The sequence below is a fragment of the Eretmochelys imbricata genome, chromosome 13 (assembly GCF_965152235.1).
Source record: "Eretmochelys imbricata isolate rEreImb1 chromosome 13, rEreImb1.hap1, whole genome shotgun sequence".
NCBI classification, from domain to species: Eukaryota; Metazoa; Chordata; order Testudines; family Cheloniidae; genus Eretmochelys; species Eretmochelys imbricata.
In genome coordinates this window covers 36302913-36447091 of record NC_135584.1, presented here as the reverse complement: position 1 = coordinate 36447091, position 144179 = coordinate 36302913, and the positions used below count along the sequence as shown (strand labels likewise).

The following is a 144179-nucleotide window of genomic DNA, read 5'->3' as shown; positions in this document are numbered from 1 at the left end:
GAGCAGGGAGGAGGAGTGGCACCCTGTTAGGGGGCTTATTCCTTCACCCACTTAGGGTATGTCTACACTACGAAATTAGGTCGAATTTATAGAAGTCAGTTTTTTTAGAAATCGGTTTTATATATTTCAGTGTGTGTGTCCCCACAGAAAATGCTCTAAGTGCATTAAGTGCATTAACTCGGCGGAGCGCTTCCCCACAGTACCGAGGCTAGAGTCGACTTCCGGAGTGTTGCACTGTGGGTAGCTATCCCACAGTTCCCGCAGTCTCCGCTGCCCATTGGAATTCTGGGTTGAGATCCCAATGCCTGATGGGGCTAAAATATTGTCACGGGTGGTTTTTGGTACATATTGTCAGGCCCCCGTTCCCTCCCTCCCTCCGTGAAAGCAGCAGCAGACAATCGTTTCGCGCTTTTTTTCTTGAGTTACCTGTGCAGACACCATACCACGGCAAGCATGGAGCCCGCTCAGGTAACCGTCACCACATGTCTCCTGGGTGCTGGCAGACGAGGTACTGCATTGCTACACAGCAGCAGCAACCCCTTGCCTTGTGGCAGCAGACGGTAAAATAGGACTGGCAGCCATCATCGTCATGTCCAAGGTGCTCCTGGCCACACATGGGTGCAGGGACTACATTAGAAGTGACTTTTTTTTTTCGGATGCCATACCAAGGCAAGCATGGAGACCGCGCAGCTCACTTTGGCAATTAGGAGCACATTAAACACCACACGCATTATCCAGCAGTATATGCAGCACCAGAACCTGGCAAAGCGATACCGGGCGAGGAGGCGACGTCAGTGTGGTCACGTGAGTGATCAGGACATGGACACAGATTTCTCTGAAAGCCTGGGCCCTGCCAATGCATGCATCATGATGCTAATGGGGCAGGTTCATGTGGTGGAACGCCGATTCTGGGCTCGGGAAACAAGCACAGACTGGTGGGACCGCATACTTTTGCAGGTCTGGGACAATTCCCAGTGGCTGCGAAACTTTCGCATGCATAAGGGAACTTTCATGGAACTTTGTGACTTGCTTTCCCCTGCCCTGAAGCGCATGAATACCAAGATGAGAGCAGCCCTCACAGTTGAGAAGCGAGTGGCGATAGCCCTGTGGAAGCTTGCAACGCCAGACAGCTACCGGTCAGTTGGGAATCAATTTGGAGTCGGCAAATCTACTGTGGGGGCTGCTGTGATGCAAATAGCCCACACAATCTGCTGATATCAAGGGTAGTGACCCTGGGAAATGTGCAAGTCATAGTGGATGGCTTTGCTGCAATGGGATTCCCTAACTGTGGTGGGGCCATAGATGGAACCCATATCCCTATCTTGGCACTGGAGCACCAAGCTGGCGAGTACATAAACCTCAAGGGGTACTTTTCAATAGTGCTGCAAGCTCTGGTGGATCACAAGGGACGTTTCACCAACATCAACGTGGGATGGCCGGGAAAGGTACATGATGCTCGCATCTTCAGGAACTCTGGTCTGTTTTTAAAGCTGCAGGAAGGGACTTTATTCCCACACCAGAAAATAACTGTTGGGGATGTTGAAATGCCTATAGTTATCCTTGGGGACCCAGCCTACCCCTTAACACCATGGCTCATGAAGCCGTACACAGGCAGCCTGGACAGTAGTCAGGAGCTGTTCAACTGCAGGCTGAGCAAGTGCAGAATGGTGGTAGAATGTGCATTTGGACATTTAAAGGCACGCTGGCGCAGTTTACTGACTCACTTAGACCTCAGCAAAACCAATATTCCCACTGTTATTACTGCTTGCTGTGTGCTCCACAATATCTGTGAGAGTAAGGGGGAGACGTTTATGGCGGGGTGGGAGGTTGAGGCAAATCGCCTGGCTGCTGGTTACGCCCAGCCAGACACCAGGGCGGTTAGAAGAGCACAGGAGGGCGCGGTACGCATCAGAGAAGCTTTGAAAACCAGTTTAATGACTGGACAGGCTACGGTGTGAAAGTTCTGTTTGTTTCTCCTTGGTGAAACCCCCCGCCCCTTGGTTCACTCAACTGCCCTGTAAGCTAACCACCCTCCCCTCCTCCCTTCGATCACCACTTGCAGAGGCAATAAAGTCATTGTTGCTTCACATTCATGCATTCTTTATTCATTCATCACACAAATAGGGGGATGACTACCAAGGTAACCCAGGAGGGGTGGTGGAGGAGGGAAGGAAAATGCCACACAGCACTTTAAAAGTTTACAACTCTAAAATTTATTGAATGCCAGCCTTCTGTTTTTTGGGCAATCCTCTGTGGTGGAGTGGCTGGTTGGCCGGAGGCCCCCACACCGCTTTCTTGGGCATCTGGGTGAGGAGGCTATGGAGCTTGGGGAGGAGGGCGGTTGGTTACACAGGAGCTGTAGTGGCAGTCTGTGCTCCAGCTGCCTTTGCTGCAGCTCAACCATACACTGGAGCATATTGGTTTGATCCTCCAGCAGCTTCAGCATTGAATCCTCCCTCCTCTCATCACGCTGCCACCACATTTGAGCTTCAGCCCTGTCTTCAGCCCACCACTTACTCTCTCCAGCCCGCCACCTCTCCTCCCAGTCATTTTGTGCTTTCCTGCACTCTGACGTTATTTGCCTCCATGCATTCATCTGTGCTCTGTCAGTGTGGGAGGACAGCATGAGCTCAGCGAACATTTCATCACGAATGCGTTTTTTTTTCTTTCTAATCTTCACTAGCCTCTGGGAAGGAGAAGATCCTGTGATCATTGAAACACATGCAGCTGGTGGAGAAAAAAAAGGGACAACGGTATTTAAAAAGACACATTTTGTAAAACAATGGCTACACTCTTTCAGGGTAAACCTTGCTGTTAACATTACATACATAGCACATGTGCTTTTGTTCCAAGGTCGCATTTTGCCTCCCCCCACCATGTGGCTATCATCTCACCCCCCGCCTCCCCACCAGCTAACAGCGGGGAACATTTCTGTTGAGCCACAGGCAAACAGCCCAGCAGGAATGGGCACCTCTGAGTGTCCCCTGAAGAAAAGCACCCTATTTCAACCAGGTGACCATGAATGATATCTCACTCTCCTGAGGATAACACAGAGAGATAAAGAACGGATGTTCTTTGAACGCCAGCAAACATACACTGCAATGCTTTGTTGTACAATGATTCCCGAGAACGAGCTACTGGCCTGGAGTGGTAAAGTGTCCTACCATGGAGAACGCAATAAGGCTGCCCTCCCCAGAAACCTTTTGCAAAGGCTTTAGGAGTACATCCAGGAGAGCCGCAAATGCCAGGGCAAATTAATCCTTTCACATGCTTGCTTTTAAACCATGGATAGTATTTTAAAAGGTACACTCACCAGAGGTCCCTTCTCCACCTGCCAGGTCCAGGAGGCAGCTTTGGGTGGGTTCGGGGGGTACTGGCTCCAGGTCCAGGGTGAGAAACAGTTCCTGGCAGTCAGGAAAACCGGTTTCTCCGCTTGCTTGCTGTGAGCTATCTACAACCTCATCATCATCATCATGATCTTCTTCCCTGAAACCTGCTTCTGTGTTGCCTCCATCTCCATTGAAGGAGTCAAACAACACTGCTCGGGTAGTGGTGGCTGAACCCCCTAAAATGGCATGCAGCTCATCATAGAAGCGGCATGTTTGGGGCTCTGACCCGGAGTGACCATTCGCCTCTCTGGTTTTCTGGTAGGCTTGCCTCAGCTCCCTAAGTTTCACACGGCACTGCTTTGGGTCCCTGTTATGGCCTCTGTCCTTCATGCCCTGGGAGATTTTGACAAAGGTTTTGGCATTTTGAAAACTGGAATGGAGTTCTGATAGCGCAGATTCCTCTCCCCATACAGCGATCAGATCCTGTACCTCCCGTTCAGTCCATGCTGGAGCTCTTTTGCGATTCTGGGACTTCATCATGGTCACCTCTCCTGATGAGCTCTGCATGGTCATCTGCAGCTTGCCACGCTGGCCAAACAGGAAATGAGATTCAAAAGTTTGTGATTCTTTTCCTGTCTACCTGGCCAGTGCATTTGAGTTGAGAGTGCTGTCCAGAGCGGTCACAATGGAGCACTCCGGGATAGCTCCCGGAGGCCAATACCGTCGAATTGTGTCCACAGTACCCCAAATTCGACCCGGCAAGGCCGATTTAAGTGCTAATCCACTTGTCAGGGGTGGAGTAAGGAAATAGATTTTAAGAGCCCTTTAAGTCAAAAAAAAAGGGCTTCATCATGTGGACGGGTACAGGTTTACTCAATTTCACGCTGCTAAATTTGACCTAAAGTCCTAGTGTAGACCAGGGCTTACTTCACTGGTCCTTCTCGCATGAACAGAGAGCAACAATACCCAAAGTCCAAAGATGCAAACAATTCGATGTTTATTGGGGTGAACTTTCAGCAAGCATGATTCCAGTTTCCTTCCTTAGTGTCCTCCTTCCCAGCTCTGACATCACAGAGCCTTACACCTGAGTCCCTGTTCCCATTCCTGCCCTTAGCCAAACATGATTCAAATTTCCTTACCCCCATTCCCTGTTCCCATCTCCCCCACCCACACCCCCTCACTTCCTGGTTGACTGCAGACTATATAGTAAAATTTGAGTTCTGCTTTGCTATACCTTAACCAATCATTTTCCTGAAATTTAACTAACCAATCCTAACATATTGTAACATGATTATGTAACCAATTATATCCCACCACCTTAATTAGTTTACACCCAGCAAAATTAATTATACAGCAGACAGGAACAATCACAGAACCAGACAGAGATTATACAGACAAACAATAGCAAAGTGGGAACTATTATGACAAAACAATACAGAAGTGAGGATTTCACATCCCAGCTATTGATAAGTGAGTTCTTGCCAGGCAGGATGCTATCAAACTAAGTTTCCTATTACATTTTCTAGGCACTTCCCTTTCTCTGGAGGTGATGGGCACTATCAGGACAGGATTGTATTCTGTCAAAGTTTGACTCAGACTCACAATTTATCAGACCACTCTGTTTTATTAGCAAAGCTGCTCTGCTAATACATTTAGAAGTGAGCCCCCCGAGTGCGGCTTGTGTCTCGTAATTTATACAGTTTTTTGGAGAACAAGTTACAGAGAAGTTACAGACAAAAGAAGAAAAAGATTTTAGTCACCACCCTTCGAGATCCCTGAGACCAGTCACGTATCCTCAATTACCTGCCACCCTTAACAATCTCCTTTAACAGCTTCCAGTTAACTTAACTAATTGCCCTTCACACCTTCCATTCTGATGCCTGCTTCTTAGATGTGCTGGCTCTATCTTAATTGCTTCTCCATTCAAAAGCTAACTGTCCCTACGTGTGCTCCCTCAGATACTTTGTAACAGGTTTTGGCATGCCCTCTCATATACAATGTATCCAGCATGTCCCCTTATACAACATTATACTTATACAACGTTATACTTCCACACAGCCAATGTGTCTTCTATAACTTGAACATCTAGAAATGCATCTACTGGCCTACCACGGACATCAAGATAACGTATACGATGACTTAATACTTGATGCCCATTTGCATCAGTGCATTCATCAGCCATGTATGCAAATTTTTTTTGTGGTGAGAGAGTTCTTCACGTTTTCAACTGTTGAGTCTTTCACTGTTGTACCACATATTCTAGCCAGTCAGTTGAGTTTCTTGCAGAAAGATAGTGAGCAATTTGCTGATCTTGTTCAGAACCAGTGTTCAACTTCAAGATGAACAATTGACAATGCACTTAACACTGGCCTCCAATTTATAGTGTGTGGTATCTCGCGCTTAAATAGAAAGTATGATGCCACAGCCATGTTTGTTCACATGAACTGTGTTGTGTCTCCAGCATGCTTAACAGCCTCATTAACACTCACCAGTGTTGTCCTTGGTCAGTGGAGACTCAGAGCTCAGAGTTCATGAATTCACCTCCCAGGTGGGGGACAAGAAAGCACCTTGCTCGTTCCTCCAGCTGCTCAGTGTTCACTCTTGCCACTGTTGTTCGTCATGGCACCGTTCACTCCATCGCTCTGTTGCCAATGACCCTACACCATCAACTTCTGCTGCCACCTGCCACTGTGACCTCTGCGAGTTGGTCTCTTGAGGTTCCACCCAGCTCTCAGTGATTTCAGGTGCGGTCTCAGTGTGGGAACCTCTCTGCTAGTGCAGACTGGGCCATCCCCCAGCAGGTTCTAAGCACGTAGACCTGATTATCAGTGATTTCAGCTGTAGTGATCATTTAACAGAACAAAAGACTATCTATGGAGCCTAATCAGCTCTGCCTTTAAATAGTGGAGAGGGGCAGGTCAAATAGTACTTGTGACTGAGGCAGACCATCAAGCAAAACACCTGTCCCCACCCTCTCTCTCGATGTCTTCAGTACAGTTCTACTGCCCTTTACTCAGACAATAAGAATAGCAACATTTCCTGTGGATGCAAGGGAGGGACCAATTGGGGTACAGTTTTCCCGAACATTTCCTCTTATTTGAAAAATCCACCTGGACAGAGGGCGGAGAATCAAAAGAGAGGTCATGTCTGGGAAACCCCGGCCATATGATAACCCTCACATTATCTAGCTGGCCAAGGGAAGCGAGGCCCTGCACTCAGTGTGATGGCATTTCTCTGTCTGTGTGATAAATGAAAGGGGCAGGGTAGCTCCCTTTTATGGACCCAGCCAGCCAGTTAGCTATAAAATCCCTCTTAGTAGCTGTTCACTACTTGCTTTACCTGTAAAGGGTTAAAAGAAGTGAGTGGGCACCTGGCCAGAAGAGCCAATGGGAAGGCTAGAACTTTTAAAAATTGAAACAATACTCCCCTTTTGTCTGTCTGTGGTGGTTCTTCCAGAGCGAGGGAACAGGAAAAAACTATGCTGTAAGAAGCTTAGGGCCAGGTATGAAAAAATCATCAGGATCATACCTCGAAGGATCGTACTCATTTAAAAACCCAGATATGAAAGTAGATCAGGAAATGTCTAGGAAGACGCGATTAGGTTTATCCCTTTTATTTCTTTATGGCTTGTGGACTTCTCTGTGCTAACCCCAAATGCTTTTGTTTTGCTTGTAACCTTTAAGCTGGACCTCAAGAAAGTTATTCTTGATGATTAATCCTTGTAAGTGGTTTTTTAAAAAGATCTAGAAATAGCCTGAATTTCCAGATGTTTTCTTTCTTTTTGTTTTTAATAAAATTTACCTTTTTTAAGAACAGGATTGGGCTTTTGTGTCCTAAAAGGTTTGTGCACATTATTTAATTAGCTGGTGGCAACAGCTGATTTCCTTTGGTTTCTTTCTCAGCTCTTCCCCGGAGCGGGGGCTGAAAGAGCTTGAGGGTACCCCACAGGGAAGAATTCCCAAGCGTGCCTTCCTGGATTCTCAGAGGGGTTTTGCACTTGGGTGGTGGCAGCATTTACCAATCCAAGGTCAGAAAAAACCTGTAACCTTGGGAATTTAATACAACCCTGGAGTGGCAAGTATTAATTTTTAGAGTCTTTGTGGGCCCCCACCTTCTGCATTTGAAGTGCCAGAATGGGGAATCAGCCCCGACAGTCTGTCTGTCTGTATTTATCTAACATGGCAACTTTTGAAAATCACATCCAATCAATTCCAAAATGTCAAGAAATGTCCTAGGCCCTTATATTCCTTTCTAGTTTCACCTTAACTGTCAATTTCCTGGTTTCCAATGCTTCCTTTTGGGGTAATTACAAATTCCTTCTAATATAGTTTACTCTAAATTACTAATACACACTATCAGCCTTTACTGCATGTGTTGTGTGTAACTGGTAATACTCTCAAGGTTGCACAGGTTATGTTGTCTTGGAATGACACAGAGGTTGAATCTGTTTAAATACAGACTTGCAACCAGGGCCCCTGTAGACATTGTATTATTTAAAAAAATGTTTAGGTCCTAATTCCCTGGTAATCCCCTAGTTGCTTTGGGCTGCTCCTGGGCTGCTCCTGAATGATGCAAAGCAGCCAGAGCAGATTGCCCAGTGAAACTGACATTACTTAGATTGTAAGATGCATGGGGCAGGAACTGTCTTGTTGTTCTCTGTTTGTATAGTGCCTAGCACAATGGGGTCTTGGTGAATGGTGATCCTAGATGCTAGGAAAATACTACTGATGATGATGATGATGATGCATGGCTGTTTTGAACTGTCAGAAAAGTGTGAAATACCTACTTTTGAAGATGGTGCTGTGGTTCCTGAAGCTGCGAGAGGGGCTACAGGCAGATGCAGAGATGGAGTGATGGTCGGATGTGGGCTTCGGCCTTGAGCTTATCCCCAGAGCGACCAGGAGGAGGTGCCATTCTGGTGGTGAGTGATGTGCTCCATTGACACAAGGGGAAAATATTGAGCAGAACTAATAAACATGAAAACACTCAAGAGGCGAGAGTAGCTGAGCAGTGTTATTTTTTTATTCAGTGAGCTGACTGCCGAAGTTTTGAATGTTGAGGAGAAAGAGGGACATATTTCTCAAGAAAGTTTCCCCATTTTTCAGTCAGCTCTATTCATTTTTTGTGAAGAGTGTGAAAGAAGAAATTCCCCCAGTGAAAATGGGAGACTTGTTATCTGGGACAGGGGATATTCCACGAACACCAGGCTGGTGGGAGGTCCTCTAGGGGTAAGAAGGTAGCTACAATCTAGCCCCCATGTTTATACAGTCCTTTAAATAGTAAAAGATTCTACCAGCTATGGTAAGGGTTATCAGCACCCACACCCTTTAACTGTGGCTGGACCTGATGCTTTTGAGTTAATCGTGCCTCTTTATCAACACAAAAAAACTGCCCAAAATTGGAAAAAATGGTTTTCAGATTTTTTTTTATTTTCCAATAAAAAATCAAATATTTTTGAGGCAAGAAGAGACAGACCGGGAAAATGCAATTTTGCATCAAAAAAAGTTTGGAAAAATGTGGATGCCCCACCAATTCTTTTGGAACCTTCACCTGGGGACAAATCTGGTTTAGACCATGTCTACAACAGTGAGTTTACAGTGGCATACCTGCACTGAGTGGCGGTAGCTATGTTGGTGGGAGATGCTTTCCCACTGACATAGCACTGTCAACATCGCTGCTTCTGGCAGTGTAACTTATGTCGCTCAAGGGGTTGTTTTTTCCACACCCCTGAGCGACATAAATTATATCGACAAAAGTGGTAGTGTAGACATAGCCTTATTCTTATCTGAGAGTCACTCAGGGACTAATCCCAAGCCAAATGTAGTCAGCAAGAGTCTTTCAAATGACGTTGATCAACGGGCTTTGGATCAGACTCTTTCTGACTCCAGGACCCCTTAGTGCCAATGGGCAGGGGCAAAGGGGGTGCATAGGATTTTACAGAGATCCCCTGGGTCAGATATATACAGAATAGTTCAGCAAAGGGTGACACGTGAGATTGCTACGAGCCAGTAGCTCACTGGTTGTCATAACTATTGCAAAATGTATGTATGGAGAATATTTAGAGTTATGTATCTATACTGAAAATTATTTCTAAGGTCTTGGAGCTGAGGCAGGTTACCAGGAGGCAACATACATCGGAAATGTCCCTTTCAGACAGGAGGTAAAAGGCACATATCTCCCTGTCTGGTCTTTTGTGTATTGCGTATTGTCTGCCTCACAACAGAGGCCTACGTGCATACTGAGCCACAGACAAAGCAGAGATTGCAAAATCTGCAAGAGAGGAAAGAAATCTACAGGAATAAATGAACAGCAGAGGGTGTCCTGTTCATGAGTAAAAACAAAAAGATTGTTCTGGTCTATCCTGGAGAGAAAAGTGACATGCTGGATTCTTCATCTAGGAGTCAACTAACAGCGGGCTTGTGCCATGAAAGGAGGGTCACCACCAACCGTTGTGTAAAGCACTGCAAGGATTTGGGGGAGAGAAATACTCTACAAGACACGAGAGTATCTAGTCAATTAGCTCTAGGCTCTAGAATGTGGGCTATAATTTTATTTTACATAATGTAATCATTCATTTCCGAGATGTCTACTTGCTCTCACTTGAACCTCTATGCTTTGTCACTTAAACTTATACCTGACACTTAAAAATATTTGTAAACATCTGCCTCCAAGTGCTGTTCAGTCTATTCAGCAATTATCTTTGCTAAGGTCAGTTGTAAAGTGAGGCTGATTCCCAGCATGGTGAAATTTAATGTTAATTTTTTACCATTATTAACTAAGTAGCTTCACTTGAGTGAGTCAGATGTAATGAAAAAAACTGACCATCTTTTGGTGACTTGTGGTGGTCTGGTCAAAATTCAGAATTGGGATTCATGAACAGGAGAATGTCAAGTTAGAGTAGAGTGGTTATTTTACCTCTGTATATGGCCCTGGTGTGACTGCTGTTGGAATACTGTATCAAGTTTTGATGCCCACAATTCAAGAAGAATATTGACAAATTGGAGAGGATTCAGAGAAGAGCCACACAAATGATTAATCTAGCAGACAGAGGTCTAATACCATCCAATGGCTGGAAGTTGAAGCTAGACACATTCAGATTGGAAATAAGGTGTACATTTTTCACAGTGAGTGTAATTAACCTGCTCGATGAATTATTTTGGGGAAGTTCTCTGCCCAGCGTTATACGGAAGGTCAGACTGACTGATCACAGTGTTCCCTTCGGGCTTTGAAATCTATGGCTCTAGTAAAAAAGTGTCTAAGCCAGTAAAATGCCCATATTCCACTGAGTGGGAGGAGGTAGGACACCAGATAAGATGAAAAAAACTTCTCATGGCAGCAGCTGGATCTGTGGATAAACAGAATACTTGGGTCAGCTCTCATAAAAGGAGGGGTTAGGATAAAAATGAATTTGTACACAAGGAAAATCAGATATTCAGACTAATGAAGGCCAAATAAAATGCTAGATAAATATAGAAATGATGTTGACTATACAGTTGAAATGCCAGGCAAATCATTTTCCTGGTCAAGATTCTTGACCCAACTGTTGGGCAACTAAATAGCAGGGACAGCGGAATCTCAATACCTCTGGAATTAAGGTAGAGGGATTAGTTAAAAATGTAATTTATTTTCTTCAGTTAAAATTGCCACATTTTCTCTCCCTTAGATGCAATCAATAGAAAACATAGAGTGGGGAAATCAAACCAAATTCATCACCAAATTCATCTTCCTGGGATTTGGAAATCTTTCTGAACGGCAGATCCTTCTGTTCCTGCTGTTTTTAGTTAGCTACCTTGTGACAATGGCTGCGAACATCCTCATCTTTGCTCTAGTTGTGGGTGATCAACAACTTCACACCCCAATGTACTTCTTCCTGGGGAACTTGTCGTGCTTGGAGACTTGCTACACCTCCAACATCCTGCCCAGGATGCTGGCCAGTCTTCTGACTGGAGACAGAACTGTTTCTTTTAGGGGCTGTATTGTACAAATGTATTTCTGTGGTTCTTTGGGAGCTACAGAATGTTACCTCCTGGCAGCAATGTCATATGATTGGTATTTAGCAATATGTAAATCCCTGTATTACGCAACCCTTATGAATAGCAGGTTCTGTCTCCTGCTAGCACCCATCTCTTAGCATAATAATATTATTGGTGTCACAATTAACTTTCTGTGGCCCCCAATGAAATTGACAATTTCTTCTGTGATCTCACCCCTGTGTTAAAATTCTCCAGAACGGACAACCACCTGATGCAACTTATAGTGTTCATGTTCGCTTCGATTTTCACTCTCCCCCATTTCTGTTCACGGTTATAGCCTATGTTGCTATTATAGGCGCCATCCGGAGAATCTCGTCCGCCACGGAGAATCAAAACGCCTTTTCTACCTGCTGGTCTCACCTCCTGGTGGTTACAGCTATCTATGGGACCTTGACACACAAGCCATAAGGGCAGTGGTTCTCAAACTTTTGTACTGGTGACCCCTTTCACAGAGCAAGCCTCTGAGTGCGACCCCCCCCCCGATAAATTAAAAACACTTTTTAATATATTTAACACCATTATAAATGCTGGAAGCAAAGGGGGGCTTGGGGTGGAGGCTGACAGCTCGCGACTCCCCCCCATGTAAAACCTCGCAACCCCCTGAGGGGTCCTGACCCCCAGTTTGAGAATCCCTGCATAAGGGGGATGCATGCTGGTGAGCCACACTTCCACAATCCTCCTTGCACAACGGCCCTGCCATGTGGGGCAAACCCACTTTTCAACTATGAACTCCAGAGGCGTGGAGGCATCTAACAATGAATCACCTGGTGTGTGCATAGGCTGTGTCTGCACTACAGATGCCTGTCTACACGGTAGATACACCTAGTACTGCAGAAGAATTATTCCACAAAATTAGCGACTGCCTCTCAGGGAGGTGGATTAACTCCATGGAAAACATCCTTCTGCCAACGAAGGAAGTGTCTACACTAAGGTGCTACAGCTAACCAATAGCTATACTGGGAGAGCCCCCTCGTCTAGACACAGCATATGCTGAGAGAAGGAGTTTTTCTGCTGGTGTAGGAACAGCACCTCCTGAACAATGTTAGCTGTGCAAACAGAAGCCCTCTTCTGTCTACATAGCTTTGTCTACGCCAGAGGTTTCGTTGGCTTAGTTGTATTGCTTTGGGGTTGTGGTTAAGGGTAGACCAAGGCTTTGATCACATGATCAGTCTGCATTTGGAAGGGGTCACCTGACAAAGGAAATTGGAGGTTATAAAAGAGAGAGTCTCTCACCAGTTATTTAAGAAAGAAAGTAGAATGACACTGACTGCAGGGGTCAGAGATAGAGATTCCATGATTCAGAGAAGGAGCTATGAACTGCAGGAATGGGAATCCTGGGTACCCTAAAGGACTCCTGCCCAAGTTCTAAGAATGCCTCAGATGGGTGAGGAAACTGAGGCAGGGAAATGCATGTAAGTGTTCTATTGTTTCCTCCACCACAGTGTATTTCTCATGCAATGTAAGTAAAGAATAATTGTGTTTAGAGACTTTTGCAAAACCTGTGCACCTCTTTGCTTCACCTGTCACCTGCCCTTGGAGGTATCAGTAAACTCAGAGCTGCTACATGGGTGGAGTTCTGGGATGGGGTGTGCTTGATCTACTAGGGCATCTGGGGCATCAGCACTGGTCCTGGGGGCATAAGGCAACTGGGCCACATCATTCATTTCCATGAAGGGTTAGAAAGGAGAAACCATACTGCAGCATGCTGAGATCCAGAAAACACATGTCTAGATTACAGGGACCCAACACAGCAGCCTGGCGAATACCCAGAATGAACCATTTTTTTCCTGGATTTTTTTATTTGGCCACTGAACCAAAAAAAAAATGATTTTTTTGCTCAGTTCTAATCATCAGGCACCTAATATCTCTAAAGCCCTGGCCATACATGGCTTATGAGTACAACACCAACTGGCACTTTGATGATTTAGTAAAAATATGTATTATCCACACCATCTGTACATTAGTGTACATTAGGCACAAATAGTATAGCAGTTATATAGCTTCAACTGGCCTACACCTTAACTCTACTCCTATCCTCTTATGATTAGTATCCCACAACTCCTTGCATTATCTTAAGTCAGCTTTGGCTGAAGTAGATCAGATAGTTGTCCAAATCAGGATATATAATTATTTTATTATAGCAACAGGTAGGAAATTGTTTTCACAGGCCTGTACTCGAATAACCCAAAGAGGACAAAACATATGATTGTACTGCCCTAGTAGAGGCCTAGCAGGTGCTTTCATGCCCTTTGGTACTTGAAATGCATCTGTTCAGACCAAGGAGATAGGAGGTACAGCATGGTACCAGAAAGACAAGGTATAACTCTGATTAGTTTCAAATGATGAACACAGCATCTTTTACTTGTAAACAGGACAGGTATAAAAAGATGGGCATAGCAGTATAAATTTGGGGGCTCACCTTCTGCGTCAGGTGAACGTAACATGACAACATGAGATGGCTTCCTGGAGATTGGTATCATACAGAACCTTTTTCCTGTAATATATTATTACTGGTTTATAGCAATAAACTTGACTGAAATTGATTACTTGGTCTCTTTTAATGAACCAAAGTGGGTGACGCAATTTACTATATGACAAATAAACACTAAGTAATGTTGTATTGGTTGCAATATAATAAAAGAGCAAATGGTACCAAGTTGGACTGGTTTGTGCAAGTCATCAGATCAATTCCGCCCCATGAGTCAACTTCCCATCACGAACCAGCCTCCTACTGTGTAAGTTGTCATCCTGTTAGTAGATACAAAATAGAGACCAAACCATTCTTTCTCTCACTATGGCTCATATGCACCAACATCTTGCACCTTACAATAAAGAGCCAGGTCCAAAGTCATTTGTCGCTGGGGAAAGACTCTCAGGGCACGTCTTCACTAGTAATGTGAAAGCTTTGCTGGGGCAGCGCTATCGTGGCAGCACTGTAATGTGGCTGTGAAGTCATGGCACCAATGCTGGGAGAGAGCTCTCCCAGCACTGTAAAAAAACCATCCCCACCAGGGGAGTAGCTACCAGCGCTGGTGCAGTGTTGTGACGGGATCCCCCTGGGGTGCAGCCTGGAACTGTGGGACCGCTGTGCCCCCTGAATTCTCTCTAGCCTGGGCTGTCTCTCACAATGCCTCACTAGTGATCAACAGCAATCCCCTCCAGGCGCTGTGATCACTCAGCACAACAGCATGTGGAGCCCCACACCCAGCTAGATTACATGAATGCTCCCAGAGTTACTCCTGAATCTCACAGAGAAAGGCACCAGAGCCAAATCCCCCCAGCTCCCAACACTGTACCCCAGCAATATACCATCTTGTACTGCTCAAGATGGGCAGTGCACATTTATTAATTGGTTCACCACTTCATCAATGCCCCCCCCCTTCATACAAACTCACTGGTAAAGATAAACAATTAACAAAATTTATTGACTATAAAAGGTTGATTTTCAGTGATATTAAGTGATAGGCAAAAAATCAGAGTTAGTTTCCAAAAGAAGGAAAATATAAGCACACAGTCTAAACTCTCAACTCTCCTACACTGGGCAGCAACTAGATTAAGCAGTTTCTCTCACTCCACAGAATATTGCAGTCCTTCTATCAAGGTTCCTTCCCCACTCTGAACTCTAGGGTACAGATGAGGGGACCTGCATGAAAAAACCCCTAAGCTTATTTTTACCAGCTTAGGTTAAAACTTCCCCAAAGTACAAACTATTTGACCTTTTGTCCCTGGACTTTATTGCTGCCACCACCAAACATCTAACAAATATAACAGGGAAAGAGTCCGCTTGGAAACGTCTTTCCTCCTAAAATCCTCCCAAGCCCTACACCCCCTTTCCTGGGGAAGGCTTGATAAAAATCCTCACCAATTTGCATAGGTGAGCACAGACCCAAACCCTTGGATCTTAAGAACAATGAAAAAGCAATCAGGTTCTTAAAAGAAGAATTTTCATAGAAGAAAAAGTAAAAGAATCACCTCTGTAAAATCAGGATGGTAAATACCTTACAGGGTAATTAGATTCAAAATAACAACAAAATGGGCAAATGAAATGTAATGTGGATGAATGTAAAATAATGCACATTGGAAAAAATAACCCCTACTATACATACAATATGATGGGGGCTAATTTAGCTACAGCTAATCAGGAAAAATCTTGGAGTCATCGTGGATAGTTCTCTGAAGATGTCCATGAAGTGTGTAGTGGCAGTCAAAAAAGCAAATGGGATGTTAGGAATCATTAAAAAAAGAACAGAGAACAAGACGGAGAATATCTTATTGCCCTTACATAAATCCATGGTCCGCCCACATCTTGAATACTGTGTACAGATGTGGTCTCCTCATCTCAAAAAAGTTATACTGGCATTAGAAAAGATTCAGAGAAGGGCAAGTAAAATGATTAGGGGTTTGGAATGGGTCCCATATGAGGAGAGATTAAAGAGGCCAGGACTTTTCAGCTTGGAAAAGAGGAGACTAAGGGGGGATATGATAGAGGTCTATAAAATCATGAGTGGTGTGGAGAAAGTGAATAAGGAAAAGTTATTTACTTGTTCCCATAATATAAGAACTAGGGGCCACCAAATGAAATTAATGGGTAGCAGATTTAAAACAAATAAAAGGAAGTTCTTCTTCACACAGCGCACAGTCACTTGATCATTACCTGTTAGGTTCACTCCCTCTGGGGCACCTGGCATTGGCCACTGTCAGCAGACAGGATACTGGGCTGGATGGATCTTTGGCCTGACCCAGTATGGCCATTCTTATGTTCTTATGTCTTCTTCTCAGTGTCTTGGTTGCTTGCAGCATAGGTGGGGGCAGGAGAAGGGCGCAGTATGTGTCCACTTTGTCTATTTTATATCCTCAGTCCATGTGCTTGGAGATCACAAGTCCAGGCATATCTGGGGGCATTGCTGAGTCACCCAGTAAGGTTGAGCAATTCCCCTGGTGTGGCCTCATGCAGGTGAGTCATTGTATTGTAGCTCCCTTGCTGGACAATGGCTATTGATGGGTTGCTTGACACCCCGCCCAGGCATTGGTTACTTTCCTTGTTGATGCCTCTGGGGAGCTAATATCTGGCTGATTCTTCAATTTACATGTTTTAGTGACAACCATACAATGCAATTCTCGTAACTTCATGTGCATTAATGATATACATATACAGAAAGAGAAATGACTTTCAGCAGATCATAACCTTTCCCCTGATACCTTACAAGGCATGCTTTATAAGTAAGATCACGATTATATGAAAATGAGGAATATGGGGATTACACTATGCTCCTCCAAGGGATAGAATGTCACAGTTATCAACACTGTTTTTTCACACCCCCTGAGCGAGAAAGTTGCAGCGCTGTAAAGTGGCCATGTAACCAAGGCCTCTGTCATTTACTACAAAGGGTTTTATGTCAAGTCCCGTACAGGGCAAAGGCAACAGTTATTTTCTCCATGTCTGGTAAGGGCTACATTAATGTTTTACAGTACAGTAATCCACCTCCACCTTTCCCATCCCACATCCACAGTATATTCCCTCACACTGGGAGAAGGAGCCCCCCGCTCTTTCAGCAAAGACCAGAAGGATGGGTGCAAGTTAGGCCATCACGCATCAAAGTGGGGATTTTCAAAACAGCATAGAAAACTTAGGTGCCCAACTCCCTTTGACATTCAAAGGCAGTGTGGTGCCTAGCGCCCTTAGGTTCCTACAAAAACCACAGCCAATGTCAACAAGGAATTAAAACTTTGTTCAGGTGGCAGCTTAGGGGTCTTCTTGCCCCGCTATTTGGAATTCCAGGTCCAGAGATCAGACTGACCTGGGAGTTTTATCCAAAATTTTATTTTTTACTTGGGAGCATTTAATTTTCTTCTTCCTGTAAAAATGAATTGATATTGGTTCCTTTTCCCCCTATTATTCTAGCAGATCTACTTATCTAGTATATAAGATGAACACAGATTTCCATTGAGATCAGAAGTTCTGTCTGCATTAATTTCCTTTGAAATGAGACATCCCTTTTTTTCTAATGCTTTGCCTTTTAGGTCAACAGTTCTCCTGTCTCCATTATTTTCCCTTTGGAATCACTTGTTTTCCATGACTTCCCCTTTGAGGTTAGTAATAAGACTGTCCTTGTACCATTGTTTTTCCTTTCCAAAAACAAATATTAACTTTCCTCTATGCAATAATTTCAGATTCCCAGCAGCAGAAATATCAGGGGAGATTACATTATCTCATAGGAAGGAGAAATTACCACCCAGGAGAGACATTAATTGCTGTGAAAGGGAATAATAACAAAATACACCAAGAAGCAATGTAAGATCCGGCATCCAGATAGGAACCCAAAGCTCAGTTTACTGAGATAATTGAAGCGTATCAATAGTAGAAGAGAGTGGAAAAGACTACAATCTTACCTCAGAAAATCTGAAGGAAGGGTTAGGGTCAGGGTGCAGCTGGCAATAGGTCAACAGTGTGACAGGTAAAGCAGCACAGTAAAAATGAAAGAATCTGATTTAGAAAAGAAAAATACCTGCTCAGGCCCCCCCATATAAGGAAGAATAGGGTTTTGCTTGTTCAATCCAGGAGGGAAAGTAAATGAAGGTAGATGTTGTGGCACTGCCCACCATATTCTTCAAAGTGATATTGCTATAATGTGCTTAGAGCATAAACAGTGTGTCTTTTGTGCAAGACGGGTCATTTAAACTGTCATTGGGAAAGTTATGATTTCCTGAATATGATTTTCCTATTTGTCTGCATGTGTCATTTTTGTATCTGAAATTATAAATATGGACTATGTATCTATTTCAAATGTAGGGGAAACTCCCACTAGGTAAGATGCTAACGGTCTAGACAGTTGGTTGGGAAGGTCCTATTCAGGGTAATGAGCCATTAGGGAAAACAATAAGCCTGAAGAGAAGCTTATCTCCCACCTGGTGAGCCTTCCTGAGAACACTCCAGAGAGCCTGTAATTAATGGTTTCTAGGACTCTACAAGGACAGGTGACCAGGCCACATGACTCTGGACACCACCTTGGGCTGTCTGTATTTTTCCACAAACTGTTCTGGGAACCAAATTTTGAAACAAAGGGTTCCCACCCTGTGCTAAAGCTATATAACACAGGGAGTGATATCATTGGTTCTTCTTCGCTCCCCATACAAGAGGACTGCTGGAAAGACCTGAGGTACAAAGACTGAACTGGGCGAAGTGCTGGAGCCAGGCTAGAGCAATTTCTAGCCTATGTATGGAAACCTGAGAAACTGAAGCAGCACAGCAAATGCAGCTTGTGCCATGAGAATCTGCCAGACTGCTGGTATTATCAGTCAGGGTGAGAAACTGCTCTTTCATAGTCAATCTAACCAGTCTATTATACTTAGTTTGAGTTTTTCTTTATTTGTTGGTAATCTGCTTTGGTCTGTTTGCTATCCCTTATAATCACTTACAGTCTATCTTTTGTATTTTATAAACATGTTTGTAGTTTCACCTAAACCAGTGTGCCTTTAAGTGAAGTGTCTGGGGGGAAATCTCAGCTTGGTTAGCACAAGTGTGCATATTTCTCTCCACACTGAACTGAGAAGTGAACTGTTTTGACCAGGGCAGGGAGGTACAGCTCTGGGGTCTTAGGCTGGGGAACTGGTGGTTATCTTGACTGTAGCTTCTCTATTGTTGGTTTATGCATAGGCTGGTCAGAGAGCCTGCATGTAACTGCAGCTGGGTGTGTCCCTATCTGTGTTAATGCTGGAGGAAATGTAGGACTATGAGTGAGTCTGAAGCTTGCCACAGCAGCACAGTGTGAGAGGGTGCCCAGACTGGTGGGTCAGAGTTCTCAGTGGAACTCCAGTTCCAAGTAGCACCCCAGGGGGAACCCATCACAGATGGGTTATAACAAAACATGCCTAAGAAAGAGCAATGAATGGCTCTCAGATTTAAAATATAAGTATGGCCATACTAGGTCAGACTAAAGGTCCATCTAGCCCAGTATCCTGTCTTCTGGTGGTGGCCAATGCCAAGTGCTTCAGAGGGAATGAACGGAACAAGTAATCATCAACTGATTCATGCCCTGTCACCCATTCCCTTTTTCCTGTATCATATTATTACTGGTTTATAGCAATAAACTTGACTGCTATTGGTTATTTGGTCTCTTGAATATATTTTATAATGAACCAAAGTGGGTGAAGCAATTTACTATACAATTCATCAACACTAAGTAACATTGCATTGGTTGTAATATAATTAGAGAGAGAATGGTATCTGTTGGACTGTTTTGTGCACATCATCAGATCAATTCTTCCTCAAGAGTCAACTTCCCATCACCACCCAGCCCCCTACTGTATAAGTTGTCATCCTGTTAGTAGATTCAAAAGAGAGGCCAGACCATTCTTTGTCTTATTATAGCTCCAATGCTCCAACATCTTGTATCTTATAATAATGAGCCAGATCCAAACTCCTTTGTACTTAAGGGAAAGACTCTCAGTTATTGACTACAAGGGGTTTTGTTTCAGTCTCCAAACGGGGCAAAGGGAACAGTTATTTTCTCCACGTCTGATATGGGTTAGGATTCATGTCTCCATTGCCCGCTCTCAAAATAAACAGTCGCAGACTACATTCCTGTTTACAATACAGCAATCCACCTCCACCTTTCCCATACAACATATACAGCATATTCCCTCACACCAATATTCCCTTTAATTTCTTCCATCCATGTATGGAACAAATTTTGTTACGTGTACCAATATCGAGTTAATGTGTGGATGTACGCCACCAGTAGAAATAAAAAACCTAGATATAATTTTTAAATAGTTACCATAGGGATAATCACTCCATTCAGGACAGGTTAGGCATTTTAGAACTCACTGCTTAAAGAATTCAATTTAAGAATAGTAGTGAAATAAAATTATGAAATGCATAGACCATTCAAAAAGTACAACAACTGCACTTTGAAAGGATAAAATTTAAGAAAATATACATGCAATGCAGAAAGTAACAACAACAACACGTGCTGGGAGGTGAGTGTGAAAGAGACAGAGTGTGCGTGTGTATGTGTGTGAGTGTGTGCATGTGACAGAGACAGTGTGTGTGTGTGTGTGAGACAGAGTGTGTATATGTGCGAGTCAGAGATTGTGTGTATGTATAAGACAGAGTGTGTATGTGTGTGAGAGAGAGACAAAATGTGTGTGTGCTGGCTTCTGGGGAAGTCTATGAGAGACTATGCGCTGTCTCTTTAAAGCACTCCCACCAATCAGCTCACACCGCAGCACCTGAGCTCTCTTGCTCCTGAGCCATGTTCCCTCCCCGCCCCCGCTCTGCATAGCAAGCAGGAATTTCCCAGGGGCTGCTGGCCAGGGGCTCCCAGGCAGAGGTCAGGAACAACATGGCAGCAAAGCAGGGGAGGGAGGGGCACCTGAACACATGCCACCCTACGCTGCTCTGCGTTGTTCGTGTGGCAGCTTCGGGGACTTCTTGGCCTGCATTTCAAGTTCCAGGTCCAGAGATCAGACTGTCCTGGAAGCTTTATCCAAGAATTTTTTAACTTGGCAGCATTTAATTTTCTTCTTCCTAGAAAACAGAATTGATATTGGTTACTTTTTTCTAGTATTCTAGCAGATCTACTCCTCTCATATATCCGATGAACAGAGATTTCCATTGAGATCAGAAGTTCTGTCTGCATTAATTTCCTTTGAAATGAGACATTCCCTTTTTTCTATTGCTTTGTCTTTTGGGTCAACGGTTCTCCTGTCTCCATTATTTTCCCTTTGGAATCACTTGTTTTCCATGACTTCCCCTTTGAGGTTAGTAATAGGACTGTCTTTCTGCTGTTGTTTTTCCTTTCTAAAAACAAATATTAACTTTCCTCTATGCAATAATTTCAGATTCCCAGCAGCAGAGGTATCAGGGGAGATTACATCATCTCATAGGAAGGAGAAATTACCACCCAGAAGAGACATTAATTGCTGTGAAAGGGAATAATAACAAAATACACCAAGAAGCACTGTAAGATCCGGCATCCAGATAGGAACCCAATGCTCAGTTTACTGAGATAATTGAAGAATATGAATAGTAGAAGAGAGTGGAAAAGTAAGTGCACAGACTACAATCTTATCTCAGAAAATTTGAAGGAAGGGTTAGGGTCAGGGTGCAGCTGGCAATAGATCATCAGTGTGACAGGTAAAGCAGCACAGTAAAAATGAAAGAATCTGATTTAGAAAAGAAAAATACCTGCTCAGGCCCCCCCATATAGGGAAGAATAGGATTTTGCTTGTTCAATCCAGGAGGGAAGTAAATAAAGGTAGATGAGTCACAGCAAAACATGCCTAAGAAAGAGCAATGAATGGCTCTCAGATTTAGAACAGAAAAATGGCCATGCTGGGTCAGACCAAAGGTCCATCTACCCCAATATCATGTCTTCCAACAGTGGCCAATGCCAGGTGCTTCACAGGGAATGAACAGAACAGTTGATCATCAAGTGACCCAATCCCTCTCACCTATTTCCAGCTTTTGGCAAACAGAAACTAGGGACACCATCTCTGTCCATCCTAGCTAACAGCCATTGATGGATCTATCCTTCAGGAATTTTTCTAGTTTATTGGCTCCTTTTGTGTGTATTTTTCACCACATGAGTTTTATTGCTTGTTAAAATTTTGAAACAAAAATATAGTCTCACTTCTCTGTGCATGTGTGTTTTTCTGCATTTCCATTTTTCTGTCATGCACTTATGTGGTACCAGGGTCAATGTACCATTGCCGTAGACATAGTGCATATGGGTGCATCATGAATCAGTGGATGAAGAGAGCAGAAGCTAGGATATATTAAGAATTGATATATTAAGATATACCAAGAAGGCCACATTTGGAGTATTGCGTCCAGTTTTGGGCCCCCCACTACAGAAAGGATGTGGACAAATTGGAGAGTCCAGCGGAGGGCAACGAAAATGATCAGGGGGCTGGGGCACATGACTTACAAGGAGAGGCTGAGGGAACTGGGCTTGTTTAGTCTGCAGAAGAGAGGAGTGAGGGGGGATTTGATAGCAGCCTTCAACTACCTGAAGGGGGTTCCAAAGTGGATGGAGCTCGGTTGTTCTCAGTGGTGGCAGCTGACAGAACAAGGAGCAATGGTCTCAAGTTGCAGTGGGGCAGGTCAAGGCTGGATATTAGGAAACACTATTTCACTAGGACGGTGTTGAAGGACTGGAATGGGTTACCTAGGGAGGTGGTGGAATCTCCATCCTTAGAGATTTTTAAGGCCCAGCTTGAGAACACTCTGGCTGGGATGATTTAGTTGGGGTTGGTCCTGCTTTGAGCAGGGGTGTCATAAATATAAAGGGAAGGGTAAACCCCTTTAAAATCCCTCCTGGCTAGAGGAAAAATCCTCTCATCTGTAAAGGGTTAAGAAGCTAGGATAACCTCGCTGGCACCTGACCAAAATGACCAATGAGGAGACAAGATACTTTCAAAAACTGGGAGGAGGGAGAAAATCAAAGGGTCTGGGTCTGTCTGTGTGATGCTTTTGCCAGGGACAGAACAGGAATGGAGTCATAGAATTTAGCAAGTAATCTAGCTAGATATGCGTTAGATTATGATTTCTTTAAATGGCTGAGAAATTAAGTTGTGCTGAATAGAATGACTATTCCTGTCCGTGTGTCTTTTTTGTAACTTAAGGTTTTGCCTAGAGGGCTTCTCTATGTTTTGAATCTAATTACCCTGTAAAGTATTTACCATCCTGATTTTACAGAGATGATTCTTTTTTACTTCTATTAAAAGTCTTCTTGTAAGGAAACTGAATGCTTTTTTCATTTCATTCTAAGATCCAAGGGTTTGGGTCTGTGGTCACCTATGCAAATTGGTGAGGATTTTTACCAAACCTTCCCCAGGAAGTGGGGTGCGAGGGTTGGGAGGATTTTGGGGGGAAAGACGTTTCCAAACAACGTTTTCCCAATAAACCCAGATAAACGTTTGGTGGTGGCAGTGGAAGTCCAAGGGCAAAGGGTAAAATAGTTTGTACCTTGGGGAAGTTTTAACCTAAGCTGGTAAAAGTAAGCTTAGGTGGTTTTCATGCAGGTCCCCACATCTGTACCCTAGAGTTCACAGTGGGGAAGGAATCTTGACAAGGGGATTGAACTAGATGACCTCCTGAGGTCTCTTCCAACCTTAATCTTCTATGATTCTATTATTCTAAGTGTGTAGGAGAAAAAGCAGGAAGAGATTTCAGAGTTATTGTCTCTGATACCTTTGCTTTAATAGCAAGGATCTGCTACTTCTCTTTAAACATATATGTATTTTATTGCTCATAAAATTTGGAAAAATAAACAACCTCTCTCTCTCTCTCCATATATTCATCTCATTCTGTCTATATATCTCTGTAATTCTCCAGCTTTTCATTTTTCTACAGGCACATTCTTCCTTCTGGATAAAAATGACTCTCTAATTTCTCTCTTGATGAGTTTTCATTTTTATTTCCCTTACATTTCTTTATATGGGGTTGGATTCTGATCTCAGTTGCACTTTTGTAAATCCATATGAAGCTGATGCAATTTACCCTGGAGTAACCGAGATCAGGAAACAGCCTGTGATGTGTCTTTAGGGGTTTTTTTGTGCATCTTTGTCTGTTTCTCAGCTCCATCTATCAAATGGTGCAAATTTTTCTTTGAATCTACTGTGCTAGAGGACAGCTGGATAGACCTTCAGATAAACCACAGCCTCTTTGGTGTTTCAGTTTGTGTCTTACGGGGTATATCTATACTACATCTGGGCAATGTAATTCCCTGCTCTGGTAGACCTACACACACGAGCTTTGATTGAGCTATTGTGCTAAAAATTGCAGTGTAGCCTCAGTGGCACAGCCTAGCTGTCCGAGCCCGATCCCATCGGCAGTCCCAGGTACGTACACAGGTGGCTATCCCAAGCCGCTGCCTCTAGTGCCATGTTCTCACTGCTCATTTTCTCCTGCTAACTTGATCAAAGCTAGTCCATGTGTGTCTATCCAAGCTGGGAATTACACCTCCCCGCTGCAGGGGAGTCGTACCCGCGGTTGAACTCTAAACATCTTTCATTTCCAATCTATTGATTTTTTGTCATATCTTCTAGATTTGTTGATGTGACACTGATGTGATAAAGATACTTCAAAATCCAAACTTAAAAGTCTCTATTTAGAGTTCAAGAGAGCTTATGGGTCTCAGATGGGACATTTCTGTAGTTCAATAGGGTTCCATGCTCTTGGTTCACCTATATTGGAAGCTCAACTTCTTAATGATATGAGTCTTCCTCTGTTTATTGACAACTTCATTTTTCCAGTGGAGAGATGCAGTGGCATGAGGTTAACTACTCCAGCTTTCAACCATGTAACTGACAGCACAACCTCACTGCGTGTACTCCATCAAGATATAATGGTTTTGTGTTTCTAGATACATATTATGGAGAAAGCGGAAGGAAGAAATGAAACCCTGATCATGGAATTCATCCTCTTAGGATTTGGGAATGCCCCCGAACTGCAGACCCTTCTCTTTCTGCTGTTTCTAGTGATCTACATTGTGACTATGGTCAGGAACATCCTCATCATTATCCTAGTTGTGGCTGATCAGCACCTTCACACTCCCATGTACTTCTTCCTGGGGAACTTGGCCTGCTTGGAGATCTGCTACACCTCCACCATCCTGCCCAGGCTGCTGGCCAGTCTCCTGACTGGGGATGGAACCATTTCTGTTAAGTGCTACCTTGTGCAAACATATTTTTTTGCTATCATAGCAACGACAGAAAATCTGCTGCTCGCAGCAGTGTCTTACGATCGGTATTTAGCAATATGCAATCCACTCTGCTATGCTGCTCTGATGAATGGCAGGGTTTGTTTCCAGCTAGTGGCAGGGTCCTGGGTATATAGTTTTCTGGTCAATGGCACACTAAATTATTTCTTGTTCCCATTAACATTCTGTGGTTCCAAAGAAATTGACCATTTCTTTTGTGATTTTTCACCCATGATAAAGCTGTCTTGTGGTGACACCCAGACTCTGCAACTGGCGACATTTACTGTCTCTACCATTGGGACACTTGTGCCTTTGCTACTGACCCTGACATCCTACATTTATATCATCACCGCCATTCTGAGAATCCCTTCCACCACAGGGAGACAAAAGGCCTTTTCCACCTGCTCCTCCCACCTCACTGTGGTGACAATTTTATACATGAGCATGATTACTGTCTATGTGTTTCCAACAAGCAACACTCCCAAGGTCCTACACAAAATATTCTCTCTCTTCTACGCAGTCCTGACTCCCATGATCAACCCTGTTATCTACAGCCTGAGAAACAAGGAGGTCAAAGAGTCCCTGAGAAAAACTATTCTGAAACAGGTTGCTTTCAGAAACAGACATAGAAGCTTAAAGGAAAAAATTTAGCCTATAGTAAAATAGAGATGAACTGATACAGTTTCTTAGACATGGTCCATTTCATTCCTTCAGAAAAGGGTTACCCCTTATTGACCTTTCTTTCTTTCTTTCTTTCTTTCTTTCTTTCTTTCTTTCTTTCTTTCTTTCTTTCTTTCTTTCTTTCTGTGACTCTGCCACATTTTGAGCATTCATCTTTCATACAATTAATGCACATTTCTTTATACAAAACTTGATACAGTAAGAGACATTCTTTTTGAAAAGACAAACGTTTCAGAACACTAGGGCTCAAATTCTGCAAGGAGCTTAATATCTTTTGAGTGCTTCTGGGTCTCTTCCACACACCACTGATGCCAATGACATTAATTCTCCAGTGATTAGGATCATCTCTTGTCAATTATGCCTCTGAAAAGTAGGTAAACAATGTTGCCGCTGCTGTGAGTGAAGAACTTTGATTAGGTAGTATTCTCTGTAGATCTGTAGCTGGGTAAACAAAACATGAAAGTCTGTGGAGGGTTGGGAGTCTCAGTGTCTTGCCATGTAAAATGTCCTGCCTATTCATCCATCTTTGCATGGTGAAGGCAACATTAACATATCTATTTCCATATTGATACTGACATCAATATAGACATCGATACATATATATAAAATGCTAACAGAAAATGTCTGGCCAAAATTTTCAAAGCTCACAAGACCTGATTTCCCTCCCCCACCCAAATAAAAAGAAATGAATGAATTAAAACGAACGGGAAATGAGCACCCAAAAGCACTAGGCAACTTTGCCAATCTCAGCCTAAATAGTGTCACATGGGCCTCCCTTGCCACACACGGTAACACCCTATACACATATAAATATTTACCACCAAGGTTTGACCAAAAAACTGAATTAAAGAATAAATTCTCACGGAGTCTTCCTGACTCTTTTTCCTGGTACTTTTTTCATAGTAAGTCTCAGGGCAGATCGGCACTAGGGGGAAAAGCTGATCCAAGCGACGCAATTTGAGTTACATTAGTAGCATAACTCAAGTCAACATAGCTTAGATCTACTTACCACAGGATCCACACTGCCCTGGGTTGATGGGAGAAACTGTCCCATCAACTCCTCTTAGGCTATGTCTACACTACTGCGGTAAGTCGACCTACGCTACGCAACTCCAGCTACTGACTGAAAATCTCCAGTCGACTTACCTTACTCTTCTCATCGGGGGTAGAGTACAGGGATCGACTGGAGAGCAATCTGCACTTGATTTGGCGGGTCTTTACTAGACTCGCTAAATCGACCACCAGTGGATCAGTCTCAGAGCTTCAGTCCCTGCCGTAGTGTAGACCTGCCCTTACTCATTCCGGTGGAGTACCGGAGTTGATGTCTGAGCGATCGGCAGTTGATTTAGTGGGTCTTCAGTAGACCCGCTAAATCGACCCCCGGTGGATCGATCGCCACGGCATCAATCCCGGCTGTGGTAGAGGCCATCATCATCACCACTAGCATCTCTCTTTCTCTTGGAAAAGAGAAAGGTTTTATTGTTTGTTTATTTCCTTCTTTTGTGGAGAATTTCAGCTGAAAATGTTAAGTTTTCAGCAGTTTTTAGCTAAAAATGTTCGGTTCTTTGTTGCCAAAACCAAAATATATGGGATTTTTTGTGGACTTCTCTGAACAGTCATTTTTTCTGCTAAAAAAAAAAAAAAAAAAAAAAACCTGCCAGGCTCTAGATGCTGATGGAATAGATAGCAAATGTTGCAATTGTAATTCATAATTATTGTTAGGGGACTTATTCCTTCACCCACTTACTTCTCTGGTCCTTCTCGCATGAAAAGAGAGCAACAATACCCGAAGTCCAAAGGTGCAAACAATTCGATGTTTATTGGGGTGAACTTCCAGCAAGCATGAATCCAGTTTCCTTCCTTAGTGTCCCCCTTCCCAACTCTGACACCACAGAGCCTTACACCTGTGTCCCTGTTCCCATTCCTACCCTTAGCCAAACATGATTTCAATTTCCCCACTCCCATTCCCTGTTCCCATTTCCCCCTTTAGCAAAATATGATTCCAATTTCCTTACCCCCATTCCCTGTTCCCATTTCCCCCTTTAGCAAAACATGATTCCAATTTCCTTCCCCCATTCCCTGTTCCTATCTCCCCCACCCACACACCCACCCCCTCACTTCCTGATTGATTGCAGACTATATAGTAAAACTTGAGTTCGGCTTTGCTATACCTTAACCAATCATTTTCCTGAAATTTAACTAACCAATCCTAACATATTGTAACATGATTATGTAACCAATTATATCCCACCACCTTAATTAGTTTACACCCAGCAAAATTAATTATACAGCAGACAGGAACAATCACAGAACCAGACAGAGATTATACAGGCAAACAATAGCAAAGTGGGAACTATAATGACAAAACAATACAGAAGTGAGGGATTTCACATCCCAGCTATTGAGAAGTGAGTTCTTGCCAGACAGGATGCTATCAAACTAAGTTTCCTTTTACATTTTCTAGGCACTTCCCTTTCTCTGGAGGCGATGGGCACTATCAGGACAGGATTGTATTCCTAACAGACCAAAAGCACCTTCTTTCAGTGTGACTAGTTTGGAATGTGAGGCTGTGACCGTTCGCTTCCCAGCTTATGGCTGCCTCTGCTGCTTAGCCAAAGGCCTTGGCCTAAGAACAGGGCCTCAGACTGTCACAGTAAGAGAAGGACCTTGCACCGGCAGACAGTGATTTTGATTCTTTCTTCTATACCTGTATAACTAGCCAAGTGATAAGAATACACCTAAATTCTTCGAGTACAGGCCTTTACCGACAGGCCTGAATATCTACATCCTAACAATTATATGCTTAAATTTGCTCTCTATATTAATACCCTAACATATTTAATTTAAATAGCAAACTTACTGTTTTGGTCTCTGGAATTTTTCCCAACTTTTGATGAAATTTGGTCCTCCAGTGCTAGGTATTATTTGTCATTAATCTAATCTAATCTAATCTAATCTAATCTATCTACCACTGTATTACCTTAGATCCTTTACCCTAGACAGCTACACCCTATTGTTTGTGTTGGGTAGAACTGTCTGAGAGGGGCTGGGAAGGGAGATGGGGAGGAGGTACTAGTTACCAGAAAAAGTTACCAGAAGCCTGATGTTCACTAGCATTCAGGCCCACCCATTTGGTGGTCCAGCTAAAGGATGCTCTCTGATCCTCTAAACCTCCAGCTCCCAAGAACACCACAGCCCCTAATCGATCTCTCTAAACCCTAACCACAAGGTCACTGCCTCACGCACCCCTGAATCCAGAACCTACGTAATCACATTGATTCAGATATTAATGGAAATTAAAGCAGATTAAAAATTTCCATTTGGAACATTTTTATTACAGAAAATAATGTTGATTGAAATCAGAACTTGCCATGTGTATATGTCAATTTCATTTTATTAAATAAAAAGAATTGATATAAAACAAAAAAACGTAGAATAATGTGTATGCATATATTACAAAATAAACCAAAAGAACTTGAAACAAAAACTACTTAAATAAAAATTAAAAATAAAATAATACAAACAAAAATAAGGTAAAAGTAGAGAATTTGTAATATTTTTTTAAAAAAAGTAACCATAGAAGTTTAAAAGTGTAATTTAAAAATAAAAATGGAAACGAAATGTGCTGGTATGAGTCAATGAGACCTGTGCTCCCAGTTACACTTTAGGAGCTTCTGGGCCCCCTCCCCATTCATCTCCTCTACCTCTCAGGAATGGGGCTAGACAGCAGTCTGACTCCGGCCATGGGGGCCACCCCAGCCCTGGGAGTGAGGGGCGGCGCCCGCCCCGGCTTCCGAACCCACAGGCAAAGCCCGGCGGGAACCTCAGACACTAAAACACCATCATCACACTCGGATGGGTGTCGGAGGTTCTCTGATACAGATGCTACATTTCTTTAAAGTACTCATTAAAAATCAACTGTAACACATTACTGTATTTACTTGTAATTTCTCGGGCAGTTCATAAGAGTCGAAAACAGTAGAGGGACATTGTAATTAACCTAAAACCAAGCACTGCAGACACTGAAAAGCTGAGCTAAGATTACATTGAAAAGAAAGCCACGTTTGTTCCAGTAAGAAATGTCCAGTCAGGCAACCGCCCAGCGTTAAATCTAAACGAAACGATCCTTAAATCTAATCAGGATTGACTCAAAACAACAATTACGTATGTTTTCTTACTGAAATGAAAAACAGTTTAATACAATCTGAAAAAAAGAAATATTTTGGGTGGATTTTTAGCGATTTTGAGTAGGTGCACAGACGATAGTTAAGGTTTATAAATAAGGTTTTTGAAACGCGTAGTTTTTAAAATGTCGAAATAAAACTTGAAGGGCTCTGTGTAAGCTGGAAGTTTGTCTCTCTCACCAAGGGCAGTGGGACCAGTAACAGATATGCCCGGACCCGCCTTGTCTCTCTGAAACAAACCTGAGGCCGTGTCCGCACTGACGCGTTGACAGCAGCGTAGCGGAGCCCGCCGCTGAGCGGAGCGCTCCCGTAGCCAGGTTTTGCGGACAGAAGTGCGAGCATAGCGTCGGTGTCAGAGGCGCTCCGGTAACCAGCCCCGTGTGGCGATGGTGTTTCAGTCTCTGCGGTTACCAATCAGATGAAAGGGAACGTTAAAGGCAGGTGTTTCTGTCCCCTTCCTGCTGCGAGCGCAACGGGGCCCGGCTCTGGAAGTCTCCATGAGCTGCGATCCGCGCGGCGTCCCCGGAGGCAGTTCCAGGAGGGCGGGGCGATTCCCCGCCCAGCCCGGCCAGGGGCCGCGTTGCCCTTTTCACTTGGCTCATTCCGAAGGCTTGGCCCGGAGCCGTGACACAAGGTTGTGTGAGCTGGGTACACGCTGGGAAAAGCCCTGAGTGGGGGGACTCAGGCCGGTGCAGAGAGGGGAGCGGAGCCCGGAGGCCCTCCAGCCTGGCTCGCTCCCTCCCTCCCCTCTCCACCTATTACCTTGTGTACCCCGCTGCGGCTGGGCTGAATCTCGCCCCAGGGGGCCCAGCCGAGGGACACCCCGTCTCTCTCTCGCTCTCCCGGGGGTCTCTCCCGGAGTCAGGGTCACCGTCCACTGACGGAAGAGGTGCCTGGAGGTTGCGGGGAGTCTCGCTTGCTCAAGCGGAGATGACCCCCGTCCAAGGCAGAGTGGCGCCTGCCGACACTCCCCGCTCCGGCGGGGTCTGTACGCCAGCTACCTCGTCCCTGGAGCGCAGGGTCTCGCCTCTGCCCACACGGAGGGGAGCCCTCATTGCTCAGTGTATAACAGGGGGGTCGCATATAGCCTCCTGTACAACACGAGCAAGAGCCTTGTGTCCAGCAAGTATAAATGGGACTGGTTCCCCCCGAGCTTTGTCTGTGGGTCCAGAAGCCACGGGTGGGCGCCGCCCCTCACTCCCAGACTGGGGTGGCCGCATGGCCGGAGTGAGACTGCTGTCCAGCCCCGTCCGCATGGGGCACAGAGAGAGGGGGGTTTGCTGAAGAAGCCCCTGCCCCTGTGATTGGGGTTGACCAGATGGCCTGATTTTATAGGGACAGTCCCGATTTTTGTGTCTTTTTCTTATACAGAGGCTCCTATTACCCCCCACCCGTCCGGATTTTTCACACTTGCTATCTGGTCCCCCTTATAGCGATCATACATCCCTCATATAGGAGGAGCAGCTGAGACATGCCCATATGATAACAGCAGGGGGTCCTGAGAAAGTCTGGCCTCTGGAAAATTCCTTCCTGAACCTAAACCTGGTGATCAGTCTCACCCTCAGCAGGTGAACAAGGCCCAGTCAGGCACCTGGAAAGGACTGACTCGGGGTCTACCTCAAATTGTACCCGATGGGGGTAGGGGGGGTTGTTAAAACTATACACACACACACACACACAGAGTGCGGGGGGGCGGGGGGACGGACTGCTGAGAAGCTCCTCAGCTGTGATTGGGCGCACGGGTCAGGTCCCATGGTCTCTCACCCACCACATTTCAGTTTCAAAGTTCACATCTTTTTATTTATTTATTTATTTATTTACCTCTCTTCATTTCTTTTCCTTTGAGATTCAGAATAGGTGTCTAGTTTTCCTCTGAGGGCGACATGTGTTGCGTTGTCGGTTGCTGCTCCATGGGGGGGTGGAACGACCACGGAGCGAAGTAGCAGCAGTTTCGTCACATGGAAGGAACACGGGTGTTTATTCCGTCTGGGATCATAAATGAGCTAGTCAATGGTACTTGCTACCCTTCTCGTATGGGGGACGGACAATGCATCAAAAGAGACATTAACATTGTGTGGGAATGGATGCAGGACAAAATGATACAATTAAGGCAGTAAATCCAGGCATTATGGGTAGGGTCTCCTTCCATATATAGATTCTGAGTTAGGTAGGTTAAAGGAATCAGGATAGAAAATAGTCTTGTTGGACCATATCCTGATGCAAGAATCCAGAGTCCAAAGATTGATGTCTGAAATTCAAGCTGCCCCCTCATCCCCCGACTGGTGCCTCATCTTAGAGGTGGAAAACTTCCTTTGTCATTTTCTAAAGTTTAATGTCTGTTAATGTCTGTTCATCAGATTTGGAGATGGAAACCAATGTGATTACTTTTGAGGTCATTTTGGGAGTGATTTTAAAAAGGTATCGGGAGCCTAGTTGGATTTTTCAACAGCATTCTCTAGTTTTTCTTTAGTTTTTGGTGCCTTAGGGTGTTTCTGAAAATCCCCCTATGCACGTAAATACCTTTAAAAATGGCTATTTTTTGTTAACTGAAATCAGAACTTTGCTATGTGTGTATATATGTCAGTTTAACTTTTTAAATAAAAATAATTGATATAAAATAAAAATTAATGTATAATAATGTGTATACATAATATGATAAAATAAACCAAAATAAAATATCACCACTTTTACATGGCCTTCACTCACTGTTTTGAATACATTATATCCTTGCTCAACATTTGTTTCATTTCAAATTACTTTTTTTCAAAAATGAAATTTCACTAAAATTGTTTTTTTTTTAATTTTTCCACCAAATTTGTTTAACAAAAAGTATTTTTCAGTGTGTTTAAGTTTGGGGTTTTCTTTCATTCTTTCACTGAATACCAAAAAATGAAAACATTTTGGTTATCCAGTTTTCCAAAATTCCATATTTTCATGGACAATTTTGATGTTTCCCTTTCAACATTTTTCATCCAGTGCTTGCTACAGTAAAATGTCTGTCATATATGATTGCTGAGAAAATGAATTAATTGTTGATTTTAATAAATCATTTTGAGGGAAAAAGGAACGTTTTATGGCTCCAACTCAGGATAGACTTTAAGGATGTGCTTAACTTTAAATATGTGCTTTAAGTCCTTTCTAAGCAAATTCAGTGACTATTTAAATCAAGAGGAGTTTTGCTAAGATTTCACCCATTAACTCCAACAGGACTTCAGAACATGATTAAAGTCAAATCCATAGTAAGTTGTGTCTTGAATGTAATCATGATTTTTTTTAAAATCAGGATCTATGTACTTTATGCTAATTATCTTATTTTCTTCTCCTAACGGGATAATGCTAAAGACACTGAATAGACAATGATAACTTCTCTGAGTAATTTTTAAACCAGCCTAGCAAAGATTTTATATTGTTTAGGTTGGTTTAAAAACTTTAAAGCAATTATTTTATTCTCTATTGAATTCTATAGGCTTTTAGAGTTTTGTTTTTTAAGAGAAACTTTACTAGTTTTATCTCTAGGCTTTTAGTTTAAATGTTCAGGGGCTTTTTATTTATTTTATTAGTGATTGCTTGTTACGGAATCATTTATAATTATTAAGATGCAGAGGAAATTTCATTATAAGCCGTAAAATGGGATTCTCAAATGGGGCCCTAAAAAATTTAGGCTCGCTACTGCTACAGAAATTAAATGGGAATTAGGGGTAAAATTTTCAAAAGCACCCCTAAGCAGCTTAACATTCTAAATCCCATTTTCAAAAGTCACCTAGGCACTTAGACACACATTTTAAGGGTATGTAGGGTGCCTAGTGTGGTTTTCAAAAGCACCTATATCCCTAACATCTATTGATTTAAAATACCTTTATAATACCTCAATACCTTTAAAACTCTGGCCCTTAGCCTAAGTCTTATTGACAGTCAATAGTACTAAGGTTCCTAAGTCCATTGGGCTATTTAAAAATTTGAGTGTAAAGTAGATGCAAAAATATTACCATTGCTGCTGGAGAATAGAAACATCCAGTCTGGAATTTCCCCCCACAACTTTTAAATCCCTTTGCAAAGGAAGGAGAGAGCAAGGCTCATATACCCATATAGAATTCAGTGCTTTCCGTCTGGATGTTTTGACTGGAAGGACTGTCAAAATATTATTTTAGACTGATACAATTTCAGTCTTGAAAGCAAATTAGATGCCATTGATATTATTTTTACTAATATGCATTTGTGCTGGGCTAATAAAATGTTGTGCATATTGAAACTGAGAGAGAGAGAGAGAGAGAGAGAGAGAGAGAGAAAGAGAGAGAGAGAGAGATCAGCTGCTTTAAGAAATTTTTGTAAACACAAGATGATCTGGACAATGAATAAAATAAACAACAATATTTTTCCCACCAGTGCAACCAAACATATATTTGTGTTTCATGGTGTTCACATCAGGTATCCCCATCAGAGCTAATTCTGTGGCTGAATTTTAGAAAGAACAGAACATTTGTATGATCTGTTATAATATTTTCTGCAATTCCAGCTGTGCCTCTGATAGCGATGTATCCTGTGGAAACCCTGCATTTGAAGAACACTTCCTTGTCAGGTTAAAAAGTGAAACATCAGCGAACCAGATTAGACTGTATTTTATTTTATTTTACTTGGGGCTGTGCTGTGATATTAATTCCTGGCATCAGAAGTGTAATCTCATTTTAGCAGCCCCTTTGTTCTCTAATATATCAGGACTCCCATTGGATGGGTTTAATCCTCCATCCCCATGGAAATTTTTGATTTTTCATCGAAAAAGCCAAAACCTGAAAATTGTTTCTTTGGTGGAGGGTGGATGTTCTGGGATTTTCAGCAACTGAATGCAAACATATTTGTCAATGTACTAAATATTTTCAGCCAAAGGCTGCTCAAAACTGAAACATGTTCATATTTAAAAAAAAAACGTTTGGGGTTTACAGATTTCAGACGAAATTTGGTGAAAATCATATACTTTCCATGAAGACTTTCAGTTACTCCAAACCCCAGTATTCCATTACAAAATCTTAATCAGTCCTAATCCAAAGGGAAATGAAGCCATTTTCTGATTTTCTGAAGTGTAGTGGAGTTTCCAGAGACACACATTTTTTCTTTTCTCTGTTAGTGAAGAAGATAGGTACTCACATCTTAAATAACATATCACAGTAGTCCTGATAGCAAGCAACCTGGACAATTTCCTGGAGGCTTGATCAAGTAACAGAAAATTATAGAATTGTAGGGCTGGAAGGGCACTCAAGAAGTTATCAAGTCCAGGCCACCTGGAAACCAAGGAAACCTGGACCATCCCTGACAGCTATTTGTCTAACCTTTTCTTAACCATCTCTAATGATGGGGATTCTATGAAGAGAGGGCATAGATTTTTGAACATTTCTGCAATTAAACTGATGACATTTCAGTTCACTGCGATATTCAACTTATATTGCAGAGTTTGTTAGTTTTCATCTAGTTCGACAATGAATTGACTTAAAAGTTGAGTTTATTTTTAAAATATATTAACAAATTTGCTTCATTTCCCCTAGATACATCCCAGGGCAAATGCTAACTGTAGAAATCAAACGTCCATTGAGGAATTTGTCCTCCTGGGATTTGGGAATCTCCCTGAACTTCAGATTCTTCTCTGCTTCCTGTTTCTAGTGATCTACATGGTGACCATGGCTGGAAATATCCTCATTGTTGTGCTAGATGTGGCTGATCAGCACCTTCACACCCCTATGTACTTCCTCCTGGGGAACTTGTCCTGCTTGGAGATCTGCTACACCTCCAGCATCCTGCCCTCGGTGCTGGCCAGTCTCCTCACGGGGGACAGAACCATTTCTGTTAGTGGCTGCATGACACAATTTTATTGTTTTGGTATCCTAGCAGCCACAGAATACTATCTGCTAGCAGTGATGTCTTACGATTGGTATCTAGTGATCTGCAATCCACTCTGTTATGCCACTCTGATGAACGGCAGTGTTTGTTTCCAGCTAGCGGCTTGTTCCTGGACAAGTGCCTTTCTCAGCAGTACCATAGTAATCATTTTAATGACTAAAATAAAGTTTTGTGGCTCCAATGAAATTGACTATTTCTTTTGTGATTCCTCACCCATCATAAAACTATCCTCTACTGTTACCCAGTTTCTAGAACTCACGATTTTCATGGTCTCCTCCGTCAGGTGACTAGTCCCATTTCTATTCACATTGGCATCCTACGTTTGCAACATCAACACCATCCTGAGAATTCCTTCCACCACCGGGAGGCAAAAGGCATTTTCTACCTGCTCCTCTCACATTGTCACTGTCACAACATTTTATGGGACTCTGATTATTGGCTGCATGGTTCCAATTGCCCAGCATTCAAAGGACTTATACAAGGTATTTTCTGTCTTCTAAACAGTCCTGACCCACATGGTCAACCCCCTCATCTACAGTCTGAGGAACAAAGAGGTCAAAGAGGCCCCGAGAAGGGCTGTCAGTAAGTTTCTGGCTTTTGCAAGACTTCAGGCTGTAAAATTAACAGATCTCTATCAGTCACCTACAGCAGGAGATTCTGGAAGACTGGCACCTCTCCCCAATCAGCTAATTTTGATCTTTGCAGTTGTAAAATAAGATTGAGATTTTTAAAAGGGACTTTAGGGGTTAGGAGCACTGTATTCCATGCTTTGATTTTCCAGAAACTTTTGGAGGGTTACTTAGGGTGATATCTCAAAGGAGTTGAAGGGAGTTAAACACCTACATTGGAGTTAATCACCAAAGGGATTTAATCACCTAAATTGGAAGTTGAGTCACCTAATTCCTTCACATTTCTTTGGAAATCCTGCCCTAAAACTTTGGCAGACACGGATTTCACTGAATTTTAGGACTGATGCTGCTGCTGCCTTTAGGGAGCAGTATTCGTATGGTATGCTTTGGCTGATATTTTTCTTTTCCAGGTGATGGAGGATAATTTGGGGAGAGGGGAGAAGGAAGGGGGAAACAATGATTGCATGAGTGAGAAAAATAAATCTGAATTCAAATGCAATGTTAACTGTTGTAGATGCCTGTGGAATTACATCATGCTTCCCTTTGCAAATCTAATAATAAAACAGGGCAACTGCATAAAAGTTTGGGTCAATATGTTTTTGGTCTTTGAGTCATATTTTAAGGTCAGAAGGGACTCTGATCTAGTCTTCATGACACAGGCCAAAGAACCTGACCAGCCATCTATGTTTCCCACTCCCTCCTATCTGGACTTTTCAGAGTCTCTGATTACCCTAGATTTACTGAGCTGGCCAATGGAGATGCACTGATTCGCAGAAACTCTGGACTCTTTCTTTTAAGGCATATTTCAACATTGTGGGCCTGATTCAACACTGGCTTACTTAGTCTCTATATATGCTACTTTTCATTTGAATCAAAGCCTTCTGGTAGGGGAAATTCTTTCCAGCAGTTTATAGATAGACCCATTGTGACTGAGATTTCCAAAGAAACTAGGAAGACTTTCTAAAGAACCGGTAAATAACAGGCCACTAAATTTCACCCAGTTACCCCTGTGTTGAGGCCAATAACTTATAGATTTATAAATTACCAATTTATAAATGTATAAATTTACCGATGAAGTGGGTATTCACCCACGAAAGCTTATGCTCCAATACATCTGTTAGTCTATAAGGTGTCACAGGACTCTTTGCTGCTTTTACAGATCCAGACTAACACAGCCCACCCCTCTGATACTTATAAATTTATAGATTCCGGGGCTAGAAAGGACGGTTGTGATCATCTACTCTGACTTTTAGTCAGTCACTTGCTGGTTTTAACTGGAGTAAATGGTGGATTCTGTGTAACTTGAAATCTTTAAATCATGATTTGAAGACTTTAGTAACTTAGCCAGAGGTTATGGGCCTCTTACAGGAGTGGGCTGCTGAGCTTCTCTGGTCTGTGATGTGCAGGAGGTCAGACTAGATGATCATGATGATCTCTTCTGGCCTTAAAGTCTGTGAGTCTAAGACTCTACTTGGCTCTCTCACACATTCACTGTGTGTCTTGGAGATGCTGTTGAATCTCCCCTTGCCTTAGTTTCTCTTGTGCATAATGATGCACTTGGATGCTGGGAGAATAAATCCATGAATGTGTGTGACACTCCCTGATGCCACATTGATGGGCATATTAGAGCTTAGATAACGAAAAATGTGAAGTCACTAAGATGTGTGTGTGTAGACATTTGTGTCTCCATAGCAGTCTGGGACCTGAGGCTAGGTTTTTCACGAGTGTCTACATGATTTAAAAGCACAGGTCCACTTGAAAGTCAGCGGCATCTCGGAAAATCCCAACCATGAACTGTACACTGAGTACATGAACAGGTGTCACACCCTCCCTTTCTCTGGCCACCCTGAAGACATGGGTGAGGGACTCCACTCTGTTTTTTTTAAAGAGTCTCCTAAACAGCGATTGGGTGGGAAAATCTGCAATAGGTTTCTTGTAAGCATCTCTTCTTGGACTGTGGCACCATAATTGGAGGTGACAGTGACCTCATCACCTGCATGTAGTAAGGAAGGCCATTTCCTTGGAGGATAGAAATTTGCCTCCATTCACTCTGGTGTTTGTACCGTCGACAGTGCTAGCATGTTATTGAGTTTTCCTTCTCATTAATCAATGTAAGCATCAAGGGAGATGTCGCCTTCCCACAGAAAGGATAAAAGCGAAATCTTGAGAGGGTCTCTCTTGTAGGAACTGGGCACAAGGCAAATAGCGCCATATAGAACACTCAGAGTAGATCTCTTTCCTGGCACTGTTAAAGAACGTGAAGCAGATGATGGTAGAAGATAAACTGCAGAACCAGTATCCTGGTCTCTGAATCACTGGGAAAAGGGGCAGTATCTGAAAATCAGCCTCACTTAGAACAGATTTAAAGGTAAAACATTTCCACCATTTCTGTTTCAATTAAATCATGGGATTTTGAAGTGGCAAACATGAGCTTCTCTGCACCGTACTCCGGCCACCTCACCAGGGTGGTGGGGAAGAGTGGTCTTTAACGGGCGAGGAATATTCAATGTGCTGTGTCAAAACTATGTCTTATCATACTTCTTCTTCTCCGGAATCACTGGGAATGTTGATGAATGTGAATAATTGACTGATCTGAATAATTCCATAGACCAGATTAAAATGAGGAGTAATTCCATTATTATATGAAACAGAATTAAAAGAAGATACACATGTCAAGAAGGTCTGAAAAAATACAGAAGAGTTCAGAGATAGATAGATAGATAGATAGATAGATAGATAGATAGATAGATAGATAGATAGATAGATGTGTATGGGGATAGGTCTTTCTTTCTTTCTTTCTTTCTGTGACTAAACAAGATGAGCACAAAGCTCTTGGATTTTTAAGACCCAAAAAAACCAGTCAGATTCTTAAAAATCAGAACTTTATTAGAAGAACAAAAAAAGATAAGAGAACAACTCTGTAAGATGAGAATGGAAGATAATCTTACTGGCAGTCAGATTCAAAACATAGAGAATCCCTCTAGGCAAAACCTTAAATTACAAAAAGACACAAAAACAGGAATACACATTTCCTCAAGCACAGTGAATTTACAAGCCAAAAAACAAAGAAAACCTAACGTATTTTCTAGCTAGATTACTTACTAACTTTACAGGAGTTGGAGAGCTTGCATCCTTGATCTGTTCCCAGAAAAGGTATCACACAGACAGACAAAAACCTTTTTCCCCCCCTCCAGAGCTGAAAGTATCTTGTCCCCTCATTGGTCATTTTGGGTCAAGTGCCAGCGAGGTTACCTTAGCTTCTTAATCCTTCACAGGTGAATGGACTTTGCCTCTGGCCATGAGGGATTTTATAGCACTGCATACAGAAAGGTGGTTACCCTTCCCTTTATATTTATGACAGGCTCATTAAAGACTGAGGCAAAGTATTTGTTTAGATATCGGGCCATGCCTAGATTATCCTTAACCTCCACTCCATCCTCAGTGTTTAGCGATCCCACTTCTTCTTTCTTTTTTTTTCCTTCCTATTTATATGGCTATAGAACCTTTTACTATTGGTGTTAATTCCTTTTGCAAGGTCCAACTCTACATGGCTTTTGACCTTTCTCACTTTATCCCTACATGTTCTGACCTCAATAACGTAGCTTTCCTTGCTAATCCCTTCCATCTTCCACTACTTGTAGGCTTTCTTCTTTTTCTTAATCACCTCTCTGAGATGCTTGCTCATCCAGCTTGGTCTACAACTCCTGCCTGTGAATTATTTCCCCTTTCTTGGGATGCAGGCTTTTGATAGTTTCTGAAACTATGACGTGAAGTAATTCCAGGCCTCCTCCGCCTTTAGATCCACAAGTTCTTCAGTCCAATCCACTTCCCTAACTAATTTCCTTAATTTTTTAAAGTTAGCTCTTTTGAAATAAAATACCCTAGTCACAGATCTATTTTTGTTTATTCTTCCATTTAGGATGAACTGAATTAGCTCATGATCGCTCGAACCAAGGTTGTCCCCTACAACCATTTCTTCTATGAGGTCCTCACTACTCACCAAAACCAAATCTAAAATGGCATCCCCTCTTGTTAGTTTAGCAACTACTTGGTGAAAAGAAAAAGAGTATTTGTGGCACCTTAGAGAAAGAACACGGCAGGGGTATGCAGCAGGCACCCCAGAAGTATTCTGGCTCCCCACTCCTGGACAGACCATCTGCTGTTACTACTTGTCCATTTGAACTTCATACGTTCAGTCAGTCAATGAGCAATTCTGTTGACCATACCCAAATACAGCTTCATGACAACAATATAGGTCAATTCCCCTGTTGATGCCTCCAGTGGTTACTTCATACTCATTTGGGCTTTTCCCATCCTTTGCCAGTTACCATGGATTTCTCAGCACTCTTTACCATGCATAACCTTCTTTGGTGTCTGTCATAAATATAAAGGGAAGGCTAACCCACCTTTAAATCCCTCCTAGCCAGAGGGAAAAAAACCCTTTCACCTGTAAAGGGTTAAGAAGCTAAAGATAACCTCACTGGCACCTGACCAAAATGACCAATGAGGAGACAAAATACTTCCAAAGCTGGAGAGGGGAAACAAAGGGTTCGCCCTGTCTGTGTGTGTTTTTTGCCGGGATCAGAGAAGCAATGCAGGTCAGAACTCCTGTTAAGGGTTAATAAGCAATCTAGTTAGATATGCGTTGGATTCTGTTTTGTTTAAATGGCTGATAAAATAAGTTGTTCTAAATAGAATGTATATTCCTGTTTTTGTGTCTTTTTGTAACTTAAGGTTTTGCCTAGAGGGATTTTCTATGTTTTGAATCTGATTACCCTGTAAGGTATTTACCATCCTGATTTTACAGAGGTGATTCTTTTACTTTTTCTTCAATTAAAATTCTTCTTTTAAGAACCTGATTGCTTTTTCATTGTTCTTAAGATCCAAGGGTTTGGGTCTGTGTTCACCTATGCAAATTGGTGAGGATTTTTATCAAGCCTTCCCCAGGGAAGGGAGTGTAGGGCTTGGGGGGGATTTTGGAGGGAAAGACGTTTCCAAGCGGGCTCTTTCCCGGTTATATTTTGTTAGACGCTTGGTGGTGGCAGCAATAAAGTCCAGGGACAAAAGGTAAAATAGTTTGTACCTTGGGGTAGTTTTAATCTAAGCTGTGACTAAGGTATGCAAACCTGGGATGATGAACTGCCTTGGCCTGCCTGGAACAGTCCAGCCTACGGTAATATAAGTATAGCCTGGCAGCAGGGGCTAGAGAAAGGAGGTCAAAACACCTGGAACCCTTGTGATCTAAGCCTGATATGCAACTAAGTTACTTTCTATGCCCCAGTTTCCCCGCTTGTAACCTGAGGGATAAGCACTGAGAATGGATGCATACTTCATAAGGAATCATTTATTTAGGGCCCACTATTCAGTGTGGTTCAAGCCCTTAATGAATTTTCATAGATCTAGGTGAAATATTTGTTGCCTTATTTTTCAAAACAGAATTTGCCTGTTTCCCACAAGAATGTAGGAATTACCAGAGTCTAGTGCCCAGGGTCTCCCTGCGCCCAATGCCAAATGCCAAATGCTGCACCGCCCAGAACAGCTGGAGTTGGTGTTGAGGAGCTGCTCTAAGTGCAGCCAGTGCAGGATCATTTGCCTGAGTCTGCAGAGAGCCTGAGACAATGGCTCCAACAGAGTGGAACTGCCCCAGGCTTGTCCATGGGTGTTCATCTCCCAGCCCCACTGCTCTCGAGAACCCCACCAACCCTACCCCAGCAAAGGGTTCTGTGGGCAGGAGACATGGAAGAGCACAATTGTCCGCAACCCCTCACCCACGCAGATACTGTCTGGCTGGGCAAGTGAGGACTGGGGGGACCACTGCTGCTCCCTGCCTATCTGACGGCACCTGGCTGATCCCAAGGGTTGGGAAGTATTGCCTGATCTATGGATTGTATATTCATTATAGTGATTACTTAAGAATTCTCAATTAAGATTTTGAGGTTTGCTAGGTTCTTGTCCCAAGATCAGGCGCAGTATTATTAAAATTACTGTTCAGTTGGGAACCCCGATGTGCACAGCTGAAAAACTCACACTTAGGAAAACACTTCTCTATTGGTAAGGATTTTATTAATACAGTTCTCATAGTCACCAAGCACGCCAAGTCAGAAAGGTAGATAGAGACAATACAGAATGCACATCTGGACATCCATATACTCACACCATGCCTTACAGAGCAATCTGAAATGTTAGTTGTTATCTTCCTCATCACCATCACTTTCCTCATCACCATTGCCGTTGGCCATCATCCTGGCATCTCCCAAGGGATACATCTCTGCCTCTCCCCAGCACAGAGGCTGGGATACAATTGTTATAATATTTTACGCCAACACCACTATGCCTAATGCATATTCAGTAGGGGGTCCCCCCTCTTCCTTATTTGTGTTTCCTCAGCCTAATAATACTTTAGTATGTCAGTGATCTCAACTTATTATCGTATACATCAATTTGTTGCTATGGGACTCTTGTGGTCAGATATCTGCAGATGTTCCTATCTTAGAATATCTGAAAGTTGGCATCAGTTCATATTCCCCATGGTTACCTGATAGACCCTAAACATATTTTTTCCCAGTTCCCCAGTAATTCAGGGTCTCTGCTAGGCCATTTATCTATGTCAAAATGCATAGGCCTCTGCAGCTTTATGCTAACTGATTAAGCTTATCCTTTGCAGGATACAGGCCTGTCGGTTGCTGGTGTTACAGCTAAATAAAATAAAATGCTTGAGCTAGCTCTATGAGTCACCTGATACCTCTTCTAGGAAGGCAAAGGGGTCCAATTTCACTGGCCCACCCTCTCTTTGAGGGCCCCTCACCACTGTCATTTCATGTGGGCCAGGGTCAAAGGGGCAGAGCCCCAAGCATGGCCCTGGAGTGTCTGAACCCAGCCTTGAGAGTTGGCAGAGATTTATGAGACTAAATATGCCTCTTTCCCCAGGCTCCTGGGAACAGCCCTGCTCAGAGCAGTGACTCCTGGTGGGACCAGCCCCAGCTGCTGTAGAGGGAGAGGCAGGGAGCCACCCCCTCTCCCATGGACAATTCTGCAATGACCTTCATGTCAGGGAGTTTCCCAGTGATCTAGAGGCTGGGTGGAGACCTGCACCATGGCAGGTGTAATTCATTCTCTTATCTAACATAACCATGGAGGCTCTCATCATCCATTCCAATGTCTCACCGCCGAGCTCTTTGTCTAAGCGTTACCTTGTGGCAGTGAGTTCCCCAGTTGAACTGTGTGCTCAGCTGTGCTGGGCAGAGGCAACCCTAGGCACTGCTCAGAAGGGGGACTGGGCTAGTCAGAGGGAGGAGGAGAGTGAGAGAGGAAGGAAGAAATGGGCAGAAGAAATCTTGTTTGGAGATAGGAGTGGGGGGGAAGGAAGCAGGGGTGGGTGGCCTGTTCCATGGGCCTGGGACCAGGTCAAAGGAGTGGGACTGAGCAGAGGAGGGGACTAGTAGTCAGAGGGATTAAGCAGGGATCTCTGAGGAAGCTGGGTCAGGAACTCTGGGTGGAGGAATTAGCTCAATGATCCTCTCTTCCAAGTAAAACCCAACAGTGATGTCATGGACAATGTTCAGATTCCCAATTGAAAGATTTATTCAGCAATGTTCTGATTTCTGACATTTCAAAACATCGGTACTTTTGGCATTTTTGACCTGTTTAACATAAGATTACACTGAAATAAGAAAAAGAGGCTCATGTAAGGCACCTTAGCACATAACTGGTAGTACAAAAAATAAAGTTGAATTGAGCTAGTCTAGAAAGGACATTCACATTGTGATCTCTCTGCCTAATTTTGTGTAGAGGACAGAAATTATTGTCTTTGCTATCTCTCTCCCCAATGCGGCCCCCAAGGAAAGGACAGATGATCCATCCTCTTATGCTGAGTGTTAACAACAAAGAAAACAGCTGAACAGAAATATTCTTTCCAGATAAAATTATGAGACGCTTCATGGGACCTACATCCCAAAGGACTGTAACGAGGCATTAATATAGGACCTTGCATAGGAGCAAAGACAATTTATCACTCTTCTCACTTCTACATCACTCACTGACATGACTCCTTTGTCAGAAGCAAATGAAGATGCGTGTGAATCTGTTCAAGGACTTCATATTTTTTACCTATTTTATAATAATTCATGGGTTGCAAAGCAGGACAGACACCCTGGGAACTTCGCAGCAACAGCAAATCATTTATTTTTCCTGGTATGGTTTCATATTAGGGGCTCTGGGGGATTTTCAAAGGGGTATTGGAGCCCAAGTTTCATTGCATATTAACATGGATTGAAGTGGTTCTTGTTGATATTCCTGGATGCAAGGTTACTTAATTAAAGGGATAACTAATCACAGAGATCTGGATAGATAGATGGATGATGTGTTGCTTAGAGAGAGAGAAAGTGAATAAAATCTAGTTTTAAAATGCCATCATTATAATGAATTATATTTGCCAAGATTTTTTTCTTCCTGTACCAGATTCCAGGGTTTTCTTGCTCAAGTAAATAGCTCATTGTGACCTGGATTTTACGTCAGTACTTTGCTTCAGTAATCAGTAGAATTTGTAAATATAATGGAAACTTGCGCCGATGATGAAGTTTACAAAAGTAGAAAGGAGATAAGGAGTCCATTCATCTCAGGGGTTATTGGCAAATTTTGACTTTTTAATGCAAAAAAAAAAAAAGTTCAAAATGGTTTGTCCAAAAAAATTAATTGGTCAATAAATACCCACTGCCTGCTGGAAAGCAGTCACATGGCACAATAAATACATAATAAATAAACAAATAAAAATAAAATAAATATTTATTTTAAAATCCAGTTTTCCTTTGGAATAAAAGTTTCCAATGATCTGCTAAATAAAATTCAGAAAAGCATCACAGAAAGTACCCAGATACCATAGCAATGGGTGAAAAAATAAATAGCTGAGGTTGGTATTTTAGATAGATAGATTAGATTCAGGATGTATCAACATTTATATTTCTCTCCATGAGTCAGCAAAGATAAGTTTCTTCTATTTTATCTTACTCCTAGTGCTGCTCAGAAAGTGACCTGGAAATGTTTTTTCTGATGTAAACTTTAGACTCTTCTTAGACAATCTCAAAAGCATTCCATCCCCATCTCCCAGGAACTGGATTGAGGCTCTGCCAATCTTGATTCATGTACTGTCCATCCCCCCGAGTGTGTCACCTTCAGTAAGTCATTTAATCTCCCTATGCCCCAGTTCCCCTTATGTAACACACAAGTGACATCCCTCCATCAGAAGGGCATTTGAAGGGTATGGGCCAGATTTTTAAAGGTATTTAAGCACCTAGGTCTGGTTTACACAACAGACATATTGGTATAAAAATGTTGTTCAAGGGTGTGAAAAATCCACTGTGCCCGTGCAGTGTTCGAACTGTAGACTTCTCCCTCTTGCAATTTTCTGAAGCACCTAGGTGTTAGGTGTGTAGATGCCTTTGAAAATCCCACTAGTTGGCAAAATACCTTCAGAAATCTGGCCCTCAATGTATATGAGCTGCTCAGGCTTGGTCTACACTACCAACTTATGTTGGTATAACTACACTGCTCAGGGGGGCGGAAAATCCACTCCCCCAGAGCGACATCGTTATATCGAACGAACAACTCTTGAAAACCCCAGTCTTGGTGACTGGGAGGTGACAGGGGAACTGGAACACACCAAGGTTGCATAGCTGGTTTAAACTCACGCTCTCAGCCTGTGGCAGCCCTGGGAACAGAACCTAGATCTCCTGATTTAGGATGAGACGAACAAAGGAATTAAAGGGAGCTAGGTGCTGACATACCATTGAATTTCCATGACAGTTGGGTTTCTTACTGCTTTAAGCTCCACTGAAAATCCCACTCAACTTCACCCTTTGAAGACTGCCCAGGGATGAATTTTATCTAATACAAAGTCAGCCTTATTATCTCCTCTAACTGAGGGAACTATCGTCACTAAACCCCAGAGCTGGTCTCAAAAACGAGTCCCATTAGTCATTGTTCAACCTATTTAAAGTGTTTATATGGGACACCACAACTGCAGTATCTGAGCCAGGAGGGCTAAAAACGTTCCCTCAGAACCTTTCCCAACAGAAAATTGCAGGGCTGACAAAATTAAAAAAAATCACAGAAAGTATCAGTCTTTTTACATTTTCCAATTTTAATTGCAAATAAATAATGACTATCCTGCAAATTCAATAGCTAGTGGGAATGAATCGTTCCGTAACCATTAAAAGTTATAGTCTTGTAATGAATCAAATGGGATAAAGAGCTAAGGAATTGCAGACCAGTTTAATTTTACTGTGGTGTAGACGTTCAGGCTCTGGCTGCAGCCCGAGTTCTAGGATCTTGTGTGGTGGGAGGGTCTCACAGCTCAGGCTGCAGCCCAACGCGGAATGTCTACACCACAATTAAACGGCTCCTTAGCTTGAGCTCTGTGAACTGGAGTCAGCTGGCATGGGCCAGTTGCAGGTTTCTAATTATAGTGTAGACATACCAACTTCAAGCAGACAGGGCAATCTGAGTTGTGGGTTCCACTGGTGGCTGCAACCCAACAGCTACTGATGCAACGCAGGAGAAAAAAACAAAATTTCTGCTCATCCAGAGGTAATTATGTAGAACTAATGAAGGAACAGGCTATTCCATACCAGCTGGGGCTCTGGTGCCACTGGGTTCTGAGCTATTGTAGATCACGTCTCTGCTACAAATATACATTTTCTTCTGCAAACACCTGGGGACATCATGGGGCTTCAGCCCAGCCTTATTTATAGCCAAGGGTCCTTCCAGGGACGCTGCCACCGTGTGAGATCCAGGGCAGGTGCTGTTCCCCCTCTATGGGGTTAAGATCAGCTGGGGCAGGTTATCAGCGTGGTTTGCTATAGAGGTGAGATCAGAGCTGGGCTTACAGCCCAGGAGACCAGATTCATCTATTTAGCCCCAGAGCAGGGACATCTTGTACTGTGACCCTGTCTGAAGCCTGCACAAGCCAGTGTCAGCTCTAGATCTGGGAGGAGCTTTAAGTCCCTGATCCCGTTTAGGGCTTCGTTGTAGGAACAATGAGTTCACAGCTAGCTGGTGAGTGAAAGGACCCTGCTCTAGCCTGCTGAAGACTAATTGTCCCTGTGCACCCTGCTGACATGCAGTAACAGCTGGTTACAGCACTTTGATACAGTGCTCTTTGAAACAGGACAAGATCAGCAGGGTCACATGGACAGTTAGCCCACTAGATAGTGCAATATAGATTCACATCTCAACTTGCCACAAATTAAATGTTCATGTAGAAAAGCCCATAGTCCTTTGCATCCCAGCCAAGCCTGCCCAAGGAGGGGAGCAGGGAGTGCCCAACTGTGAAGTGGATCCCTGGCTGCTAGGAACTGCAGAGAGACCCAGCAACTCAGGAAATCCAGCAAAGGGACATGGAAATAGCTGCTGGATAATACAGTGATAGATTGATAGATAATGACCCATGATTCCTCAGCTCTGGAGGATCAAAGCCATCGCAAGTTGGGAAAAATTCCACAGAGACCATCACAGTAAGTTTGCTATTTCAGTTACATATGATACAGTTTTAACATATAGCACAAATCTTAAATGTATATATATGTGTGTGTGTGTGTGTAAACCTTCTGCCCATCAGGGTTGGCAACAACAAGGGCCAGGTTCAGTATCTAGGGGTTCCATTCCAATAACATAATGCAAAACCGGCTCGAGCCCTCACCCAGTGACCTGGGACAAATATATACCACCCCCGCTGGGTGCCTCTAAGAGGCATTATTTACCCTCTCGCAAGCCCAGAGTCTGAGTGTCGCAAAAGCCAGTTAATAACAGAGAGAAACGATGTGGCATTATGTCGGAGAAACACCAACAACAGGATTCATACCACAACCCATGAGCCAAACCCCACCCCAAGCAAATTGGGCCATGTTCTTTCCCTTTGGTTCTTGAGTCCAGCAACCCAAAAGTCACCCAAAGTCCCAAAAGTCCAACAACCCAAAAGTCTCTGTCCCTGGTCAGTGCAGCCCCAGACTTTGAAAGTTTATCTGCAGAGTTTTACCTCCCAACCTGGGTGGAAATGGGGAGGTTAAGGGTCACCTTACATGTTCTGAAGCCGACTGCCCCACCTCTCCATGGGGCTCAGCTCCACTCTGCTCCACCAGCTGTCCCACAAATTGCTCCACTTTACTGTGCCACAAGCTACTCCCACCATCCCATGAACTGCTTCACAATATGTCTTCAGGCCACCCCAACCCCACTACTTAACACAATGCTCCGTGATTCTAGCTCTTTAGTGATTTCAGCTTGTAGTAGGGAAGCCTCATTGCTAGTACGCCATTGGCCCAAAGTGAATTCAGCTCAGCAGCCTGTAACTAGACTCCTAGTAGAATAAAAATTAGCTCTGATATTCTACCATAGAGAAAGGAAAAAGTGCAACTGAAACATAGGACCTACCTACCTACCTACCTACCTACCTACCTACCTACCTACCTACCTACCTACCTACCTACCTACCTACCTACCTACCTACCTACCTACCTACCTACCTACCTACCTACCTACCTACCTACCTACCTACCTACCTACCTGTCCGTTCATTCATTCATTCACTAGGGTTTGGAACCCATGACCCTTACCTAGCGAGTGCTGCTTAGTTGATGGTGAGTCCCTCCATCATAACAAAAGGCCAAGTACAGTTCCACTGTCCTTGATTCACATAATCAGGACAATAACAGTTTATTCTTCCTGTCCCAATAACAGAAACTGGGGCTCCTACAGCAGCCAAACTGACCATCTAAGCGGGGTGGGTGTGCCTCTGCAAATGAGATCAGCCACTGAAGTTCTTTTCCACAACCCACAACGACTCACCACCAGATGTCAGGGTAGAGCTCATCCTGACTCTCCTTACATATGAACAACAAGTGGAGCTTCTTAAGACTTTTTCTATCAAGTCTCTCAAGCGTATTGAGCCTGGGTTTTTTTTCTGCTTAAAAAAAATCTATTTTTCAGAGAAGTCCCCCAAATCTCTAACTTGTGGTGTTTGGGGAACCAAGAACCAAACCTATTCAGCTACAAATAGCTAAAAACTGAAAATCTTCAGCTGGCACTCCCCCGCCCCCCCCAAAAAAAGGAGTTTTCTTTTTTCTGTGTATCTAGAAAAACAGAAATCCCATTTTTGCTTTGCATATCTAGATCTATAGATATGGAAAAATAGATATAGATATAATTGTATATACATACACACAGAGTGGGTAGCTGAGACTAAAAAGTTGTTGGCTTGAAAACCTGATTTTACTTTCAAATGAATTTAAGGAGAAAATTTCAGGCCATCCCAGCCCCACATTGAACATAGCTTTAAGCTTGATTGGGGAAAACTAATATTGTCCACTGATGCCATAATTTCAAAACCATTCATTTTATTGCAGCCATTTTCATTTCGGTTTCACAGGGAAGCTGCAGAATGGCAAAATTGAGTAGCAGCAAAGCTAAGAGCCCACAGAATATGTTCTAGACACATTAGCACTTTTATAGTCAAAGGTCAGAGTTGAACCAGGCAGCCAAAGCTTGGCCCTGCCTGGGGACATACAGGGAATAACAGGTCTAGAAACCAGATCTCTTTCTGTAGCTTCATATCCGCTGTACAGCACTGCCACCAGTGGAGACAGAATGCTGTAAGTGAGGGCACAGAACATACACATGGTAAGACACAGCCCATCCCCCACAGAGCTCCCAGTCCTAGCAGAGAAAGGGAGGGTGGGGAAACAGAGGCACAGGGAGGGGAAGTAACTGGCCCAAGGTCATACAGCAAGTCAGTTTCAGATTCAAGAAGAGAATCCAAAGAATGTCTTGTAGCATCAATAGCTCTTCTCCCTCCCTGGTGTTTACTCCCTGCTGTATTCACAGAAGGCCTGCACTTTTCCAGGCTAAACAAGCTGAACTCTTTTAGCCACCTCTTGTAAAACAGGCTCCCCATTGCTGCAATAGGACAACCGTCATTTCTAGGAGTCATTAATTTGGGATGTAATTTTATTTAATTTTTATGTTGCATTTTATCGAGCCCCATCTTGACCAGATCCTCAGATGGTGGGAATGGATAGCAGTCCATTGACTGTACGGGAACTCTGGCAATTAACACTCTTGTGATAATGTGCCTGACAAGTGATCTGATCAGAGGTCAGGAGCACTCTAATCCTGACCCTTGTCCTTCCCTCCACAGAGGGCAGCACATGATGAACTGAGAAGGAAAATGTCCAACCACACCACTGTGACCGAGTTCCTTCTCCTGGGGTGCTCTGATGTTTGGGAGATGCAGATTTTACACTTTATGGTGTTTCTAGGGATTTATTTGGTAGCCCTGATGGGGAATCTCCTAGTTATCACTGTAGTAGCCATCTTCACACTCCCATGTACTTCTTCCTGATGAATTTGTCCATCCTAGACATCGGATCTGTCTCCGTCATGGTCCCTAAGTCCATAGCCAGTTCCCTATTGAACACCAGGTTGATTTCTTATTCTGGGTGTGTTCTCCAAGTTTTTCTCTTCATCTTCTTCACTTCGGCTGACTTTGCCTTATTCACTGTCATGGCATATGACCGATATGCACCATCTTCAAACCACTGCACTATGAGACAGTGACGAACAGGAGAGCTTGTGTCCAAATGGCAGCCAGTGCCTGGATCACTGGTCTTCTGTACTCTGCACTGCACACCAGGAACACATTTGCAATATCCTTCTGTGGAGGCAACATGATGGATCAGTTCTGTGAAATCCCACGGCTACTCAAGCTTGCCTGCTCTGATTCATATCTCACTGAAGTTGTGGTTATTTCTTTTAGTTCATTCTTAGGCTTCAGCAGCTTTGTTTCAATATTTGTGTTGTACTTTCAGATCTTCACAATGATGCTGAGAATCCCCTCTGATCAGGGCCAGCACAAAACCCTCTCCACCTGCCTCCCTCACCTCACTGTGATCTTCTTCTCTATTTACACTGGGACCTTTGCCTACCTGAAACCCACCTCTCGCTCAGCACCAGGACTGGATCTTGTGATGGTGTTCTCTATTCCATGGTGCCTCCAATGATAAATCTGATCATCTACAGCATGAGGAACAAGGAGATGAAAGCTGCCCTGAAGAAACTGATTGTGCGGAGGTTATCCTACAAGAATTAAATATCCACCTTCATCTCATGACTATGGTTTAATTGTCAGTTTATTTATAAATTTAATCAATGGGTGACAATATTGTCTCAATGAGAACATGTAATGCCATCTTTTTATGCAAAATGATGTAATTACAGTGCTTTAAAAAAAGGACTAACCTCACTGAAGTCAATGGAGTAACTATAGGTTTAATCCAGTGTAATTAAAATCAAAACCTATCTATTATCTATCTACCCCATACACCCCCTCTATCTATCTATCATCTATCTATCTACAAGCAAAAACCTTTCATTGGGACAATATGGGTGATGTGTTAGGATAAGCAATGGTCCTATCCATCTGTCTGTCTATCTAATCTCCATACTCTGCTTGGATGTAACTAGATTCACACTAGATGTTGTATGGAATGCCAAGTCAGTGCATGTAATGGCTCTTTTCCACTTACACCAATGTAATACTGAAATGATCCCAGACAAATAACTTACACCAGCGTGTATGTCACTACTGAATTTAGCCCAGTGTCTTTGGGTTACAATGGCAAACTCAGAGTTAATCTGATGTCAATGGAACTACTCTGGATTTGCACTCACCCACCTGAGGTGGGAATCGAACCCTTACAAGTCTTACACACACTTTCTCCAGAGACCCTTCTGTCATATTTGGATCCATCTGTGTACTGACCATTGGACAGCCCTGATGGCTTCAAAGTGAGAGACAAAATCCCAGTGACTAAAATGAGATCAGAATTTGACCAATTTTCCAGTCCACTTCTGTCAAGGTTCCTTCCCCACTCTGAACTCTAGGGTACAGATCTGGGGACCTGCATGAAAGACTCCCTAAGCTTATTTTTACCAGCTTAGGTTAAAAATTCCCCAAGGTACAAACTATTTTCCTTTTTCCCTTGGACTTTATTGCTGCCACCACCAAGCGTCTAACAGATATATAACCGGGAAAGAGCCCGCTTGGAAACATCTTTCCCCCCAAAATCCTCCCCAACCCCTACACCTCCTTCCCTGGGGAAGGCTTGATAAAAATCCTCACCAATTTGCATAGGTGAACACAGACCCAAACCCTTGGATCTCAAGAACAATGAAAAAAGCAATCAGGTTCTTAAAAGAAGAATTTTAATAGAAGAAAAAATAAAAAGAAACACCTCTGTAAAATCAGGATGGTAAATACCTTACAGGGTAATCAGATTCAAAACATAGAGAATCCCTTTAGGCAAAACCTTAAGTTACAAAAAGAAACAAAAACAGGAATATCCATTCCATTCAGCACAGCTATTTTACCAGCCATTTAACAAAAGAAAATCTAATGCATTTCTAGCTAGATTGCTTACTAACTTTTTACAGTAGTTCTGTAGAGCATTCCTGATCTGTTCCTGGCAAAAGCATCACACAGACAGACAGACCCTTTGTTCTCCCCCCTCCTCCAGCTTTGAAAGTAACTTGTCTCCTCATTGGTCATTTTGGTCAAGTGCCAGCGAGTTTATCCTACTGTTGATGACACTGGGCATCATACTCGGTAACTCGGGAGGGTGGAAGGCCACGAGTGCTGAGGAAGCCCCCCCACGCTAGGCCCAGACAAACCAAAGCCTCCCCATTCCATGAACTTTCTGTAATCCTGCCACACTATGAGGAAGCTAGTATAAAAACAGAGACAGAAAGCTGCAAAAACAGTTTAGAGCAGACAGCCTGCTCTCAGAGACAGCCTTCAGACAGCTCCAGCCAGGGTAAGCGTACAGATAAGAAAGGAATGTTTTGCACTAGCTTTCTGCAACACAGGAACGGATACAACCAAATAAGGCAGGGCTTACATAATGCTAATGTGGAAACATCTAATTGGCCGCTTTGGCTGTATTATTGTACAGGGCAATAGGTAATTGGTTGTATATGCTTCTGTAGCTAAATTGGGAAAAAAGGTATACATTGTATGATGTAATCTGCAGTCGGGGCTGCAGGATTTGAGACAGCTGTGTCTCCCTGGGTCTGTTTGCAGCTGCAAATGAACTCTTTCCTTCCCCACCCCGTTGTGATTATTGGGTGACGCACACCGGGCAATGAACCCCTACTGTTGCTTGCCTTGGGCACTCTGTGCCGGCAACACTAGCTTCTTAACCCTTTACAGGTGAAAGGGTTTTTCCTCTGGCCAGGAGGGATTTTAAAGGTGTTTACCCTTCCCTTTATATTTATGACAACTTCTCTCTAGGAAACACTGTAAAACCTGCCTTTTCTGAAAAGTCTTTCCATCACAGCAAGAACAACACAGTGTTGATTTATGTATTTAGGTATAAAATAATAAAAGGATGCATATTGAAGGCTCCAGAAACATTTAAATACAATTATTAAGGCATATATCCCAGCTGCCTTAGCACAGTCATCTCAGCAGGTGCTCACCCATCCAGATTCTCACAGAATCTCTTCTAAACCTCTTTCTCATTGTAGGGGTTCCCTCAGCTCCTTCAGAACAGTCCATCAAAGAGATGGCACATCAGCACCACCAAGAGATAGCAAAACATTGACTACTGCATCTAACCAAACATTCCCATCCCCCCAAATATAACTACCCCTCCAGAAAACCAAATGTCTGGAACAAAGAAACAAATCAACCAACCAACTGGTAAAACAAAACAAATACACAAGTCAACAAATATAAAATCCCAAACTCTCCTTCCCCAGGCAGAGCTTTTTCCCCCCAAAAGGAGAAGAACCAAAGGTTCCATGAAGTCCATTAGAGACTTTGCTATGGCAATTGATTTTGTTTGGGAGCTGCTTAGGTAGCATGATGATAGGTGGCAATATAAAACCCTAAAATAGATAGAGAGATAGAGAGATTATTGTGCCAATTTTTCTGTTCATGATTCTCTCTGTCTAGTTGGTCAGATCATGCAGTTTCAACAGAGCTGAAGCTGTTTATGGGAATGTGTCAATTTCCTCAAAACATTCAATGGAAACCAGGTGTAGGAGAAGGAGAAAGCCTGAAATATGATGCCTGGTGCAAGGGCTAAGGCCTAAACAAAAGTCATGCCCTGCTGATGTAAAGCCAAGAGCCGATGCAGCATGCAGAGAGAACACAGACACAGCCAACGACTGACAAACACCAGACAGGGGTGCAGACTAGCTGGCTCGCCAGTGCATCTCCCGCTGGAGTCCTGTCACTCCAGCTGCTAGCCAACCTGCTCTCAGGCAGGTTCCTGGGCTCCACAACTGCCTGCCTGCCTGGCTGCCAGGGTCGCGAATCCTCAGAAGTCCACCTCACGGGGCACTTGGAAGGTGGGGCTACCAGGCCCCACAGCTTGCCAGGCATCACAGCTCCACCAGACAGCTGCCTCCCCAGGCTAAAGGGGAAGACACATGATCACGCCACATGTCTCCCAGGCCCCATGACCCCTCCTGCCCCCTGCACCCATCCCAGGGCCACAGTGCTCTCCCCATCCCATTTTAACTGGGGCAGAGGGGAGAGAGAAGGCTTCTACCTATGACAGCCTGGCTGGGAAACTCACTTTCACATACACACACACTGACTTCACCAGGGAGAGCAGCTGAATGTGCTGGGGGAGGAACAGGGAGAGAAGGACAAAGCCCCTCTCCCTCCCCGCCCCTGGCAGGCCAATCTGGGGTGGCACTTGACCCCCATACCTCCCCTACTTATCACCTCTGGCAGGATGGAATTTCTGGAGAAAGAGCCAACAGCCCAAGTGGTGAGGGCTTGGGCTGCTCTGAATTAGGGAAAACAGGGACTCTCCAGGACCCCCAACCATTGGCTACAGAGTCATTATCTTTGTCCCAATGAGGAGTTAATTATTTAGACAGAGTGGAATAGTTCCAACAAGAAAAACGGGGGAAAAGGTGGAGAATTTTTCCATCCTGATGTTTAGGATGCTTGTCTGGAAGGAGGGAGAGCCAGGTTCAAGCCCCTGCTCTGAATCTGGCATCGGTGGGAAGTATTTGCTTCCATGAGGTTCATTAGTGTTGAGAGCACCAGGGGCCTGGAGAAGGAAACCTGTCATCCACAGAAAGGGATGTCATCCACAGAAAGGGATGTCATCCACAGAAAGGCTAGAGGCATGGTTCTGGTGAGTGGGGGAAGACTGCACAGCAGCTTCCTGGGCTTCTATATATTCTATTGAAAAGTTTCAGACTTTAGACCCTTGGGCTAATCATCTAGCCGCATAGGGTTAGGGCGAGAAGTGAAAAATAAAATACCAAGGGGCTTTATAGAAATCTTTCTGTGTGAACGCTGGGATATTTGAAAGGGTCTCCAGGAGCTGGGTGGGTCACACTGATTGTTCAGTCAATGGGATTGAGCACCTAATTCTTTTAAGCCACTCTGACAATCCCTGTCACAGATCACAGCCTGGAGTAAGAATCCACTGTATTGCTCCAGACTCTGCAGCACCCACATCCCTTTGTTCCCACTGCAATTGCACAAGATGCTGCAAAATCAGTTACAGGTCCCTCCACTGGGCCAACCCCATTCCTGGTGCCTTTCCATGAAAATCAATGGATATGAACCTAGGATAACTTTGGCCCATCCTGTTAAGATGTTTTCCACTCACTCCCCTGCTAATGCCCAGTGGGGATAATCACAGCTCTGCACTCCTCATTGGGGTTTCCTAGGGGATTTCCCACTCAGTCTGATTGCTTTGGTTGCTATCACTACCTGAATCCCAGGGCTGATTTGTCCCTTGAATACCATTCAGAAGCTTAATGCTGTGGCAAGGCCTGAGAATAGATTGTGCCCCAATAAGGCATCATTAGAAAGCAGGACAATCCCCTCCTTAGCCCCCACTGGACGTGTGAAAGGACATGATGTCTCAGTTCATATCCCATTTCCATGTAACTGTCACAGACGTCTCAGAGCGGGTTGGGACAGCTGGCTTGGAAGATAAGAGATGAAGCAGTTGCTTTCACCTCCAGACCAACTGTCCCAACCCAGCCCCACTGAGCAGTGGTAAGATCCACAGAAGGATTTAGGTACCTGTCATAAATATAAAGGGAAGGGTACACAGAACTATAAAATCCCTCCTGGCCAGAGGCAAAACCCTTTCACCTGTAAAGGGTTAAGAAGCTAAGATAACCTCACTGGCACCTGACCAAAATGACCAATGAGGAGACAAGATACTTTCAAAGCTGGAGTTTGGGGGGGAACAAAGCGTCTGTCTCTGTGTGATGCTTTTGCCGGGAACAGTTCAGGAATGCTCTTCAGAACTCTTGTAAAAAGTTAGTAAGTAATCTAGCTAGAAATGTGTTAGATTTTCCTTTGTTTAATGGCTGGTAAAATAGCTGTGTTGAATGGAATGTATATTCCTGTTTTTGTGTCTTTTTGTAATTTAAGGTTTTGCCTAGAGGGATTCTCTATGTTTTGAATCTGATTACCCTGTAAGGTATTTACCATCCTGATTTTACAGAGGTGTTTCTTTTCCTTTTTCTTTAATTAAAATCCTTCTTTTAAGAACCTGATTGCTTTTTCATTGTTCTTGAGATCCAAGGGTTTGGGTCTGTGTTCACCTATGCAAATTGGTGAGGATTTTTATCAAGCCTTCCCCAGGAAAGGGGGTGTAGGGCTTGGGGGGATATTTTGGGGGGAAGATGTCTCCAAGTGGTCTCTTTCCCTGTTCTTTGTTTAACATAACATAGGGTTCAAGGACAAGGCAAAGTTTGTACCTTGAGGAAGTTTTTAACCTAATCTGGTAAGAATAAGCTTAGGGGGTCTTTCATGCAGGTCCCACATCTGTACCCTAGAGTTCAGAGTGGGGAAGGAACCTTGACAGTACCTAAGTCCAAAATTTACATCCTCAAAACCTCTGCTCAACTGCTGCCTAACCCTGTAAATGCCTGCATTTCCCTGCATAAAGACAATTAAAGTCTCGTGCTGCATGGGTTTGCAGATAGTAACACATTGGCCATATAAACCCAAGGTTTGTTCTATTAGGCTCTTTTTGAAAATCACAGGCCGAGTATTTCTGAAATTCAGGAGAAGCCCAGGCCTTGGAATTTAACACGATAGAGATGGAACCAGGATTGCAAAGGGCCTTAGGCATCTAACTGGTCTAATATGTGCCCAGTGGGATTTACAATACACCTAAGCAGACTAGGTGCCTACCTCCTATTGAAAGTTAACAGGATTTAGCCACCTAGTTCACATAGGAGCTTTGATAAATCACACTAGGTGCCTGTCTCCATCTTTTGGTGCCTAAATGCCTTTGTAATCCAGCCACTGAAAACACAGAAGCTGAGCTGGAATCAGGAAACACTGCGGGAGATCCTAAGATCTGTGCTATGCAGGTGTCAGACTAGAAGATCACAATGGTCCCTTTTGGCCTGGAAATTGATTAATCTGTTAGTATGTAGGCCTGTTAGCCTGAGATAGAATTTTGGGTTTTGTTTGTCTGTTTGACTTTTGATATTTTTATATCCTTACTCATATGTGTGAACAAAGAACAAAGACACTGTGTGTTGCATTTCCCACAACCAAATGGGGCTTACAGTACAATGAGAAAAGATAAGGGATATGGTTAAAGTGTTCCTGGGTATGGTGGGAGTGTAATATACGAGCATACACTGGAAGGCTGCCTGGCTCCTCTCTCAAGCCAAGGTCAAGAAACCAGTTACGAGGGGCAAGAAGGAATGTGGGGGGAGGTATAAGAAACACTAAAAGCCCAAGAACTGGGCCTGTTCCTGACCAAAGCACAACCTCACTCCTCGGTGGGACCGAGGGCATGCTCTGCAGGCATATTTGGGCCTGCTAAAAAGGAGGGGAATGGGAACATGGGGACAAAGTCTCTGCAGCGTCAGAGCTATGGATATGCTTGTTTGAAACTAACCCCAATAAACATCGCATTGCCTGCACTTCATAGGTGCTTTAATTCCAGCAACGCTCAAAGCCAGCTACACACAGCTCGTATACACAGAGAAAGAATGTCAAGGTTCCCTCCCCACTCTGAACTCTGGGGTGCAGATGTGGGGACCCGCATGCAAGACCCCCTAAGTTTATTTCTACCAGCTTAGGTTAAAACTTCCCCAAAGCACAAATTTCTTCCTTGTCCTTGGTATCGCTGCCACCACCATGTGATTTAAACAAACATTCAAGGAGGGCCACTTGGAGCCCTATCTCCCCCAAAATATCCCCCCAAGCCCCTACACCCCCTTTCCTGGGGAAGCTTGAGAATAATATCCTAACCAATTAGTTATAAAGTGAGCACAGACCCAAACCCCTGGGTCTTTACAACACTGAAAATCGATCAGGTTCTTAAAAGAAGAATTTTATTTTTTTAAAAAAAGGTAAAGAATCACCTTTGTAAAATCAGGATTGAAGATAACTTTACAGGGTAACAAAAGATTTAAAACACAGAGGATTCCCCTCTAGGAATAACTTCAAAGTTACCGAAAACAGGAAGAAAACTCCCTCTAGCATAGGGAAAATTCACAAGCTAAAACAAAAGACAACCTAAAGCGCCTTTCCTTGCTTACTTACACTTTTTGTAATATTAGAGACTTGTTTCAGGATGGTCTGTAGGAGAAGGAGTTTTCTGCCTGGCCCCACTCAGCCGTTTTTAAGGTCAGGCTTGACAAAGCCCTGGCTGGGATGATTTAATTGGGGATGGGTCCTGCTTTTGAGCAAGGGGTTGGACTAGATGACCTCCTGAGGTCCCTTCCAACCCTGTGATTCTATGATTGCCGACCTGCTATCCGGAGAGGGGAGTGGAAGCCCCCAGACCCAGCCGTTTTGCTGTCAGCTTATTTTTGTGATTTTCTCGGCCTGCCGGAAGCCTTGGAACACAACCAACGCAGCTGGAGAAGAAGATTTCAGAAGACAGGAGAAATAACCCAGGGAAGCTACAAATCATCGTGCAGGGGGCCATAAGACTGAGTGATTTTCTGAATTATACTCTCGTGGGGGGGAGTTTCACTGTGGCTTAATTGCATTTGTGGCAGCACAGGGGGTGTGGCATAGAGCCCCCCCGATCCATCGGTGCCCACCCCCCCACCATTACTACAACTGTCACGCCCCCCCCCCCCCGCTGTCCGTCTCTCCTGGCAACCTGCCATCTACCTTCGGATCCAGTTGTTCGCTTTGAACTTTGCCTTTCGGACCGGACATAACAGCCGACCAACCGAGACTCTTTGGACAAACGTGTGTGGGTCTGCACCCCCCCCCCGGATTGCTTATCCCACAGCTTGCCCCTATTACCGGACCCCGATTTTGTTTTCCCCCCCCGGTCCAACCCCTTCGGCATCCCCCCCCCGCCTGCAGCCCAGCAGGGAGGAGCGGATAATCTACCTCCCCCTCCCTCCTCCTCTTTCCGGTGTCTCCCCTTCTCTCCCTGCTCACAATGGCGGGGAATGAGAGGGGTGAGGCCCCTCTAACAATATCAGCTGTTCCTCCCCCACCCTCCCCGCCCGACCCTCAATGTCCCCCCCCACCACTATTGTTAAAATACTTGCCACCCCACCCCCCCCGGGGCATAGGCAGCAGGAGACACCGGGGTGATTACTGCTGCTGCTGTGCCCACCACCCCCCAGATTCTAGGAACCCCCCCCCAGCTGGCCGGAAAGGCAAGGGCGGGAAGAAAGGAAAGAGCCCCGCTAAAACCACTAGACCCTCCATGGCAGGGGCTGCCCCCACCGCTGTGGCCTCGTCATCAACCGTGGCGCCCCTCCCTGCATTTCCCTCCACCAGCTCTGCGAATGTCCCTCCCCCGGCCCCCAGGACATATGCCCGAGCGATGACGGGCTCCCCGCTGCCTGCCACCTCGTCATCTCGCGCCCCCCCCCCCCCCGCCTCCGCTACCATCACCAGCGGCCGGGGCCCTTTCCCCACCTTGACCAGGAGGCACGGTGTCTGTTGCCTCCTGGTGCCCGCCTCGCCCCACGTGGAGACATACGTGCAGGCGTTGGCCAAGGTGGTAGGACCCACGGCTATTGTAGCGGCCTCCAAGATGTATGGGAAGGTCGTTTTTTTCTTAGCTTCGGAGGCTGCCGCCCAGGAAGTGGTGGAGAGGGGCCTGGCGGTGGTGGGGGTGTTTGTCCCCCTAGAGCCGCTAGAAGACCTGGGCGTTTGCCTCGTCCTCACCTCCGTTCCTCCCTTTTTACCCAATGTTGCCCTGTTACCCGCTCTTTCCACCCTGGGGAAACTTGTCTCTGTCATCAGCCCTCTCCCGTTGGGCTGCTAGGACCCCACCCTCCGTCACATCCTTTCGTTCCACCGGCAAGTGCAGCTTCTACCGCCAGTGGGGGCACGTGACGGAGAGGCGCTCGAGGGGTCCTTCCTAGACCCCTACCAGGGAGCCCGCTATCGGGTCTTTTACTCCACTGGAGAGGCCCGGTGCTACCTCTGCTGCTCAGCGGGGCATGTCCGTAGAGACTGCCCTTTGGCCCGAGGGGGAGGGGCACCTGAGACCCCCCGAGACCCGGCAGGACATCGGCCCCGTCGTTGCCGACGCCCCTGGCTGCCCGGCACCTGAAACCAACCCTCCTCCTACTCGACCCATCGCTGCTCCCATCCGGGCCCAAGAGATACCCTCCCTACAACGCCCGGGCGAGCAAGGGAGTTCCGCCCGGGCAAGCAAGGAAGTTCCACCCTTGCTATTACCAATCCAGCAGAGCCTATTGAAGAGGGTGTGGAAAGGATATTACCGGGTATAGGAGAGGGCCCACCCCAAGGAGAACCCCCCGCCCCTCATGCTGCCTCACCGCTACCCCCCCCCCGAACCCCTAAACCATCGCCTCTGCCCCCCGACACGACCCCTGCTAACCAACCCCAGAAGACGCTATGGAGGGCTGGACCCTAGTCCAGGGGAAGCGAGGCAAGCGGAAGGCTCGAGCTCCGCTGCATCCATCCGATGTGGAAGCCCCCCGGAAGACCAGGAAAGGAGGCACTGATATCGAGCCCCCCGCCACGGCCACGAGTGAGATCCATCCGCTGGTGTCGAGAGGGGAAGACGGACTGGCATTGGAGGGCAGAATCCCCCCTCCACGGGAGACCCTCCCCTCCGAGACTTCTGAGGACACCCGAACCCCCCGCGGACCCTGAGGCGACCGTTGAGGCGGGCTCTAGAGGAGAGGCCCCCAGGGTAGCAGGAGCTGGCCTCTCCCCCGTGTATGCAGAGATTGAGGCCCTAGATTTGACCCCGGTCACCCAGGGAGGGGATGATCTGCTGCTGGCTGGCCTCGAGCTGGGCAACCTTACCCCAGCCTCCCTTTCCCCATGCTCCCTCCCCCAAATTGCCTTCCCGGGTGAGCACCCTGCAGAAGGTGGTCCACCACCTGATGCCATGGCTGCTAAGACCACCATGTAGCCAGTGCCTAGCATTATTGGGAGCCCTCTCCCTTACCCCTTAACCCTTGACTCTGCTCAGGAGGCACTTTCCTTTAGCGGTTTGCCTGCTGAACCCCAGAGCCTTACCTCTGCCCCTGCCCCCACCCCTGTCCCTGCCCAAGTCCCCTCCTCCTGCAATGCTAATGCCGCCCCTGGGGTTATTTCCTTTCCGCCTTTCACAGATTCCCCCCAGGGAGCAGTCTTTGCACTTTCTAGCCGCGACCCATTAGGAGTGGCAATTTTTCCCCTGCCATCCTCCTCCACCCCAAGGCGTGAAATGAATTTAATAACCCCAGCCTGTCAGACGCCCCGTCGGTGGTCCGCACCCTGTCTACGGGGGGACTTTGATCAAATCCTCCAGGCCACAAGGGCCCTTGTAAAAGAGGGCAGGGGGCAAGGAAGGCGCGGTGCTGCGGCCTACGAGTGAGCCCACAGCTTCCGACACGATCTACTCACCCACGGGATGGGTCACGGGTTGCTGTGCAACCCGCCGGGGGCCCTGAACACCCCTGCCAATACGAGGCCCCCACCCCCCCAGCCCTCCGCATGACGCCTCTTATTATTGCGACCCTGAATACCAGGGGCTGTAGGATGGCTCTCCGCAGGTCCCAGGTGCTCTCTTACCTTCGGGAAGGGAGGTACTCTGTAGTTTTCCTGCAGGAGACCCATACGGACCCGGCCGCCGAGGACAGGTGGCAGCTGGAGTGGGGGGACGGGGTATACTTTAGCCACTTCGCGACCTGGCAAGCTGGAGTGGCGACTCTGTTCTCCCCCAACCTACGGCCTGAGGTGCTAGGGGTCAACGAGGCCGTGCCGGGCCACCTGTTGCACCTTCGAGTCCGTATGGAAGGGCTCGTGGTTAATCTTGTTAACATCTATGCCCCGCAAATGAGCTCCAGGCGGCCACAATTTTATCAGCGGGTGTCCGACTTTCTCGGCACCCTGGATTCGCACGAGTGCATGGTCCTGGGAGGGGACTTTAACACCACCCTCGAGGAACGGGACTGCTCAGGGGCCGAACCGAGTCCGGCCGCTGCGAATATTCTCCAAGGGATAGTTGACCATCACTCCCTAGTGGACGTCTGGCGTGACCATCACCCAGATGACACCTCCACGTTCACCTTTGTCCGGGTGGAGTCCCATCGGTCACACCACTCTCGGTTGGACCATATTTACTTATCCCGTTTCCATCTTTCACAGGCCCACTCCTCCGCCATTCGGCCGGCCCCATTCTCCTATCATCATTTAGTCACCGTAACAGTCTCCCTCCGTGCAGAGAGACCGGGGCCGGCCTATTGGCACTTTAATAACAGCCTGTTGGAGGACGAGAGCTTTGTGATGTCCTTCTGGGAGTTTTGGCTGGCCTGGCGAGAGCAGTGGCGTGCCTTTCCCTCGGTGCGGCAATGGTGGGATCTCGGGAAGGTGCGCGCCAAGCTCTTCTGCCATGACTACACTCGGGGCACCAACCGACGGCGAAATGCGGCGATCGAGCAGTTGGAACGGGAGGTCTTAGAGATGGAGAGGCGCCTGGCCGCCAACCCCGAGGACCCGTCCCTCTGCGGAGCGTGCCGGGAGAAGCGGGAGGAGCTCCGGGCCCTCGAGGACCAACCCCCAGCTCCATGTTCAGGTGGCGGAGTCCCGCTCGGTGCGCCAGAGGTTGGTCCTGGCGGAAGTCACGAGGGTCGGAGACCTCCTGGACTACGACCGGAGAGACTGGCTGGATCCTCTGACGCTTGCTCGGCGCATGGGACTCTCCAGCCCCCGTACCCTCCGGTGTGTACTTCAGGAGGTGAAGGCCGCCTTGACCCCCCACTGCTCGGGCTTATGTTAGCCGAGCCTTGTGCGAGGGCGCACCCCGCCCATCCTTTACCCCAGGCCCACCGGACCTTTCCATCGGGCCCCTACCCCGTAGATCCCAAGAAACCCCTCACCCTTTCACTGCAAGCCGGCTGCACGAACTGCAGCCGGTTAGTTTTCAAATTGCACCATGGAAATATTTATATACACTTACGCTTCACACCCTTCACGCCCACACCCTGGTGCCTCGCCCCGATACAAAGTGGCGGGACCTCCTGCCACCTTTGGAGGGTGAGCAACCTCGGTGGGCCAGCCTGTATTCCACCTTGGTCCCGAGGCCCGTCGGGGACATCAGTTGGCGGCTCCTTCACGGAGCCGTGAGCACGGGCGTGTTTCTGACACGGTTTACCCCCATCCCGGACACTTGCCCTTTCTGTAATGTGAGGGAAACCCTGGCGCACGTATATGTAGAGTGTGCCAGATTGCAGCCCCTTTTCCGGCTCCTCCCAAATATTCTATTACGCTTCTGGCTTCATTTCTCCCCTCACCTTTTTATCTATACACTTCCCATCCGTGGCCCCACAAAGTCGCGGGATCTTCTGGTCAACCTCCTCCTAGCCTTGGCTAAAACAGCCATTTATAAAACCAGAGAGAGGAGGTTGGCCCATGAAACGTCCTGCGATTGTGGGGCCTTTTTCCGATCCTCAGTACATTCACGTATCCGGGCGGAGTTCCTCTGGGCGGCGTCCACCGACTCCCTTGATGCTTTCGAGGAGCGGTGGGCGCTGTCCGGGCTTCTCTGCTCCGTGACCCCATCTGGTTCCCTCCATCTGACCCTTTGATTGAGGAGAAGAGCGAGAGACGCCAGCCCCAGCCGTTGCCGCTGTGGATACCATCATTACTGTCCTATAATACATGGGTGTCTACTCCCCCACCCCCAAACCGCCCACCCCACAGCCGTGCCCATCTTGCCGGGCACTCTCAGGAGAGGGATGATCGGTGACACTGGGCGCGGCACTAGGTAACTCGAGGGGGTGGAAGACCACGAGTGTTGAGGAAGCCCCCCCGCTCTGGGCCCAGGCTAGCCTGAACACTTCTCCCTCCTGAAAGCTGCTGTGTTATACTTTCTGTTTGCTTTGTTTTGTTGCATAGTTTGTTTTGTTTTCTTTGGTAACTCTTTGCAAGTGTTACCAATAAACTTTCTTTCTGTTTCAAAAAAAAAAAAAAAACCCTTCCCTGTTACCTTACCCAGGTAAAAGGGACCTACTTAGCCTGCTCTCCTATTGCTACCCTCTGGCCTGGGTTTTTCTTGCTTTTTGCCCCTGCTTTCAGCTTCCCCCCTGACCGGGCCAGACACTCTCCCCCTTTCTTTTCTTTTTGTTGGTTTTTTTTTCTTTCTCTGCTCTTGCTAGAGTGCTGGCCAGCTGCCGGCCGGCTGTTAGCCCCCCACACCCCCACCCACCCTCGGACTCTGCTGCCGCTCCAGCTGAAACCCCCCCCCCGAGAGAGGGGGGGCCTGCTGACCCGCTCCCCAGAGAGGGGGAGTGGAAGGACCCAGCCCCCAGACCCAGCCGCTTGCTGTTTCTCTGTGGACCCATCTCCAGCTGAGGGAACTTTTTATCATCCGCTCTGGCATCCCTGAATATTTGCAGCTGCGACCCAGAACAGACAGAGAAAAAGCCGTCTACCAGAAGAACACCGCCCGGGGAATCTACAAATCGCCATGGAGGGGGCCTAAGACTGAATAACTTTTGAACTGTGCTCTCGTGTGGGGGGAGGCCTTGACTGTGTCTTAACTGTGTTTGTAGGGACACGGGGGGGTGTGGCACGCAGCTGCCCCCCGATCCATCTGTGTCCTCCCAACCCCCACGCTACCATCTTTACAACTGCCTCCTCCACCATCTTTGCTGACTGTCTAACATCTGCCTCTGGACTTAGCTGCTCGCACTGATTCCACCGCATGGCCAGAAGCACCAGCCAACCAAACAGGACTCTCTGGACAAGCGTACGGTGGTTCATGTGCCCCCCCCCAGAATTGTCCACCCCACAGCTTGTCCCTTTCTACCTGACCCCAACTCCTGTCAATCACCTGCCACCTCCCCCGCTGGGGCATCGGCAATGGAGGGCACTGGGGTGACCTCCACCGCTGCCATGCCCATCGCCTCCCCAGACTCTAGGGAAGCCCCCCCAGCCGGCAGGAAAGGCCAGGGCAAGAAGAAGGGGAAGAGCCCCACTAAAACCACCAGACCCTCCATGGCAGGGGCCACCCCCACTGCTGCGGCCCCGCCACTGACCACGGCGTCCTCCCCCTCTGCCCCCTCCACCAGCTCTGCGGATGTCCCTCCCTCAGCCCCCAGGACATATGCCCAGGCGGCGGCAGTCCCCCGCCTGCCACCTCGTCATCTCTCCTGCCCACCGCCTCCACCACCATCAACAGCGGCCAGGGCCCCTTTCCCACCATGACAAGGAAGCACGGAGTCCGATGCCTCCTGGTGCCCACCTTGCCCCACGTGGAAACCTATGTGCGGGCGTTGGCGAGGGTGGTGGGGCCCTCGGCCATTGTGGCGGCCTCCAAAATGTATGGGAAAGTTGTCTTCTTCTTAGCATCGGAGGCTGCCACCCAGGAAGCGGTGGAGAGGGGCCTGGCGGTGGGCTGGGGGTTTGTCCCCCTAGAGCCGCTAGAGGACCTGGGCATCCACCTGGTCCTGACCTCTGTCCCTCCTTTTCTCCCCAGTGCTGCCCTGTTACCCACCCTTTCCACCCTGGGGAAACCAGTTTCTGTCATCAGCCCTCTCCCGTTGGGCTGCAAGGACCCCACCCTCCATCACATCTTTTCCTTCTGCCGGCAAGTGCAGCTTCTACTGCCATCGGCGGTGCATGACGGAGAGGCGCTCGAGGGGTCCTTCCTAGTCCCCTGCCAGGGGCCCATTACCAGGTGTATTTCTCCATGGGGGAAGCCCGGTGCTACCTCTGCCGGGCGTCAGGGCATGTCCAGAGGGACTGCCCCTTAGTCCGGCAAGGAGGGGCACCTGGGATCCCCAAGACCCAGCAGGACATCGGCCCCGTCATTGCCGACACCCCTGGCCGCCCGATACCCAAATCCGCCCCCCTCCTATTCGGACCACCATTTCTCCCGCTCAGGCCCAAGGGGCACCTCCCCTACAATGCCCAGACGAACGGGAGAGCCCTGCCCTCACTACTGACAATCTGGCGGGGCCTATGGAGGGGGGTGTGGCAGAGATACCACCAGGCATGGGAGAGAGCCTGCCCCAGGGAGAATCCTCCCTCCCTTATGCCGCCCCCCAACCCCCCACAAGCCCCTGAGCCATCACCTTTACCCCCTGATACGACCCCTGCTAACCAGCCACCAGATGATGCCAGCGAGGGCTGGGCCCTAGTCCAGGGGAAGCGAGGCAAGCGGAAGGCTCGAGCTCTGCCTCATCTACCCGAGGCGGAGGCCCCCCGGAAGACCAGGAAAGGGGGTACTGATGCCGAACCTTCTGCTTTGCCCACGAGTGCGTCCCATCCACCGGTGTCAGCCGGGAAAGATGTGGTAGCACCGGAAGGTAGTGTCTCCCCTCCACAGGAGACCCTCCCCTCCGAGACCCTCGAGGAAGACCTTTCTGTCCTGACACTGCCCGAAGCCCCCGTGAACCCCGAGGCAACCTTTGTGGCAGGTGCCAGCGGGGAGAACCCCGGGGAGACGAAAAGTGTCTTCTCCTCCATGTTCGAGGAGCTTGAGGCCCTAGATCTGACCCCGGTCGCCCAGCAGGAGGATGACCTTTCGCCGGCAAACCTCGATTTGGGCGACCTCACTCCACCCCTCTTTTCCCCATGCTCCCTCCCCCTAACTGCTGCTTCTGCTCCCACCTCCGAGGAGCCCCTGGACTCCTCCATCGACCTGGCTGTTGATGGCACCCCGCTGACAACCACCGAGCCTGCTCAGGTGACAGCTGGCGCGAAGCGACCGGGACATGAGCCGCCAGGGGCACCCCCCTTTGGTGCGGAGCAATTGATTTCCTTCCCAGGCGGGGGCCCGACAGAAGATAATCCACCTCCTGATGCTGTAGCTGCTAAATCCACCATGGAGGGTGATAGAGTGGCTCCGGAAATGGACGGGACTACTCCAATGTCTCTCCCTCCAAGGGAGAGCGCTGGTGCTTAATCAACTAGCCCTGTCCATGCTCTGGTACCGGCTCAACACCCTGGTCCCGGCCCCGGGTTTCCTGACCAACCTCCGGACATCGATTCTGGGGTTCTTTTGTTCAGGAACCACTGGATCCCTGTAGGGGTTCTTCATCTACCTCTGAAGGAAGGAGGACAGGGCCTGAAGTGTTTACACACTCAGGTCCATGTCTTCCGCCTCCAGGCCCTACAGAGGCTCCTCTATGGTGCAGGCAGTTCGGCGTGGAGCACACTGGCGCACGCCATCCTGCGCTGCATCCGAGGGCTCTGATATGACCAGCAGCTCTTTTATCTCCTTCCGGGAGGTCTTCCGCAAGACCTCTCGGGGCTGCCGGTCTTCTACCAGGACCTCCTCCGGACTTGGAAACTGTTTTTAACGACCAGGTCTGTGGCGGCCACCGAGGGGGTAGATCTCCTCTCGGAGCCCCTGCTACACAACCCCCAGCTCCGTGTGCACGTGGCGGAGTCCCGCTCCGTGCGCCAGAGCTTGATCCTGGCAGAAGTCATGAGAGTCGGAGACCTCCTGGACTACGACCGGGGAGACTGGCTGGATCCCCTGACACTTGCCCAGCACATGGGGCTCTCCAGACCTCGCACCCCCTGGCGCGTACTTCAGGAGGTGAAGGCCGCTTTGCCGCCCGCTGCTCGAGCTTACCTCAACCGGGTCCTGCTCAAGGGTACGCCCCACCCACCCTGTACCCCAGGCCCACCGGACCTTTTAATTGGACCCCTACCCCGCAGACCCAATCGACGCCCTCACTCCTTCACTGCGAGCTGGCTGCATGAACTGCAGCTGGTACGCTTCCAAACCATGCCAAGGAAACATCTATACACGCTCGTGCTCCACACCCTTCATGCCCTCACCCTAGTGTCCCGCCCCGACACAAAGTGGCGAGACCTTCTGCCACCTTTGGAGGGTGAGCAGCCCTGGTGGGCCAGCCTATATTCCACCTTGGTTCCGAGGCCCGTCGGGGACATCAGTTGGCGGCTCCTTCATGGAGCTGTGAGCATAGGCACGTACTTGACGCGGTTCACCCCCGTCCCAGATACTTGTCCCTTTTGTGGTGTGAGGGAAACCCTGGAGCATGTATATTTGGAGTGCGCCAGGCTGCAGCCCCTGTTCCAGCTCCTCACAAATCTCCTATTACATTTTTGGTTGCATTTTTCTCCTCACCTTTTTATTTATGCACTCCCCATCCGTGGCCTCACAAAGTCGCGGGATCTCCTGGTTAACCTTCTCCTGGCCCTGGCTAAAACGGCCATCTATAAAACCAGAGAGAGGAAGTTGGCCGATGGAGTTTCCTGTGACTGTGGGGTCGTTTTCCGATCCTCCATACATTCACGTATCCGGGCGGAGTTCCTCTGGGCAGCGTCCACCGACTCCCTTGATGCTTTTGAGGAGCGGTGGGCGCTGTCTGAGGTTCTCTGCTTGGTGTCCCCATCCGGGTCCCTTTGTCTGACCCTTTGATTTGGGGGAGAGCGTAAGGGACCCCAGCCCCAGCCATTGCTGCTGCGGACACCACCACCTTAGAGGGGTCCTTTCACACGTGGGTGCACATGCCCCTCCCCCCCCGGATTGTCCACCCCACAGCCTGCCCCTCTTGTTGGGTGCTTTCAGAGGAGGGAATTGTTGGTGACACTCGGGCGTGGCACCAGGTAACTCGAAGGGGTGGAAGACCACGAGATTCGATGAAGCCCCCTTGCTCTGGGCCACCAAGTAACTCGGAAGGGTGGAAGACCACGAGAGTCGAGGAAGCTCCCCACTCTGGGCCGAGGCAAGCTTGAACACTTCCCTCCCCTGAAGCTAATGAGAAAACAATTGTGATTGGTTGCTGTGTTACACATTGCATACGCTGCTGTTTTTACTTTGTAAGTGTGTTATGCAAATAAAAATATCTTTTGCTTCAAAAAAAATCACTTTCCTCTAATCTATAAAACCAGAGCGAGGAGGTTGGCCGATGGAGTCTCCTGTGACTTTGGGGACTATTTCCGATCCTCCATCCGTTCATGTATCAAGGCAGAACTCCTCTGGGTGGCGTCCACTGACTCTCTTGATGCCTTTGAGGAGCAGTGGGTGCTGTCCGGGGTTCTCTGCTCAGCGTCCCCGTCCTGTTCCCTTCGTTTGACCCTTTGACCACACTCCTGTCCCTGTTATTTCATTAGATGTTCTCCGTAAAAGAAAAAGAAAAAAAAAATCACTTTCCTCTAGCCATCTGGCCTGACCCTGTCACAATAGATAGATAGATTAGATTAGATTCGTTCTGATCTTCTTTGCACTGGTATAATTCTACAGTAACTCCAATAACTTGAGTGATGTTGGTGTAGATTTCTACCACTACATAAACTGATTGCATGCTATGTTTTCATGGAAAAAATATTGTCATCAGTTGAATATATCTTTGTTGAAACACAGAGTGAAATCTTGGTCAAGGGAGAAAGACAGATGTTTTATTCCTGGTGAATAACCTCCACCCAGTTGCTTTACTCAGGGCAGCTTTGATGTCTTTGTTCCTCATGCTATAGATTACCTTATTTATGATTGGAGGCACCACAGAACGAAGAACACCCACCACAAGATCCAGTCCCGATGCTGAGCTGGAGCAGGGTTTCAGGTAGGCAAAGGCAGCAAGGAAAAAGAAGGCTATGACAATGAGGTAAGGAAGGCAAGTGGGGAAAGTGTTGTGCCGGCCCTCCTCAGAGTGGATTCTCAGCATCGTAGTGAAGAGCTGAACATACAACAAAATTATTAAAGCAAAGCAGATTAGGAATAGGCACGCACTAAAGAAAATAGCCCCAGTTTCACTGAGATACAAGTCAGAGCAGGTGAACTAGAGTAGCTGGAGGATTTCGCAGAAGAACTGGTTCATGGCATTACAGTGGCAGAAGGATAACCTGAAGGTGTTCCCGGTGTGCAGTGCAGCGTAAACAATACCAGTAATCCAGGCTCTGGCTGCCGTTTGGACACAAACTCTCCTATACATCACTCTCTGGTAGCGCAGTAGTTGGCAGATAGAGACATATCAGTCATATGCCATGATGGCGAATAAGGAGATATTGGTCACAGTGAAGAAGCCAAAGAGAAAGACTTGGGCAATACATCCAGAAAAGGAAATCAACCTGGTGTTCAGTAGAGAACTGACCATGGACTTGGGGACAGTGACAGAAATGGATCTGAGGTCTAGAACGGACAAATTCCCCACGAAAAGTACGTGGGGGTGTGAAGGCAGCAGTTGAGGGCTACAATGGTGATTACAAGAAGATTCCCTGTCAGGGATGTAAGATACATCACCAGAAACATGTCAAAGTGCAAAATCTGCAGCTCAGAGAAACCCAAGAGTAGAAACTCAGTCACGGTGGTTCAGCTGAACATTTTCCTTCTCAGGACATCATGTGCTGCCTGTGGAGGGGAGGGCAGGGCAAAGGTCAGGATGGAGTAGTCCTCACCTCTAACAATCACACACCTAGTCAGGTGCATTATCTCATGAGTGTAAATTGGTAGGCTCCTGTTGATAATCAATAATTGATCATTAATAATTTGTCAGTATCAACAACCAATGACTTGATAACCAATAATTAGTAATCATTTCAACTCTGATTATATGCTTAGCAAGAGGGCTTTTCTTGAGTCGAGATTAGTTTACTTGTAACAAACCTCGGAAAAGTCAAATTTGATTGGGTGTATTGATTAACAGTTAGTAAGGATAAGGAGGATGGAAAAATCCCTGGAAAAATCATGGAGCAGGTCCTCAAGGAATCAATTCTGAAGCACTTAGAGGAAAGGAAAGTGATCAGGAACAGTCAGCATGGATTCACCAAGGGCAAGTCATGCCTGACTAATCTAATTGCCTTCTATGACGAGATAACTGGCTCTGTGGATGAAGGGAAAGCAGTGGACGTGTTGTTCCTTGACTTTAGCAAAGCTTTTGACACAGTCTCCCACAGTATTCTTGCCAGCAAGTTAAAGAAGTATGGGCTGGATGTATGAACTATAAGGTGGATAGAAAGTTGGCTAGATTGTCGGGCTCAACGGGTAGTGATCAATGGCTCCATGTCTAGTTGGCAGCCAGTGTCAAGTGGAGTGCCCCAGGGGTCGGTCCTGGGGCCGGTTTTGTTCAATATCTTCATAAATGATCTGGAGGATGGTGTGGATTGCACCCTCAGCAAGTTTACAGATGACACTAAACTGGGAGGAGAGGTAGATACACTGGAGGGTAGGGCTAGGATACAGAGGACCTGAGACAAATTGGAGGATTGGGCCAAAAGAAGTCTGATGAGGTTCAACAAGGACAAGTGCAGAGTCCTGCACTTAGGACGGAAGAATCCCATGCACCGCTACAGACTAGGGACCGAATGGCTCAGTAGCAGTTCTGCGGAAAAGGACCTAGGGGTTACAGTGGACGAGAAGTTGGATATGCGTCAGCAGTGTGCCCTTGTTGCCAAGAAGGCCAATGGCATTTTGAGATGTATAAGTAGGGGCATTGCCAGCAGATCGAGGGACATGATCGTTCCCCTCTATTCAACATTGGTGAGGCCTCATCTGGAGTACTGTATCCAGTTTTGGGCACCACACTACAAGAAGGATGTGGAAAAATTGAAAAGAGTCCAGCGGAGGGCAACAAAAATGATTAGGGGACTGGAACACATGACTTATGAGGAGAGACTGAGGGAACTGGGCTTGTTTAGTCTGCGGAAGAGAAGGATGAGGGGGGATTTGATAGCTGCTTTCAACTACCTGAAAGGGGGTTCCAAAGAGGATGGTTCTAGACTGTTCTCAGGAGTAGCTGATGACAGAACAAGGAGTAGTGGTGTCAAGTTGCAGTGGGGGAGGTTTAGGCTGGATATTAGGAAAACCTTTTTCACTAGGAGGGTGGTGAAACACTGGAATGCGTTACCTATGGAGGTGGTGGAATCCCCTTCCTTAGAAGTTTTTAAGGTCAGTCTTGACACAGTTCTGGCTGGGATGATTTAATTGGGGATTGGTCCTGCTTTGAGCAGGGGGTTGGACTAGATGACCTCCTGAGGTCCCTTCCAACCCTGATATTCTATGATACTATGATCGCACACACAGAGAAAGGCATACAGTTACCAAGAACTGGGGAAGAACTTCTCCATAGTTCTCTGCAGATGGGCTCTACTACCTCCTCATTTTTCAGGGCAGTTATATCCTTATTACCCTCTTTGTGTATCATTCTGGTCCTTATCTATTTTCTCTTTTTGGAACACACTTCTTATCTTAGGCTATTTCCAAAGTTCCCTGTTCCATTGGAACTTTCCAATTCTCTCGACATCTGTTGGTGAGTCATTAAGTATGCCCTTCTAAGAGACATGTTGATTCATTTCACATCTTGCGGTTAGAACATTGCTAAGATATTTCTATAAAATTTCTAAAATATGCTAAGGGTTACTGCTTGGCAAAATTTCACTCTCTAAATTTAGTTTCCTCTTAACTGTGAAGCATCATAGGGGTCTTGGAAGCCTTAAAATCTTTCTTGGCCTATCTTAAGTGTCAACACTCCCTTAAAGTCAATAGAGTGGCATCTATGTCTACCCTCTGGCATTCTGGTTCAAAATATGTTTGATAATATGCAGTATAAATATGGAACAAATTACAACCCCAACCGAACAATCTTAGGAACAATGGTTGTTCTATTGCGACGATGGAGAGCCTATTTTGTGAGAGGAGACTAAAAGAGTTAATGACAGGTTTCAGAGTAACAGCCGTGTTAATCTGTATTCGCAAAAAGAAAAGGAGTCCTTGTGGCACCTTAGAGACTAACCAATTTATTTGAGCATGAGCTTTCGTGAGCTACAGCTCACTTCATCAGATGCATCATGCATCTGATGAAGTGAGCTGTAGCTCACGAAAGCTCATGCTCAGATAAATTGGTTAGTCTCTAAGGTGCCACAAGGACTCCTTTTTTTTTTAAAAGAGTTAAGTTTGTTTAGCCTAGCAAAACTCAGGCTGAGGCAGGATATGGTCACTCTCTATACATACTTCAGAGGGAAAAAGCTATGGAAGGAGAAGGGCTATTGAAGCTAAAGAACAATGTTGGCAGAAGAACAAATGGGGAGAAACTGCCCGAGGGTAAATTCAGGCTGGAGATGAGAAGAAGTTCTGCAGCCATTAGAAGAGGGAGGGTCCAGAACAGCTTTCCAATAGGAGCAATGGGTCAACAACCTAAGTAGTTTTAAGATGGAGCTTGATAACTGTATTGCCAGGTTTGTATGATGGAGTTGCCAGTGATATCAGGGAATTGGACTTGATGACTCAGCTCCTGTCCAACTGTATGTTCTTATGACAAACAGCAGGCTCACAACTTGGCCAGGAAACTGAAATTCTAAACCACCAGTACAGCCTGATTCCCTCTTCCCACTGAAACAGGACATGGGCGCGCCCAACATCCAAAGTGGAAGCTCGTCTGTGATGATTCCACCCAACGCCATGTTGATGGCCTGCTATTCAGCTGCACATAGATTTATGGCACCCGCCGCTGCACTTTGATATCAGTGCAACGTTGGGCTGGTACTGTCCCTCTGCTACCACTGCGTTGTATCGTTTCCCTCTGTGCTGAATGGGTCAGTGGCACTCAGGAGACTTGGGTTCTTTTCTTGGCTCTGCCACTGAGCTGCTGTGTGACCTTGGGCCAGTCACTTCCCCTCCCCGTGCCTCTGTTTCCCCTTCCTCCATCCCATATCTCTGCCTTGTCTAGAAGGACTGTGAGCCCTTTGGGGGATTGGCTGTGTCTGATTATGCATATGTTTTGTCTTCAGCATTTATGTTCAGCTGACAGCAGTGCTGTACACAGGCTATAGTATTTGACTAAAGAGCTTAGTTCTAGTTCTGTTAACCCCTTATTTGTCCATGGGCAGGATACAGATAGACAAACATTGTCTGCTTGGTTCAAATCTGTCCCTGACTGTAAAGGTACTAGATAGTAGAGAACATATTCTTTGGGCTGTCAGCTTTGGGGCTTTGCAGTTTTGCCATCCTGCAGCTTCCCTGCAAAACTTAAATTAAAATGTATGCAATAGCATGAATGGGTTTGAAATTATGATATTATTGGAGAATATTAGTGATCCCCAAGCTTGCAGAAAGCTAAGCTTCCAATTAGGGGTGATCAGAAAGGCTCTGATTAAGCTGTTTTTAAAGGAAAATTGGGGGTTTGATTACATTCCCAGGAAAATTTGGGGAGTGATTAGCCTTCCCCGCCCCCAACTGTGTGTGTGTGTGAGAGAGAGAGAGAGAGAGAGAGAGAGAGAGAGAAATTGAAAAGCCATTTTGGAGGACATTATGGCTGAAATTCACATTTTCGTATGACCCAAATTTGTGGTCCTTTAAGCTAGGTGTTGCTGAGATATAAGCCATGAGAAAGGTTTCTAAGTGGTGATGGGGGGGGGGGGGGTTTGGAGGGGGGGTGTATTTTGGGTTTTGATTTTTCGTTTTGGGTTTTTTTTGTGCAGAGCTAGAGGCCAAATAATTGATGTGATGCAGGTCAAAATGCCCTTTATCTGTTGACTTTTAGAAAAGGTAGTTCATAACCCCCATAAAAATCTTTGGGAGACCAAGCTGAGAATGGTATTTGAGAAAATGTACATTTTTAGTGTGCATGCACCAATGCAGAAAAATAGCTAGAAAGTTTCCATTCCCAGCAGTTTATATTCTTTAAAGCTCGGCTCTTGTAGGTGTTCTAAAATCTGCTTTGCTCTGAAGTTTGGTGAGCAACTTGCAGACATGGGGTAGCTTTAGTGATCTAAATTTGGGGTCATTTCTCTGTGGGTATCTTGTGTTTCACCTCCCCACCCCCCAAAAAAAACTTTTCTTCTGCTGTCTTGCACTGTTAAACGGAGAGGCACTAAGGACTGGATGAATCACAGCCCTTGTTGAGATGGATAGCTGTGAGTTCACCCTTCAGTTAACATCACTAAGGGTAAATTAGTCACAATTCCCCACCCACAACAAAAGGAGTTTTGGACTTAGTGGCAGGTAGTTACTAAATTTGTGAAGCCTGGGTGGCAATTTTATTTTAGGGGGGAAGGCCAGAGAAAGAGAGGGTGCTGGTCTTCAGGGGAAACTGCTGGAGCTTCCATCTGTACCACCGTCCTATCCACCTCCACACACATAAAGGGCTTTCAAAAGGTCCCCCCAGTCCCAAATAATCTAAGCAAACTCTGACAGGCCAGACCCTCAGCTGGTGTAAATTGGCCAGACTTTGATTGAAATGAAAGGGCCAGGTCATCAGTTGCATAAATAGCCCTAGCTACTCTGAAATCAACAGAACTGTATCAATGTACATCAACTCAGGACCTGGGTCTAAGGTTTTAGTCTTCGCCTCTGGATACATCTTAGTAACCAACTTTAAACACCACAGTGAAAGTGGGGTTATTGCCTTTAGTGCATGCTTAGTCTTAAGCTGCTTTGTTTTCATAATTATGTCATATGTTCAGATCTTCAAAACTGTGCTGAGAATCCCTTCTGAGCAGGGCCGGCATAAAGCCTTCTCCACCTGCTTTCTTCACATTACAGTCGTCTCTTTGTTTATTTTCTCTGGCATCTTTGCCTACCTGAAGCCCACCTCCAGCTCCACATCATGTCTGGATCTCATGGTGGATGTTTTCTATTCTGTGGTGCCTCCTATGATGAAGCCCATCATCTACAGCATGAGGAACAAGGAGATCAAAGCTTCCCTGAGGAAACTCATTGGTCAGAGGTTATTCATGATCAATAAAATGTCCATCTTTCTCCTTTGATTTTAATTTCCTTCTGTGCATCCAGGGGTGTTGTTACAATTTTATAGTGGGGGTGCTGAGAATCATTGAACCAAACTTTGTAAACCCTGCATAGAATAGAAACTGCTTCAAGCCAGGGGGTGCTGCAGCACTCGCCACACTCCTAGTTCCACCACCCATGAGTGTTTCTTCACAGATAAATCAACTGATGACGTTTTTGTCTCCATGAACACATGGTTTGCCATCTTGTTATACAAAAAGGGGAATGTGCATGGGCAAAAATGAGAACACCACTCAAGTCAGTGGAGTTACTGTAAATTTATACCAGTGAGAATAATATCAGAATCTATTTGTCTGTCTATCTATCACAGGATTGTATACTGTCACCCATCACCATGCTATCTGCTGAAGTCAGTAGCCATATCAAAGTCCTTAGTGGACTTCATGGAGTCCCTGACTTCTTTTTGGGGGTAAAAAAATGTTTTGCAGTATCAGTGCGGTAACTGTTGGTTTTTTGCTTCTGTCTCCAATTTTGAGGGGTTTTTTTTTTGTTTTTGTTTGTTTTTACCTAATCGGTAGGTGGGTTTATTTCTTTCATTGTTCCATTGTTTTTAAGGTGTGAATGTCTGGGGATATGGTAAGTGTTAATTGATACAGCATTATCAATGTTTTGTTACCCATTCGGGATGCCCATATGTCATCTCTTTGATGGGGTTTTCTGCGCGAGCTGCAAATTTTCTTTCCACAGTGATAAAGCTGTGACAAGTGTCTGCATGGTTGAGTTCCTACTGAAATAATTATATGACTACAGCTGGGGTATTACTGTGTTATTAATGATGTGTTAGGGAACAAAGAGCCTTAGGTAGACATCTTTTTATTATTGTAACCTAAATAAATAAATCAATGCTGTGTTATTTGTGCTATGGTAGGAAAGAATTTGTTTGTTTGTTTGTTTGCTTGTTTGTTTGTTTGTCTGAGAGAAAGCTGTGGAATATTTCTTAAAAACAGTCAGACAGAATAATGAGGCCAAATTGTGATCCCTTTTAAATCACTGGTTTCAAGGTTCCTTCCCCACTCTGAACTCTAGGATACAGATGTGGGGACCTGCATGAAAAACCTCCTAAGCTTATCTTTACCAGCTTAGGTTAAAACTTCCCCAAGGTACAAACTATTTTACCTTTTGCCCTTGGACTTTTGCTGCCACCACCAAAAGTCTAACAGGGATGTAATTGGGAAAGAGCCCGTTTGGAAACGTCTTTCCCCCCAAAATCCTCCCAAATCTTACACCCCCTTTCCTGGGGAAGGTTTGATAAAAAACACCTCACCAATTTGCATATGTGAACACAGACCCAAACCCTTGGATCTTAAGAACAATGAAAAAAGCATTCAGATTTTAAAAAGAATTTTAATAGAAGAAAAAGTAAAAAGAATCACCTCTGTAAAATCAGGATGGTAAATACCTTACAGGGTAATCAGATTCAAAACAGAGAATTCCTCTAGGCAAAACCTTAAGTTACAAAAAGACACAAAAACAGGAATCTACATTCCATTCAGCACAGCTTATTTTCTCAGCCATTTAAAGAAATCGGAATCTAACGCATATCGAGCTAGATTACTTACTAAGTTCTAAGACTCCATTCCTGGTCTGTCCCCGGCAAAAGCATCACACAGACAGAGAAAGCCTTTGTTTCTCCTTCCCCACCCCCTCAGCTTTGAAAGTATCTTGTCTCCTCATTGGTCATTTTGGTCAGGTGCCAGCGAGGTTATCCTAGCTTCTTAACCCTTTACAGGTGAAAGGGTTTTTCCTCTGGCCAGAAGGGATTTTAAAGGTGTTTACCCTTCCCTTTATGTTTATGACAACTGGAATTTAGCCACTCACTTCAAATGGATCAGGATTTGGCCAATGGCCAAGACACACACAGTTCCAAGAATGGGTAATGGTGACCGGGAGAAAGTGAGTGCAACAGAAATGCATGGGTAAATTCCCCAGCTCAGCTAACCCTGTGCTAATGCAGAGTAGCTCCATCGCTGGTTTGATACTGGCCCAAAGACACAAGGCTAAGTTCAATAGTGACATAAACATTGGTGTATGTAGTGTTGTTGCTGCCATGCAGGTCACCGAATATTAGAGAGACACGGTGGGTGAGGTAATATTGTTTATTTGACCAAGTTCTGCAGGGGAGAGTGTGACGCTCCCCTCTAGTGTTGTCTGGACCGGTGATCTGCTAGGTCACGCCAATCCTCTACTCTGGGAGCCAGCCTTGCCCTGCTCTGCTGTGAGAACCCCCACTCCTGGGCTGTTCACGCACAACCTCTGGCATCTAAGCTGCTCCCAGCTACTTGCAAGTGAATGACACTAGCCAATATCTCCAGTCCCAGACACAACCTTAGGAACCCGCTGGACGCTGCAAGCTTATATGAATTCATTAATTTAACAAAGAAATTGATATGTACCAGGCTTGTGATCCCAAGGGGAGTCTCTGACATGTTTAAAACCAAATGCACTGCTTCAGGTAGAATAAACAAACAGATTTATTAACTACAAAGATAAATTTTAAGTGATTATCAGTCAAAGCCTAACAAGTCAGAGTGATTACCAAAATAAAATAAAATATAAGCATGCAGTCTAAACTCTCAACCCTATTAGACTGGGCAGCAACTAGATAAAGCAGTTTTTTTCACCTCACTGGATATTGCAGTCCTTAATATACAGATTTGTTCCTTAAATGTGGGCCAATTTCCTGTGCTGGAGTCTTGTCTTCTCAGTGTCCTGGTTGCTTGCAGCGGAGATGGGGGCAGGAGAAGGGCCCAGTTTGTGTATAAGCCCATGTACTTCTAGACACAAGTCCAGGCATGTCTGTAGGGTATTGCTGAGTCTCTCTAAGCAAGGTTGAGCAAGTCCCCTGGTGCAGCCAGGTGAGTCATTGTATCGTAACTCCCTTGCTGGACAATGGCTATTGATGGATTGTTTGACACCCCACCCGGGCATTGGTTACTTTCCTTGCTGTTGCCTCTGGGGAACTAATATCTGTCTGATTCCCCAACTTACAGCATGTTTTAGTGACCACCATACAACATAATTCTCATAACTGTGTGCATTAATGATACACATATATGGATAGAGAAAGGACTTTCAGCAGATTATGACCTTTCCCCTGATATCTTACAAGGCATGATTTATATGTAAGGTCACAATTATATGAAAATGAGGAATATGGGGGTTACAGTGCACTCCCCCAAGGTATAGAATGTCACAGAGAGGCAAGCTTTCAAATGTACACAGAGCTCTTCTTCAGGTCTGCAGATGAGCTCTGCATAAGGTACACCTCTCTCTAAGAAATACCAGTATGAATAATTTGCCTGGTGTCATATCATTATAATATTGGTATAAGTGGAAAAGTGTCATCACATGCACTGAGCTGGCATTTTATGCATCATCCATTGTAAAACTTTTTGGACCTCAGCCCTGCCTTGTTTTTAGCCAAGGGCCCTTTCAGAGATGTTGCCATTGTGTAAGATCCAGGCTGGGTTGTGTTCTCCCTCTGTGGGATCAGTTCGAGTATATTGTCAGAGTGGTTTGTTCACAGGTGATATCATTGCTCGGCTCACAACCCCGGAGACCGGATTCAACTATTTAGTCCCAGAGGAGGGACTTACTGGGCTGAAGCCATGTCAAGCTGTAGAGTTGGGAGGGGCTTCCAGTCCCCCGATCCCATTTAATCTTTCACCTCTCAGCCAAGCCTGCCCTAGGAGTGGAGCAGAAAGTGCCCCTCTGTGGAGTGGATCCCTGTCAGCTTGGAACTGCAGAGAGACCCGGCAACTCAGAAATCCAATGACGGAACATGAAAATCAGTGCTGGATAATGCAGTAATGGGTTCATGAGAGAGATAAAGATATTGTTGTGCATGGAAATATATTGATAGATAATGGCCAATAATTCTGAGCACTGCAGGATCAAATGCTTTGCAAGAACAATCCAAAGATCAACACAGTAAGTTTGTTACTGTCTTTTTTTCTTTATTAAAAATATTGTCTTTTCATAGAAGTCCCCCAAATTTCCAAACGTTTGGGATTTTTGCCACAGAGAAATAATCGTTCTCTGCTAAAAACTGTTGCAAACTGAAAAATTCCAACCAAAATCTCTCCTTCACAAAGAAAAAAATCTGCTTTTGGATAGATAGATAGATAGATAGATAGACAAAGTCTTTCCATGAAAATTTGTTTAACTGAAAACACAAATTTTCTTTAAAAAAAGTTAAAACAGAACATTTTTGACCAGGGTGGGAAGCACTAATATTGTCCAATGATACCATAATTTCAAACACTGTCATTCTGTTACATCCATTTTTATTTCTGTTTCAAAGTCATGACTGCAGGATGGCAGAACAGAGTGAACAGCAGAGCTGAAAGCCCAGGGAGTATGGGCTATACTTAATAGATGTGCTAGAACCATGAAACTCAGAGTCTGGGTTCAATCAAGCAGTGGCAGCCTGTTTATGTGGACTTTGCCCAAGGATATTAAGGGCATATCTACACCACAGCTGGGAGCATGCTTCCAAACTCATGTAGGCATACTAAGTGAATCCTCTCTCAGCAGGGCCGGCAAACTTCACTAGTGGAGTAGATGAGGGCAGCGCAGGGAGTGGCTCAGTCTAGCCACCTCAGTACAAACCCGCTTGAACTCTGTGGGTACGTAGTCGGATGGAGCTTTAGCTGGTGCCCAGGCTACCTCTGGCTACATGGGTATGTTTTGTGCAGTAACTTGAGCAGAGCTAGCCCATGTCCACCTACTGGAGATGTGAAGGTGTTCCCATCTGCTGTGTAAATGGATCCCCAGGAGATCCTGTTCCAATAGGACAGGAATCCAGAGCTCCTGGTCTATCACCATATCCAGTGTACAACACTTCTGCCAGCTGAGAACAAAGTCAGTAAATGGGTTCACAGTGCAGACACATGATAAGACACAGCCTATCCCCCACAGAGCTCATAAAAGAAAAGTCAGAGAAAGGGATGGAGGGGAAACAGAGGCATGGGGAGAGGAAGTGACTGGCCCAAGGTCACACAGCATGACACTGCTGCCAGTGTAGATAAGAACAAAAGCCAAGTCTCCTGGCTGCCTCTGACCCTCACAGAACAGATATAAAGTCACAGAGGGAAACGACACAAGCTAGCAGTAACTGTGCAATGCTACTAGCCCATCTTTACTCAGCGATGGGAGTGGAGCTGGGATTGGTGCCATCAATCAATTTGTAACCAAGTGGCAGGTCATCTATAAACAGAGTTTGGAGAGGAATTGTTACAGACAAGCTTGCACTTAGGACACTCAGCGAGTCTGTCATATTTCCATAGAAAGTGGGAATTGGGCTGTCTTGGAGTTCTAGTACTTTAGTTCCGTGCCCAAGTTTTCCTCTGTTGTTTGAAAGAGTTGAGGAGCCATCTTTGCTTGACCTCTGTGGTTGGTTTTTTTTTTTTTTTTTTTTTTTTTTTTGCAATTTGTTACAGTCTTTAATGCATTTGTTCAAGTGACATCTTGGGACAGATCCCCGGATGGTAAAAACTGATATAGCCCCATGGATTTTATGGGAGTTATGCTAATTGACACTAGTGCGATAACACATTTGAGCAGTGATCTGATTCTATGCAGTACTTGTAGCCATGTTGGTCCCAGAATATTAAATAGACAAGGTTGGTGAGGTAGTATGGGAGGCTCAAAATCTTGTCTCTCTCACCCACGGAAGCTGATCCAATAACAGCTATTACCTCACTCACTTTATCTCTCTAGTGCTCTCTGATTTTCAGCAGTGAGGAGCACTCGCTGTTCCTAGTCAATGGAAGGAATGGAGGGGTGCTGTGCACATTTAACAGAGGATCATAGGACATTACTCAGAAGGGAATCTCTGACAGTCAAATCCTGAGTATGGACCTTCTTCTTCCCTCCACAGCCATCACACAATGTGCTGAGGAAGAAAATGTACAACCGAACCACCATGACCAAGTTCCTTCTCCTGGCATTCTCTGACGTTCGGGAGCTGCAGATTTTACACTTTGTGATGTTTCTGGTGCTTTACCTAGCAGGTCTGATGGGGAATCTTCTCATCATCACAGCTATAGCTCTCAACCACCATCTTCACAACCCCATGTACTTCTTCCTGGTGAATCTGGCCATCCTGGACCTTGGCTCCATCTCCGTCACCATCCCCAAATCCATGGCCAATTCCCTCATGAACACCAGGGTGATTTCTTATTCTGGATGTGCCGCCCAAGTCTTTCTCTTCATGTTCCTTGGTTCAGCTGATATTGGCATCCTGACTGTCATGGCATATGATCGATATGTCGCCGTCTGCCAACCACTGCACTATGAGAGAGTGATGAACAGGAGAGCTTGTATACAAATGGCAGCCAGTACTTGGATCAGTGGTATTCTTTACTCTGCCCTGCATACTGGAAACACATTTGCATTATCCTTCTGTGGAGGAAATGTGGTGGATCACTTCTTCTGTGACATCCCCCAGTTACTCAAGCTTGCCTGTTCTGACTCACATCTCAGTGAAAGTGGGGTTATTGTCTTCAGTGCTTGCTTAGCCTTAAGCTGTTTTGTTTTAATAATTGTGTCATATGTTCAGATCTTCAGATCCGTTCTAAGAATCCCCTCTCCACAGGGCAGGCATAAAGCCTTCTCTACCTGCCTGCCTCACCTCACTGTTGTCTCTTTGTTTGTTTTCACTGGCATCACTGCCTACCTGAAACCCAGCTCCAGGTCCATATCACATCTGGATCTCCTGGTGGATGTTTTCTATTCCATTGTACCTCCAATGCTGAATCCGATCATCTACAGTATGAGAGTCCAAGAGATCAAAGCTGCCCTGAGGAAACTGATTGGACAGAGGTTATTTATGACCAATAAAATGTCCATCTTTCTCCTTTGATTTTAATTTCCTTCTGTGCTTCCTTGAAAATATAATGAAATGATGACATAATTGTCTCCACAAGAACATGGTTTGTCATCTCTTTATGCAAAAAGGGGAATTTGCACTTGCAAAAATGAAAACACCACTCAAGTCAATGGACCTAATGTAAATGCATACCAATGTAATTTAAATAATATCATTATCTATCTGTTTGCCTGTCTATCTATCTATCATAGGATTGTGTACTGCCACCCATCACCACACTATGTTAGCACCTTCTACATAAAATCATTAGCCATATCAAAGTCCTTAGTGAACCTCAGGGAGTGTCTGTCTTCTTTTCTGGAGTAAAAATTGGATTGCAGTATCAGTGCAGTAGCTGTATGTTTTTTGCCTCTGTCTCTGTTTTTTTAGTTTATTTTTGATGGGTTGGTTTCTGTCTTTTTTTGAAGTGTTTTTTGAGGTGGGAATGACTGGAGCGATAGTAAGTGTTCACTTAGACATCATTGTCCATGTTTTGTTATCTATCGAGGGTGCCCATATGTCATATGTTTGATGGGGTTTTCTGAGCGAGCTGAAAGTTTTCTTTCCACAATGATAAAGGTGTGCACAAGAAGTGTCTGCATGGTTGAGTTTCTGTTGAAATAATTATATGAATCAGGCTGGGATAGGATTGTGCTTTTAATGTGTGTTAGGGAACCAAGAGCCTTAGGTAGACATCTTTTCATTATTGTATCAATAAATAAATAAATCAATGCTGTGTCATTCGTGCTACGGTGGGAAAGGTTTGTTTGTTTGTTGCAGCTCTGTGTACGTTTCTTAAAGACAGTCAGACATGATAATGAGGCCAATTTTGATCCCTTTTAAATAACTGGGATATAGCCACTCACTTCAAATGGATCAGGATTTGGCCAATGGCCAATACACACAAAGATCCAAGAATGGGTAATGGTGGCCAGAAGAAAGTGAGTGCAACAGAGACGCATGAGTAAATTCCTCAGCTCAGGTTTCAGAGGGGTAGCCATGTTAGTCTGTATCAGCGAAAACAACAAGGATTCCTTGTGGCACCTTAGTGACTAACAGTTTTATTTGGGCATAACCTTTCATGGGCTATAACGCACTTCATCAGATGCATGCCGTGAAAAATACAGTAGGCTGTATAGTTATACCTTCTGTATATTTATAACTGCCTACTGTATTCTTCACTCCATGCATTTGATGAAGTGGGTTTTAGCCCATTAAAGCTTATGCCCAAATAAATTTATTAGTCTCTAAGGTGCCACAAGGACTCCTCCCTGTTTTCCCCATCTCAGCTAACCCTGTGCTAATGAAGAGTATCTCCATCAATATTGCTGGTTTGATACTGGCCCAAAGACACAAGGCTAAGTTCAGCCGTGACATAAACACTGGTGTATGCAGTGTTGTTGCAGCCATGCTGGTCACTGAATATTAGAGAGACACGGTAGGTGAAGTAATATCGTTTATTTGACCAAGTTCTGCAGGGGAGAGAGAAAAGCTTTCAAACGTATACAGAGCTCTTCTTCAGGTCTGGAGATGAGCTCGCCATAAGGTACACCTTCTCTCTCTAAGAAATACCAGCATGAGTAATTTGCCTGGTGTCATATCATTATAATATTGGTGTAAATGGAAAAGTGTCATCACATGCACTGAGCTGGCATTTTATACATCATCCGTTGTAAAACTAGTCACATCCCAGCTAAGAAAGGATCTCACAAAGCAGGCCTATTATTAGTATTAGGATACTCATCTTTGTGCATGGATATATACAATTCATATATGAGGGACAAAAGTATAGTATGTGATTCAAGAGATAGATCGATAGATCGATCAATGGATAGATAAACCCAATTATTGTGACTCATTTTCTCTTCATGTCTTTCTATAAGTAGACAGACAGACTCTGGGGTAACCTTGCCATGCAGACTGTCCTGGGCCAGGAACCTGAGGGTTTCCAGACTCCCAAGTCTGGAACAGTTCCATGGTTGGCCTGTCCCTGAGCAGCAGTCCATAAGACCCATGCAGCTGCTGAGTGAAACTGACAATCTTGTCAGTCACATCTGCTGATAGGCTAATAGCAGCTCTGAAACTGACAAGATTGTCAGTTTCACTCAGTAGATGCCTGAGTCCTGGGAAGCAAATTTTGTTTCTGAGACATCATGTCTCTAAAAAAAATATATTTTTTTTTGTTTAGAGTTTCTGGTTAGAGGGAAATTTTGAAATAGCAATATTTCACATGAAACAGAAATCCTGCCTTTTAGCCAGCTCTACTTACAAGCTTTGTTTGTTGTAATGTTGTGCTATATATCATTCACCACCTGTCAGAGCAACACCACCTGTCACCACCTGGCCACACACTGTTAACATTTCCAGAAGCTGCAATCATTATAAACACAAAAGTGCGGCATCTCTCCTCTCCTCTCCTATCTTCATTTAGACACCAGGAGAACCATAATCTGCTGAGACAACTGAGCAAACGAGTGCTGGTCCATTGGTAGTGGAATGCTTTCTGAACCCACAGCCCAAGTCTGTTAAACTTCAGGAGGTGCCCTATGGCCTACCCATTCTCCAAAGCTTTCCTTGAAGACATGAATACATGGCATGATACGACTGGGAAGAATTATATTAAGATTTTGTTGGTTGAGGAGGGAGAATGTTATGGTTGGTGAGTGGGGCATGTTCTCATTATCATTGAAAAGGGAAGAAGGCTAGTGTTGGTTGGGGGAATTGTATAGATTGTAAATGGGTAGGGGGGAAGATAGGTGGAAGAGGGAAAGTCCGTGATTTCTGGAAGATGGAGAAGTGTGGGGTAGTGAAGGGCAGAGAAAACTATGGCTGGTTGAAGAAGGAGAATGTTGTAGTTCATTGATGGAGAAAAAATTGCCATTTGCTTAATGGGGGAAAATTACGCTTAATTAAAAGTTAGTTAAAAGTTAATTAATGGGAAAATTATTTGCTGAGGGAAGGAGGATGTTATGCTGGATAAATTGCTGAGAATTTGGTGGATGAAGTCAATGTATTTTACATGTGTTCGTACTGTCCTGGGCACAGACTTACAGTTTGGGCTCTCTTTTCATTCAAAATGGATAAGTAATACAAATATTGCAGTCACTTGATTCTATGGCTCAGGCCACAAGGCTATGTCTATGTAAGAGATCACCCAGTCGGATGTGGCTCATCCCTGCAACCATTGCTCAGATTGCACTGCCACTGACTGCTGCCAGAATGCTCAGTAAGGGCTGCAGGATCTGGCCCTGGCATCCCAAATTCAGCCCCAAACAAACACACCTTCTCCAATGTAGAACAACAGCAGGGGCTGAAAAATGTTTCCAGATCCCTGAAGTCTGCAGAGAAAGCTCTCTGGTTCCTCAGTGCAGGACAGTGTGTCCCAGATCACATGGTCTTTGTCAGCGGACAGAACAAAAGCCTTGTTAGGCAGAGTTCTGTGCACTGAACATAAGAACGTAAGAACATAAGAACGGCCATACTTTGTCAGACCAAAGGTCCATCTAGCCCAGTATCCTGTCTTCCAACAGTGGCCAGTGCCAGGTGCCCCAGAGGGAATGAACAGACAAGGTAGTCATCAAGTGATCCATCCCGTCGCCCATTCTCACTTCTGGCAACAGAGGCTACGGATGCCATCCCTGTCCATCTTGGCTAATAGCCATTGATGGACCTGTCCTCCATAAATTTATCTAGTTCTTTTTGAACCTCAGTACAAACCCGGCTGAACTCAGTGGGTATGTAGTCGGATAGAGCTTGAGCTGGTGCCCAGGCTACCTCTGGCTACTTGGCTTTTTTTTCCTGCAGTAACTTCGGCAGAGCTACCCCATGTCTGTTTGCTGGAGCTGGGAAGATGCTCCCCGCTGCAGCATAGATGGACGCCCAGGAGGTCAATGGGAGAGGAATCCAGACCTCCCGGTCAATCACCATATCCCATGTGCAACACTGCTGCCAGCTGAGAACAAAGGCTGTAAATGGGTGCACTGAGCAGACACATGATAAGACACAGCCCTTCCCCCACAGACCTTATAAAAGACCAGGCAGACAAAGGGAAAGCGGGAAACAGAGGCTCGGGGAGGAGAAGTGACCGGCCCAAGGTCACACAGCAAGCCACTGGCAGAGACAAGAACAGAACCCAAGTCTCTTGACCGTCGCTGCCACGCTCAGACCAGACATATAGTCACTGAGCGATGCTACTAGCCCATCAACACCCAGAGATAGGAGTGAAGCTGGGATTGGTGCCGTCAATCAATTTGTAACCAGGTATCAGGTCATCTATATACAGAGCTTGAGAAGGAATCATTACAGACAAGCTTACAATTTGGATGCTCAGAAAGTCTGTCATATCTCCCTAGTGGGAATCCGGTGTTCTTGGAGTTCTAGTACTTTAGTTTCATGCCCAATTTTTTCCTCTGTGGTTTCACAGAGCTGAGGGACCATCTTTGCTAGATCTGTGGGCTTGGGTTGTAATTTGTTCCAGTCTTTAATGGATTTGTTCAAGTGACATCTTGGGTCAGATACTTAGATGGTGTAGAACTAGGGTGACCAGATAGCAAGTGTGAAAAATTGGGACAGATGGTGGGGGTAATAGGAGCCTATATAATACAAAAACCCGAGTATTGGGACTGTCCCTATAAAATCAGGACATCTGGTAACCCCAGTGTAAATTGATGCTGCCCCGTGGACTGTTAGACAGTTATGTAAATTGACACTAGCGGTCTGAGTAGTGGTCTGATTGCGTGCAGTAGTTGTAGCTGTGTTGGTCCCAGAATGTTAAAGACACAAGATGGGTGAGGTAGTCTGTGTGGTTCAAAATCTTGTCTTTCTCACGAACAGAAGTTGGTCAAATAACGGATATTACTTCACTCAACTTATCTCTCTAGTGTTCTGATTGTCAGCAGTGAGGAACACACACTGCTCCTGATCAATGGAAGGATGAGAGGAGTACTGTGCACATTTAACAGTAGATCATGAGGTATTACTCAGAACGCAATAAGGGTAATTCCCTCTGACACTCTAATCCTGACCATTGCCCTTCTCCTTCCCTCCACCGCCATCACACAATGTGCTGAGGAAGAAAATATACAACCAAACTGTCCTGACCGAGTTCCTTCTCCTGGGACTCTCTGATATTCGAGAGCTGCAGATTTTGCACTTTGTGGTGTTTCTAAAGATTCACGTGGCAGGCCTGATGGGGAATCTTCTCATCATCACAGCTATAGCTCTCAACCACCATCTTCACACTTCATGTACTTCTTCCTGGTCAATCTGGCCATCCTGGACCTTGGATTCATCTCCGTCACCATCCCCAAAGCCATGGCTAATTCCCTCATGAACACCAGGGTGATTTCTTACCCTGGATGTGTCACCCAAGTCTTTCTCTTCATGTTCCTTGGTTCAGCTGATATTGGCAACCTGACTGTCATGGCATATGATCGATATGTCACCATCTGCCAACCACTGCACTATGAGAGAGTGATGAACAGGAGAGCTAGACAAAATGGAGGGGTCTTCCAGGGGTTTAAATATATTTTCTCTTGTGGGTGGACACCCCTTCCTCCCCCTGTGTAGAATCCAGCTATAAAATGGAGATTTGGAGTCACATGGGCAAGTCACATGGCCATGCATGACTCAGAACTTACAGGTAGCAGCTATTGTTCACTTGCTACCTTGAACATCCTCAGGTAGACTTCTTATGTGGATTGGAGCCTCCCAAGACCCATTGTTCATTAAATATTTCTTGATTGGCACTTAACTTGTACATTCCTTTCTCAAGAACCTGACCAAATGCTTTAAGGCTGCTTAGAAATCAAGTAAGTACACAACCAAGATTCATAACTTAGAACACAAAAATGATACATGCATACAACAGGAGGAATAGATTCAGTAGATCATAACCTTTACAGAGATATGTTACATGGCATATGTCGCATAAAACATATTCCAGTTATGTCAAATATACATTCATAAGCACATTTCCATAAAGCCTTATGGGGTGCAATGTCACACCAGCCACCTCCAAAAAACTGAGGATGATCTGGGGAAGTCACATCTCACAGCTGAACCTCGCTCTTCTGACTGGCTGGAGCAGGGGACCTGGTTCCAAACAGGAGAGAATGGTAGAAATCTACCCCTTATATCCCATCTGACCCATGCACTGGTGTTAGAATCAAAGACTCTCTCAAATCTCCTGAGCTCTACTGAGCCAGATTGAGAGAGTTCCTGCTTCAGAGATTTGAGAAATGAGTTTTTCATTTTGTTTCATTTTGTTTATGTTTCTTTTTAGCCTCTCATGATGAACAGGCTTTGGAAATTTACCAGATTGACTGAGCTTGAGACAAAGAGGCTCTATGCGGTACAGGGGCTGCTTACGTTGACCTAACTGTCAAAGTCTCTTCACTTAAATTTGGCTCCTGCCAACATAAGTGCCCCGCCACACTGATTTAATAACACCACCTCCCTGAGTGGCACAGAGTCATGGTCGATGTAAATGATGCATTCTAGACACTTAAACGGCAACTGTTATTAGCCCCCAGGAGCTGACCCACGATGCCTCACACTGACCATTCTGGTCACCATTGTGAATTCAGCTGCCCAGGGTTCAGGTGGACAGGAAGCCCCTCCTCCTCTTTAAAGCCCTGCAAATTTTTGAAATTCTTTTTCTTGGTTGCCCAACATGGCGAGCCCACCCGGCAGCTCTCTTTTGTTGAGTGTAACTGCCCTGTTGACCGTACTGGCTACATGTTGGAGACGTGCTCCTGCCTGTAGTATGCAGGAGATATTGGATTTCTTGGGCCTGTGGGGAGAAGCGGCTGCGCAAGCACAGCTCTGATCCAGCCATAGAAATGTGAACATCTACAAAGCCTCCCTCAGTCATCGAACTCTGGGTTGAGCTTTTCTATAGCCCTTGCTCTGGCTGTTCAAATTCAGCAGAAAGCCACTCCACCCCAATGGAAACGTCTCCCCCTTCGCTTCACAGATGTTATGAAGGACAAAGGAGGAAGCTATAACCACTGGGATATTTTTCTCACTGAGTTCCAATCTTGTAAGTACACAACACCAGTGTCCCTTCATATGACCAAAGGCACATTCGTCTGTCTTTCTGTGCCTGTAGCTGAAGCAGTCCTTGGTGCAGTCAAGGTGGCCGGTGTATGGCTTCATGAGCCATGAGAGCAAGGGGTAGTCTGGGTTGCCCAGGATCACTATTGCCATTTCAACGTTCCCAAAGGCAATCAGCTGCTTGGGTAAAAAAGTCCCTGCTTGCAGCTTTTTGAATGGGCTTGTGTTCTTAAATATGTGAGCATCATGCACCTTCTCTGACCAGCCAACACTGATGTTGATGAAGCATGCCTGATGATCCACCAGCACTTGCATAGCCATAGAAAAGTAACCCTTTCTGTTGATGTACTTTGTGGCAAGTCTGATGCTAAATTAGGGACACCTGTGCCATCTATGGACCCATAGCAGTTCGGGAATTGCTGCAAATCCATCCACTATGTCCTGCACATTGCCTAGAGTCACAGTCCTGCATAGCAGGAGTAAATTAATGGCCCCATACACTCGCATGACAGTGGTCCCTGAAATGGATTTCCTGACTCCAGAATGATTCTCGACTGACCGGTAGCAATCGTGTTGCATGTTTCCACAGTGCAATTGCCATTCACTTCTCAAGTGGATCAAGTGGAGTGCCCCAAAGGGTCCGTCCTCGGGCCAGTTTTGTTCAATATCTTCGTTAATGATCTGGAGGATGGTGTGGATTGCACCCTCAGCAAGTTTGCAGATGACACTAAACTGGGAGGAGAGGTAGATATGCTGGAGGGTAGGGATAGGATACAGAGGGCCCTAGACAAATTGGAGGATTGGGCCAAAAGAAATCTGGTGAGGTTCAACAAGGACAAGTGCAGAGTCCTGCACTTAGGACGGAAGAATCCCATGCACCACTACAGACTAGGGACCGAATGGCTAGGCAGCAGTTCTGCGGAAAAGGACCTAGGGGTTACAGTGGACGAGAAGCTGGATATGAGTCAACAGTGTGCCCTTGTTGCCAAGAAGGTCAATGGCATTTTGGGATGTATATGTAGGAGCATTTCCAGCAGGTCGAGGGACGTGATCGTTCCCCTCTATTCGACATTGGTGAGGCCTCATCTGGAGTACTGTGTCCAGTTTTGGGCCCCACACTACAAGAAGGATGTGGAAAAATTGGAAAGAGTCCAGCGGAGGGCAACAAAAATGATTAGGGGTCTGGAACACATGACTTATGAGGAGAGGCTGAGGGAACTGGGATTGTTTAGTCTATGGAAGAGAAGAATGAGGGGGGATTTGATAGCTGCTTTCAACTACCTGAGAGGTAGTTCCAGAGAGGATGGTTCTAGACTATTCTCAGTGGTAGAAGAGGACAGGACAAGGAGTGATGGTCTCAAGTTGCAGTGGGGGAAGTTTAGGTTGGATATTAGGAAAAACTTTTTCATTAGGAGGGTGGTGAAACACTGGAAGGTGTTACCTAGGGAGGTGGTGGAATCTCCTTCCTTAGAGGTTTTTAAGGTCAGTCTTGACAAAGCCCTGGCTGGGATGATTTAGTTGGGGATTGGTCCTGCTTTAAGCAGGGAGTTGGACTAGATGACCTCCTGAGGTCCCTTCCAACCCTGATATTCTATGATTCTATGACAGAAATCTGAGAGATGTGTACCCATCCATTAACAAAATGCTGTAGTGGGGCAGCGGTTTCGTTGCATTCTTTTGAAATATGATGTTCCTCTGAATAGTGCAGGGTAAGTTAGCAACCCAAATTTGGGGGTCAATTGAGCCAGAGGTTCCAGATATGTAAGTCCTGAGAAAATGGCCTTGTTATTGTATTTTATTTATTTATTTTTTCACAGACCTGGGGATCAAACTGTTGATGTGATGAAGGTCAAAATGGTCTCTGTCTGCCAACTTTTAACCTAGGATAGTGCATGGCACCTACTAAATCTTTGGGGAACCAAACTGAGAATAGTATTTAAGAAGTTGTTCTCTTTTACAGTGTGTACATGCCCATACAGAAACACAGATATATGGTTTCCATGAGCCCCCATTTGATATGTTTTAAAGCTCAACTCTTTTAAGTGCTCTAAAAATCCAAATGGTTACTTGGTTTGATCTGAAATTTAGTGTGTCTCATTGGGGCACAAGGTCCTGTTAATGTTCCAGATTTGGGTCATGTGACCATGGGGTTCACAAGTTACACCCCACCCAAAATGGTTTTGTTCTGCTGCCTCGTACAGTTATACTGAGAGTTACTAATTACTAGAGGAATCACGGACCTCACTGAGATTGCTGGCTGTGAATTTGTGAGTTCTGGGTGGCGGTTTCATTTTGGGGGGATGTAATCAAAGTTGACTTTCTTCTTGTTGCTAACATATCTGTAGAAACCCTTCTTGTTACTCTTAACATCTCTTGCTAGCTGCAACTCCAGGTGTGATTTGGCCTTCCTGATTTCACTTCTGCATGGCTGAGCAATATTTTTATACTCATCCCTGGTCATTTGTCCAATCTTCCACTTCTTGTAAGCTTATTTTTTGTATTTAAGATCAGCAAGGATTTCACTGTTAAGCCAAGCTGGTCGCCTGCCATATTTACTATTCTTTCGACACATCGGGATGGTTTGTCCCTGTAACCTCAATAAGGATTCTTTAAAATACAGCCAGCTCTCCTGGACTCCTTTCCCCCTCATGTTATTCTCCCAGGGGATCTTGCCCATCAGTTCCCTGAGGGAGTCAAAGTCTGCTTTTCTGAAGTCCAGGGTCCATATTCTGCTGCTTTCCTTTCTTCCTTGTGTCAGGATCCTGAACTTGACCATCTCATGGTCACTGCCTCCCAGGTTCCCATCCACTTTTGCTTCCCCTACTAATTCTTCCCGGTTTGTGAGCAGCAGGTCAAGAAGAGCTCTGCCCCTAGTTGGTTCCTCCAGCACTTGCACCAGGAAATTGTCCCCTACATTTTCCAAAAACTTCCTGGATTGCCTGTGCACCGTTATATTGCTCTCCCAGCAGATATCAGGGTGATTGAAGTCTCCCATGAGAACCAGGGCGTGCAATCTAGTAACTTCAGTGAGTTGGCGGAAGAAAGCCTCGTCCACCTCATCCCCCTGGTCCGGTGGTCTATAGCAGACTCCCACCACGACATCACTCTTGTTGCTCACACTTCTAAACTTAATCCAGAGACTCTCAGGTTTTTCTGCAGTTTCAGACTTCAGCTCTGAGCAGTCACACTGCTCTCTTACATACAGTGCAACTCCCCCACCATTTCTGCCCTTTCTGTCCTTTCTGAATAGCTTATATCCATCCATGACAGTACTCCAGTCATGGGAGTTATCCCACCAAGTCTCTGTTATTCCATTCACATTATAATTATTTGACTGTGCCAGGACTTCCAGTTCTCCCTGCTTGCTTCCCAGGCTTCATGCATTTGTGTATAGGCACTTGAGATAACCCGTTGATCGCCCCTCTTTCTCAGTATGAGGCAGGAGCCCTCCCCTCTCACACGCTCCTGGTCGTGCTTCTTCCTGGTGTCCCACTTTCCCACTTACCTCAGGGCTATGGTCTCCTTCCCCTGGTGAACCTAGTTTAAAGCCCTCCTCACTAGGTTAGCCAGCCTGCTTGCGAAGATTCTCTTCCTTCTCTTTGTTAGGTGGAGCCCATCTCTGCCTAGCACTCCTCCTTGAAACACAATCCCATGTTCAAAGAATCCAAAGCCTTTTCTCCAACACCACCTGCGTAGCCATTCGTTGACTTCCACGATTCGACGGTCTCTACCCAGGCCTTTTCCTTCCACGGGGAGGATGGACGAGAACACCACTTGCGCCTCAAACTCCTTTATCCTTCTTCCCAGAGCCACGTAGTCTGCAGTGATCTGCTCAAGGTCATTCTTGGCGGTATTATTGGTGCCCACGTGCAGAAGCAGGAAGGGGTAGTGATCCGAGGTCTTGCTGAGTCTCGGCAGTCTCTCCATATGTCTATTAACCGTGATCTTGGAATCTTCCATGAGGTTTAATATGGGATAGTGGTGTTAAGAAATAAGAATCTCAGACACAAAGATACACAAAATTAGGCATTACAGGAAGGATATTTAGCTCATGTAAATTACCATAACTCCATAGCACTAAACTAATTCATCCCATCTTTGGAAATGGCAGAATTGACTATACTGGGGTTATGTCTGGTTTACAGCAGCTAGGAATCTGGCCCCATTGATTTCAATGGAATTGCATCCATTTACAAAAGGGGGGAACTGACCCATTTAATCCAGTGGAGCTATAGATGGACCCACTGACTCCAATGGAGCTACACTGTTTAACACCAGCTGGACTTCTTGTCCTTTATAACTGTTCACTCTCTCTGAGATAACTACAACCCGTATGTTTTTAAAATGCCATGCACCATTGCACTTGCAGCCTAACGGTGTTTTGTTTTAGTGTCATCTGAGTAAAGGTAAAAATAGTGATTGCTGAGAAAGAAAGAAAGAAAGAAAGAAAGAAAAAGAAAGAAAGAAAGAAAGAAAGAAAGAAAGAAAGAAAGAAAGAAAGAAAGAAAGAAAGAAAGAAAGAAAGAAAGAAAGAAAGAAATGTCAGGCCATCCATCCCAGCAGAAGTTGAAAATCAGATATAAAAAATCTCTGCAACACTGAATTCCTCCGATGTTCTGACCCAGTGGGACTGAATCACTGTGTAGCCATTAAAAGTTCCACTCTTGTAAATAATCCCATGGGGCAAAGAGCCATGGAAGGTGTTATAAATATAAAGGGAAGGGTAAACACCTTTAAAATCCCTCTTGGCCAGAGGAAATTTCCTCTCCCCTGTAAAAGGTTAAGAAGCTAGGATAACCTCGCTAGCACCTGACCAAAATGACCAATGAGGAGACAAGATACTTTCAAAAGCTGGGAGGAGGGGAAAAAACAAAGGGACTGTGTCTGTCTGTGTGATGCTTTTGCCAGGGACAGAACAGGAATGGAATCTTAGAACTTAGTAAGTAATCTAGCTAGGTATGTGTTAGATTATGATTTCTTTAAATGGCTGAGAAAATTAAGTTGTGCTGAATAGAATGAATATTTCTGTCTGTGTGTCTTTTTGTAACTTAAGGTTTTGCCTAGAGGGATTCTAGTTACTCTGTAAGGTATTTACCATCCTGATTTTACAGAGGTGATTCTTTTTACTGTTTCTTCTATTACTGTGTTTCTTTTCAAGAACTAAATGTTTTTTTCATTGTTCTCAGATCCAAGGGTTTAGGTCTGTGGTCACCTATGCAAATTGGTGAGGATTTTTACCAAACCTTCCCCAGGAAGTGGGGTGCAAGAGTTGGGAGGATTTTGGGGGGAAAGACGTTTCCAGACAACGTTTTCTCAGGAACCCAGATAAAGTTTGGTGGTGGCAGTGGAAGTCCAAGGGCAAAGGGTAAAATAGTTTCTGCCGTGGGGAAGTTTTAATCTAAGCTGGTAAAAGTAAGCTTAGGAGGTTTTCATGCAGGTCCCCACATCTGTACCCTAGAGTTCAGAGTGGGGAAGGAACCTTGACAGAAGGGCAGATGGGTTAAGAACTTTTGACTCATCTTTCTTTCAGAATGACAGGCAAAGATTATGGATCTGAAACTGTGTAATAGACTGGAACCCGAGTGGGCGTAAATCAACCACAGCTCCGTGGAAGTCAATGGGACAGATCCCCAGGTGGTTTAAATCATTGTAGTTCCACTGAAATCGAAGAACCAGATCCTGAGTTGGCATAAATAGCCCTAGCTACTCTCGAATGAGTTGAACTGTGTCAGTTTACACAAGCTCAGGACCTGGCCCTTAGTTTTCAGTCTTTGCCTCTGGTTACCTCTTATAGTATGTCTGCACTGCAATTAAAAACCTGCCACTGGCCCACGCCAGCTGATGTGAGCTCACTGGGCTCGGGCTAACAAGCAGTTAAATTGCCATATGGATGTCTGGGCTCAGGCATGAGCTTAGGCTCTAGGACCCTGCAAGGTGGGGGCTGACAGATGGGGCCAAGCATAGATGAAGATGCAAGATATGAATATTAAGCTCACAACCATGACCTGGGCTCCGCAGATGGACAGAGCCTTGTGCTTCCCTTCTTGTGACGTTTGTTCTTATCTTTACTAAGATGACAGTGTAGGAAATGAGCAGGAGGATAAATATTATTATGACAAGTCCTCTGCCATTAGAGACCATCAGCAACTCAACCAAGTAGAACTATTTTCCAATGTTTATTTTTCCCCCTACTGTTCCTCACACATTCTTGTCAACTGCTGGAAATGGCCCACCTTGATTATCACTACAAAAGTTTTTTTTTCTCTCCTGCTGGTAATACCTCACCTTACCTCTGATCACTCTCGTTACAATGTATATTGTAACACCTATTGTTTCCTGTTCTCTGTATATATAAAATTCCCCTACTGTATTTTCCACTTCATGCATCAGATGAAGTGAGCTGTAGCTCACAAAAGCTTATGCTCAAATAAATTTGTTAGTCTCTAAGGTGCCACAAGTACTCCTTTTCTTTTTGCGGATACAGACTAACACGGCTGCTACTCTGAAACCCATCAACCAAGTAGGTGTCCATGCAGGCCAGTTTGATGACTTGATGACGGTAGAAATTGTTCAGGATGTTTGGACCACAGAATGGAAACTGGAGGATCAGTCCAATCTGAACAGCAGAGTGAGCCAATCTACCCAGTCATGCCCTTGCCACCAGCCCCATGCAGACACCATGGTTCATGATAATCAAGTAACGCAGTGGTTTATAGATGGCCACATATAGATCAGCAGCCATCACCATGAGGACTCCAACCATCGCACGAGCGATGAAGTGGAAGAAGAACATCTGGAGGGTGCACTCGTTGAACAAGATGGTTCTGCACTGGGAGAGGAGACCCAACAGCAATTTGGGAGTACTGATGAGTATCTGACATCTAGGAAAGGCAAGCAGGAAGTACATGGGGTGTGGAGCTGGTGGCTGGCGATCACAGTGGTGATGATGGTGAAGTTTCCCAGCCAGGTTGTCAGATAAACTATTACGAAGATGACAAAGAGGAATCACTGCACCTCAGGAGTTTGGGTGAGGCCCAAGAGGACAAATTCTGTCACTGTGGTAATGAGGTTCTCTTGCTCCATTATGTGTCTTTAAATTGTACCTGAAAAATGAAAAAAATAGTAAATAATAGTAATAATACTGATTAAAAAGTTCTTGTTTTTTCTCCCTTTATATTATATTTTCAATATTAACTTCATCTTAAGACCAATGTTGTGTTTTTGAGTTTCCTAATTTTTCTAAATTTAACACTTTGTCCTGAGTCCTATTGTAGGGGAACCCTGCTTTAACAGACTCTAGGAGGGATTTGCAATCATGGGGTAGTTGGGGGTGAGGACGAGTGGTCTGCTCACCAAAGAGGCCCTAGCAAATCACAGACTTCAGTCATGACCTTGCACCCCTTTCATGTTCTACAGAGTCCTCTTGGTATCGAGAGGCCCTGTCCTGGGAGGAGTGGGTTGCACTTATTCAGAAGTTCCCAGAGTCCAGGGATTCTCAACATGAGGGTGACAAACACGTTTCACGTGGTCACAATGAGCAGACTGATGTACACATATTGTTCAATGGCAGGGAGATCCCTGCTAGATGAGAGGGGATATGGAATGGACAAGCTTGAGAGCCACTGATTTAGGGGATTTAGATGCTGAATTTATGGACTCACTATCAGAGCTACTGAGCACCTGCATTCCGCAATAACACAGCAAGCAACTTTGCTCTTTCTAGTGGCTCCTCCACAGAAGAAGTTTGAGCCTCATTGAGTGAAGTGTGAAGAGCAGGTGCACCCTACCTCTGGTCACTGTATATTTTACCTTAGTGCCTATGGCTTGTGGTTCTTGCCTTTAAATCCCACCATTTGAAATTGTGAACACAAAAATTTCCATGTCCCTCAGTTCCCCTTACAGACATGGGGATAATATTACAGTCCCCCTCTTTTGCTGTGAGGCACTCAAGTACAATGGTGATTACAATGGACAGCTTGAGGGGAAGACAATACAGATGGCATCCATTGCCTGGAGTCCTCAGAGACTGCCTTGTCCAGTCCAGTTCTTACAACGTGGATGTTTGAGTGGCATGTCCATGAGACCTGAACTCATGGCTGGAAAACATGAGCTTGTATTGGTTGAGATAAACACTCAGCCCTGGTAGCTCAAAGGTTGTAGGAGTCCCATAAACCACTCTACGTGCTCTAGTCAGGAAAGGGGAACAGGGCGACACACTGCATTAGCATTGGCTACACCTTGATCCTTGTCAGAATAGGGACTTTTGAACATTTCAGGCAATTAACGTAAATAAGGAGAATATAAGGTGCTCTCAATTCTTAAACTGGGATTTTCAAAAGAGCTAGATGCACAACTCTCAGTGAAATTCTGAAACAGGTCTCCTCTGAAAATTCCAATTCCACTGCTATTAACGGGCTACAAAATGTATAAAATTCTAATAGAAAGAAAGAAAGCCTAGGAATCTCACTCTGAGCACTTCCCTGGTCTATTTCTGTTTTTTATTTCCCACCTGCACCCTGCTCTGGAGACATGTCTCTGAGATCAGAGCACCATAGAGCTTCCACATAGGAGAAACAAATTCTGAGTGAGCTAGTGACAGGAAGGGCTAAAATGGCCATGGCAACAAAGGCTCTGTGAGCTGTTCTCCTTCTAAATCATGAAGGCTCCTCTGAAAACCCTTTAAAAAAGACATCACTTTTTAAGAGCCAACTTATAGAATCATAGAATCATAGAATATCAGGGTTGGAAGGGACCCCTGAAGGTCATCTAGTCCAACCCCCTGCTCGAAGCAGGACCAATTCCCAGTTAAATCATCCCAGCCAGGGCTTTGTCAAGCCTGACCTTAAAAACTTCCAAGGAAGGAGATTCCACCACCTCCCTAGGCAACGCATTCCAGTGTTTCACCACCCTCTTAGTGAAAAAGTTTTTCCTAATATCCAATCTAAACCTCCCCCACTGCAACTTGAGACCATTACTCCTCGTTCTGTCATCTGCTACCATTGAGAACAGTCTAGAGCCATCCTCTTTGGAACCCCCTTTCAGGTAGTTGAAAGCAGCTATCAAATCCCCCCTCATTCTTCTCTTCTGCAGGCTAAACAATCCCAGCTCCCTCAGCCTCTCCTCATAAGTCATGTGTTCTAGACCCCTAATCATTTTTGTTGCCCTTCGCTGGACTCTCTCCAATTTATCCACATCCTTCTTGTAGTGTGGGGCCCAAAACTGGACACAGTACTCCAGATGAGGCCTCACCAATGTCGAATAGAGGGGGACGATCACGTCCCTCGATCTGCTCGCTATGCCCCTACTTATACATCCCAAAATGCCATTGGCCTTCTTGGCAACAAGGGCACACTGCTGACTCATATCCAGCTTCTCGTCCACTGTCACCCCTAGGTCCTTTTCCGCAGAACTGCTGCCTAGCCATTCGGTCCCTAGTCTGTAGCGGTGCATTGGATTCTTCCGTCCTAAGTGCAGGACCCTGCACTTATCCTTATTGAACCTCATCAGATTTCTTTTGGCCCAATCCTCCAATTTGTCTAGGTCCTTCTGTATCCTATCCCTCCCCTCCAGCGTATCTACCACTCCTCCCAGTTTAGTATCGTCCGCAAATTTGCTGAGAGTGCAATCCACACCATCCTCCAGATCATTTATGAAGATATTGAACAAAACCGGCCCCAGGACCGACCCCTGGGGCACTCCACTTGACACCGGCTGCCAACTAGACATGGAGCCATTGATCACTACCCGTTGAGCCCGACAATCTAGCCAGCTTTCTACCCACCCTATAGTGCATTCATCCAGCCCATACTTCCTTAACTTGCTGACAAGAATACTGTGGGAGACCGTGTCAAAAGCTTTGCTAAAGTCAAGAAACAATACATCCACTGCTTTCCCTTCATCCACAGAACCAGTAATCTCATGATAAAAGGCGATTAGATTAGTCAGGCATGACCTTCCCTTGGTGAATCCATGCTGGCTGTTCCTGATCACTTTCCTCTTCTTTACCTCTAACCTGGTCTCCCTTTCCTCACAGGGAGAATCTCCCAGCCCCCACCTGCAAAGAGAGTGCCTATTGCTAGTATTAGAATCATAGAATATCAGGGTTGGAAGGGACCTCAGGAGGTCATCTAATCCAACCCCCTGCTCAAAGCAGGACCAATACCCAATTAAATCATCCCAGCCAGGGCTTTGTCAAGACTGACCTTAAAAACTTCTAAGGAAGGGGATTCTACCACCTCCCTAGGTAACGTATTCCAGTGTTTCACCACGTTCCTAGTGAAAAAGTTTTTCCTAATATCCAACCAAAACCCCCCCACTGCAACTTGAGACCATTACTCTTTGTCCTGTCCTCTTCTACCACTGAGAATAGTCTAGAACCATCCTCTCTGGAACCACCTCTCAGGTAGTTGAAAGCAGCTATCAAATCCCCCCTCATTCTTCTCTTCTGCAGACTAAACAATCCCAGTTCCCTCAGCCTCTCCTCATAACACATGTGTTCCAGATCCCTAATCATTTTTGTTGCCCTTCGCTGGACTCTCTCCAATTTTTCCACATCCTTCGTGTAGTGTGGGGCCCAAAACTGGACACAGGACTCCAGATGAGGCCTCACCAATGTCAAATAGAGGGGAACGATCACGTCCCTCGATCTGCTGGCAATGCCCCTACTTATACATCCCAAAATGCCGTTGGCCTTCTTGGCAACAAGGGCACACTGTTGACTCATATCCAGCTTCTCGTCCACTGTCACCCCTAGGTCCTTTTCCGCAGAACTGCTGCCTAGCCATACGGTCCCTAGTCTGTAGCGGTGCATTGGATTCTTCCATCCTAAGTGCAGGACCCTGCACTTATCCTTGTTGAACCTCATCAGATTTCTTTTGGCCCAATCCTCTAATTTGTCTAGGTCACTCTGAACCCTATCCCTGCCCTCCAGAGTATCTACCTCTCCCCACAGCTTAGTGACATCCGCAAACTTACTGAGGGTGCAATTCATCCCATCATCCAGATCGTTAATAAAGATGTTGAACAAAACCGGCCCCAGTACCAACTCCCAGGGCACTCCGCTTGTTACCGGCTGCCAACTAGACATCAAGCCATTGATCACTACCTGTTGAGCCTGATGCTCTAGTCAGCTTCCAATCCACCTTATAATCCATTCATCCGATCCATACTTTTTTAACTTGCTGGCAACAATACTTTGGGAGACCGTATTAAAAGCTTTGCTAAAGTCAAGATATATCACGTCCACCGCTTTCCCCATATCCACAGAGCCAGTTATCTCATCATAGAAGGCAATCAGGTTGGACAGGCATGACTTGCCCTTGGTGAATCCATGTTAACTGTTTCTGATCACCTTCCTCTCCTCCAAGTGCTTCATAAAAGATTCCTTGACGACCTACTCCATGCTTTTTCCAGGGAATGAGGATCCAGCCCCATGGACTTGTGCATGTCCAGCTTTTCTAAATAGTCTTTAACCTGTTCTTTCGCCACTGAGGGCTGCTCATCTCCTCCCCATACTGCGCTGCCCATCCAACAGCAGCTCCTGCAGAAAGTGGTGAGTCCCATGGAAGGGGATGGCATTCGGGCACCAGACTGTGTAAAATGGGCTTGACAGATGACCCCAGTGCTTTCCTAGGCACTTTTTAGTGGGTAGCCATGGGAGTTGGATGGGACAGGGCAACCTGGGCCCTGCTACTGTCTCCCTACTTAGATGGCAAAGCCCAAATGACCTATATGGCCCTAAATGAAGAGCAGGCCAGGAATTATGAAGCGGTAAAGGCAGTCATTCTTTTGGGTGGGGCTGTCTGCGGAGAAGTACCGGCAGAAGTTCCGAACAGTGAAGTGGATGGGGGCTTGCAGCCCTGGGCATTCACCCAAAAGTTAATGGACTGGGCAACCCACTGGCTGAGGCCGGATGCCTAGACAGTGGTGGAAATCACTGATGTGCTCATCCTAGAGTAGTTTTTACATGGTCTCCCCAAGAACATAAAGCTGTGGGTGAGGAGGCACCAAGCGAATACAGTCAAGGCAGCTGTAAAGCTTATGGAGCAGTACACAGAGGTGGACTTGCCCAGGAAGGAGGGATGGCAGAGCAAGGAAGTGGAGACAGGGAGAAGGCCCATAGAAACCCCATCTGGGAAGGGCCTGGAGAATAAATGGGAGGACACCTGAGGGGCTCCCACGGGGTTCAGACCGGTGGTCTGCTGTCAGTGCGGACGACCGGGACACAAGAAGGGGGGCTGCCTGCACATGGATTGTGGGTGGGTGGAGTTTTGTGGCTTTGAAAATGCTGGAGGGCAGGGAAAGGGGCAGAAGCTGTCCACCATTCCAGTAATGGTGAGGAGGAAACCTCAGCAAGGCCTGGTGGACTCGGCCTTGACCTGCTGTCTGGTACAAAGGAAGCTGGTGAGGCCACACTGGTGGATCCCCAGTGCAAAGATTGATGTAGAATGCATCCAGAGGGATAGGAGGCTACCCTATTGCCCAGGTGCCCTATGAGGTTCGGGGCAGGTATAAGTGGCAAACTGGCAACGGGTCGAGGTAGTAAAGGGCCTACATTATCCAGTGGTGGTGGGTATGGACTGGGACCCCTTCCCAGGAAGGAAGGTGGGCAGAGGGAGACAGCCCAAGAAAAGAAAAAGGGGAGATCCCCTGAAGACAGGGGTAGAAATCCCCGAGCAGAAAACCCCTAGACAACAGAGGTGGAGAAGGGAAAGGGAAGTTATGGTCCGGATGTGCACCCCAGGGTCCTTGACCAGAGAGTAAGGCCCGGCAGAGGTCCTTATTAGCTGACCCCCAGAGGAAGAGACCCAGGCCGCATTGGACGAGCTTGGGGGACAGGAAGCCCTAAGTGTCTGGGAGAGGGCCGGGACCAACCCCAAGCCCCTGATGGAAAGGAAGGAGGGAAAAACAGGGGAACACCCACGGAGCTGTGAATGGTGTGAGGACCTGTGAGTCGGTGGACCTGTGGCGCCATCCACCCCGCACCCCACCCTCCCCCACACACAGTGTAGTTTCTGTGGGTGGGGGATGAAAGAACCCCACATGGCAAACCCTGGAATAGACCAAAAAGAGCTGAAAAGACTCCCCCGTAGAGCTCCCCCCTGCCTCCGGTAGAGGAGGGAAAGGATGCAGAGGGGAGAACCTGGCAGTTGGAGAAGGGGGAGAACATTCTTCCATCAACCTCGTTACCATTGTTCAGCAGGTTGGAGTTATGACACTGACAGAAGAACCCCTTCCATTGCTGTGGTATCTTCTGTGTAGCGTCTACACAATACATTATGGCACCATAGCTGAGCTCTTAACATTGTGCTCCCTTGAGCTAAAACTCCCTCAAATGCAGATGGCCACCCCAATGCATCACTTAAGAGCCAAATCCAGTGCTCAACAGGTGTCTTTCTATTGACTTTAGTGAGTACTGGGTCAGACCCTAAAGACCAGTTTTTTAAAAGTATTTAGGTGCTTACAGATGCAGATATGCACCTAATGGGATTTAGAAAGGTTCCTAAGGAGGTTAGACACCACATTCTTTCAATTAAATGAGAGCCAGGCACTGTTGAAAATCCCTGTAGGCACCTATGTGATCATTAGGCACCGACATACCTTTAAAAATTAGGGCCCTTAGGCACTTAAAATGCAGTTAGACTATTAATAGGATTTTTCAAAATCATTCGGGTGACTAAATCCCACCTCTCTAAAAACCTTTCTGTATATTCGAATACATTTAAGAATCTGGTCCTAGATCTGCTTAGGTGATTTGAAAATCCTACAAGGTGCTTATTTGCATCCTTAGGCAACCTGGGCACTGAGTTTCCATTTGATTGTTCAGATCCCTTATCTGGCTTTGAAAATATCAGATTTGACCCTTAAAACCATCTATTACTTGAACAAGTTTCTTGGAACCTCAGGCTCTCTCCCTCAGGTCCAAAGGAAAGGCAAAAATAATTTGGTTTAATTTAAATAGTTGCATGGGTGTGAGGGCGCTGGGTGGTGTTGGTGGCCAGTGATATACTGGAGGTCAGACTAGATGATCTGATGGTCCCTTCTGGCCTTAAATGCTATGCTGCTTGCTTATGTTGTTAATTTGTTTTCTAGACTGCCAAATATTTTGTGTTGGTCTTGAAGAGACAAACAATAAATAATTGTACTTGATCAAGTTACTTTTTATTTACAGAACAATTCAACTGTCTTTGGGTGATAAAAATTCTTTCCTTACAGACAGAAATACTTGAACTATTTTATTGTCAATTACAAACATCTTTCTTTCTTTCTTTTGCCTACATTATTGCACCCTAGCCATACGTGGAAATTTATAGCAAACATAAGGGAACAAAATAATTCTCTGAGCAGTTTACGATCTATTGCCCAATTAAACACAGAACAAATAATAAATAAATAAAGAAGACATGGGGCAGATGATGTTACTTGAACATACTTGGGGCTTGTCTACCAAATAGCTGGAAGTTGAATCTAGGCAAATTCAGACTGGAAATAAATTGTACATTTTTAATGGTGAGGTCAATTAACCACTGGAAAAAATTATTGAGGTATGTGGTGGATCCAGTCAAGACTGGATGTTTTTACTAAAAGTTATGCTTTAGGAATTATTTTGAGGAAGTTTTATGGCCCATGTTATACCGGAGGTCAGACTAGATTATCACTGTGGTTCTGTCTGGCCTTAGAATCTATGAATCTAGATAGACTCCAGACAAGATATATAAGAGGTGGCAATGGGAGAAAACTGTATAAATGATGTTACCCAACACTTTGCATTACAAGACCCTATTTTTAATTCCTTATAACTTCCTAAAACTTTAACCATTTGGGCTGAAAGTTTTCGTGTTGGATGTCTGCCTCAGTAGAAAATTTTCTTAAGGGTTCCCCCCAAAAAAGGTTCAGTCATTTCCAAGAAAGAGATTACGGGAAAATACATTGGTTCCCCTGTGTTAACAAAGAGGAAGAATTCTCTTTCCGGACACTCTAGCACCGGTAGGCATTGAAGCAGAAAAATTAAATATGAGGGGGGGATCACCCTGGTGTCAGGGATGCACCTTTTGCTGGTTCCAGGAAACAACACCCAGACTTGGCCAAGTTATGAGCATTTGAAAAAATCTCAGTTTCCACATGCTCAGTAGATGCTTCTTAGAGTTCTGGGCTTAGAGCTCCTATCCATGACTGGACAGTGCATGTCCATCCCCACAGAGCGTGCTCCAGTACCAGGCAAAATAAGCAATGTTGGACAGCCCTTGAAATTGCTGATATCAGACTAGATAATCAAAATGGTCCCTTATAACCTTAAAATTGATGAATCTATGATATACACCATAATCTTACAATCTGATCTGCTAGTAAAAAATGCCATGGAAGTCAAGAGCCATCTCCCAGAGTTGTTGTGTGATCTGATCAGGTTGGGCATTGAAAAATCTATCAGTGTCTTATATAGGAAGCCATAAGTGCCGAGGCATGTTATTTTAAATTAGGCCAGAGGGAGCACTGGGGAAATGCATTCGACAGCCAAAAAACCACAACCCGACCCAAAACCTAAAATGCTGCACTGGACTTCCAGAGCAGGAAAAGGGGAAGCCTAAATGGACTTTTCTATAGAGCTCGTTGGAATTATTCAACTATTAAAATTTTGGTGAAAATTGTTAAATTCCAGCTAACCAAGATGAACATTTTATGAAATGCTTTTTATGTTAAGTTTTTTTTTTTTTTGCTTTGTCATTTCAAATTTTGAAGATGTAAAATCAGGACACTACTTTGATTAAAGATTATCATTTGATTTTTCAATGATCTTTAGATCTGGTCAAAAGGTTCTGGCTATCAAAAGTTTGAAGAAAGTTTATTTATTTATTTATTTCATTTAAGAAAAGTTTCTCTTCCTATTTTCCCAACAGGTTTAGAACAGGTCAAAGTTTTTCAAATGGAAAAATTCCAATTAAAAAAGTGAGGGTCATCGGGAGAAATTCAACAAAATGTTTATGAATTTCCCTTATTCCCCCCATTTTGATTGACTCTGCTTTTCATTCTTTAATTTCTCTGGTTGTGTGAAGAGATGCTCTTCCCTATTGTTTTTCTAAAGGCCCCCTTCACCTCTTTGTTCCTCAAAGTATATATTATGGGGTTCAACACTGGCGTGACAACTGTGTACATGAGGGAAATCAGTTGATCACCCTCCGGGGTGGAGATAGACTTGGGCTTCAGGTAAGTGAAAAGGGCTGTTCCATAGAACAAAGTCACCACCATGAGGTGGGAGGAGCAGGTGGAGAAGGCTTTACGCCTTCCCTCTACCGACGGCAGTTTGAGGATGGTGGAGATAATGCAGATGTAGGACAGGATTATCAGCAGGAAAGGGCTCATGATAAACAGCACGGACAGAGCCAAGACCACAATTTGGTTTTTCGATGTGTCTGTGCACGCCATCTTTATCACTGGTGGGATGTCGCAGAAGAAGTGGTGGATGCGGTTGGAGCCACAGAAGGGAAGGCTGAAGATCCACGTGGTTTGAGCTACTTCCACCAAAATGCCAATGGTCCATGAAGCACCCACAAGCTGTGCGCACGCCTGGCCACTCATGATGGTTCTGTAGTGCAGGGGGTTGCATATAGCTATGTAGCGATCATACGCCATGGCTGCTAGAAGGCAGCATTCCGTGAGGCCCATGATTGTGAAGATGTACATCTGGGCAGCGCAGCCTGCAATGGAGAGGGTCTTTTGTTCCACCAGGAGGTGAGCCAGCAGCTGAGGGACCACACTGCTTGTGTAGCAGATTTCCAAGAAGGACAAGTTGAGCAGGAAGAAATACATGGGGGTGTGAAGTGAGGGATTTAGCTTTATAAGGAGGATAATGAGCAGGTTCCCCACCAGGGTGACCAGGTAGATGACCAGAAACACCAGAAACAGAAGGATTTGGAGTCTGGTAAGGTACGAAAACCCCACCAGGATGAACACATCAGAAATGGTCTGGTTCTCATCAGGCTCTCTCTCAGAATATGTCATCTGCAAGGGTGACAAAGAGAGAGACACTGGAGCTGAATCTGAAGAATACCATATATGTGCATGTGAATCATACAATTCATACTGGTTTCCTACATGTTGGGACGCGTCAGACAAAAACTTGCTGCAGTTCTGTATATAAAGATGTAACTGGGCTAAATCATCATTGAGTATAAAGTGGTATAGCTGTATTGATATCAATCAAGCTATGACTTTGTAGATCACCTGGAGATATGACTGTGACACTGCTTCCCATATTTTTCATAGTAATAATATGATATGATTGTGTCATAATCCTAATGTATTTTATGCAAAATAGGTTATGTGAGGTATCATTGGAGAGGTTATGATCTACTGAATATGATTAGCTTATTTGTATGCAAGTATCATTGCTGTATCTAAAGTTAGCAAAAGTGTTTGTACCTGGGGAATGCCCACTAGACAGAATGCAATCATTCTGGCTGGCTAGCTGGGAACAAGTCAATGGACCATTAGGAAGAACAATAGGTCTTTAAAGATGCTAATCTCCCACCTTCCCGAGAAGCTTTCCAGGGAAGCTACAAACTGCCTGTGACCTATGGCTGCTTTGACAGTGCACGGTCATGTGTTCAAGTCACAAGGTACTGGTTTCCATGATAAAACACCAGTATTTTTCCACTGAGGGGTGTGGGAATCACACTGAAAGATAAAGGATTCCTGCCATATGTAAATCTTATTTAAGGCAGGGGAGTGAGATAATCAGGGTTCATTCTTCACTGAATCCCCGCCCAGGATGACTGCTGGAAACATATAAGGAACAAAGATAAAGGGTGGGATAAGGGCTGAGCCCAGGTTGAGAAAGTGTCTGACCTGTGAAAGAAATACCTATAGTTTTAAGCTGCAAGCAAGAGCAGCTTGCTTTCAAGAACTTCTGAAATCTGCCTAAATCAACATTTAGGGTGAGAAATTACTATTTGTAACGAGTTTCTTTAGTATATTAAGCTTATATTGTGTTTTTGTTTTATTTGCTGGCTAATCATAGAATCATAGAAGATGGGGGTTGGAAGAGACCTCAGAAGGACCAACACCAACTAAATCATCACAGCGAGGACTTTGTCAAACCAGGCCTTAAAAACCTCTAAGGATGGAGATTCCACCAACTCTCTCTTGAGTCCTGGGCAATTCCCTAGCTGAAGCCTTCCCATGCAGTTCTGATTTCAGTGTCTGTTTCTTTCCACAGCTGGATGTGTCCCTGCCTTCATTTGTGCTGGAGGAGGGTGAGGGCCTGGCTCAGCAGGACAATGTAAAGAACCCCAGGCTTGTGGAACAGGTGGGCTGAGTGTTACCCCAGTACATCAGGTGGCACCTCGGGGGCGGGGGAGCAACCCATCACAATGACCACTTTGACACCAGTGGAAATACAACTGATTTACAACACATGGGGATCTGATAAATTTATTCTAAAGGAGCTACATCAGTTTATACCAGCAATGGAGGAATACCAGTTTCCAATATCAGGGGTTCTGTTCTTCCTCTTCGAACACATTTCTTTTTTGTCTACACGAAAATTCAAAAAGGGATTTTTCTTTCTTTCTTTCTTTCTTTCTTTCTTTCTTTCTTTCTTTCTTTCTTTCTTTCTTTCTTTATACAGCCACGTTTAGCAAATAAGATTTCTCAAATGAGGGCAAATTCTGATCTCATTCAGATCTTAATCACAAGAATTGTGATACGAATGCAAGTATTCCCACTGCAATTACAATTCACATACGTGAGGACTACTCACATGAGTAAACTGATGCTGCTGAGCCCAACATGATTGAAGCACTTTAAAGAATGAGAAGTGCAATAAATGGTGAAAACAATGGGGGACTTTGAACTTTTGTGTACTATTAAAAGTTATTCTTTCTTAAATATTAGAGAACAACTTAAATCATTCCTGCCATTATCATCACAACATTTGTAATGCATTGGTTTCTCTCAATATTCAAAATAAGAGCTAGGGCCAATCCCTTTGCTGGTGTAAATCTTAACAGCTCCATGGGTATAAAAAGAGCTATACTGCTTTACAGCAGTGGAGGATCTTTGTCTAATCACCTTGCTACAAAGAATTTTAGAAGAAGGAAGATCCTACAATGTGTGAAGAGATGATTTCCAGAGAAGTTTTACTTCTAGGTTATTTGTTGACAAGGAACTTCCTAATAAAAGGCATGACAGTGAAATGACAGAGTTGAAATAAAAATGAGCAATAACAATTATTGTATTTTGCATATCCTTACCACCTTCAATATGTGGCTCTCAAAGCAATGTGTCAAATAATAGTGAGCTACTAAGGGGGAAACTGGGAATGATAGGGGGCATGATAGGGATGAAGAGACTGGGTTTACAGAACGAGTCAGCATTCCTGATACGTGAAACTCTAGCATAACCACAGAACCATTCTCCTGGAAATTGAACACACTTGCACACATTCAATGAAATAGAGAAAATTAAATCCAACAACCAAAGCATACTGTAGAGGTGCACTATGCACAGTGCACTACCTAGAACAATTTAAAACAAAAAGAATGATGTTCTCTAAATAGGGAGACCTGGAGAAGAGGTGGGAATTCTTCAGCCTCTCTTAAGACCTACTTTGGGGAACCTCTATTGAAGTTTGTGAGTACATGCGGAGCTGGCTGGAAAATGGAATTTCCATCTCATGGGAAATTCCAATATTCCAATAATTGTTGTCATCCTGAACTGATATGAAAAATTGAAATAGCGAAAACCTTAAATTTGATTCAGCAGAGTCCACATGAAATCGAATGGAAAATTGAAAACTGACATCAACATCAACATTTTCTCATGGAAAACATCAATATTGATTAAACTATTTTTTCAGAAGGGATTTGTATTTCTTTCTTTATTTGTTGGCTGACATTTGGAGTGGCTCTAAATAAATGGAGAAATGTACTCATCATTAGGAATAAGGTCTGTATAGATGCTTGTTGCTGGCAGTTGAGTGATATTTTCTGAGTTCTTCAAGGCATCTGGACATTCCATTAGTACACAGGAGAACATGAAAGTAATTAAAGAAGCATACATTTTGTGGAGGAACGTTTGAGAAAAATTCAGCTAAAAGAGACACCATTTAACTCTTGGGCAGCAGATGCACAGCATGAGCTATGTTCGTATTCTGGGAGTGGACTCTCTTATTAGAAGAGATCAGGCTGAATCTTCCCAGCCGACTGTATTCAGATCCATATACAAGACCCACTTCAAGAAACAACATTTCCACTCAGACTCAGTCAATGATGATGACAGTTGAGGAACAGAGGGGAGTATGGACGAGATGAGGGAGAAGCAAGAAACCCCAACATTAACACAACAACAACAAAAATAGTAAGTACAATCATGGCATGATGATGAGCATGTTTGGTGCTTATCTATCACCATGGTGGGCACTACGGAATTATAGGACCAGAACTTCGCCTGGTCTAAATTAGCATAACACCACTGAAGTCAAACTCATGACCTGACCCATGATTATTAAACTAGTTGAATTCAGAATGATAGATTCAGAGACGGATAGACTGCCAGATGGATTTGACTAGATAGATAGATATGAACACAGACAAAACTCATGTGCTCAGACACACTTTAAGATTCTCTGCCCATGTCTGGAAAATTCAGATGAAGAAACCAATGACATGATCTTGCTCCCATTGCAGACTGCGGCACAACACCCATGGATTTCAGTGGGGAATGGTTAGGGGCTTAAGTCATTCATTTATAACCTACCTTGCTTAAGAAGAGTAGTTCTGTCTCCTAGCTACAAGTGCAATATGTGTTGAAGGAAACACAGGTGTTTTTATTTCATTCATTGGCTTCTGGGACCTAGTCCCTGAAGGAAATTTCTTATAATATTCCTCAGAGGAAGAACAATTCTGCATCAAAGTGCAACAAAACAAAATATACTAGCACAATCATTTCAGAGGAGGTGGTGTCATCATCATCAATCATCATCATCATCATGTGTGTTTTCTAGATGAAAATTGTAATAGGATTTACTAAGTGTGGTAAATTGTGTGACACTATTTTGTCTGGAAAGAGGAATGATTTGTCCAAGGCAACACAACACAAAGAGTCAGTGGCAGAGTCAGTAACAACACCCAAGGCTTATGACTCCAGTTCCCTGATGTTCAGATTGCGCTCCCCAATCCTGTCTCAGAGCCATGATTAAAACTCAACAGATCTGATTCCCAATCCCCACTACTCTAAACATTATACCCCACTCGCGTCCCAGAGCCAGGAACAGAACCCAGGAGTCCTCACTCTCAGACTCTACTGCTCTTACCAAAGGGCCCATTTCCCTCCTTGAGGACCAGATACAAAGCCCATAGAAGTCAGTGGGACTATTCCCTTTCATACAGTAAGTTTGCAGCGAAGCCAGAATCAGGACTAGTTCCCAGGAACATTAGAATAAACTCTACATATGTGGAAGCTGAGAGGCGCCAGGGGGTAGTGTGCGTCAGGGAGTGGGGTGATGGGCTCATCTGGGAGCACTCTCATTTCTTAAACAGTTCTGACCCCATTACTCCAGCATGGCCATAGGGGGCTGAGGCTGTGCTACTGAGAGTGGGGTGGGGTGCTCAGTTTGGGGCACTCTTCCCCATTAGTCTGTGTGGCTAACAATGACCCCAGTGTAGCACTAGGGGGTGCTAAAATACATGGATGGGCCTGTAGGGCTCTATAGGCTGTTCTCAGGTTGTTGGATCCCAATGTCCCAGTTCAGCAATAGGGGTCGCTGTATTGGAGGGAACAGGATGGAGGACTCATTAAGGGACATTCTCCTCTTTGGGTCAGTAATAAACCCAGTGCTCCAGAGCAGCTCCAGGCGATGACATGCTGCAAGGAGCTGGGTGAGGTTTCATTTCGGTGGCGCTGTTGTCTCTTGGTCCATGCTGACCCCTTGTGCTTCAGCAGGGCACAACATGGACCTGTGCCAAAAGGAGCAAGGGGAGGAGCTCAGCTGTGGACCTGTTCCCATCAGAATTGCTTCTTACCACAGTGCTCCAGCATGGTTCTCAGGTGCCCTGTGCTGCAGGGGTGGATAGGGTGGCTCAATATGCGGCAATCTCCCCTCGGAGTTGGTGCTGACCCACAATGACCCATCACAGTGGAAGGGGGCACTGTTTCTGGTGGCTGTTATATCTTTTGGATGAAATGAAAGATCTTTCCCGACCACCTGTGGTCATTGACAAGTCAGTGAGGCAGCAGTGGCATGTACACAGGTGCACTGAACATGGCTCATTCCCTTTAGCACGGGGTGACAGACATACACACACACACTGAGCAGGGTGCATTCCTGTGTGGTTACCTATCTGCTGTTTGCAACACTTGTGATAATGACAAAACAATAAACAGAGCCTTGTAATGTTTTGTGACTTAAGGTCACTGATAGTTTACTTCTTTATGCCAAGTCATTGAGTAACTGCTCCTCTTCAAGCTAGAAGGCCTTCTACTTACCCTAACTGCTTAAGCCATTCTTTATGCAGTGCTGTTGTAGCCGCCTGGGTCTCAGGATACTAGAGACACAAAGCGGACGAGGTAATATCTTTTCCTGGACCAACTTCTGTCTCTCTCACCAACAATAAAAGATATTACCTCACCTACCTTGTCTTTCTAAGTAATTTTTACAAGTCTGGACCTATAGGTCTCTTGTGTTTCTGATTCCATTTCCTCAACCCTTTATCCTTTACTTACTATATAACTGTCATTATTGAATGGCTATGTAGTCATTGCATGAGCTATAATTGTCTCTATCACACACGCACACATACGGACAGTTTTTATTTGCACAAGGTGTTCTTTCCTTCCTGTCTTAATCATCCGTTGAACAGTGTTGCATGATGTTATATATTCTGCATCCCAGAGGTGCCAGCACAGGGCCCGCCAAGTACATTTCTCTTTCACATTCATTTGATGCCTGGCTAAAGTACTCTGTGGGCCTGTGTAACGAAACCCAACACAATGTGAGACAGAGGAGATTGGATGAGATAATCTAGAGGTCCCTTTTGTCTTTAAACTCTGTAACTCTCTGACAATATGAAATACATCAGTGATATGTGACAGTAAGTGTTTGGGATGAAGCAAGCACAGATATAGTAGAAGTGAATCCTAAAGACAAACAAAAGGAATCTCTGACTGCCAAACAGCCCCAGAAGAGTAGGAGTGATTATCTTGTGTTTTTTTCAAAGACACAGTCTACACTGCCAACTCCGTAGGGAAATGTTGTTAGGAGGAAGTTATAGGACGTTGCATCATCCTTGTTCCTCTACATAAAATGTCCATTCATGGGCCTAGGGAGGAAAGGTTCTGCTGCCACAGGTGATTTATTTGTTTCCTTATTCTCCAGACTCTGCTCAAACCCTTGGTTCTAATTTACAGCAATATTTGAGACGTAAATCTCCCACTGAAGTCAATGAGACCTCAGCTCCTGTGCAAATAAAGCCCATTCTGAACTGTGATGAATGGAAAATGATCAAGGACCATGCCAGATCCAGGCACATCCCTGCCCTGGCAACATTCACAAGTATAGGGCAAAAAGTCCAGCAAAACAAACAGGGAAATTTTACTTTATCTGTAGCAAATAGTTACACTGTTGGAGTAATGAATTCCCTTGGTAATAATTAATCTTCATAGTGGTTCTGAGGCTGGGGATTGGCTTTAACAACAGGGGAATACACTGTTCTGTACAAACAAGGGAGTCTAAAGCTGCAGGAGCTGAAATATCTAAATCAATTTTAAATTTGGTGTTTATTATATTATATAATATTATTATATTATAGGCAGTTATATAGATAGGCAAGCAAACAGAGTTGTATTTCTCATGATAAGACTATATAAATGTATTTTATCATATAGTTATACATATATACACAGGCATTTGGTGCAATATTGTTATACACTGCTTGATCCACTTGTAGTTATATGAGTTTTTAACCCAGCTATTATTTTACATATGTAATATTAAATACGTGCAGTGCTTCTCTAACTCAGGAATCACCAGGTGAAATTCTCTGCCCTGCGTTAAGGAGGATGTCAGACTACAAAATGGTTCCTTATGGCCTAATGGCTTATGGCCTAACAAGCAGGTTCCCTATCAGGGTGACCAGGTAGATGACCAGAAGCAACAGAAACAGGAGGATTTGCAGCTTGTTAAGGTACGAAAACCCCTCCAGGATGAATACATGGGAGATGGTCTGGTTCTCTCCAGGGTCACTCACAGAAGAGGTCATCTGTAGGGGCAACATAGAAAGAGACTGAATCTGAGGAAAAACCAAACCTGTGGATGTGAATCAAATAATTCATACTGGTTTCCTTTCTGTTGGGACGCTTGAGAATAAAACCTGCAATTCTGTATATAAATATGTAACTGGGCCCAATCATCATTAATGATCTGGAGGATGGTGTGGATTGCACCTTCCACAAGTTTGCAGATGACACTAAACTGGGAGGAGAGGTAGATACGCTGGAGGGTAGGGATAGGATACAGAGGGCCCTAGACAAATTAGAAGATTGGGCCAAAAGAAATCTGATGAGGTTCAACAAGGACAAGTGCAGAGTCCTGCACTTAGGACGGAAGAATCCCATGCACCGCTACAGACTAGGGACCGAATGGCTAAGCAGCAGTTCTGCGGAAAAGGACCTAGGGGTTACGAGTGGACGAGAAGCTGGATATGAGTCAACAGTGTGCCCTTGTTGCCAAGAAGGCCAATGGCATTTTGGGATGTATATGTAGGGGCATTGCCAGCAGATCGAAGGACGTGATCGTTCCCCTCTGTTCGACATTGGTGAGGCCTCATCTGGAGTACTGTGTCCAGTTTTGTGCCCCACACTACAAGAAGGATGTGGCTCTCAAAGCAATGCATCAAATAATATTGAGCTATTAAGGGGGAAACTGGGAATGATAGGATGAATAGACTGGATTTACACAGCTAGTCAGCATGCTGAGAAATGGAACTGAGGGGTCCTGATACCTGAAACTGCCATAACCACAGGGCCATTGTCCTGATAATTCAACACAGAGAGACAGAGAGAGAGAAAGAGAGAGAGAGACACAGAGAGAGAGACATTCAAAGGGAATCAGATAGAGGAAATTAAATTAAACTACCAAAGCAAACTTTGATGGCGCACTATGCAAAGTGCACTACCTAGAACAATTTAAAACAAAATGGAATGATGTCCTCTAAATACGGAGATCTGGTGGAGAGGTTGAAATTCTTCTGCCTCTCTTAAGACCTACTTTGGGGAACCTCTACTGATGTTTGTGAGTACTTTCCTCAGCACGACCATTGCGGTACATTCAGAGCTGGCTGGAAAAATGGAATTTCCATCTCTTGGGAAATTCCAATATTCCAATAATTGTTTTCACCCTGAAAAGTTGAAATAGCGAATCCCCTAATTTTGATTCAGAAGAGTCCACATGAAATTGAATGGAAAATTGAAAATTGTCATCAGCATCAATATTTTCTCATGGAAAACATTAATATTGATGAAAACATGGACTTCAGTGGGAGAATACTTGGGGGCTTAAGTCATGTTTAAGAAGAGTAGTTCCCTCTCCTAGCTGCAGCCACTATATGTGTTGAAGGAAACAGAGGTGTTTTTATTTTATTCACTGGCTTCTGGGACCTAGTCCCTGAAGGAAATTTATTGTAATATTCCTCAGAGGAAGAACAATTCTGCATCTACCTGCAACAAAACAAAATTCACTAGGGCAATCATTTCATAGGAGATGGTATCATCATCATCACGATGTGTGTTTTCTAGATGAAAATGGTAATGACACGTTTTTATCAGAAGGAGGAATGATTTTTCCAAGGCTACACAACACAAAGAGTCAGGGGTAGAGTTAGTAACGATACCCAAGGCTCATGACTCTGATTCCCTGATGTTCAGACTGTGTGCCCTACCCCTGTCTCAGAGCCATGATTAAAACCAAGGAGATCTGATTCCAAATCCCCACTACTCTAAACATTACATCCCACTCTCCTCCTAGTGTTGGGAACAGAACCCAGGAGTCCTCACTCTGAGACTTTACTGCCCTAATGAAAGGGCCCATTTCCCTCCTAGAGAACCAGATCCAAAGCCCATAGAAGTCAGTGGGGCTATTCCCAAGTTTGCAGCAGGACCAGAATCAGGACGAGCTCCCAGGAACATTAGAATAAACTATTTGGAAGCTGAGCAGTGCTAGGGGGTAGTGTGCTGCAGGGAGTCGGGTGATGGGCTCATCTGGGAGCACTCTCATTTCTTAGACAGTTCTGACCCATTACTCCAGCATGGCTGTAGGGGTCTGTCATAAATATAAAGGGAAGTGTAACCACCTTTCTGTACACAGTGCTATAAAATCTCTCCTGGCCAGAGGCAAAATCCTTTCACCTGTAAAGGGTTAAGAAGATAAGGTAACCTCGCTGGCACCTGACCCAAAATGACCAGTGAGGGGACAAGATACTTTCAAATCTGGAGGGGGGGCCTTTTGTCTGTCTGTGTGATACCTTTGCAGGGAACAGATCAAGGATGCAAGCCCTCCAATTCCTGGAAAGTTAGTAAGTAATCTAGCTAGAAAATGCTTTAGGTTTCCTTGTTTTGGCTTGTAAATTCTCTGTGCTGGAGGGAATGTGTATTCCTGTTTTTGTGTCTTTTTGTAACTTAATGTTTTGCCTAGAGGGATTCTCTATGTTTTGAATCTGACTGCCTGTGAGATTATCTTTCCTTCTAATCTTACAGAGTGTTTCTTTAATCTTTGTTTTGTTATTCTAAGAAAGTTCTGTTTTTTTTAAGAATCTGATTTGGGTTTCTAGGGTACTAAGAAATCCAAGGCTGGTGTGTGCTCAACTTGTTTATTCTCAAGCCTCCCCAGGAAAGGGGGTTTAAGGGCTTGGGGGGATATTTTGATGAAATAGGAACTCCAAGCGGTCCTTTTCCCTGGTTCTTTGTTAAAGCACTTGGTGGTGGCAGCATATCCTAGTCCAAGGGCAAAGATTTTGTGCCTTGGGGAAGTTTTAACCTAAGCTGGTAGAAATAAGCTTAGGGGGTCTTTCATGTGGGTCCCCACATCTGAACCCTAGAGTTCAGAGTGGGGAAGGAACCTTGATATGGTGGCAGAGAAGTGGGATCATTTTGAACCAAAAGCACAGACCTGAAGATATTTTTTTTTAACTGAAAGCAGTTAAAGTTTTTTCTGTCCCTTTGCCTGGAGGCAGAGGTGTTAGTGGTTTTAACAAATGGATTTTTCTGTAGGCTGGGAACAGCTATCAGAGACAAAGGTATCAGGTTACAGCACAGCAAATTTTACAAGCAAGGGGTTTTTTTTCTTTCTAACTCTCAGGTATAGCTAGCTTAAAAACAGGGAGGCTAGTATGACAGAAAGCAATGTCCAACAGAAACTGGAGTTAGCCAGACTGTAAGCAGAAGAGAAAGAAAAGGAACAGCAGAGAGTGGTCAAATTAAAACAACTTGAAAAGGAGGCAGAGGAGGCTGCCCACCAGAGAGCTATGGAGGCAGCGAAAGAGGCAGATAAAGCCCAGGAGGCTGCCCAACAAAAAGCTATCCAGGCAAAAGAAAAAGAAATGGAGGAGAGGGAAAAAGAGAGGAAGCATGCACTGGAGATAGACAAGGCAAGGGCTCAACAAAATATACCAAATAACCCTAACAATCCTTCCCCAACAATCCACAAATGGGAGCGACTATGTCCACAGTATGATGAATCCAGTGATATTGATGAATATTTGTTCATCTTTGAGAGACTGTCAACACTCCATCAAATTCCTGACTCTCACAAAATGACCACATTGGTCGCAAAATTGACTGGAAAAGCTCTGGACATAATCAATAAGATGCCTATTGAGGAGGCTTCTGACTATATACAGCAGCTGCAGAACATTTGGTGTGTGTTTGTGTGTGTATACATAGGTATTAGATATTAGTTATTGGTCTTAAATCAAATTGTGTTATTATAATAAACGTGACGTCTTATCTTGTCCCCTGAAATGATCCTATGTAGTTTTGTCTGTATAACATGGAGGGACAAGTGTCGGCTATCCACGCTTCCTTAGTGGACCCCAATTTAATCGACCCCAGAGATCCAAGTGATGATTCAACACTTCAAGTCAAACTCTTCACTTGCCTACAGCCAAGTTGCCTGTCCAGTACAAGGGCTGGTCAGGAACGTGGACTTTTGCAGTCTATGATGATTATCCCATCCCCATGCTGTTGGGGGAAAGACTTGGCCAATCATGTGAAGCTAGCCAAGAGGGTGGGAATGGTCACCCGCAGCCAGGCTAAACAAGCTGTCATGCCTAGCTCTGTTCTAGAGACTTCTACCAGGACCCAGTCAGAGGTGATGGATCCGGACCCCATGCCAACGTCTGCAACAGCAGTAGTGGATCCAGTCCCAGAGACCCAGACAGAGCCAGCCCCAGAACCAGAACCAGCAGAACAACCAGCACTAGACCCATTGCCAGCACTGAATCCAGTACTTGCAACCTCAACACCAGCGGGCCCCACCGAACCTGCACTGGCAGCAGCAGATAACCCTACACAAGAGGCTCAGCTGGAGCTTGAACCCCAACATAGTGCACCAGCGGAGAGCGGTTCACAGTCAGCGGAAACAGCCCCATCCCCTACATCACTTCCAGAGGGACCAAGCATAGGTCCACAATCCAATGAGGAACTGATGCCTCCAGCATCAAGGCAACAGTTCCAGATTGAACAGGAAGCAGATGAAAGCCTCCAGAGAGCTTGGATAGCGGCACGGAGCAACCCACCACCTCTCAGCTCTTCTAATTGATCCAGGTTTGTTGTAGAAAGAGGACTTTTATACAAGGAAACTCTTTCTGGTGGAGACCAGGAAGACTGGCATCCTCAGAGACAGTTGGTAGTTCCAACTAAGTACCAGGTAAAGCTCTTGAGCTTAGCCCACAATCATCCTAGTGGCCATGCTGGGGTGAACAGAACCAAAGACCGTTTGGGGAAGTCCTTCCACTGGGAGGGAATGGGTAAGGATGTTTCTTCCTATGTCTGATCTTGTGAGGTATGCCAAAGAGTGGGAAAACCCCAAGACCAGGTCAAAGCCCCTCTCCAGCCACTCCCCATCATTGAGGTGCCATTTCAGCATGTAGCTATGGATATTCTGGGTCCTCTTGTTAGGGTTATCTGGTAGATTCAGCTTAGCCTTTTTCAGATCTAAGCGCTTCAGAGCTAACTCCGTCTCCAAGCGTTGCTTCTCCACCTCCAACTCCAAGCATTTCGCCTCTTTCCTCTCATCTGCTTCCAACTCCAAGCGTTTTAAGGCTATCTGTCTGTCATGCTCTTTTTGTCTCTCTTCAGCTTCAAATTAAGCTAATTCTAGTTGCTGTTGGATATTGCGTTTCGCCATCCTAGCTTCTGCTTACCTAGCTTATTCGAAATTTAGAAAGGAAAAAAAAGACCTGCTTGTGAATTCCCAATTCGCTGTGCTGTAATCTGATATCTTTGCCTTTGATACCTTTGCCTGCTGCTGTTCCCAGTTAACAGAAACATCCTTTTGTTATGCAGCTTCTCTCAGCTAACAAAACCTTGTCAGTCTGTGCTTTTTCAAAAATGATCTCTGCTTCAAAATGATCTCTGCTTCAGAATGATCCCACCATTGCCACCATGTCAGGTTTCCTTCCCCACTCTGAACTCTGGGGTACAGATGTGGGGGCCCGTATGAAACACCCCCTAAGCTTATGCTTATAAGCTTATACCAGGTTAGGTTAAAACTTCCCCAAGACACAAAATTCCTTGTATCTGGGATTCAGTATGCTGCCACCACCAAGCAATTTTAACAAAGAATCAGGGAAGAGACCACTTGGAGACATCTTCCCCCAAAATATCCTCCCAAGCCTTACACCCCCTTTCCTGGGGAGACTTGAGAATAAACAAGATGAGCGGAGACCAGCCTTGGGTTTTTAGGACCCTAAAAACCCAATCAGATTCTTAAAAAACAGAACTTTATTTCAAGAACAAAAAAAAAGAAAAGAAAAGAAACACTCTGTAAATTTAGAATGAAAACAATCTCACAGGCAGTCAGATTCAAAACATAGAGAATCCCTGTAGGCAAAACCTTAAGTTATAAAAAGAGACAAAAACAGGAATACACATTCCCTCCAGCACAGCAAATTTCACAAGCCAAAAAGAAAAGAAAATCTAATGCATTTTCTAGCTAGATTACTTACTAACTCTATAGGATTTGGATTGCTTGCTTTCTTGATCTGTGCCCAGCGGAGGCATCACACAGACAGACAGACAAGCCTCCCCCCCCCCACCCAAATTTGAAAGTATCTTGTCCCCTTATTGGTCACTTTGGTCAGGTTACTTGAGCTTCTTAACCTTTTACAGGTAAAAGGATTTTATAGTACTGTATCAAAGCTTCTTAACCCCTTCCCTTTATATTTATGACAACATGTCATCACGAGTGCATTTTTTTCGCCTTCTAATCTGCGATATCCTCAGGGACGGAGATGATAGAGGGAGCACAGAAACATTTGCACCTAGGGGGAGATAAAAAGGGAAAGTAAAATGTAAGATGATACATTTCTGAGAACAAAAGGGAGACTCTTTCACAGTGAATCAAGCAATTCACAGCAGACAGCACATGTGCTTTAGGTACAAGGTCAAATTTTGCCTTTTATATTGAGTGCCTGCCGGTATGGTGACACATCACAAATGGCTGGGCAACAGAATTTGATTTCCAGGCAGCCATGGTAAGCCTTTTGATATGTGGGGTTGGCTTCTTACGCCTTCAAAACATGTGGGAATGGTTTCAAACTGCAGCGCCCTCCTTTCCTATAGCAAGCAATGCCGGTTGGGTTTCACATTTAAAACAAGGGACTGCGGTTTTCGGGTGGATCTGCAGCAGACACCTCCCCCAACCCCATCACATGGCTATTCTCTGGGATGATCCCTTTTAGCCAAGAGCAAATAGCCCAGCATGAACGGGGTCCTTTTACTGTTCCCTAACAAAAATTCTCCTATTTCAACTAGGTGACTATGAATGATATCACTCTCCTGAGGCTAACACAGAAAAATATATACTGAATGTTGCTTGAATGCGACCAAAACCCAGGACCATTCGCTGCCATGCTTTGTGCTGCAATGATTCCAGACTATTTGCTACTGGATTAGCATGGTAAAGTGTCCTACCATGGAGGATGAAATAAGGCAGCCCTCCCCAGTAACCTTCTGCAAAGGCTTTCAGAGTACCTCCAGGAGAGCTTTCTGGAGATGTCCTTGGAGGAGATCTGTACTGGCTGTGAATGCATCCCAATTCTTCAGGGCAAATCAAACATTAAACACTATTGCTTTTAAACCCTGTACTGTAGTTACAAATGTGCACTCACAAGAGGTGCCTTATCCAGCTTCAGGGCTGGGGATCCCGTCTTGGGAAGGTATTGGCTCCAGGGTGATGAAAAGGTCCTGGCTGCCGGGGAAAACGGATTCACAGCTTGCCAGCTGCGCATTCTCCTCCTCCTCCTTCTCCTCCTCTTCCTCATCCACAAAATCCTCCTCCCTGTTGCGTGAGACTCCCCCGTTGCAGGTGTCCACGGACAGTGGTGGGGTAGTGGTAGGGTCCCCACCCTAGAATGCCATGCAGCTGATCATAGAAGCGACATGTCTGGGGCTCTGACCCAGAGCGACCATTTGTCTCCTTTGTCTTTTGGTAGGCTTGCCTGAGCTCCTTAACTTTCACACGGCACTGCTGTGTATCCCTGTTGTAGCCTCTGTCCAACATGCCCTATGCGATTTTGGCATATATATTAACATTTCTTCTTTTTGATCAGAGTTTGGCCTGCACAGATTCTTCTCCACATATAGCAATAAGATCCAGTGTCTCCTGTTCAGTCCATGCTGGAGCTCGTTTGCGATTCTGGGGGGACTGCATGGTCACCTGTGCTGCTGACCTCGCCACGCTGACCAAAAAGGAACTGAAATTCAAAATTTCCCAGGGCTTTTCCTGTGTACCTGGCTAGTGCATCGGAATTGAAAGTGCTGCCCAGAGTGGTCACATTGGAGCACTCTGGGATAGCTCTTCGATGCCAATACTGTCAATTTGCATCTGCATTACCCCAGATTCGACCCAGCAAGGTTGATTTTAGCTCTACTTGCCTCACCAGGGAGGATTACAGAAGTCAATTTTAAGAGCCCTTTAGGTCGATGGAGCAGGATTGGTTGTGTAGACGCATTCATTTTAAAATCTACCTAAAACGGCTAAAGTTGACCTAACCCCGTAGTGTAGACCAGGGTTTAGTCACTCCTTTCTCACTTCTGTTATACAGTATAACAGATAGTTCCCTGTCATCCATCATCTGCAGCACTCTGCTGCTTATGTTTGATAAATTGTACAGTCAATTGCTTGACTGTCAGGTTTATTGCTAAAAGTCAATCATAGTATCATACTGGGAAAAGGTTTAATATGATACCAGTCTCCAGGAAGCTGTCTCATGTTAAATTCATCTTGCACAGAAGGTGGGCTTCCAAATTTATACATTTCAACGAGGAGTAACTCAAGTTACAAAACTCTTTACATGTCACAGAAATCCAGCCTGTCTGTTCATCCCTGTTCCTTAACTTGTTAGTCTGAACCTTGACCATCCATATCTTACTTTTGGACACAGCATTCCATGTCCTGGTCCGTGAAGTTTCCCCACAATTTGTACTAAGCTATTGAACTAATGTATCTTGACTTTGACAAGTTTCCCATCCGCTTATGTTAAATACTAAGTTATACTGTTGCTTGGTAGTGTGGGGTGTAGGTTAGCATGAGTGCACAGAACACTGGGAAGAACATACGCTAATTCAGCTTGTAGAACTGGCAGGTATTCACATAAAGGGGTGTATACTAACTTAACACATATGTGTTCACTGACATGCCATGGCTTGTTGCTCTGATTATTATTGTATGAGGGTCACACCTTTGCTGAATTAATTAACAAAGCAGAGATGAGAGCATTTATGTGGGATTTATCTTTTCAATCAAATTGTGTAAATTGTTGGGTGTGTAGAGTGGGAAACCAAGTCACACATCCACACAATTTAGGCTTAATCAGTTTTTCCTTTATTTAATACAATTTCAGACAGAATTAATCTCACTTATAGTGTATGGAAATACATTTCTGCCTCACAAGTAATAACAGACAAGATGGAATAGGTGAATGGGCCCAAGTTAACACATTCTGATGTGACAGATTTATGTTACCAATCTGCCTGAGGCATCAGGTGATCAGTCTGAGGCCTGCAGGATCATGGGGGTGGAGATGGAGGAGCAGACCAAGTGACTAAATTTTAAAGCTTTATTAATAAAATGACAGCGGTGAGCGCTGGGACCATTCCCATGTCACTCAGAGGAAGGAAGGAAGGAAGCGTTAGTGCCCCATTTCTAACCCACTTTCATACTCACACACACACGGCCCGAAGCTGGCCAAGTCTGGGTGTAACTTAAGAAGAAGAGGGGGAGGGGTAGACTGGAGTTCTGTCCTGTGCACAGGCTGTCTAGGGTCTGCTGTTGATCTCTGGCTTGGTTCAGCTCTTGGGAGGGTTTTTAAGTCTTGGGTTCTTCTGGGGGCATTTTGTCCAGGGACCTTTGTTCTCCGTGCTCTCTGTACCAGTCTGAACCGGCCTTCTGCAACTTCTTTTGAGTCCCCAAAACATTCCGGCTTCAGGGTCGCGATGTTATGTTCCCACTCACTAACCTTCACCCTCTCACTAGGCTTTGCAATCCTCTGCAGTTCTATTCAGTTTACTTCTAATCTCTCATGGCTGGTCAGGGTTGGAATCCAGGCTCCCAGCTTTCTTGGCATCAGAGAGTCTGTCCGTGACCTTCAGCTTCTTATCTTTGGACCTAGCTGGCGTGTCAAGTTAACTTACCCTTCCTCCCCTTTGGCCTCTCGCAACCTGCAAAGGAATCTCTCAATTCACACTAAGACCTTCAGCCCTTCCCAAAGCACCTCTCAAGGCATGTCAACGTTAGCAATATATAATGCTGATCTGTCTCCCCCGGGAACCCTCTGAAGGAGGAGGCCATTGGATTGTGACACTGGGACACTGAGAAATCCTTCCTTCCTTCATGATGTCAGTCCTCCTCACTTGCCTGGATCTCCTGTTCAGGTCCTTCAGCCTCATTCATTGGTTTCTGATCCAGCATTTCTCCAGCCCATTTTATATGTATTTACTTATTTTATATGTATTTCACATATGTATTTTATAGATATTTTGCATATATACATATGTATTTTGTATATGCACATATGTACATATGTATTTTTACATATTCTGCGTATTTTACATATGTATTTTACACATATTTATATGTATTTTTGTATGTATTTTCATACATTTACACATTATCTATTGCTTAATTTTCCTCCATTCTTTAGTCAACACATTATCCATTGAATTTTACATAACCTGTGCATTACTTATCCACAAATGTTAATCATCGAATGTCTACAATTTTCTTGCTGAATTTGTAGTTTCTGGGTCATGTTGCCCTGGGCCACTCTGCTTCTAAGATTCCCAGAGAAAGGGATTTTTCTTTTGTTTATCATTACATGTTCGTACCTCTTAGTTACATCTTCCAACACGACAGGTTATTTATCTTGCCAACAATATCATTTTAAACAAATCAGCAAATTATATCAAAGAGATATAACAAAAACCATCACATACTGCCAGCCAGTGCATCTCAGAGTCTCAATGTATTTTAAGCTTCCGATGAATGCATTATAGGGATGTTTAGTGAAAGAAGACATATAGTCATGTAAATGCTGAACAAGGTATAGAGGTTTTTAATTTGGTATTTATTATACAGCTGCAGAGATATAGGTAGAGAAGCAAACAGAATAGAATCTCTCATCATAAAAATGTAGAAAGGAATTTTTATCATATAGTTATACTAGGAGGTACCATGTACACAAGCATTTGGTGCAATATTATTATACATTGATCGAACCACTTGTAGTTTATGAGTTTATCACACAACTATTATTTTACATATGTAATATAAAATTCCTCTGACTCAGGAATCACCAGGTGAAACTCTCTGCCGTGTGTTAAGCAGAATGTCAGACTAGATGATCAAAATGGTCCCTTATGGCCTTTTAATCAATGAATCTAAGATATACATAGTCTGTTAGAATAGAATTCTGAACCTGTGCAGAATGCCATGGAAGTCAAGAGAGAGCTTCCAGATTTGTTGTGTGACCTGATCAAGTTAGGCATTGAAAGATCCATCAGAGTCTTACACAGGAAACTGCATAAGTGCTGAGAAATATTATTTAAAATTAGGCAACAGGGAGCACTGGGGAAATCCATTACACAGCCAAAAAAACCCAGTCCAACCCAACCTAAAACCTAAAATGCTGCAATGAACTGACAAAGCAGGAAAAGGAGAAGCCTGAATGGAGTTATCTATAGAGCTGGTTGGAATTTTTCCATCATTACAATTTTGGTGAAAATTGTTAAATTTGCAAAAACCAAGGTGAACATTTTATGAAAGGGTTTTCATTTTAAGCTTTTTTTCTTTCACATTCCAAATTTTGAAGATATTTAAATTTTTGGGTTTTTTGGTAATAAAAGTTTCTCTTCCCATTCTTCTGATAGGTTTAGAAGTCAAAGTTTTTCAAATGGCAAAATTTCAATTAAAAAAGTGCAGGTCATCGGGAGCAATTCAACGAAACATTTATGAATTTCCCCCATTCTCCCTGTTTTAATTAACTCTACTTTTCATTCTCTGTTTTCTTCAGTTGTGTGAAAAGATGCTCTTCTTTACTGTATTCCTGAAGGCTCCCTTCACCTCTTTGTTCCTCAGACTGTATATTGTGGGGTTCAACACAGGTGCCGCAACTGTGATCACAAGGGAAATCATTTGATCGCTCTCTGGGGTGGAGATAGACTTGGGCCTCAGGTAGGCGAAAAGGGTCATTCCAAAGAACAAAGTCACCACCATAAGGTGGGAGGAGTAGGTGGAGAAGGATTTATGCCTTCCCTCCTCTGACTGCAGCTTGAGGATGGTGGAGATAATGCACATGTAGGATAGGCTTTGTCATAACCATAGGGAAAGCGTAAATTCCTCCTTACCTGTAAGGGGTTAAGAAGCTCAAGTAACCTGATTGGCACCTGACCAAAGGAACCAATGGGGACAACAGATACTTTCAAATCTGGTTCGGGGGGAGAGGTTTTGTTCTGGGTTCTTTGTTTCTGTGGCCGTTCGCTCTTGGGACTAAGAGGAACCGGATATCAGACCATGTTCTCCAAATCTTTCTGAACAAGTCTCTCATATTTCAAACTTGTAAGTAGCAGCCAGGCAAGGTGTATTAGTTTACCTTTGTTTTCTCAACTTGTGAATTTTCCCTTTGCTAGAGGGAAGTTTATCCCTGTTTTGTTGTAACTTTGAAACTAAGGCTAGAGGGGGTTCCTCTGTGCTCTTTGAATTTTCTGCTACTCTGTAAGGTTAACTACCAGCCTAAGTTTACAGAGGCAATTCTTTTACCTTTTTCTCTTTAAATAAAATCCTTCTTTTTAAGAACCTGACTGATTTTTCCATTGTTCTAAGACCCAGGAGTTTGGGTCTGTAGTCCCTTTGTAACCTATTGATGAGGATATATGCTCAAGCCTTCCCCAGGAAAGGGGGTGTAGGCTTGGGGGAATTTTTGGGGGGAATAGGACTCCAAGTGGTCCTTTCCCTGATTGTTAAATCACTTGGTGGTGGCAGCGATCCCACGGCAAGAAAGGAATCTGTGCCTTGGGGAAGTTTTAACCTAAGCTGGTAAGAATAAGCTTAGGGGGTCTTTCATGAGGGTCCCCACATCTGTACCCCAGAGTTCAGAGTGGGGAAGGAACCCTGGCACAGCTAGTGAAGTCTGCCTACCTGAGTTTGGAAGCATGCTCCCAGCTGTGGTGTAGATATGCCCTTAATGTCCTTGGGCAAGGTCCACATAAACAGGCTGCTTGATTGAACCCAGACTCTGAGTTTCAAGGTTCTAGCATGTCTATTAAGTATAGCCCATACTCCCTGGACTGTCAGCTCTGCTGTTCACTCTGTTCTGCCACCCTGCAGCTTTGTCTTTGAAGTAGAAATAAAAATGGATGTAACAGAATGACAGCGTTTGAAATTATGATATCATTGGACAATATTAGTGCTTCCCATCCTGGTCAATAATGTTCTCTCTTTAACTCTTTTTAAAGAAAATTTGTGTTTTCAGTTAAACAAATTTTCATGGAAAGACTTTATCTATCTATCTATCTAAAAGTTGGGGTTTTTTTCCTTTGGGGAGGGGGATTTTTTTGGTTGGAATTTTTCAGCTTGCAGCAGGAAACGATTGGTTCTCTGTTGCAAATATCTCAATGTTTGGAAATTTCGGGGACTTCTATGAAAAGAGAACATTTTCTAATAAAGAAAAAAAGACAGTAGTAAACTTACTGTGTTCATCTTTGGATAGTTCTTCCCAACTTGCAAAGCATTTGATCCTGCAGTGCTCAAAATTATTGGCCATTATCTATCAAAATATTTCCATGCACAACAATCTCTTTATCTCTCTCATGAACTCATCACTGCATTATCCAGCACCAATTTTCATGTTCCATCACTGGATTTCTGAGTTGCTGGGGCTCTCTGCACTTCCAAGAAGACAGGGATACATTCCACAGATGGGCACTTTCTGCTCCACTCCTGGGGCAGGCTTGGCTGAGAGGCAAATGATTAAATGGGATCAGGGACTGGAAGCCCCTCCCAGCTCTACAGTTTGACATGACTACAGCCCAGTAAGCACCTCCTTTGGGGCTAAATAGTTGAATCAGGTCTCCAGCATTCTGAGCCCAACTATGATCTCACCTGTGAACAAACCACCCTGACAATATACTCTAACTGACCCCACAGGGGGAGAACACAACCCAGCCTGGATCTTACAAAATGGCAACGTCTCTGGAATGGAATAAGAATAAGCTTAGGGGGTCTTTCATGTGGGTCCCCACGTCTGTACCCTACAGTTCAGAGTGGGGAGGGAACCCTGACAGGGTTATCAACAAAAAAGGGCCCATGATGAACAAAACTGACACAGACAAGACCATAATCTTATTTTTGGATGTGTCCATGCGTCCCATCTTCACCACTTGTGGGATGTTGCAGAAGAAGTGGTGGATGCGGCTGGAGCCACAAAAGGGCAGGCTGAAGATCCATGTGGTCTGAGCTACTTCCACAGAGATGTCGATGGTCCATGAAGCACCTGCGAGCTGTGCACACGCCCAGCCACTCATGATAGTTCTGTAGTGCAGGGGGTGACATATGGCCACATAGCGGTCATACGCCATGGCTGCTTGGAGGCAGCATTCCATCAGGCCCATGATGATGATGATGTACATCTGGGCAGCACAGCCTGCAATGTTAATGGTCTTTTGCTCCACCAAGAGGTGAACCAGCAGTTGAGGGACCACACTGCTGGTGTAGCAGATATCCAAGAAAGACAGGTTCACCAGGAAGAAATACATGGGGGTGTGGAGTGAGGGGTTTAGCTTTATAAGGAGGATAACAAGGAGGTTCCCCATGAGGGCGACCAAGTAGGTGACCAGAAGCACCAGAAACAGAAGGATCTGCAGCTTGTTAAGGTTTGAAAACCCCACCAGGATGAATACTTCAGAGATGGTCTGATTCTCTCCAGGGTCACTCTCAGAATAGATCGTCTGTAGGGGTGACAAAGAAAGATACTGAATCTGAGGAATAAACCTGTGGGTGTGAATCAAATAATTCGTACTGGTTTCCCTTCTGTTGGGATGCTTCAGACTAAAACCTGCTGCAATTCTGTATAGAAATATGTAACTGGGCCCAATCCTCAAGCATAAACTGATGTAGGCACATTGATGTCAATCAAGCTATGCCAATATAGATCAGCTGGAGATCTGATCACTTTCATAATGGTGGAAATACAGCTGTTTTACAGCAGACAGGGATCTGATAAATTGACTCTAAAGGAGCTACATCAGTTTACACCAGCAATGGAGGTAGACCACTTTCCAGCATCATCATTTTCCTCTTCAAACACATTTTTTTCTGTCTACATAAAAATTCAAAAAGGGATCAATGTTTCTCTTTCTTTCTTTCTTTCTTTCTTTCTTTCTTTCTTTCTTTCTTTCTTTCTTTCTTTCTTTCTTTCTTTCTTTCCCCTCTGAGAGTGTTACTCTACAGCCACATTTATCAAATAAGATTTCTCAAATGAGGGCAAATTCTGATCTCATTCGGATCTTAATCATGAGAATTGTGATATGAATGCAAGTATTCCCACTGCAGTTACAACTCACATAAGTGAGGACTACTCACGTGAGTAAACTGATGCTGCTGATCCCAATATGTTTGAAGCACTTTAAAGAATGAGAAGCACAATAAATGGTAAAAACAATGGGGGATTTTGGCCTTTTGTGTACTATTAAAAGTTATTCTTCCTTAAATATTAGAGAACAACTTAAATCATTCCTGCCATTATCATCACAACATTTGTAATGCATTGGTTTCTCTCAATATACAAAAGAAGACCTAGGGCCAGGTCCTTTGCTGACATAAATCTTAACAGCTCCATGGGTATAAAAAGATCTATGCTGATTTACACCAGTTGAGGATCTTTGTCTTATGACCTTGCTATAGAATTTTACAAGAAGGAAGATCCTACTTTAGAAGAGATAGTTTCCACAGATGTTCTACTTCAAGGTTACTTGTTGAAAAAGAACTTCCTAATAATGGGTATGAAAGTGAAATGACAGAGTTGAAACAAAAATGAGCAATAAAAATATCATATTTTGCATATTCTTAGCACCTTCAATATGTGGCTCTCAAAGCAATGCGTCAAATAATGGTGAGCTACTAAGGGGGAAACTGGGAATGATAGGTGGCATGATAGGGGTGAAGAGACTGGGTTTACACAGCAAGTCAGCATTCCTGATACGTGAAACTCTCTCATAACCACAGAACCATTCTCCTGGAAATTGAACACACACACACACACACACACAGACACTCACACACATTCAAAGGGAATGAAATAGAGAAAATTAAATCCAACAACCAAGAGTGCACTACACAGAACAATTTAAAACAAAAGGGAATGGTTTTAACTAAATAGGGAGACCTGGGTAAGAGGTGGGAATTCTTCTGCCTCCCTTAAGAGCTACTTTGGGGAACCTATCTTGACATTTGTGAGTACTTTCCTCAGCACGACCATTGCACTAAATGCAGAGCTGGCTCGAAAATGTGAAATTCCAATATTCCAATATTAGTTTTCACCCTGAATTGATATGAAAAGTTGAAATAGCAAAACCCCTAATTTTGATTCAGAAGAGTTCATATGAAATCGAATGGAAAATTGAAAACTGACATCAACATCAACATTTTCTCATGGAAAACATTAATAATGATTAAACCATTTATTCAGAAGGGATTTGGATTTATTTCTTTATTTGTTGGCTGACATTTGGAGTGGCTCTAAGTAAATGGAGAAATTTACTCATCATTAGGAATAAGGTCTGTATAGATGCTTTTCACTTGCAGTTGAGTGTTATTTTCAAAGCTCTTCAAGGCATCTGGACACTCCATTTACATACAGGATAACATGAAATCAACAAAAGGAACATACATTATGTGTAGAGCCTGCAAATCGTCAGGTATCCACTTTATATCCGTGGCTATCCGTGGAACATTTTTGCGGATAGCAGCGCAGATGCGGATAAAAATTTTGTATGCGTGCAGGGCTCTGACGGGTAAGAACCGGGCAGGCAGCTGTGAGGAGCCACAGTGCGGATCCTTTACTTGAGCTGGACAGAGGTTCCGGGGGACAGGGACTTGGGCTGGGGGCTGTTCTGGCCTTCCATCCAGAGCAGGCGGATGGTCTACTGCGGCTCCCCGCAGCTGCCCACCCAGCTCTTACCATGGCTGGGCTGCAGGCCGAGCAGGCCCCCCTGTTGTAGCCAGAGAGCCGTGCTGGCTGCTGTAGGGAGCCTAGGTTCCATGGTAAGAGCTCCACCTGCCTGGTGTGGGGGGCCCGAGTAGCCCCCGGGCAGTTAAACAGGTCACCCTCCCCTCCTTCTCCATCACGGCCAGTGTGGAGTCCAGCTGGGGGGGAGGGATAGCTCAGTGGTTTGAGCTTTGGCCTGCTAAACCCAGGGTTGTGAGTTCAATCCTTGAGGGGGCCATTTAGGGATCTGGGGCAAAAATTGGAGATTGGTCCTGCTTTGAGCAGGGGGTTGGACTAGATGACCTCCTGAGGTCCCTTCCAACCCTGATATTCTATGATTCTATGAGGGAGCTGAGAGCAGCCCCAGGCCATGTTCCCGAGGGAAGGTGGGGGTCTGAGACTCCCGAACAGCTCTCTCTGACCAGGCTCAGGCAGAGGGGTGCCTCAGAGCCTCAGCCTGGCCATGGTAAGTACAGCACTGCAAATCCGCAGATATCTGCGTATATCTGCATCCACACATGTGGATATCTGCCGATATTTTTTGTGAATCGCGTATTGGATGCAGAAATACATTTTTCCTATTTACGGAGGGCTCTCATTATGTGGAGAGAGGGTTGAGGTAAATTCAGCTAAAAGAGACAACCACTTAACTCTTGGGCACCAGGTGTGGAGCATGTGCCATGGTCGCATCCTAGGAGTAGACTCTCTTATTAAAAGAGATCAGACTGAGCTCTCCCAGCCAACTGTATTCAGATCCAAATACAAGACCCATCTCAAGAAACAACATTTCCACTTTGATTCAATGGATGATTATAAGAATTGGGGAACAGAGGGCAGTAAGGATAAGAGGAAGAAGCAAGAAAAACCACCACCAACACAACAACAACAGCAACAAAACTAATAAATAGAGCCATGACCTGGGGATGAATATGTCTAGTGTGTATCTATCACTCTGGTGGGCACTATGGAAATATGGGACCAGAATTTCACCTAGAGTAAATTAGCAAAACACCACTGAAGTCAGGCTTATGACCTGACCCATGATTGTTAATTAGTTCAGTTCAGAATGATAGATTCAGAGACAAATAGCTCAACTGATATGCTAATAGACTGCCAGATAGATAGATAGAGAGATAGATAGATATGAATACAGACAAAACCCATTTGCTCGGACACACAGTAAGATTCTCTGCCCAGGTATGGAAAATTCAAATGAAGAAACCAATGACCATTGCAGACTGGGGTACAGTGTCCATGGATTTCAGTGGGAGAATGGTTAGGGGCTTAAGTTTTTCATCTATAACCTACCTTGTTTAAGAAGAGTAGTTCCTTCTCCCAGCTGCAGACGCTATATGTGCTGAAGGAAACAGGTATTCTTATTTCATTCACTGGCTTCTGGCACCTCCTCCCTGAAGGAAATTTCTTGTAATATTCCTCAGAGGAAGAACAATTCTGCAATCATTTCATAGGCAGTTCTAACATCATCAATCATCATCATCATCAACATCATCATCAAATTATCATTATTATGTGTGTTTTCTAGACGAAAATCATAATGGGATTTACTAACTGTGGTAAAGTGTGATACTTTTTGTCTAGAAAATCAGAGACATGATGAGGAAGGATTGCTTGTTCAAAAACAACACAAATAGACAGGAACAACACCCAAGGCTCATGACTCCTGTCATAAATATAAAGGGAAGGGTAACCACCTTTCTGTTTACAGTGCTATAAAATTCCTCCTGGCCAGAGGCAAAATCCTTTCACCTGTAAAGGGTTAAGAAGCTAAGGTAAGCCCGCTGGCACCTGACCCAAAATGGCCAATGAGGGGACAAGATTCTTTCAAATCTGGAGGGGGGGGAGGCTTTTGTCTGTCTGTCTGTGTGATACCATTGCTGGGAACAGATCAACAACGCAAGCTCTCCAACTCCTGTAAAGTTAGTAAGTAATCTAGCTAGAAAATGTGTTAGGTTTGCTTTGTTTTTTGGCTTGTAAATTCTCTGTGCTGGAGGGAATGTGTATTCCTGTTTTTGTGTCTTTTTGTAACTTAAGGTTTTGCCTAGAGGGATTCTCTATGTTTTGAATCTAATTACCCTGTAAGGTATTTACCATCCTGATTTTACAGAGGTGATTCTTTTAGCTTTTCTTTAAATAAAATTCTTCTTTTAAGAATCTGATTGATTTTTCATTGTTCTTAAGATCCAAGGGTTTGGGTCTGTGTTCACCTGTACCAGTTTGTGAGGATCTTATTATCAAGCCTTCCCCAGGAAAGGGGATGTAGGGCTTGGGGGGATATTTTGGGGGAAGACGTCTCCAAGTGGTTTCTTTCCCTGTTCTTTGTTTAAAACACTTGGTGGTGGCAGTGTATCAGATTTTTAACCGAAGCTGGTTCCCAAGGCAAGAAAGAAATCTGTGCCTTGGGGAAGTTTTAACCTAAGCTGGTAAGAATAAGCTTAGGGGGTCTTTCATGCAGGTCCCCACATCTGTACCCTAGAGTTCAGAGTGGGGAAGGATCCTTGACAATCCTAGAGTCCGTCCCTGCAGCTCAGCACCCTCTAGTGCCACACTGGGACACTGCTAGCAGCACTAACTAAGGGGGAAGAGTGCCTCAAATTGAGCATCCCATCCCACTCCCAGTAGCACAGTCTCCACTACGGCCATGCTGAAGTAAGGGGGTCGGAACTGTCTAAGAAATGAGAGTGCTCCCAGCTGAGCCCATCACCCCACTCCCTGCAGCACACTACCCCCTAGCACTGCTCAGCTTCCACATAGCGTTTTTTCTAATGCTCCTGGGAACTAGTCCTGATTCTGGTCCCACTGCAAACTTACTGGAATCAAAGGGAATAGTCCTGCTGACTTCTACGGGCTTTGCATCTGGTCTTCTAGGAGGTAAACGGGCCCTATGGTTGGGGCAGTGGAGTCTAAGACTGAGAACTCCTGGGTTCTGTTTCCAGCTCTGGGAGGGGAGTGGGGTCTAATATTTAGAGCAGTTGGGAGTGGGAGTCTGAGCTCCTGGGTTCTAATTGTGGTTCTGAGACGAGAGTTGGGCACACAATATGAACATCAGGGAACTGGAGTTGTCAAGGTTCCTTCCCCACTCTGAACTCTAGGACTCTAGGACCTGGGGAACTTGTCCTGCTTGGAGATCTGCTACACCTCCAGCATCCTGCCCTCGGTGCTGGCCAGTCTCCTCACGGGGGACAGAACCATTTCTGTTAGTGGCTGCATGACACAATTTTATTGTTTTGGTATCCTAGCAGCCACAGAATACTATCTGCTAGCAGTGATGTCTTACGATTGGTATCTAGTGATCTGCAATCCACTCTGTTATGCCACTCTGATGAACGGCAGTGTTTGTTTCCAGCTAGCGGCTTGTTCCTGGACAAGTGGCTTTCTCAGCAGTACCATAGTAATCATTTTAATGACTAAAATAAAGTTTTGTGGCTCCAATGAAATTGACTATTTCTTTTGTGATTCCTCACCCATCATAAAACTATCCTCTACTGTTACCCAGTTTCTAGAACTCACGATTTTCATGGTCTCCTCCGTCAGGTGACTAGTCCCATTTCTATTCACATTGCATCCTACGTTTGCAACATCAACACCATCCTGAGAATTCCTTCCACCACCGGGAGGCAAAAGGCATTTTCTACCTGCTCCTCTCACATTGTCACTGTCACAACATTTTATGGGACTCTGATTATTGGCTGCATGGTTCCAATTGCCCAGCATTCAAAGGACTTATACAAGGTATTTTCTGTCTTCTAAACAGTCCTGACCCACATGGTCAACCCCCTCATCTACAGTCTGAGGAACAAAGAGGTCAAAGAGGCCCCGAGAAGGGCTGTCAGTAAGTTTCTGGCTTTTGCAAGACTTCAGGCTGTAAAATTAACAGATCTCTATCAGTCACCTACAGCAGGAGATTCTGGAAGACTGGCACCTCTCCCCAATCAGCTAATTTTGATCTTTGCAGTTGTAAAATAAGATTGAGATTTTTAAAAGGGACTTTAGGGGTTAGGAGCACTGTATTCCATGCTTTGATTTTCCAGAAACTTTTGGAGGGTTACTTAGGGTGATATCTCAAAGGAGTTGAAGGGAGTTAAACACCTACATTGGAGTTAATCACCAAAGGGATTTAATCACCTAAATTGGAAGTTGAGTCACCTAATTCCTTCACATTTCTTTGGAAATCCTGCCCTAAAACTTTGGCAGACACGGATTTCACTGAATTTTAGGACTGATACTTGCTGCTGCTGCCTTTAGGGAGCAGTATTCGTATGGTATGCTTTGGCTGATATTTTTCTTTTCCAGGTGATGCAGGATAATTTGGGGAGAGGGGAGAAGGAAGGGGGAAACAATGATTGCATGAGTGAGAAAAATAAATCTGAATTCAAATGCAATGTTAACTGTTGTAGATGCCTGTGGAATTACATCATGCTTCCCTTTGCAAATCTAATAATAAAACAGGGCAACTGCATAAAAGTTTGGGTCAATATTTTTTTGGTCTTTGAGTCATATTTTAAGGTCAGAAGGGACTCTGATCTAGTCTTCATGACACAGGCCAAAGAACGTGACCAGCCATCTGTTTCCCACTCCCTCCTATCTGGACTTTTCAGAGTCTCTGATTACCCTAGATTTACTGAGCTGGTCAATGGAGATGCATTGATTCACAGAAACTCTGGACTCTTTCTTTTAAGGCATATTTCAACATTGTGGGCCTGATTCAACACTGGCTTACTTAGTCTCTATATATGCTACTTTTCATTTGAATCAAAGCCTTCTGGTAGGGGAAATTCTTTCCAGCAGTTTATAGATAGACCCATTGTGACTGAGATTTCCAAAGAAACTAGGAAGACTTTCTAAAGAACCGGTAAATAACAGGCCACTAAATTTCACCCAGTTACCCCTGAGTTGAGACCAATAACTTATAGATTTATAAATTACCAATTTATAAATTTATAAATTTACCGATGAAGTGGGTATTCACCCACGAAAGCTTATGCTCCAATGCATCTGTTAGTCTATAAGATGTCACAGGACTCTTTGCTGCTTTTACAGATCCAGACTAACACAGCCCACCCCTCTGATACTTATAAATTTATAGATTCCGGGGCTAGAAAGGACAGTTGTGATCATCTACTCTGACTTTTTGTCAGTCACTTGCTGGTTTTAACTGGAGTAAATGGTGGATTCTGTGTAACTTGAAATCTTTAAATCATGATTTGAAGACTTTAGTAACTTAGCCAAAGGTTATGGGCCTCTTACAGGAGTGGGCTGCTGAGCTTCTCTGGTCTGTGATGTGCAGGAGGTCAGACTAGATGATCATGATGATCTCTTCTGGCCTTAAAGTCTGTGAGTCTAAGACTCTACTTGGCTCTCTCACACATTCACTGTGTGTCTTGGAGATGCTGTTGAATCTCCCCTTGCCTCAGTTTCCCTTGTGCATAATGACGCACTTGGAAGCTTGGAGAATAAATCCATGAATGTGTGTGACACTCCCTGATGCCACATTGATGGGCATATTAGAGCCTAGATAACGAAAAATGTGAAGTCACTAAGATGTGTGTGTGTAGACATTTGTGTCTCCACAGCAGTCTGGGACCTGAGGCTAGGCTTTTCACGAGTGTCTACATGATTTAAGAGCACAGGTCCACTTGAAAGTCAGCGGCATCTCGGAAAATCCCAACCATGAACTGTACACTGAGTACATGAACAGGTGTCACACCCTCCCTTTCTCTGGCCACCCTGAAGACATGGGTGAGGGACTCCATTCTGTTTTTTTAAACAGTCTCCTAAACAGCGATTGGGTGGGAAAATCTGCAATAGGTTTCTTGTAAGCATCTCTTCTTGGACTGTGGCACCATAATTGGAGGTGACCAGTGACCTCATCACCTGCATGTAGTAAGGAAGGCCATTTCCTTGGAGGATAGAAATTTGCCTCCATTCACTCTGGTGTTTGTACCGTCGACAGTGCTAGCATGTTATTGAGTTTTCCTTCTCATTAATCAATGTAAGCATCAAGGGAGATGTCGCCTTCCCACAGAAAGGATAAAAGCGAAATCTTGAGAGGGTCTCTCTCGTAGGAACTGGGCACAAGGCAAATAGCACCATATAGAACACTCGGAGTAGATCTCTTTCCTGGCACTGTTAAAGAACGTGAAGCAGATGATGGTAGAAGATAAACTGCAGAACCAGTATCCTGGTCTCTAAATCACTGGGAAAAGGGGCAGTATCTGAAAATCAGCCTCACTTAGAACAGATTTAAAGGTAAAACATTTCCACCATTTCTGTTTCAATTAAATCATGGGATTTTGAAGTGGCAAACATGAGCTTCTCTGCACCGTACTCCGGCCACCTCACCGGGGTGGTGGGGAAGAATGGTCTTTAACGGGCTAGGAATATTCAATGTGCTGTGTCAAAACTATGTCTTATCATGCTTCTTCTTCTCCAGAATCACTGGGAATGTTGATGAATGTGAATAATTGACTGATCTGAATAATTCCATAGACCAGATTAAAATGAGGAGTAATTCCATTATTATATGAAACAGAATTAAAAGAAGATACACATGTCAAGAAGGTCTGAAAAAATACAGAAGGGTTCAAAGATAGATAGATAGATAGATAGATAGATGTGTATGGGGACAGGTCTTTCTTTCTTTCTTTCTTTCTTTCTTTCTTTCTGTGACTCTGCTCCATTTTGAGCATTCATCTTTCATACAATTGATGCACATTTCTTTATACAAAACTTGATACAGTAAGAGACATTCTTTTTGAAAAGACAAACGTTTCAGTAGAGCACTCTGCTTCAGTCATCCGTACAAGAACACTAGGGCTCAAATTCTGCAAGGAGCTTAATATCTTTTGAGTGCTTCTGGGTCTCTTCCACACACCACTGATGCCAATGACATTAATTCTCCAGTGATTAGGATCATCTCTTGTCAATTATGCCTCTGAAAAGTAGGTAAACAATGTTGCCGCTGCTGTGAGTGAAGAACTTTGATTAGGTAGTATTCTCTGCAGATCTGTAGCTGGGTAAACAAAACATGAAAGTCTGTGGAGGGTTGGGAGTCTCAGTGTCCTGTCATGTAAAATGTCCTGCCTATTCATCCATCTTTGCATGGTGAAGGCAACATTAACATATCTATTTCTATATTGATACTGACATCAATATAGACATCGATACATATATATAAAATGCTAACAGAAAATGTCTGGCCAAAATTTTCAAAGCTCATAAGACCTGATGTCCCTCCCCCACCCAAATAAAAGGAAATGAATGAATTAAAACGAACGGGAAATGAGCACCCAAAAGCACTAGGCAACTTTACCAATCTCAGCCTAAATAGTGTCACATGGGCCTCCCTTGCCACACACGGTAACACCCTATACACATATAAATATTTACCACCAAGGTTTGACCAAAAAAACTGAATTAAAGAATAAATTCTCACAGAGTCTTCCTGACTCTTTTTCCTGGTACTTTTTTCATAGTAAGTCTCAGGGCAGATCGGCACTAGGGGGAAAAGCTGATCCAAGCGACGCAATTTGAGTTACATTAGTAGCATAACTCAAGTCAACATAGCTTAGATCTACTTACCACAGGATCCACACTGCCCTGGGTTGATGGGAGAAACTGTCCCATCAACTCCTCTTAGGCTATGTCTACACTACTGCGGTAAGTCGACCTACGCTACGCAACTCCAGCTACTGACTGAAAATCTCCAGTCGACTTACCTTACTCTTCTCATCGGGGGTAGAGTACAGGGATCGACTGGAGAGCAATCTGCACTTGATTTGGCAGGTCTTTACTAGACTCGCTAAATCGACCACCAGTGGATCAGTCTCAGAGCTTCAGTCCCTGCCGTAGTGTAGACCTGCCCTTACTCATTCCGGTGGAGTACCGGAGTTGATGTCTGAGCGATCGGCAATTAATTTAGTGGGTCTTCAGCAGACCCGCTAAATCGACCCCCGGTGGATCGATCGCCACGGCGTCAATCCCGGCTGTAGTGGAGGCCATCATCATCACCACTAGCATCTCTCTTTCTCTTGGAAAAGAGAAAGGTTTTATTGTTTGTTTGTTTCCTTCTTTTGTGGAGAATTTCAGCTGAAAATGTTAAGTTTTCAGCAGTTTTTAGCTAAAAATGTTTGGTTCTTTGTTGCCAAAACCAAAATATATGGGATTTTTTGTGGACTTCTCTGAACAGTCATTTTTTCTGCTAAAAAAAAAAAAAAAAAAAACCTGCCAGGCTCTAGATGCTGATTGAATAGATAGCAAATGTTGCAATTGTAATTCATAATTATTGTTAGGGGACTTATTCCTTCACCCACTTACTTCTCTGGTCCTTCTCGCATGAACAGAGAGCAACAATACCCAAAGTCCAAAGGTGCAAACAATTCAATGTTTATTGGGGTGAACTTCCAGCAAGCATGAATCCAGTTTCCTTCCTTAGTGTCCCCCTTCCCAACTCTGACACCACAGAGCCTTACACCTGTGTCCCTGTTCCCATTCCTACCCTTAGCCAAACATGATTTCAATTTCCCCACTCCCATTCCCTGTTCCCATTTCCCCCTTTAGCAAAATATGATTCCAATTTCCTTACCCCCATTCCCTGTTCCCATTTCCCCCTTTAGCAAAACATGATTCCAATTTCCTTCCCCCATTCCCTGTTCCTATCTCCCCCACCCACACACCCACCCCCTCACTTCCTGATTGATTGCAGACTATATAGTAAAACTTGAGTTCGGCTTTGCTATACCTTAACCAATCATTTTCCTGAAATTTAACTAACCAATCCTAACATATTGTAACATGATTATGTAACCAATTATATCCCACCACCTTAATTAGTTTACACCCAGCAAAATTAATTATACAGCAGACAGGAACAATCACAGAACCAGACAGAGATTATACAGGCAAACAATAGCAAAGTGGGAACTATAATGACAAAACAATACAGAAGTGAGGGATTTCACATCCCAGCTATTGAGAAGTGAGTTCTTGCCAGACAGGATGCTATCAAACTAAGTTTCCTTTTACATTTTCTAGGCACTTCCCTTTCTCTGGAGGCGATGGGCACTATCAGGACAGGATTGTATTCCTAACAGACCAAAAGCACCTTCTTTCAGTGTGACTAGTTTGGAATGTGAGGCTGTGACCGTTCGCTTCCCAGCTTATGGCTGCCTCTGCTGCTTAGCCAAAGGCCTTGGCCTAAGAACAGGGCCTCAGACTGTCACAGTAAGAGAAGGACCTTGCACCGGCAGACAGTGATTTTGATTCTTTCTTGTATACCTGTATAACTAGCCAAGTGATAAGAATACACCTAAATTCTTCGAGTACAGGCCTTTACCGACAGGCCTGAATATCTACATCCTAACAATTATATGCTTAAATTTGCTCTCTATATTAATACCCTAACATATTTAATTTAAATAGCAAACTTACTGTTTTGGTCTCTGGAATTTTTCCCAACTTTTGATGAAATTTGGTCCTCCAGTGCTAGGTATTATTTGTCATTAATCTAATCTAATCTAATCTATCTACCACTGTATTACCTTAGATCCTTTACCCTAGACAGCTACACCCTATTGTTTGTGTTGGGTAGAACTGTCTGAGAGGGGCTGGGAAGGGAGATGGGGAGGAGGTACTAGTTACCAGAAAAAGTTACCAGAAGCCTGATGTTCACTAGCATTCAGGCCCACCCATTTGGTGGTCCAGGTAAAGGATGCTCTCTGATCCTCTAAACCTCCAGCTCCCAAGAACACCACAGCCCCTAATCGATCCCTCTAAACCCTAACCACAAGGTCACTGCCTCACGCACCCCTGAATCCAGAACCTATGTAATCACATTGATTCAGATATTAATGGAAATTAAAGCAGATTAAAAATTTCCATTTGGAACATTTTTATTACAGAAAATAATGTTGATTGAAATCAGAACTTGCCATGTGTATATGTCAATTTCATTTTATTAAATAAAAAGAATTGATATAAAATAAAAAAACGTAGAATAATGTGTATGCATATATTACAAAATAAACCAAAAGAACATGAAACAAAAACTACTTAAATAAAAATTAAAAATAAAATAATACAAACAAAAATAACGTAAAAGTAGAGAATTTGTAATATTTTTTTTAAAAAAGTAACCATAGAAGTTTAAAAGTGTAATTTAAAAATAAAAATGGAAACGAAATGTGCTGGTATGAGTCAATGAGACCTGTGCTCCCAGTTACACTTTAGGAGCTTCTGGGCCCCCTCCCCATTCATCTCGCTCTACCTCTCAGGAATGGGGCTAGACAGCAGTCTGACTCCGGCCATGGGGGCCACCCCAGCCCTGGGAGTGAGGGGCGGCGCCCGCCCCGGCTTCCGAACCCACAGGCAAAGCCCGGCGGGAACCTCAGACACTAAAACACCATCATCACACTCGGATGGGTATCGGAGGTTCTCTGATACAGATGCTACATTTCTTTAAAGTACTCATTAAAAATCAACTGTAACACATTACTGTATTTACTTGTAATTTCTCGGGCAGTTCATAAGAGTCGAAAACAGTAGAGGGACATTGTAATTAACCTAAAACCAAGCACTGCAGACACTGAAAAGCTGAGCTAAGATTACATTGAAAAGAAAGCCACGTTTGTTCCAGTAAGAAATGTCCAGTCAGGCAACCGCCCAGCGTTAAATCTAAACGAAACGATCCTTAAATCTAATCAGGATTGACTCAAAACAACAATTACGTATGTTTTCTTACTGAAATGAAAAACAGTTTAATACAATCTGAAAAAAAGAAATATTTTGGGTGGATTTTTAGCGATTTTGAGTAGGTGCACAGACGATAGTTAAGGTTTATAAATAAGGTTTTTGAAACGCGTAGTTTTTAAAATGTCGAAATAAAACTTGAAGGGCTCTGTGTAAGCTGGAAGTTTGTCTCTCTCACCAAGGGCAGTGGGACCAGTAACAGATATGCCCGGACCCGCCTTGTCTCTCTGAAACAAACCTGAGGCCGTGTCCGCACTGACGCGTTGACAGCAGCGTAGCGGAGCCCGCCGCTGAGCGGAGCGCTCCCGTAGCCAGGTTTTGCGGACAGAAGTGCGAGCATAGCGTCGGTGTCAGAGGCGCTCCGGTAACCAGCCCCGTGTGGCGATGGTGTTTCAGTCTCTGCGGTTACCAATCAGATGAAAGGGAACGTTAAAGGCAGGTGTTTCTGTCCCCTTCCTGCTGCGAGCGCAACGGGGCCCGGCTCTGGAAGTCTCCATGAGCTGCGATCCGCGCGGCGTCCCCGGAGGCAGTTCCAGGAGGGCGGGGCGATTCCCCGCCCAGCCCGGCCAGGGGCCGCGTTGCCCTTTTCACTTGGCTCATTCCGAAGGCTTGGCCCGGAGCCGTGACACAAGGTTGTGTGAGCTGGGTACACGCTGGGAAAAGCCCTGAGTGGGGGGACTCAGGCCGGTGCAGAGAGGGGAGCGGAGCCCGGAGGCCCTCCAGCCTGGCTCGCTCCCTCCCTCCCCTCTCCACCTATTACCTTGTGTACCCCGCTGCGGCTGGGCTGAATCTCGCCCCAGGGGGCCCAGCCGAGGGACACCCCGTCTCTCTCTCGCTCTCCCGGGGGTCTCTCCCGGAGTCAGGGTCACCGTCCACTGGCGGAAGAGGTGCCTGGAGGTTGCGGGGAGTCTCGCTTGCTCAAGCGGAGATGACCCCCGTCCAAGGCAGAGTGGCGCCTGCCGACACTCCCCGCTCCGGCGGGGTCTGTACGCCAGCTACCTCGTCCCTGGAGCGCAGGGTCTCGCCTCTGCCCACACGGAGGGGAGCCCTCATTGCTCAGTGTATAACAGGGGGGTCGCATATAGCCTCCTGTACAACACGAGCAAGAGCCTTGTGTCCAGCAAGTATAAATGGGACTGGTTCCCCCCGAGCTTTGTCTGTGGGTCCAGAAGCCACGGGTGGGCGCCGCCCCTCACTCCCAGACTGGGGTGGCCGCATGGCCGGAGTGAGACTGCTGTCCAGCCCCGTCCGCATGGGGCACAGAGAGAGGGGGGTTTGCTGAAGAAGCCCCTGCCCCTGTGATTGGGGTTGACCAGATGGCCTGATTTTATAGGGACAGTCCCGATTTTTGTGTCTTTTTCTTATATAGAGGCTCCTATTACCCCCCACCCGTCCGGATTTTTCACACTTGATGTCTGGTCACCCTACTACCTGTGATGGAGAGAGGAGGCACAGGTGGGTCCCCAAGGACTCTCATTGGGCAAGATGGGTGGGTTGGTTCAATCTCAGATTTTACTTCTTTTTAATGTATATTTACTCTTTAAATTTTAAATTTGTATTTGCTATTTTTAAAACCTTTTAAACTATTTTATTTTAATTTACTTTAATTTACAGGGGTGGAGGGGGGGTGTCACTTAGCTTCATGTACAACAAGAGCAAAGAGCCTTGTCCAGCGTATAAATGGGACTGGTTGCCCCGGGGTTTGTCTGTGGGTCCGGAACCCCGGGCGGGCGCCGCCCCTCACTCCCGGGCTCTGAGGTGGCGGCATGGCCGGAGTGAGACTGCTGTCTAGCCCCTTTCCCATGGGACACAGAGAGAGAGAGAGAAACAGAGGGACACGGGACACACCAAAGCTG

At 44.9% G+C, this 144179-nt stretch overlaps 4 protein-coding genes and 4 pseudogenes across 4 annotated transcripts; 5 read left to right on the top strand and 3 right to left on the bottom strand.

The window, feature by feature from the left end:
* The first annotated feature begins 24741 nt into the window (after nucleotides 1-24741).
* On the top strand, nucleotides 24742-25719 carry LOC144273202 (olfactory receptor 1M1-like). The gene has a single exon (XM_077831731.1). The coding sequence runs from the start codon at nucleotides 24742-24744 to the stop codon at nucleotides 25717-25719; it is 978 nt and encodes a 325-aa protein (XP_077687857.1).
* A 5432-nt stretch (nucleotides 25720-31151) lies between these two features.
* LOC144273201 (olfactory receptor 5V1-like) lies at nucleotides 31152-36362 on the top strand (annotated as a pseudogene).
* Nucleotides 36363-43578: 7216 nt separating this feature from the next.
* Nucleotides 43579-76625, top strand: LOC144273200 (olfactory receptor 14A16-like; annotated as a pseudogene).
* A 5939-nt stretch (nucleotides 76626-82564) lies between these two features.
* On the top strand, nucleotides 82565-83530 carry LOC144273881 (olfactory receptor 14A16-like). The gene has a single exon (XM_077832585.1). It carries the CDS (start codon nucleotides 82574-82576, stop codon nucleotides 83528-83530), a length of 957 nt encoding a protein of 318 aa, XP_077688711.1. The 5' UTR covers nucleotides 82565-82573.
* Nucleotides 83531-84453: 923 nt separating this feature from the next.
* LOC144273199 (olfactory receptor 5V1-like) lies at nucleotides 84454-135370 on the top strand (annotated as a pseudogene).
* On the bottom strand, nucleotides 96505-97675 carry LOC144273759 (olfactory receptor 4D1-like; annotated as a pseudogene).
* Nucleotides 106619-107587, bottom strand: LOC144273471 (olfactory receptor 10A4-like). The gene has a single exon (XM_077832067.1). The coding sequence runs from the start codon at nucleotides 107585-107587 to the stop codon at nucleotides 106619-106621; it is 969 nt and encodes a 322-aa protein (XP_077688193.1).
* Nucleotides 126366-130830, bottom strand: LOC144273758 (olfactory receptor 10A4-like). Its single transcript, XM_077832464.1, has 3 exons — nucleotides 130813-130830; nucleotides 128637-129301; nucleotides 126366-126663 (listed from the first exon to the last, which is right to left on the bottom strand). The coding sequence occupies exons 1-3, from the start codon at nucleotides 130828-130830 to the stop codon at nucleotides 126366-126368; spliced, it is 981 nt and encodes a 326-aa protein (XP_077688590.1).
* Nucleotides 135371-144179: the final 8809 nt, after the last annotated feature.

What these genes read in the sequence shown, in the direction of transcription:
- LOC144273881 (XM_077832585.1), top strand. Translation starts at nt 82,574, where the DNA reads ATGTACAACCGAACCACCATGACCAAGTTCCTTCTCCTGGCATTCTCT.
- LOC144273471 (XM_077832067.1), bottom strand. Translation starts at nt 107,587, where the DNA reads ATGACATATTCTGAGAGAGAGCCTGATGAGAACCAGACCATTTCTGAT.
- LOC144273758 (XM_077832464.1), bottom strand. An exon ending in CCTTTTTTGTTGATAACCCT is followed by an intron (nt 126,664 to 128,636) that starts GTCAGGGTTCCC and finishes GTTATGACAAAG; the next exon opens with CCTATCCTACATGTGCATTA.
- LOC144273202 (XM_077831731.1), top strand. Translation starts at nt 24,742, where the DNA reads ATGGAGAAAGCGGAAGGAAGAAATGAAACCCTGATCATGGAATTCATC.